Source organism: Rhamphochromis sp. 'chilingali' (assembly GCF_963969265.1).
Source record: "Rhamphochromis sp. 'chilingali' genome assembly, chromosome: 17".
Taxonomy (NCBI): Eukaryota; Metazoa; Chordata; class Actinopteri; order Cichliformes; family Cichlidae; genus Rhamphochromis; species Rhamphochromis sp. 'chilingali'.
In genome coordinates this window covers 34,849,265-34,991,074 of record NC_137944.1, presented here as the reverse complement: position 1 = coordinate 34,991,074, position 141,810 = coordinate 34,849,265, and the positions used below count along the sequence as shown (strand labels likewise).

General features: G+C 44.3%; 7 protein-coding genes across 15 annotated transcripts in view; 6 read left to right on the top strand and 1 right to left on the bottom strand.

Annotated features, from left to right (window-relative positions):
* LOC308384354 (major histocompatibility complex class I-related gene protein-like) overlaps positions 1-10,012 on the bottom strand; it is a 12,914-nt gene extending 2,902 nt beyond the window's left edge. For both annotated transcript variants that reach the window (XM_080862855.1, XM_080862856.1), the window contains exons 1-4: positions 9,854-10,012; positions 1,241-1,516; positions 845-1,135; positions 242-526 (exon numbers count right to left, since the gene is read on the bottom strand). In XM_080862855.1, the coding sequence (XP_080718981.1) occupies positions 242-526; positions 845-1,135; positions 1,241-1,516; positions 9,854-9,908 (907 nt within the window). In that variant the 5' untranslated portion in view covers positions 9,909-10,012. The remainder of the gene's footprint in view (positions 1-241; positions 527-844; positions 1,136-1,240; positions 1,517-9,853) is intronic.
* A 9,422-nt stretch (positions 10,013-19,434) lies between these two features.
* On the top strand, positions 19,435-62,323 carry LOC308384033 (class I histocompatibility antigen, F10 alpha chain-like). Of its 3 annotated transcripts, none has more exons than XM_080862337.1 (12): positions 19,435-19,618; positions 27,121-27,396; positions 27,484-27,774; positions 28,318-28,602; positions 29,010-29,138; positions 57,321-57,350; positions 57,861-57,897; positions 58,058-58,083; positions 58,188-58,241; positions 58,666-58,686; positions 60,058-60,102; positions 60,293-62,323. In XM_080862337.1, the coding sequence occupies exons 1-12, from the start codon at positions 19,564-19,566 to the stop codon at positions 60,367-60,369; spliced, it is 1,326 nt and encodes a 441-aa protein (XP_080718463.1). In that variant the 5' UTR covers positions 19,435-19,563; the 3' UTR covers positions 60,370-62,323. The 3 variants fall into 3 exon arrangements, with proteins under 3 accessions (XP_080718463.1, XP_080718464.1, XP_080718462.1); XM_080862336.1 differs by lacking the exons at positions 57,321-57,350; positions 57,861-57,897; positions 58,058-58,083; ... (2 more) ...; positions 60,058-60,102; positions 60,293-62,323 and adding exons at positions 29,625-29,654; positions 30,156-30,188; positions 30,416-30,451; ... (2 more) ...; positions 31,377-31,427; positions 31,832-32,589 and having other exon boundaries at positions 19,436-19,618; XM_080862338.1 differs by lacking the exon at positions 58,058-58,083 and having other exon boundaries at positions 57,861-57,896.
* On the top strand, positions 34,802-40,590 carry LOC308384035 (H-2 class I histocompatibility antigen, Q10 alpha chain-like). The gene is given in 7 exon segments (XM_080862340.1): positions 34,802-34,993; positions 36,846-37,118; positions 37,310-37,590; positions 37,594-37,600; positions 38,227-38,511; positions 39,026-39,082; positions 39,974-40,590. Coding segments are annotated over 7 exon segments (1,146 nt in total). The 5' UTR covers positions 34,802-34,821; the 3' UTR covers positions 40,045-40,590.
* Positions 62,324-71,643: 9,320 nt separating the features above from the next.
* On the top strand, positions 71,644-88,552 carry LOC308384034 (H-2 class I histocompatibility antigen, L-D alpha chain-like). The gene is made up of 13 exons (XM_080862339.1): positions 71,644-71,681; positions 72,975-73,137; positions 73,920-74,192; positions 74,384-74,674; positions 82,295-82,579; positions 82,987-83,115; positions 83,602-83,631; positions 84,075-84,101; positions 84,204-84,239; positions 85,236-85,319; positions 85,479-85,517; positions 85,645-85,681; positions 87,864-88,552. Exons 2-13 carry the CDS (start codon positions 73,083-73,085, stop codon positions 87,865-87,867), a joined length of 1,290 nt encoding a protein of 429 aa, XP_080718465.1. The 5' UTR covers positions 71,644-71,681; positions 72,975-73,082; the 3' UTR covers positions 87,868-88,552.
* A 6,091-nt stretch (positions 88,553-94,643) lies between these two features.
* On the top strand, positions 94,644-98,210 carry LOC308384853 (uncharacterized protein). The gene is made up of 4 exons (XM_080863487.1): positions 94,644-94,770; positions 96,557-96,823; positions 96,979-97,065; positions 97,724-98,210. The coding sequence occupies exons 1-4, from the start codon at positions 94,716-94,718 to the stop codon at positions 97,738-97,740; spliced, it is 426 nt and encodes a 141-aa protein (XP_080719613.1). The 5' UTR covers positions 94,644-94,715; the 3' UTR covers positions 97,741-98,210.
* Positions 98,211-99,120: 910 nt separating this feature from the next.
* LOC308384839 (ATPase family AAA domain-containing protein 2-like) lies at positions 99,121-114,282 on the top strand. Of its 6 annotated transcripts, XR_013969406.1 has the most exons (29): positions 99,121-99,480; positions 100,193-100,281; positions 100,537-100,565; positions 101,049-101,133; positions 101,494-101,566; positions 103,654-103,732; positions 103,814-103,939; positions 104,112-104,178; positions 104,683-104,754; positions 104,904-105,012; positions 105,163-105,278; positions 105,564-105,738; positions 106,020-106,108; positions 106,278-106,437; positions 106,697-106,787; positions 106,881-107,195; positions 107,270-107,372; positions 107,691-107,877; positions 108,088-108,273; positions 108,371-108,506; positions 108,590-108,786; positions 109,520-109,679; positions 110,011-110,133; positions 110,224-110,295; positions 111,212-111,364; positions 112,309-112,430; positions 113,071-113,199; positions 113,349-113,467; positions 114,264-114,282. XR_013969406.1 is itself a non-coding variant. In XM_080863469.1 (28 exons), the coding sequence occupies exons 1-28, from the start codon at positions 99,343-99,345 to the stop codon at positions 113,379-113,381; spliced, it is 3,414 nt and encodes a 1,137-aa protein (XP_080719595.1). In that variant the 5' UTR covers positions 99,121-99,342; the 3' UTR covers positions 113,382-113,563. The 6 variants fall into 6 exon arrangements, 2 of the variants coding, with proteins under 2 accessions (XP_080719595.1, XP_080719596.1); XM_080863469.1 differs by lacking the exon at positions 114,264-114,282 and having other exon boundaries at positions 113,349-113,563; XM_080863470.1 differs by lacking the exon at positions 114,264-114,282 and having other exon boundaries at positions 111,212-111,676; positions 113,349-113,563.
* Positions 114,283-114,777: 495 nt separating this feature from the next.
* Positions 114,778-127,468, top strand: LOC308384729 (zinc fingers and homeoboxes protein 1-like). Its single transcript, XM_080863317.1, has 8 exons — positions 114,778-115,114; positions 121,114-121,623; positions 122,147-122,770; positions 123,111-123,237; positions 123,821-125,050; positions 125,144-125,275; positions 125,539-125,942; positions 127,332-127,468. The coding sequence occupies exons 2-7, from the start codon at positions 121,238-121,240 to the stop codon at positions 125,932-125,934; spliced, it is 2,895 nt and encodes a 964-aa protein (XP_080719443.1). The 5' UTR covers positions 114,778-115,114; positions 121,114-121,237; the 3' UTR covers positions 125,935-125,942; positions 127,332-127,468.
* Positions 127,469-141,810: the final 14,342 nt, after the last annotated feature.

The following is a 141,810-nucleotide window of genomic DNA, read 5'->3' as shown; positions in this document are numbered from 1 at the left end:
AAAGCTGAACACAGCAGCTTCTAAACAGACTAGCAGCACTGCTCTCTCTGCTGATGACTACACTGAGGGAAACAGCGCCCCCTGTGGATGTCAGGTAGCACACGGTATTACACTGCTGTGGTACTGATGCATAAACTGACCAATCAGATGACTGGACAGGAAGAAACCTACACAGTGAACAGCAGAGTCTGTTTGTGTCTCCAGTTAAAAGAACATTTTTACAACCATGACAGTTTCTTACCCCAGCTCTTAGAAATTCTCACACCGGTCGCTTCGTGAAAAACCTCGCAGCTGTATGTAGCCGGGTCAGACTTTAAAACCTCCACGTACTCTCTCCTCTGGAACGTATCGTCATTATTGGGGAGAAGTCCTGAGCTCTTCAGGCCGTCGTCTGCGGTCAGAACACGTTCGTTCCTCCTGATCGTCACTGTGACGTCTTTGGGGTAGAAGCCCGTGGCGAGGCAGGTGAGGACGATGTTTGTCTGCACTCTGGAGTTCTTTGCAAACACGTGCAGATCAGGTGGAGCTGGATGGAGGAAATGGAAAGTGATAAGTGCGTTGGTTTGATGTTTATGTGGCGTCTGGCACACTGTGTGAGACGAGGCAGACGTGGTGAGGCTCTAGTTTGATGGTTTTTGTGTGTTTTGGTTCAATTTGTCTCAAAGGTGCGTGAAAGAGACTCGGTGACAGTGGAATAATCCATCAGTGAAGGCGCTTCTATGAAACTGACCAAGAACACAATAATTATGTGAGGTCATATTACCACAACTAATTCTAAAAAGTCTATTAACAATGTTTAAAAATAAATAAATGATAATATTATTTTTATTTATGACAAACATACATTTCTTTTTGAGCTGCTGTTGTCCATAATTCACAAACTTGCTCAGCCAATCGATGCACTCGTTCTCCAGGTATCCCTTGGTGTACTCTTTCAGCACCTGGACGCCGTCCCACTTCCTCTTGGTGGCTTCTGCCTCGGGAGTCGGAGCGACCCAGACTCCGTTTTTATCATCGAAGGACAGGAAGTCGTTTCCATCGTAGTTGTACATGTCCATGCCTCGGACAAACCTGAGCGTGCCGTCAGGATTCGTTTCAGCCTCACAGCCGTGCATCCACTGAAGAATGTGAGGGTCTGAAGGACCAACAGTGACAGAAATGAACAAGATATCAGAAGAACAGAGATTCAGAGAGGACACCATGATGTGTGCGTCAGGATTAAAACGGAGCGACAACTTACTGGCTGAGTCATTCTGTCTCATTCGCTCCATCAGGATGCCGATGTTGACCTTGAACCACTGCTGCTTGCTCTTGCGGGACTGTGTGCCTTTATCCCAGTAATCAGCAGGTAAACGCTCTCTCATCCACTCCTGTTTGGGAACCTTTGCCTGATGCTCGCTGTCAAAGTAGTCGATCATCCGGTTGTCCAGCAAACCCATGGCTGTGAACTCGTGGATGCCCGGGAGGCCGACAGGTTTGGAGAGCGCCGTGTAGATGTAATGGAGGGAGTGAGTGTCTGAAAGTCACAGAAGGAAATTTAATTAAACACAGGTGAGATGCATCAGCAGATCTCACTCATGTTTTTGAAATAGGCCTCTCTCTGGGTGCGTTTTATGAAACATAAAAGACTTATCCGTTCACCTCAGCAGTAGGAACAGAAGCCTTACTGTTTTAAAAACAACCTTTCCCACATGCTACACTCCATCATTAACCTCAGTGTGTGAAGAGGACTCTCCATTTACATGCACAAACTGGAGTCTATTAGATTGATATGATACAAACCACTGCAGCACAGTACCTGTAATACCTACAGCATGTTCTAATCGCTCTAATAGGATATTATGGTCGACAGTATCGAACGCTGCACTGAGGTCTAGCAGGACAAGCACAGAGATGAGTCCACTGTCAGAGGCCATAAGAAGATCATTTGTAACCTTCACTAAAGCTGTTTCTGTGCTGTGATGAGCTCTGAAACCTGACTGAAACTCTTCAAATAAACCTCTGCAGATGATCTGTTAGCTGTTTGACAACTACTCTTTCAAGGATGTTTGATATGAAAGGAAGGTTGGAGATTGGCCTATAATTAGCTAAGACTGCTGGGTCTAGAGAGGCTTTTTGAGTAAAGGTTTAACTATCAGGTGATATGCAGGGTTAATGGTAAATGGCCTGTATTTGTATAGCGCTTTTACTAGTCCTTAGGACTACATCCAGTCATCCACCCATTCACACACTGATGGCAGCTACATTGTAGCCACAGCCACCCTGGGGCGCACTGACAGAGGCGAGGCTGCCGGGACACTGGCGCCACCGGGCCCTCTGACCACCACCAGTAGGCAACGGGTGCCCAAGGACACAACGAATGAGACTGTCCAAGCCGGGGATCGAACCGGCAACCTTCCGATTACAAGGCAAACTCCCAACTCTTGAGCAGAACTATGTATTTTATTTATCTGTCACAGGCTATAGCTTTGAAAGTTTACTCAATGTGGTTGAATTCGTTTTTTGTGTATATGCATGTCATCTGTTTGTGGTTAGACTGGCTCAGAGATGTGCATGGAGCTGCTGCTGGTTCAGCATGATTAGCACGCTTGGAAGCAGAAAGAGGTTTAATGATTGCAAATGATTGTTTATGTATTTAAGAGACAGAAAGCTCGTCGTTAATTCATTTTATTAAATGTAACATAAATTGTTTAAAAGCTATTGATTTATGTCAATGTCACGATTTGACTTCATCAAAATAATTTTCTACATAGTAAAATGTGAACATTTCTGCACTTTCTGCTTAAATGTTAGAATGGCATTTGTTTGTGCGTCTTTATAGTTTTCACGGTGCCATATTGTCACAAACTGGTTTAAAGAGGGGAGAATAAAGTCGCATCAGTCGAAGCTCTCTGCGTTATGAGTGTGGCCACTACCAGCTCCACCACTCTCAGCACTGGAGCCCCCCAGGGGTGTGTTCTGAGCCCCCTGCTGTACTCTTTGTACACATATGACTGTGTGGCCACTACCAGCTCCACCACCATCATCAAGTTTGCTGACGACACCGTCGTGGTGGGCCTGATCTCTGATAACAACGAGACGGCCTACGTGAAGGAGATTAGGAATCTGGAGAACTGGTGCCAGAGGAACAACCTCCTTCTAAACGTCAGTAAGACAAAGGAGCTGATAGTGGACTTCAGCACTAAGCAGGAGAGGAACTACCAGACCCCTGTCATCAACGAGTGCCCAGTGGAGAGAGTGGACAGCTTCAAATACCTCGGAGTTCACATCACGCAGGACCTGTCATGGTCCTGTCACATCAACACCGTGGTGAAAAAGGCCCGTCAGCATCTCTACCACCTCAGACGCTTGAGAGACTTCCAACTGCCCTCCAAGGTGCTCAGGAACTTTTACTCGTGCACCATAGAGAGCATCCTGGCGGGAAACTAGGGCTGTTCGATATAACGATATATATCGGATGACGATATGAAAACGTCTATCGTTTCATTTTACGCTATCGTTTGTTTCATGGTGTAGCAAAATAAACTGTTTACGGCAATATTTTCTCATCGCTTTGATGGTCACTGTAGTGGCTGTATTACTTTCTTAAAGTTCTCTCTTTCTCTTATTTATTTTTTATTTTTTGAAAGAAAAACAGCAGAGAAGAGGGACGGGGCTAAAGGGCAAAAAAACAAAAACAACAAAATAAGCAGACAAAAAATACATCTATCAATCACCTGGATCACCTGTTGAGAACATAATAAACAACATCACAATGATATATGGGAATATGACAGTAAATACTAAATGTTAAACATTATTGTGCAGCACATAAGATCAACAGAACACAGTGTGCTTTGAGGTAGGAGCCAAAAAGGGTGTAGTTTGTGGGTGTGATCACCCGTGTGTACACCTGTGAGCATGGACGCGCTTGTTTTTAAAAGGTTCCTTCATGTAATAATCTGCTAGAGGGTGTGGGGGGGCCACAGCCCCGTCCCCCAGGGCATGAAGCAGGTATGGAGGAGATCAAAACTCCAGACATCCAGAGGCCCCCAGAACACAAGAGACCAAGGAAGACCAACAGAGGGGCAGCCGCGCCACTGTCCCAGAAAGAGCTGAGGAGAGTCCCAGATGAGGGCTCACTCAGCAGCCGCGGAGCAGAAGCCAGGGGGAGTTGCAGTGACGCGCCCGTGAGCTCCGCCGGCAGCCAGCTGCGCCTGAGTGACCGAGCCCCAGGCCGAGAGGCCGGGGGCACCCCACCTCCGAAGTGGCCCGAGCGAGCCCCAGGCTCCAGGCCCCGATAAGCGGCCGCCAAGCAGTGAGCCGGTGTGTACCTGGACGCCCATCCCCGGACACAAAGAACCACCAACGCACTGATGTCTGAGGGAGTCCGCCACTGGCAGGGGACGTGGTGGTAGGGGGAGATAGGCCTCCATACCTTGGAGGGCCTGAGATGTCCCCAGAGAGGTGGCGCCTGACACCCAACCTGACATATAGACACAGACATACAGGCACACACAGACACAAACATCCATTCCCACCCTCATGCTCTCATATGCACTTACTCCACACTCAACCAACGTGGAGACAGACATAAAGAGACGCTGTACACACAATCACACTCCCCAAGCGTACTCTACAAACCGGGTCTAGGTACCCTTGCCCCTGGAGGGGGGAACTGCACCCAGACCCAGGTGGTGTTACCCTTTTCCCTGCGGTGGGGAGAGGCAGACCGCCCCGACTCCGCAGCAGCAGGAAGGCCCCACACCCCAGACCGCAGTCAGACGGCCAACTCCTCCTCCTAGCCCCCCCCCCCCCCCCCCCCCCCGCTCCAGCAGGTCGCAGAGAACGGGGGTGAGAGAAGACTCCAAACCTCCCTCCACCCGCTCATTGTAGTGTTGATGCATGTGTGTTCTAAGGTGCAATTAAAACCCAGGAGGGCATGGAGCTACCTGCCAGAGAGCAGCAGGTAAGCGCATGGTCCCTCCTGCTAGCCCTCAATGTCTACGTGTATTTAAAATTGGCACCCTGGTGACACACGGTCTTTCTCTTATATTTAATATAACCACACTACAGACGGACAAGCGCCTGTTTTTATGTGTTGTCAAAATAAACGGAATCACATGAAAGAGTATGCAGAGTTTACGGATGAGAAGTAAAAAAGACGCCAGGTGCAAAAAAATAAACCTTAGACTCAAACGTTAGAACAGGCTTTTCCCCGCAGCACGCCGTGTAATAAATACTCACAAAGAAAACGGCGGCCGTTACAACTTATGTGTAAAAATGTATCGTTTCATGCATCGTTAAAACACTCCAGGTACACGACGCCCAGCTGGAAACACTGCAGCAACACGAGATTCACAGAATTTACAGAAAATGTTACATTTTTGTGATTTCTATCGTTATCGGACGATAGATGTTTTATATCAAGAGATGAGATTTTGGTCATATTGCACAGCCCTACGGGAAACATCTCAACCTGGTTCGGGAACAGCACCATGCAGGACAGACGAGCTCTACAGAGGGTTGTGCGGTCAGCTGAGCGCACCATCCGCTCCGAGCTCCCTGACCTGCACTCAATCTACAGCAGGCGGTGCTGGACCAAGGCCAGGAAGATGGTGAAGGACCTCAGCCATCCCAACAATGGACTGTTCTCTCTGCTGAGGTCAGGAAAGCGATTCCGCTCCCTGAAGACCAACACAGAGAGACTGAGGAGGAGCTTCTTCCCGCAGGCGATGCGGTCTCTCAATCACACCACCACACAGTACTGACCCACACATATGGTTCTTACACACACACTGGACTTTCTGGACTTTGTTTACACTAGTAGCTGCTGCACAACTACACTGCGTGGTCATCTAATCGGATCACTTTATCACAAGTCACTTAAATAAATCACTTTAAGCATATTTGCACTGCACAAGACACATGTGGATTGCACAACCCTGCACATTATATTTATTCATACCATTTATTACTCGTACAGCTGCTGTTATTGTTCTATGTTTCTTCATATATTCTTATATATTTCTATATTGTGTATTTTTTTGTACAGTTATTTTATTTTTAACTTTAATTTTTATATTTTATTTTATTCCTTCCTAGTTAAATTGACCCTTTATTTTAATTTTCATATTTATTTCCTCTCCTATCGTCTTTTATTTTAGGTCACGAGCAGTTGTGTAAGCATTTCACTGCATATCGTACTGTGTATGACTGTGTATGTGACAAATAAAGTTTGAATTTGAATTTGAAATCTTCCTGCTCACTTCAATCCAAACTCTCATCGTCAAGCATTAGTTACCATGGTGACGGAGCAGGTCAAACGAGGCGCTTTAGTGAAAACTGTGACTGAGCTCAGTGTCAGTGGTTGATTATTAACCTTTATAGAGCAGCGCTCACACCACATCCTCACACTGATCACAGATCAGTTAGAAAAGTAGAGACAAACTAACAGCAGAGCATCGTCTCGGTGCTTTTAAAGCTTTAAACGTCACGTTTCTGTGAACCAGGATGTGTGAACCAGACCTTCAGACAGCTGCTTCAGGTGGAGCAGTGAGGTGGTGCCACCACACAGAGTGGTGTCTGAGGCAAAGCGGGTGTCATGTTACTGCTACACAAACTGACACCTCTCTGACCTGTGCACGATCCTGAGTCTGCTCTCTCTCTTTGTTTAAGCCTCTTTAGGAACCGACACTTCTCATTAAACCGTTGGTGATTTCCTTTTTCACGTTTCCTGCCAGCGAGGCGACAAAACTGCAGCTGTGAAGGTACCGATACTGATCAGCCTTCATCTGTATTTTACTCAGACTGTGTGTGTGTGTGTGTGTGTGTGTGTGTGTGTGTGTGTGTGTGTGTGTGTGTGTGTGTGTTCCTCTTGTAGAGAACAGATGTTGAATCCAGCAGTGACAGCTGTTCTTCAGAGTGTAGAAAGCTGACTGCGTGGGCTCGTTTTCTGTGCACATGATATTTTTCAAAGACTTCCTTATTTATTTTTATTTTGAGCTGCTAGTTTTCATGTTTTCTTGGGTAAAGTTGAATCAGTATCAAGTATCAATCTCAAGTCACTCTGAGTTTGTATTTCAAAATAATTGCACTTTGAAATTGTACAGAATTTCAAGAGGCTCTTATTTTGAAATCCAAACTCAGGCTGAGCTGATATGGAGCCAAAAACTGTTTCTGTGTTTTCTGTGTAATGTTTTCACTTATGTTGGTAAAAAGACTCCAGTGAACAGGATTTACACAGGCGTTATATAAAATTTGAGAAATAGTTTCTCAAGTATCTTCATAACTCTGCGTTATTGCACCTACATTATAACCAACCCGGAACTACTGTTACATTTGTTGCACTGTCGGCTGCGCAGATTACTCTTAAACATACATTTTTAATGCCAACAAGTTTATTTTAAAGGACACATGAAAGTCACTTTGCCAAAAGCTGACTGCAGCTTCGACTTTGTGACAGGAATGTTGTTTGTGGCTCACAGTGACCGGATACTAGGGGTGGGTTTTTATAATCGATTCATCGATTAAAATCGATTCTGGCTTGGATAACGTAAAATCGATTCATTAAAATCCTGAATCGATTTTTTTAATATAAATTTATTTTGCCCGAAATGCCAGAATCTCTGGTGACATCTCACAAAATTTCAAGAACCACCAAACAGTTAAGACAGTAAATGAGAGCAGGAACACGGATTCTGCACATAGACTTAAACACACAGCGCGACCCGCGGATCAGAATCAGTGAGATGTCGCCTTTCTCACAGTCGGGGCTGAAAGCCGACAGCTCGCTGATTCTGATCTGTCGGCGGGTCCGCGCTTTGTGTTTATGCCCTTTTTGCGCTGATTCTAAAGCTGTTAGTTTGATCTCTCTCCAAACAATATTGACCGAACCAGCAGCAGAAGAAGATCCAAACGCTTCACATAAACATCGTCATGAATTCACTCTGACTTTTGCTGTTTTGCTTCCACCGCGATGCACAGCTCTCTCTCTCTCTCTCTCTCTCTCCCTCTCTGTACTTCAAGAACAGTTTCCCTTTCTGCATTATTCGCTTGCTTGTTACGCACAAGTCTAACGTTGTTTACAGGCTGTCAGCTGCTGTTTTTTTCCCTTTTACATTCTTCCGAAAAGAAAACCTCATTTCTGCTGTTCAATACTGAATAAATTTAAACTTTTTAAAATTATTCAAAATGCAAAATGCTTAGCCGTGTCTCTAATAAAACCGCTGTAACTTCAGAGGTAATGTTCATATGTTGATTAATGGTTTTCTTTCGTTTTTGATGTACTGCAGAATATTTTTATAAAATCCCAGAACAGGAAAATCACCTTCATGTTTTTCTGTGTTTTATCTTCAGCTACTTTGACACAAAGGCCTCGCTGTGACGCTCACACCTTTGATAAAGTCTTGCGAGTGTCAGCTTCCTTTTTATTGATACAAAAATATGTAAATGTACTGATCTGAATTATATTTCTGACTGTCAAAATTTCCCAGATTTAAATCGAATCGAATCGAATTAAATCGAATTAAATCGAATCGTGGATCGAATCGATTCGGGACCTTGTGAATCGGAATTGAATCGATTCTAGAAATCAGTGACGATACCCAGCCCTACCGGATACCATCATGAGGGAAACAGCTGACATGTTTACAGCAGTTTAAATAGGAGCGGTCAGAACAGCGGTAACACTGAGTCACTGTCGGTCTGTTTCATCTGTTTCTGTTTAATGTGGACTTTATGTGTTGCTCAGTATTTTGTAGTTTGCCACCTTTACCGTGACACAGTATAAACACGCAGGCTGTGCGCTGTGAAATAATCACGGGTTATTTCCGGGTTCGTGGACACTTGTTTCTACCTCACCGCTCAGAGGAACCGCGTGGGAGTGGGACCCCGCTTTGTTCACGACGCTCAGTCGGGAAATAACGTGAAAATTCAAGATGAACTGACGTCACGAGCGCGGCCGCCGTTACCGTGACGTCATTTCTAGATGTTGGCGTTAAAGTTTGAAGTTACTTCCTCGTTTCTGTATCGATGAGGATGAAAATTCATCTGATCCGGACTTTATCGATGAACAGATCGATAAAAGTAAATAAAATAAAGGCGCGAAACCAAACGGACGTGTCTGTGCGCGTGCAGCTGATGCTGAATGAGTTTCCGTTAACCACGTGTTACCACGCGCACAAAGACTAACCGCTGCTTCTCCACGGTAACCGTCACACGTGCGTAGACTCTGTCCGCCGCCCTCCGGCTCGGTTCCGGTGCCGGTATTTGTCAAAAACTGCTCGTATTTAAACTGCTATAAGTAAGTTGTTGGGCTATAATATGTGAAACATGTCAAATGCTTCCCTCATGGATGACACAAAGTCATCTTGAGCCACAAACAACATTCGTGTAACAAGCTAGAAGCCGCGATCAGTTTTTGGCAGCGACTTTAACATAACCTTTATTTATGCAGTTAAACAAATCTCATTAACATCAAACATGTCTTTTGTCAGAGTAAGCTGGCCAACAGCAGCAGAACTGGGAGCAAATATTACGATAGTTCTGGAAAAAGATTGTAAGTGGGGATAAAGGACTGGTTGGTGTCAGTACAATAACACAGAGTTGTGAAGATACTTGAAAAACAGATATTTTTTAAATTCTATATTTAACCTCTTTGTAAAGGCTGTTCAGCGAAGTCTGTTCACCAACATGCGTAAAGATATTACACATAAAAATACACAGAAACATTGGACATCCGGGCTCTCGTTGGCTGAGCACGTAACTCAGGCTCGTGCCCGGCTCAGGTTCACTCTCTTTGTTTCTCAATAAAAGAGCGACCCACAGACACGCGGGACTAACGGCACAGCCTGTGTTAGAAACGGGGACTCACCGGCGCTCTCCGTTAGTCCTGGAGCCCACAGCAGCAGAAAAGCCACGATGAACATTTTAAATCCCTTTAAAGCCTCGGCTCCCCGATCACACCGAGTTCATCCGAGTTCACGCTGCGTGTCCGACAGAGAGATGCTCTGAATGAGGCAGCGCTCAGAGTCACACAGCCCACGGGGGAAAGTACCCTCTACACCACGTGAATATAACTGAAAGATGAGTTATGTGTGGAAGTTGCTGAGTAAAAGTAACCTTTGATGTGAAACCCTTTGTATTTCTAACGCACATTTAAAACAACAGAAGATTATTTTTTACGTAATTTAAATTAAATAACTGTGGTTCAAAGAAACTGTTTGTGAAATATCTTTTTATTATTGTTTATGACATTTTAAAATCTTCTGTCCAGGTCTGATCTCAGGTTGCTTCTATTTCTGTGGATTTCTGGTAGAGGTTTATTATATTTGATGCAAAGCCATCTGATGACTAAAGTATCATTTTAACCACACTCAGTAAGCCCGGGTCAGGATGGAGTGAGTGAGCGAGGCAGACCGGGTTGAATCCGTGGAGGTGGAGTCACACTTCCTGCTGTCAGGAGAGGAGGTGGAGGAGGGCCACGTGGCGAGAGCTGGGAGGACAACATCCGGGTTTGAGGAGCCTGAGAAGGAGCAAAGTCCCCCGTGGATGAACAGTGTCGTGCACGCCTGGACTCTGAAGTCGTGGCTTTGGTTTCCCAGCTGTGAAACACGACCTGTGAGGATCGTCCTCCCGTGACGGCCGTGGTGCAGAGGGCTTTATTACTTTGGCCTCCATCAGAGACATCCAGATCATTCCTTCCTCTGATGCTCTGCCTGATCTTGGAGAATCTGACTCGACTTATTTCTGACAGTGATCGCCCACTGTGCCATGCTGTAGCTTAGCATGTGAGCATCTCTCTGACCCCGGACGCGTGGATCATATAAGACTGTATGTAATTCTTAACTGTGTGTATTTTGTGCAACACCAAGAAAGAACAAATAAGAAAAACACTGACACAACATCTACAGTGTGCACGTGCTGAAGCTCGGCGCTCCAACAGCGACGCTTCAGAAAGAGCTCAGTGTTTGTAAATCTGCTGAGCTACACGTGTTTAAACAGGGTTTTAACAGGAAGCTGCGACGTTTGGTGCATAAGAACAAATCTTTATTTATAAAATGCTTTAAAACAACCACAGCTGATACATTGGAACTAATTAAAAAAAAGTTACATACGATATAAATAAAAGCCAAATCATAAAAAGAATAAAATAATTAATTTAATCAATTATTTTCGTAAATGCAACGATAGAAAAGGCCCCGCCTCCTCTGAGCTTCCTCCTGATCTTCCAGGAGCTGCTGGTCAGCTGACCTGAGCGGCCAGCAGGGTGTGTGAGGATGAAGACGCTCAGAGAGGTGGGCGAGACTGAAGGCGTTTAAAAACAAACATGAGAATTTTAAAATGAGCTCTGAAGGACACAGGCAGCCGGTGAGGCCAGCACATGTGCTCTCTTACCAGATCCTGTTCGCGCTCAGCTGCAGGCGCCAGAGCAGCGACTGACTGACCCAAACACCGGGAGAGTTACAGTCGTCCACACGGAAGAAATAAAAGCATGGATCGCTGTTTCCAAGTGCTGCCAAAGAGAAGATTTCACTGCTGCCAGTCGCCTTACATTCTAAAAACTGGACCACTGCTCTGATTTTAGTCCAATTTAAAACCAAAGTCAGTAACAAAGGTCTAAAATAAACTTCCAGGAGTCCCAAATCTACAGAGGAGGACTCACAGGGACCACTGGGTCCAAACACCAGCACCTCTGTCTTCACTTAAATTTAAAAAGTTGAAAGCGAAACGAGCTTTAACGTCAGAGAGAGGTTTTATGGAGACGCCATCCTTCTGCTCTTCTAAGGAGGAACCCAGAGGCCGTAAATACAGTAAAACAGCAGTGGACACAGATCCTAACGGCTCCTGTGTTCTCGGGGATCATGGAAGTAACACATAAACCCAACAGGACTGTACACAACACATGCAAGCAGCTTTTACATAAAAGACTGTAACACATTTTAAACACAGCTGTCCTGTGTCACAGCCAGGATCATTTTCAACACTTTGAACAATGAAGGAAGAGATTTCAGGATGACCGATGTCTTACAGCAGATATTTCACTGATTGATCAAAAGATTGAATCAGTTTCATCACGAGGAGAGAAACACATTAAATATAAAGAAGATAATCTTATTACATAACAAATAAATTGTGTTAAGAATCAAATTATGATACAAAAAAGACTAAATTAAGGTGCATAAAGAAAGTTGATGAGCATTGTTGGTCCATGAACGCGTGTTCAGCCTTGTGACGACTCGTCTGCTGCTCTTCAGCTGTTTGTCAGCTTCAGTCTGAACATTAGAAAAAACAATTTAACACAATTAAATGTGTTTAATTGGCAGCCTGTTACTGTGGCACACGGACGGACTGAATACACTTCATGACGAGCCTGTTGTGACCCTGCTGCTAGCATTAGCCGCTAACAGTTCTGCTGAGTTTCCAGGTGGGATTTAAATCTGGTTCTTGTGAGCGTCGTAGATTAAAAGTGCTCGTTACTGTCTGAAAACAGAACTTTTTCAAATGTTTAATCATCATGTTTCTGCCCCAAACACCCAAACCAGCACTGACAGATATACTGACAGAGTACCACGCCTCCTTTTCACGATTCTTTATTTCTGATGGCAAATCCATTGTAATGAGGAAACAGTCCAGAGGCTACTGTGGCACATAAAATCTATTCTTAAATAATGAATTTAAAATAATAAATATTTTTAAAATACTTCCTCCCACCTGGTTTGACACTGAAACTTGATGAGTGATCAGGCTCTGAGCTGTGAACAGTTCCTCTGACCCATCTTCTTTAAAAGCATTTTGTCACATTTATATGACGATCAAGCAGATTTAGCATCTATTTTATTCCCGCTGCTGCACAAACCTGCTGTAAGAGTTTGCTTTGAGTCAACATGTATTTACAAAGCACCTTTAAAAATGATCCCACTTTCTTACCGTCTTAGAGCAGGCTCATTTAAATGTCCCTGTGATGGAGGTTCGGCTTAAAGGGGCAGGAACACTTTTTAAAAGCCATGTGTTGGATTCAGTGGAGTCACATGACTCTGGCTGTTAGCTCCAACAGCTGTGAGGATGAAAGAAAAATTAGTTTATATGCTCAGGTACTCAGAACACATCAGTGTCTGCCTGCTCTGGCATCTTCACGCAGTCTCTTTGATGAATCCTTTTACATCCAAGTTTAAAGTGTGAATACAATCAGAATGCAATGATTACAATGCAACACACTCCTGCTATAAACCAGGAGTCGATTTATACAAACACAACTTACTAACATGAGCTTTAGACCTGCTAATCATTTTCAAACCAAACTTTGGTGTCTAACAGAGATTTGAGTTGACAGCAGATAAACGTTGTCTTCAGACTGACAGATGAGGAAACTCTAAGGTTGCTCATCAGGCCCCTCTTCTGTGGAACCAGCTTCCAGTTTGGATTCAGGAGACAGACACTATCTCTACTTTCAAGATTAGGCTTCAAACTTTCCTTTTTGCTAAAGCATATAGATAGGGCTGGACCAGGTGACCCTGAATCCTCAGTTATGCTGCCAGGGATTCCCATGATGCATTGAGTTTTTCATTCCAACTTTCGCCAAAGTGACGCTCCATAAATTATTGTAGAGTCTTTATTACAACATAAAGCACCTTGAGGCGACTGCTGTGATTTGCCAGTATATAAAAACTAACCTGAACTAAACTGTATTAAACACAGGCGTGTGAGTATGAACAGTTAGCAACGAGGTACAGTTGTTACCCAGTACACCAGGCCTTACCATTTGTCGTGTTTTTTATACAGAACCAGGAGAACCACAGCGACACCGACGACCACGAGCGGGACGACCACAGCAGCGACGGGGATGTGAACTGAGCTTCCTTCTGAGTCTGGGAGCAGACGATCGTCTGAAACACACAACACTGTGTTTGTTACTGTGACACAAATCATGAAATCAGCTGTGCAGGTGAGGAACATGTGACCCTTAAACTGAACAGAGCAGCTTCTAAACAGACTAACAGCACTGCTCTCTCTGCTGATGACTACACTGAGGGAAACAGCGCCCCCTGTGGATGTCAGGTGGTACACGGTACTACACTGCTGTGGTACTGAGGCAGGCCAGGCTGCATAAACTGACCAATCAGATGACAGGATGGTAGTGCCCAGCCTGTGACACCTGCGCGTGTTTTGTGTGTTAGTAAAGGAAACCATGGCTATAACTGGCTGTGTTATATCCACGTACAGCAGAAGGTTTCTTACCCCAGTCCTTCACAGCATGCTCATTGGTTAAAACCTCCACGTACTCTCTCCTCTGGAAGGTTTCATGGTGATTTGGAAGAAGTCCTGAGCTCTTCAGGCCGTCATCTGCAGTCAGGACACGCCCACTCCTTCTGATCGTCACTGTGAGCTCTGCTGGGTGGAAGCCTGTGGCGAGGCAGGTCAGCACCACGTTTGTATCCACTGTGGAGGCCTTTGCAAACGTATAAACCTCAGGCACAGCTGGAGGAGAAGGATGTTATATGTTTGTAGACTTTCTGCCCAGTTTGACCCATTTAGCAGACGTCAGCCTGTTTAAGGCTCTGATATCTATTCTGTGTGACTTACAGCAGTTATGACATGGTCTGATTTTCTCACCCAATAAAGGAATATTTCATATATCAGTCGACTCTTCATTCTATCAGACACAGTTATCACAGCTCGTACATTTGCTTTTTACACATGTATGTAAGCATTGAGCCAAATTTAGTAATGCCAACATATTAAACGAACAATATTTGTCTCTTATATATGATACATCTGTATACACACTGTCAAAGGTACTCGTCTTTGAGTGAAGATTTAAGGTGATAGGACATATAAATAAATACAACTTGAATCTTTACTGAAGCTCAGTGTTTGACACAGAGTTCACTCACATGAATTTCACTCAAATGTGCTGCACCAGTGTACCTGCACATGTGATGTGACAATAAAAGTGATTTGATTTGCCTGCCCCCCTGGCAAAACTTTGCTAGACCCGCCCCTGCACAGTTACCAGCTGTCAGCTGCTTAGAAAAGGATCCTGGTGTTATTTGTCTCTCAGAAACAGTTCATAACTTCAACTCATCCATGTGACCTAAAAGGTAAACCTGTTTCTCCATCACCTGTTCAGCTCTGATGGTTCAGTAAGGACATCTCCTGGTTTCATCTTCATGTTTCCCTCTCACCACATATCCAAACCGATATCATGACCAGCAGCTTTACAGCTGTGGCTCCAGCAAACATCAGCTGATACTAGAAAGTAGTATTAAATAAATTCTAACAACAGCTGATCAAGCTTAAACGTGCTGCTGTTGTTTAGCGCGACATCGGCTGGTTTCCTCTTTCTGGCGCAAAGTGAGCGATAAACAAACAAGAGAGCCGATCAGCTGATCATTGATCAGTTTCATGATTGAAGTAGAAACAGGAGAGAGAGGGGGAGAGAATGAGAGAAGAAGAGGCAGCTGTGCAGCATAAAGACAGAATAACTCCAGCTTTGTGTCTTTTTCATTGTAGCTGAATTACGGGACAAACTGTTCCTTTTCACCTCAAAACGAAAATTTCTCTGAATACGAGACGATTCTGTCTTTTTACAGGATGGTTGGAAACTCTAATAATTAACCGTATGAACAAAATAAAGTTCAACATCAGTAACATAGCACCACCCAGCTGTATAGAAACTCCATCATGCTAGCTAGCACGCAGTATGAAAAAGTCAGCACAGCTAAAATAAACTCCACCTAAACCTGGTTCATATCTGACCCAGATGGACTGCAGGTCATAACTTCTTACCTGAAGTTCAGTTCACCTGACACTCTCGGACCGGCGGCCGCCTCGGGTTTCTCCTCCTGCCTCACCTTTTGAATCTGAATCTGTGGAAGCTCCGCGATGCCTCCACACGAAGTTCCAAGTCTATCTAAATCCCAGTAACGAGTAACGCGTTCCTGGTTTTGGCATAATGACTAGTTACCGTGCTCGTTACCACAATAATAATGTAGTTACTGTAACGCGTTACTTAATAACGCGTTAGTCCCAACACTGTTAGGGACATTCCCAAATATACCACAGGAAACCAGACTTGAAACTTTCCTGTAAGACACTAAACACGGCTCCATAAAAAGCCTCACTTCCTGTGCTTTTAAAACACAAGAAGCGGATCTCATTTGGACTCTGATCCTAACATCTGGATGCTTCACAGTCTGAACTGACATGGACTCCCCTTTTTGAATTTACTAACATGCCTGACCTTCAGGGACTGATCAGTACTACTGTCTTCTGGTTTGTCTACAGATTTTACTAACTTATTTTTATTCTACTTTACTTTGTTTCACCTCCTAAATGTTTGTGTTAAATGGAACTGTTGAAGTGAATTTAACCGTGTACATCGTGGGGGCAGCGCTGGTTATGGTAGCTTTGTTTATCCTTTATTTACTGATTTTATCGTAAAATAGAACGAACAGCTGTGAAGCTTTACCAGATGTTAATGATCATATGTTCTTACTTTAAAACAGCGGTTCCCAAACTTTTTTTGCTACCCCCCCCCCCCCCCCCCTTTGTTTTACAAGAAAAATGTTTGCCCGCGTGAACACGCGCACACGCACTCACAAACACATCCTCCAACACACCCGTATTTTGCTCCATTGCGGTTTATTTCACACCTCAAACATTTAAGCAATTAAGTTTATTTTAATTATTTAATGTTAATTTTAATTTTAAAATTACATTAATTAAAGTTAGTTTAACTAATTTAATTTCATTTAATTTTAAAATTAAATTAAATTTTAAAATTACATTAATTAAAGTTAGTTTAACTAATTAATTTAATTTAATTTAATTTTAAAATTAAATTAAATTTTAAAATTACATTAATTAAAGTTAGTTTAACTAATTAATTTAATTTTAAAATTTAATTTAATGTGAATTTTAATTAAATTAACATTTAAACAATTAAGCAAATACAAGTAATCTGCAAAACATTACAGGTAAGGAAATAAACTACTAACTCTTTTAGGCTATACGTCCACACCTACACTAGTACTTTTGAAAACGCAGCTGTTTCGTCCAAACGTAAACGACGTTTCGAATCATCAAAAACGGTCGAAAACCTTCATCAACACCTGGCTTTAAACATCTGTAGAGCTCTAACAGTGTTTTCAGTGGTTATCATGAAGTAAACTTTATTAAAAAGTCCTTATTTGTTTATTCATTGCAGATTTTAGTGATTAGAGTGTTTGTGGGTGACAAACATACAGAAGTGAAGGTCAGCAGCAGGATTCATATTACAGGATAAAAATAAAACTTTGGCAGCAGCTGCAAATTTCTCCACGCTGTGACGTCACCCCACTCTTCGGCGGCTCTAACCTTGTATCGTGTAATCTGCCCAGCAACCGCAGACTAGTTATCTGATTGGCTGCTGTCGGTCTGAAGAAGGCGGGTGTAAATGGAGGCAGCCAGTCGTCTGTAGCGCCCCCTACAGGCGGCAGCAATAATAATAATAATAATAATAATAATAATAATAATAATAATAATAATAATAATAATAATAATAATAATAATAATCATAATAATAATAATAATAATAATAATAATAACAATCATAATAATAATAATAATAATAATAATAATAATAATCATAATAATAATAATAATAACAATAATAATAATAATAATAATAATAATAATAATAATAATAATAATAACAATCATAATAATAATAATAATCATAATAATAATAATAATAATAATAATAATAATCATAGCAACCCGCGGGGACCGTGGGCTTGTTCTGAGCAGGTTTCTGTTTTTCTGAAGATTTTTGTCGCATCAAAATCATGAATTTCACAAAGACCTGGATCTTTTTGTTTCTGCCCTTCCTGTGGGTGAACGTGGGCCCGGCTGGAGGCGGTAAGTGGGCGGCATTGACAGACAGGAAGTGTGTGTTCGTTTAATCTCGCCCCCACCGACCTTAAATAAGAGCTTGATTCTGGGCTTTTCTGCACATCTGTGGCTGAAAGCTCGTCAGTGGACTGACTCACACTCAAAGTCTGGCTCTTATTCCTTCTGTTAATCGATCATCTGACTGTTTGAGCTTTTAGTCCATCTCATAATCCAGACTCCTGTTAGGACATGTTGACCTTTAACCTTCCAGCCAGTTTATTCATCAGGTTTTAATCTCTTCACATAAACGGAAACCCGTTTAGAGGCCTGTCCCGTGTGTGTGTGTGTGTGTGTGTGTGTGTGTGTGTGTGTGTGTGTGTGTGTGTGTGTGTGTGTGTGTGAGTTGGTTGACATATAATAACTCATCAGCCGATTCTTCTTCATCTTTTGGTTTAATATTTGTTGTTAGTGTTACAGAATGATCCCATAGACACACACACATATGGACACACTTGTTATGAACATCTGGGGTCCATACAGATGTTTCTGTTTTCCAACATATTTAAGGAAACAAAAAAAGTTAAGTTATCTCAAAGTCTTTCAGTTCTTCCTCCTGTGAACATGAGTCCAGCTGTTGTGGGTGAACATCATTTAATTGGCTCATTCTTGTGTTACATCAGTACACACTGTCTGTCCTATGATTTTAATATTAAAAAAAATAAAATGCCCATTTGTTTCAGAATTATGAGTCACTAAAAGTAATTATTATTAAATGTTATTAGATTATAGCTACTGATTTATTTTTTTATGTAGTCACAAACCCCGCCCATCAGAAGCGTCCGTTTCCTTGGATGAGTTTGTTTGTGTTACTTCAGCATTTCTTACAGTTTAACAAGTCCCCACGAACCCCCGTGAGTCCGACACGTGTTTAATGTGCGCAGATGAAATGTTTTCGAGAGAACAGCTCGATCAGCTGACGCAAACTGCTGCAACGAGGAAATAAAACACGGAGCAGGAACCAGGAAGCCCTGCGACACATTCACTGATCTAAGCTTAAACGTGTAAATACTTTCATCAGGCACGGCTGGTTAAGTCTTTAATCCGCACAGGGTCAAATCTGAAAAGTGATCATTTTAGTTTAAAAGGTTTAAACTATTCTAAAGAACCACAAACACGTGAAACACGCACAGATTATTATTTTTTTTAATTAATCTTTTTCCAGGGTAGACTTTGAGTAAAAAGTGAATTCTGTTTGTCTGAGCTGAGTTTTTCAGACTGATCAGTGAGCGCTGAGGTGAAGGTGTCCGTGTTATCGGTCCTTCAGGTCCTGGTGGTCTGGGCTGCGTTAAAAAACTCAGCTCGGCTTCTTAAGTTTGTGAAATCCTTCCAGTCGGGGACATTTGGGGTCTTTTCAACCACTCAAACCGGAAGCTTCTGTCTCTGTGATTAAATAAATAAATGCAGTTTGTGGGACAGTTTGAGCTCCGTTGGTTCTACCTGCTCTCTCACCTTTGTCAGTTACGTAAACACAAAGCAGGCCAGCAGGTGGGCGTGACTTGAAGGCGTTTGTGGTTTACGAGCGGCAGTGAATGCAGCAGTGAGCAGACACAGTCAGGAAATAGAGACGATCACTTCAGGAAGGACGCGTCCGACCGAAAAGCGGATAAATCTGAGACTTTTACCGAGCAGAGGCTCTGATTCGGAGTCACGATGATCTTGTTCGCGGTGGTGGTCCTTCTGGGGACGGCGCTGACCGTAAACTGCGGTGAGTTTGCGCTTTTTTACCGACGCTAGCGGAGCGGGTCCAAACCGAAAGTAAAAACGGACTGTGACGTCGCAGAAAAACAAAAGTTCAGACGACGATTTTAGTTTAATTTATCGGTATTAAACGGAGATTTCTGAGTGTTTCGGTGCCGTGGCGTGACTCTGTGCACCAGGTGTGTGAAAGTGGGAAATAAGAAAGCGCTTTAATCCTCCCAGGAGTTTCTCAAGTTCAGCTGCTGCCGCGGGTCTGCTGAGGCCCGAAGAGAAACACTTACAGACACAAATACTGAACATTTTATGGATTTAAGTTTTTCATTTAAATTCTTGGCTGTGTTTTAAGATCAGACAGTTTCGTATAAACTGCTGAGTTCAAAACCTGAAAACTTCAAAGCTGACTGAAGATCACGGCTGTAAACTGTGTGTGTGTGTGTGTGTGTGTGTCTGTGTGTGTGTGTGTGTGTGTGTGTGTGTGTGTGTGTGTGTGTGTCTCTGTCTGTCTGTGTGTGTGTGTCTGTCTGTGTGTGTGTGTGTGTGTGTGTCTGTGTGTCTGTGTCTGTGTGTGTTAACCAGTGCGATAATACAGGTTAGAGTCCTCTGGTTTATAGCAGTGGACTTCGTGTTAGCGGTTGTGAATCTTGTCCTGACACTCGTCAGTTCTCAGTAAACAGGTAAGAACAGGTGTGTCGCTGTGAGCTGATGCTGCTGAGCCGGACTGATCGCATCGTTATCATATCTGTGACGTGACGACCAGTCAGAAGCATCTCAGAGTTTACTGTAAACAACTTGTTTTTCTGCTTACCTGAGACAGGTGCGAGATCTGAAAATCTTTGATTGAATTAGTAACATTTCCCCACATTCAGTGAACGCACCTGAGACACTGCAGGGTTTTTTCCCACGCTGACAGAAACACGTCACTCGTGTCTCTTTACACTTCTCTGTCGGTTTGAGGTCAGAGCTGCTGATCAAAGCTGAAATCAAAGGTATAACTTTTAAATGAAACGAATTACTGCTGTGCTGATGTTGTTTCAGGTCTGTGAGGTGACGTTTTTGACGTTTACACAGGAATGTTACGATGATCTCTTTACCAGGAGAACAGCTCATGCTGAGGAAAACTGTTTATTATTGTAACAAGTGATGATTCATTTTATTACATTTATTTATTTTTTACATTTAGTAATAAAATGTGACAATAATACTGATAGTTTCTCTCAGTCAAGTCTGCCTCACTAGTTTCCTTTGTTCATTATTTTGATAAGTTTTAAATTCAGTTTAGTTTTTAAAGTTTAAACATATTTTCTTAGAGTTTTTATTACTTTTGATGTTATTGTGGGTGTTATTAATAATCAAAGGAGCTTGCAAAGAAAAGCGTCTGGACTTCTTTAAGTTACTTGAAGACGTTTCACCTCTCATCCGAGAAGCTTCTTCAGTTCTAAGGTCAAATGGTGGAGAGTCCCAGATATAAACCTAGTGGGAGTGACCCCCCACAGAGGGACAAAAGGACCCTTGATGATCCTCTAATCGCCTGAGCCAAGGTGTGAAACTGGGTGTGGGTCCCAATCAGCCAGAGTTTCGGGTGGGTCATGCGAATTCCTGTTATTAATTATTATTATTATTAATTATTGTTATTAATAATAATAGGAGCACTGATTGTGTGATGTCCATCCATCTTCATCTGCTTTATCCGGGGCCGGGTCGCGGGGGCAGCAGCCTAAGCAAAGAGGCCCAGACCTCCCTCTCCCCAGTCACCTCCTCCAGCTTATCCGGGGGAATACCAAGGCGTTCCCAGGCCAGCCGAGAGATATAATCTCTCCAGCGTGTCCTGGGTCTGCCCCGGGTCCTCCTCCCGGTGGGACATGCCTGGAACACCTCACCTAGGAGGCGCCCAGGGGGCATCCTTGTCAGATGCCCGAACCACCTCAGCTGGCTCCTTTCGATGTGGAGCAGCAGCGGCTCTACTCTGAGCCCCTCCCGGATGGCCGAACTTCTCACCCTATCTCTAAGGGAGAGGCCAGCCACCCTTCGGAGGAAGCTCATTTCTGTCGCTTGTATCCGCGATCTCGTTCTTTCGGTCACTACCCACAGCTCGTGGCCATAGGTGAGGGTAGGGACGTAGATCGACCGGTAAATTGAGAGCTTTGCTTTTACACTCAGCTCCCTCTTCACCACGACGGACCGGTGCAGCGTCCGCATTACTGCAGCTGCAGCCCCAATCCGTCTGTCGATCTCCGGCTCCCTTCTCCCATCACTCGCGAACAAGACCCCGAGATACTTGAACTCCTCCACTTGGGGCAGGAACTCATCCCCGACCCGGAGTGGGCACTCCACCCTTTTCCGGCTGAGAACCATGACCTCAGATTTGGAGGTGCTGATCCTCATTCCCGCTGCTTCACACTCGGCTGCGAACCGTTCCAGTGCGAGCTGGAGGCCCTCACCCGATGAAGCCAACAGAACCACATCATCTGCAAAAATCAGAGATGAGATTCTGAGGCCACCAAAGCAAAAGCCCTCCGCCACTTGGCTGCGCCTAGAAATCCTGTCCATAAAAATTATGAACAGAACCAGAGACAAAGGGCAGCCCTGGCGGAGCCCATCACCCACCGGGAATGAATCCGACTTATTGCCGGCAATGCGAACCAAGCTCTTGCAACGGTTGTATAGGGATCGAATGGCCCGTAGCAATGGGCCAGACACCCCATACTCCCGCAACATCTCATCCCCAAACTCTGCTTCCTCCTCGGAAGACGTGTCAGTGGGATTAAGGAGGTCCTCGAAGTATTCCTTCCACCGCCTGGCAATTTTCTCAGTCGACGTCAGCAGCGCTCCGCCAGCACTATACACAGTGCAGGTAGAGCACCGCTTTCCCCTCCTGAGACGCCTGACGGTTTGCCAGAATCTCTTCAAGGCAGTCCGAAAGTCTTTTTCCATGGCCTGTCCGAACTCCTCCCACACCCGAGTTTTTGCTTCAGCCACTGCCCGAGCCACATTCCGCTTGGCCTGTCGATACCTGTCGGCTGCCTCCGGAGTCCCACAGGCTAACAAAGCCCGATAGGACTCCTTCTTCAGCCTGGTGGCTCCCTTCACCTCTGGTGTCCACCATTTGGTTCGGGGATTACCACCACGGCAGGCACCAACCACCTTGCGGCCGCAGCTCAATGCAGCAGCTTCGGCAATGGAGACGCTGAACATGGTCCATTCGGACTCAATGTCCCCAGTCTCCCTCGGAATGCTGTCGAAGCTCTGCCGGAGGTGTGCGTTGAAGATCTCGCGGACTGGGGCCTCTGCTAGATGTTCCCAGCACACCCTCACTACGCGTTTAGGTGCACCAGGTCTGTCCAGCGTCCTCCCCCGCCATCTGATTCAACTCAGGTTGGTGGATTGTGTGATGTAAGAAGATATAAACAGATTGCAGTACCTGCAGCTGACTGATGGTGGCGCACACATTCTGCTGTGAGTGGACCGAAGCTGGCTCTGCAGTAACCAAACAGAGAGACTAAGAATAATATCTTTAATTTTTTAAATATTTTCAATAGTTTTGTAAGATTTTCTGTCAGTTTTCTTCAGGTTTAGTTCATTACTGTAACCTGACATAATGTTCTGTGACTGTCACTGGTTAACTTAAACATCCAGACTGGACTCTAGTTCTTGTTCTGTGTGGAATCATCGTTGTTGTTAGAGCTGTCTCTATTTTCTTTAACAACTGAATGAACAGCGTTTTCATATAGAAAATTTCCGTTCAGCAGAGAATTATCTAACTTTATTAGATTAGATAAAACTTTATTAATCCTTCCGGTGGGTTCCTCTGAGTAATTCAGTTTCCAGTAGCACCGACAGAAGTTGCACGTTACAGAGTTGGAATACCAAAACAAGGGGAGTGAGAGAGTATGGAAATAAGCATAAATATAGCATATATACATGTATACACATATGTAAATACAGAACATATAATGGGGATAAAGGGGAATACTAGTGAAATATAGTCAATTCAAAATTTATTTCTATAACGTGTATATACGTTTAAAAAAACAACAGTCGACCAAAGTGCTTCACAATCGGTTAAAAACAAGAGAAAACAATAGAGAAACAAATAGAGATCAATAAGAAGACAGTGAATTAACAATAAAAACATAAAACAGGCCTGAAGGTGCTCATGCTGAACTTGAATTAAAAGCCAAAGTAAAAAAGTGAGTTTTAAGATGCGATTGAAAAGATTAAATCGACTCTGAAGTACGAATCTCCTGTGGCAGATTATCCCAGAGTCTGGGTGCTGCTGCGAAGGCCCGATCTCCTCTGTGCTTCCATCGAGACCTTGGTCGTGCTGAGAGCATCTCGATTATCTCAGCGCTCTTTTGGGGTCATACATGTTGAGGAGTTCGTTTAAATAACTCGGCACCATTTTATTTAAAACTCTGGGCTGAGTGTAGATGTCACACATCTCATTGATGAGATCTAGACCGCCACAGTCCATTGCACATTTCAACTATTGTGAGTCTATTGCACAGTGATTGTTGCACAGTTGAATATAAAAAACACTGCAGCGTCGTTGCTCCCGCCCTCCTTCGTCCTCCTGTTTCCCCTCCAGCGAGGAGTTTGTTGGTCCGAGACTTTGAGAGGAGCAACCTGTCACTGAACAGACTCCTCTGGTTGTTTATGACCACATGCAGAGGATGTCCAGCATTGTCCATAATGTCCAGCAGCTTCTTTCTCCTCTTCTCTGCCACTGTCACCAGAGTGTCCAGCTTCATGCCCACCACAGTTAAAAACCAAACCACGTTTGTACCGAAACTCGTAAAACCGCATAAGTGTTTGTAAACGTGAGCTAACTGAAGGCCGAGCGAGAGGAGGAAGTGTTTTGCTCTGCCTTTAAACATCAGTCAGGTTTGTAGATCAGGTGCAGCGCACTGACGTCTACACATGGCCGAGAACAGAAACTGAAAACAGCTTCAGCTTTAGGCTGTGTCCCAATCCAGCGACCGCACGCTTCGGCGCACTACGTACGGTGCGTACTACAAGTACGAGACGTGCGGAAGTGAGAGGCCTGTGAAATGGGACGGTGACAGTGTGTATACAGATGTATCATATATAAAAGACAAATATTGTTCGTTTACTATGTTGGCATTATTACGTTTGGCTAATTTGGCCATTTAAAATGTACGAGCTGTGATAACTGTGTCTGATAGAATGAAGAGTAGACTGATATATGAAATATTCCTTTATTGGGTGAGTAAATCAGACCATGTCATAACTGCTGTAAGTCACACAGAATAGACATCAGAGCCTTAAACAGGCTGACGTCTGCTAAATGGGTCAAACTGGGCAGAAAGTCTACAAACACATAACATCCTTATAGAATATGATGTAACACTATAGATCAACTTAGCTCAGAATATATAAAGCATATAAACAGTTACAGCAATATGATGCAACAAACACAGCAGCTACTGATCCAAAATACTCAAAGCTTCATAGAACTGAAACCAACATTTATTTTAGCTCCATTCTGCTGCTGATACAGACTTTAGGTTTCTGAACATTAAACTTGTTGCTGCCTTTCATAGTGTGTAACTTGAAGGCCCTGAGTACTCTGAGTACTTTCTCCCACACTGGAAACACTGGGATGATCACATTATTTGAACATTACCTAATAAGACTGATTCAGCACAGACAGTTAAACTTTCCTAGCAGTCCTTCACAAACAGGGAACAGTCTGTCTATTCTCTCCATCTGTCAGCTGCTGCTGGCTCTTCCTCCTCCTCTTCCTCACACACTGCTGAGTTTGTCCTGGTGGATCATCAGGGGTGCAAAGCCTCACAGATGATGTGCAGCAGTGGGTCCCTCACTCTGTCCTCACTCTGGACACTTGCAGTCGTCACACATGGAAATCAAATGTGTGATAAGCTGCAGGATTCAGACACAAGTGTAACTTATAAACACATGTTCATACTTTTATTCCACAATCAGAGAGAAAGAAACAGAGAGAGAGTGCAGGACAGACAGACAGGTGACAGTCTCAGGTGTACACACTGCTACACAACAGCACAGAGAAGCAGGATTTAGTGTTTGTGTTATTACGAGTGTAAACAAGAAGAGTTCCAGATGGTGCAGTGGACACATGTGTGACTGCTGTGATTAAAGCATCTTTCTTTCAGCTTAACGAGTGAACCGTCAGCTGTTCAAACACACGTTAAAGTGCGTTTGGCTCGACACCACCGAACAGAGGCAGCAATATAACACAGCTCACATTAACAGTGCAGTGAATCCTGCTTGTGCCGTGATATTCAGGACTGCAAACCGAGCAGCATCACTGACTGTCAGCTTGTTGTGTTTGTGGATATATGACTGACTTTAATTATCCACAAAATCATCACATTCTCTGTCAGATTAAGGTCGACTCTATATATATGTAGTGCAGGGGTGCTCAATACGTCGATCGCAAAGGTAGTATTGGTAGATCGCATGGCATTAAAAAAATAGATGCCAGCCTATCATCCATCCCGTCACTTGATTGATACAGGGAAGCCAGTCAGATGACATCAGATTTTTTCTGACGCTTAGGTCGCTGCGCATGCGCAAACAGCGGCGCGAAGTGTAGTAAAACTGACAAGCTAGTCAGCGAGTTAACTCCAATTTTTAGCTCTCGGTTTTTTCTCTTAAACCTGGCCGTCAGCAGCTACTGTCCGGACTATGCATCCCTGGCTGATTCAATTCAGTGCAAGTCATCAGAGTAAACTCAGGTAATGACAAAAAATTTACATAGTTAATTGTGTTGTGAAATATTGGATATTGCGGTTATGCATGTATATACATTGTAGATATAAAGAATCCTCAATATATTTATAAATAAGTATATGTTTTGGATTTTTGTAGTGGGTAGATCATTTTGACTTGGTCATTTTATAAGTAGCTCACATGCAGAAAAAGTGTGAGCACCCCTGATGTAGAGGCTTTAAAACCAAGTTAGTACAAACGTCACTAACGTCACATGACTTTGCCGACATGTGACCAACAGTAATGTTTTAATGTTCTTCATTATTAAACATTTGCACATAAATAAGTGACACAATATTCAGTACTTACTTTTGACAGTTCACTCTTCGGCCGCTCCCTTCTGCCGTATTTTGCGGCAAAATTATCCACACCCACCGCCGCGCTATGAATTGTGGGATATATGGGACCATAAAGCGTGCACCGGACCACGATTGATATTTGGGGAAATGAACTGCGCATTTGGAGTATGCATTTAGTGTACACGTCGGATTGGGACAGCCGTCGCCGCGTCGCCGTGACGTAATAGGTCTCAAAACGTGTACTCCGGAGCGTGCGGTCGCTGGATTGGGACACAGCCTCTGGCTGAACGTTACAGATGGTCAGTAAGCAGCTGTTGTTACTTTAATTTTAATTATCAGGAAAACAACTTCAATGCACGTGTCTGGTCTGCTGCTGCTTCTCAGCTGTCACACATAAATAAATTAATATTGTGTGTTTTCCCTCCTGTGTGACTTTCAGACACTCACTCCCTCCATTACATCTACACGGCGCTCTCCAAACCTGTCGGCCTCCCGGGCATCCACGAGTTCACAGCCATGGGTTTGCTGGACAACCGGATGATCGACTACTTTGACAGCGAGCATCAGGCAAAGGTTCCCAAACAGGAGTGGATGAGAGAGCGTTTACCTGCTGATTACTGGGATAAAGGCACACAGTCCCGCAAGAGCAAGCAGCAGTGGTTCAAGGTCAACATCGGCATCCTGATGGAGCGAATGAGACAGAATGACTCAGCCAGTAAGTCTTTGCTTTATTTCAGTGACAAAGCGAGGCCTGATTAATCCTGACCCACACATCATGGTGTCCTCTTTCTCTTTCCTTCAGCCCCTCACGTTCTTCAGTGGATGCACGGCTGTGAGGCTGAAACGAATCCTGACGGCACGCTCAGGTTTGTCCGAGGCATGGACATGTACAACTACGATGGAAACGACTTCCTGTCCTTCGATGATAAAAGCGGAGTCTGGGTCGCTCCGATTCCGGAGGCACAACCCACCAAGAGGAAGTGGGACGGCGTCCAGGTGCTGAAAGAGTACACCAAGGGATACCTGGAGAACGAGTGCATCGATTGGCTGAGCAAGTTTGTGAATTATGGACAACAGCAGCTCAAACAGAAATGTATGTTTGTCATAAATATTAGTATTATTAGTCCACATGTGCCAAGCCTTACAGAGAGTGTTGAATATTGTTACGGTTTAAAAAATTAAATCCAAATGACTAAAGTGTCAAACACTTACGTCCTCACGTGCACATCCATTCAGCACCGTCTGGAAAAGATTAAACTTTTAAAGTCTTAAATGGAACTCCAGACTCTGCCGTTCCAGCCGAATCATAACTGAGTGTAGTTAAAGTATAAATGATAAAGTATAGTTCTGAGACAATAGACCCTGATTAGCCAAACGGCAGCCATTTGGACATGAAGCAGTCACAAACCCAGGTGTTGACTAAATAGAGCACAGCCTTCATTATTATTAACACCACATGTTTAACGACTGCTGTTACAAAGGCAGTGAGCCCCGCCGTCTGTTTGTATGCACGATATTCACTGCATGGTGGAAAGTCTTACTGTAACAAAGTACTGAAGGTACCAGCTGATTCCATGAGTTAATCAGTGTTACAGTTACCACATGTGGTGACACAGTTTCCATTTCCTGCTTCCAGCTCCACCTGAGGTGTTTGTGTTTGCAAAGAAGGCCAAAGTGGAGACAAACCTCATCCTGACCTGCCTCGCCACAGGCTTCTACCCCAAAGACATCATCGTGAGGATCAGAAGGAACGGACGTGTTCTGACTGCAGTCGACGGCCTGAAGAGCTCAGACGTTCTTCCAAATAACGATGAGAGCTTCCAGAGACGAGACCATGTGGAGATTTTGAAGTCTGACCTGTCACAGTTCAGCTGTGAAGTCATTCATGAGGCGACCGGTGTGAATGTTATGAAGCTTTGGGGTAAGAAACTTTATTTATTGCCTCTGTTGTTGATCATAACTCTGTTTCTTCAGTCAGAGCCTGGAGCTCCTCTGTGTCCAGCAGATCTGCATCATTCTGTCCTGATCACAGTCCTGAGGTCAGATCCATGTCAGTCCATCTAGAACTAAGCTAGCATGTCACATGTAGCCCAGCTCTGCAGCCCTGAAGAAGCAGAGCAGCGATCTCCTCCAGAGCATCACTGAATAGTTCCAGATATGAACAGTTTCAGTGCCGTCCCCTCTCACTGACCTCCTGTTGCTGCTCCACATCACTGCTGTCAGATCACTGACTCCATCATGACTGTGGCTTCAAATCTACATCTCAGTAACAAACAGCAGCAAATAACTGACAGTGACCTCAACCTGAAGCTTGTGTCTGTGTTTCAGACATCAATGACCTTCCACCGGAACCTGGATGTGGACCTCCGATCGCTGCTGCAGTGGGAGGAGTCTTGGCTCTGGTTGCTCTTGTTGCTGTTGTTGCCTGTGTGATCTTGTATAAAAAAGGCTGTCTTGGTAAGTCCAGTGTGCTGTTGTGTGTAATTATTGTTGAGCGGAGTTAAAATGTTTGTCTTTGTATCCTGTAAAAATGAAACTGTCCTGGTCTCAGACAGTGATGACATGGAGCTGTTACTGATCATCACATTTGAAACACATGAAGAAAATCATTGAAATGAATGTAAGAAATGTTGAATATCAGCTGCTCCAGTCTGTCAGCCTTCAAACACTTCACTTAGTATTCTATTAGGACTCCATGAGGGGGTCAAAGGTCACAGTCATGTGACATGATGTCAGACTTTCTTGTCTGCAGCTTCTGATCCAATAACTTTGAGCCCTCTGGGACATAAATGTAGTTTTTCTGTGCAGAACAGAAATGATTGATGTTTGCTGATAGTGTGCAGCTCGTTTCCTCCACCGTCTCCACTCAGACACATCTGCATGTAGAACAAACCACTGAGTTCATCCATCATCACTGACAGTCTGTGTTACGTCTGTTTACAGGACGCAGACGTGGAGCCAACGACAACAAAGGTAACATCTTTATTTTGCTGTCTTATAAAGTTTGATGCTCAGAGACTCGAGTCAGTCTGAGCCCATCCTTTAACACCTTTAACAGATTAGTATTGGTTCAGTGTAGCACAGAGGAGGTGAACAGGCAAACAGTGGAGGAGACAGAAACTTGAAGCATGAGGAGAAAGGTTAGAGCAGCCAGGCTCATGGTTACCTGTGGTCAGTATAAAGCTCCTAATATCTGGGAGAGCCTGACAGGTGAAACATGGCTGCTGTCAGGTGTGTGCAGAGGTTCCTCTCTGTGACAGCTGCTCAGTTTCACTGACACTTTACATCTTTATGAAACAAACAGAAGAAAAAGTCAGGCGTACTTTTGACTTTCAGTTTCTCTGTGGAGTCACTGCTCTTTAACATTTGTGTGAAAATGACTTTTTATAAGAACACAGATAAAAAGAATCAAACATGAAGCACTGACTGAATTAAAATGTGTCGTTTTGTCTTTCTATCATTTGTATTTACCAGCTGGAATAAAGACTATTTATGCTCCTGTGTCAGGTAAGCTCTTTATTTCTCTGCTCTGGATGTTGTTAAATGTCAATGTTTCTGATATTTAAAGTGTTTATGTGGTAATAATATTTATACAGCAGCAGCTGAAAACCTTAAAGCTGATTTAAACCTGTGTGTGTGTGTGTGTGTGTGTGTGTGTGTGTGTGTGTGTGTGTGTGTGTGTGTGTGTGTGTGTGTGTGTGTGTGTGTGTGTGTGTGTGTGTGTGTGTGTGTGGTTGGTAATGGCGTTGCAAGCACACCTCTGATAAATGGTAGGTGCCCCTCCCACCCTACAAAGATTTATACAAAATAGTTTATTGAAGTTAATATTAATATTTTGTGTGTGTGTGTGTGTGTGTGTGTGTGTAGTTGCTCCTGTGCCTGCAGCTTCCAGCAGTGGTACGTGTTTCCTTCTCCTTCCTCAGACACACATAACAGTTTAGTTTAGGACCCAGTAGATTGTAGATGTTCTTCATATTCTGTGTGTTTTATGTGGAACGGTGCCTCTTTTATATCAGTCGTTCTCCATCTGTGGGGCACAGAGTGGGATGTAGAGGACCAGTGAAACAAATTTCTATGAGAGTCATTGTTGCATTAAAATGAAACTTTGATAACTTTTTATTGATAATGGTGAATAAAAATTGTGTGACGTGGATGTTTTTACTTTCTGAATTGGAACAAAAAGGTTTTTAGGAACGTCGACTCCTTTCCTGCAGGCTTTCCTCCACGTTCCTTTGATGTGAGGTGTTCAAGAACACTGGGGAATTCCCACGTTTATCTTTAAATTAAGACTACAAATATAACCCGGTCTATTCTCTCCCACTCTTAACTACATGACAGCACCACTTATCACCTTAGCCTGTGAGAAACTGCAGTAATCAATGAAAAGAACGACCCTCACATCAGAACGATCACCAGCATCACATCAGTGTGTTGCTAAAGTTTGCTGTTTCCTTCATGTAGCTCACAATGTATGTTGTCTTTACAGGAAGTGCAGCAGTTACTGTAGATAACAAGGCTGATGCTAAAGATGGGAAGGATGGGGAAACCGAACATCTCACAGGCAGTGACAGTAAGTCTCCCTCAGCTAACATGCTGCTCTGTGTTGTATAATATGAGTCACATTATTCTGTACTGTGGTATTGACTGATACATTTTAAGCTCATGTTGCAGCTGATTACTTTTTTCCTCCTTCAGAGTCCCTTGACAAAGTGTCTAACTCCAGCAACGCTGACTCTGGTGTCTCTTGTAAGTATCTCTGATGCACTTCACAGATTTACACTTTAACACAGGCTAAATGGTAACTGGTCTGTATTTGTACAGCGCTTTACTAGTCCCTAAGGACCCCAAAGCGCTTTACACACACATTCACACACTGGTGATGGCAGCTACATTGTAGCCACAGCCAGTTTTTATTGTATCTCAACCTTTGTTCACACTCAGCTGATGTCAGTATAAAGCTCAGGTGACGACGATGCTTCCCCTTTCAGTTTCTCTGTTCCCTTTCAAACTTTAGAGACTTTATTTGAAAGAAGACACTAGTGTGAGTGTAAATAAGAGCAGTGAGCTGTAAGAGTTTAAGTTGGTGCATCTCTCACTGAGAACCTGCTGTTACTCTACATGTAAAATAATACTGTTGCTCCTCTCTGCAGCTGATTCTGACAAACAAGGTCAGGCCCAGGAGTCATCCTGAATCTTCGGCTACATCAAGTTTCAAGGCTTGCATGAACTAGATTATTGGCATACAGACGACAATAATTAAAAATAATAATAATAATAAATATATATACTTTACAGATTAAACATTTGAGGTATAATGTGGTTCTTTAGCTTTCCATGAAATGAAATGAAATGAGTTTTAAAAGTGTTCATGCTTCCTCAATCTGAACCTTCACGACAGCAAAATTTATGAGTCAGTTTTGATCCAGTTTAAGAAACTACAGGAAACCAAATGAAGTTTAAACTCTGATAAAGTGGGCGGAGCTCAGCAGTCACGCCTGCTGCCTCTGCAGGAAACGTCTCCAGGCAGGTGGAAGAAAATGTTGTAGAGTGTGACGTCTGTTAATGCATATAATGTTTTTATGTAGGAGAAATATAATTAAAATATCATCATATTTAGAAGTGAATAAAATGGTTGGATACAAAAACAAAGCATAAATGTAATGTGAAGGTTGGTGCTTTAACCCTTTCACTGTAAGTTGGCTTAACGAATCAGACCTTTACAAACAGCGAGACCTCAGGCGCTCATGAAAATTAAATGATTTTAGATACTCTGGTGTGATCAGTGTAATGGGGGCGTGGAAAAATCTACTGATTAATCTTCTTTTTTTTATTATGGCTTTTATGAGTTTTTGGCCAAATTGAGTGAACTTCTAGATCATAGGTGTCAAACTCTGGCCCGCGGGCCAAATTTGGCCCGCAACCTAATTACATTTGGCCCGCGAAGCCATACCAAATGACTATCAGAGCTGGCCTACTGGTATTATACAGCTAATATATATATAGTTTAGTATTAAGCTTTGCTTGTTCCATATTCAGTTTTTCAGCAAACGTGTTTGAGTCCATAAGAAAATATTCATTCTTATATCTGGAGGAATAAATATATTTCAATAAATATTTACGTTAGCCCGCGACTTTGTTCCAGTTTTGAATTTTGGCCCACTGAGTATTTGAGTTTGACACCCCTGATCTAGATGATTACAAAAACTAAAGTCTGTCTGTGTAAATACATTTAATGTTTTATTGTGCCTTAAATATTCATTTGCAGTGAAACTTTGTTTGAAAATAGAGAAACTTTTTCTGTGGGAACTTTAGGGCAGAAATCTGGAAAATGTTATGTTTCAGTATTTTCTTGCATTTACATGTAAGCTCTTAATTTGAAAAGTTCTGTTTCCAAGGTAATTTCTACTTTTATTCACCACGAGCTAGGATTACTTTACTGGATAAGATGCTTTAATTATATTCTAGATTTTAAGTGTGAACGTTACAGTAAAAGGTTCAGTCCACATAATGAAACTGTCTGTGGATGAATGAGTGAAATATTTGCTGTAAGACTCAAATTCATCTTGTAATCCTGAAATGTTTTCCATTGTGTGGCCGTTTACTGCTAATAATAATGGATTGTAAAGCATCGTATATGTGAAGATTGTGTAGAAAGATTCTTTCAGAGTTTGTGTTCTTTCTTTTAAAAAAGTTATTCTGTTTACTCTTTTTTCCCCATTTAAAAATAAAAATTTCACTTGTTTGTTTCTATTTTTTCTGTAATAAAAAATATAAGAATAAGAAAGTGTAAGACTTTAAATTCATTTGAAAGCCTGATGCTTAGCCTCGTCCACCCCAGCTGTGAAACTCAGAAACCAGTCTTACTTGTTATCATCTATCGTCCACCTGGGCCTTACACTGAGTTTCTGTCTGATTTCTCAGACTTTATATCTAATTTAGTTCTGAGCTCAGATAAAATAATTATTGTGGGTGATTTTAACATCCATGTAGATGCTAAAAATGACAGCCTCAACATGGCATTTAGTCTGTTATTAGACTCAATTGGCTTCTCTCAAAATGTAAAAGAACCCACCCACCACTTTAATCACACTCTAGATCTTGTTTTAACATATGGCATAGAAACTGAACATTTAACAGTGTTTCCTGAAAACCCTCTCCTGTCTGATCATTTCCTGATAACATTTACATTTACAATAATTGATTACACAGCAGTGGAGAGTAGACTTTATCACAGTAGATGTCTTTCTGAAAGCGCTGTAACTAAGTTTAAGAATATAACTCACCTCTCCACCTCTCTGGGAACATCTCAGGCCATCCAAAGTTTGGAGGCCTATCTCTCCTCACCAGCTAAATTATTGTGATGGTGTTTATTATGTTTCTCTCTTTTTTGCTAGTTTTCTCTTTTTCTCTCAACAGGTGATCCGGGAATTTTTTTTTCTTTTTAAGTGCCCTTTCTCACGGTCCTCCTTCCTGTCTGTTTTTCTTTTTGTGTGTTCCCGTTATTACTCCCTTATTACACACTTATAACATTCAGTAAAACAAAACAACTACCAGATGTTGAAAGAAGTGGTATTCCTGAGAAAAGGGACAAAAGCACATCCTCACAGACTTTATGACACTTTTACAGCTAAAACAACGACGTCATTCCAGGCGGCCTGTTTAACTTTATGGGGTTTAAAGGGCTACGGTTGCTAAGTGGAAACCTTTCAAACGTCCGACCGCAGCGTAGATTTACAGCCATGTCTATCAATCCGTGCTACCTTACGTGGTTTATGCCTCCATCGGACATGGCCGTTTTGAGTTGTGCGCACGCGCAGAAACACAAGTAGGGTGTTTTGTTAGAACACCGGTTTACCGACGTTCACTTCCTGTTGACCCTTTCACAATAAAACAGGTTAGATTACGCCACATCAGATACTCAAAATAAAACTGGAGCTAAAAAAGTTAAATGACGCTGAAATATTTACACTGATAAAAATAAATAAAGATATTTTAAATGCTCTGATTAAGTCACTCTGTTCTCTCCTTTATGTGTTTGTATTATTATTTTTAGTGTTGGTGTTCCAGGGTTTGCTCTTCCGTGTGTGATCTTCCAGAATAAAGCTGGGAATAAAAAAAAATAGAAACCGTTATCCAGCTGATGTCTTCCAGCTGTTGCTCACTAACATCAGCAGGAAGGCGAGCAGCTGTGGGTCTCAGGCAGACACGGAGACCCCGCTCCAGCAGGAGGATAAAACTGGTTCTAAACGAGAACAGAATGATCCTCGTGGTGGTTCTGGTCCTCGCGGGGACAGGACTGGGCGTGGACGGCGGTGAGTGACCGTCCTGCAGGAGGCTTAAAAGTGAAAGTAAAGAGTGACGCACATTTCAGATGATCGATTCTAGAGCTTTAACCCTGCTGCACAGGCCTGACATCTCAAAACACAGGAGGAAATAGTTTTCACGAGATGTTCCCTGTCTGTAACTGTCCCCACGGACCGAGAGAAAACTCCGTGTTAGTCCATCCTGAGATGACCGAGTGCTGCTTCTAATTTCCACAAGTCTTTACTAACACTGATGTTAGTGCGTTATTTGTCACACTTACCGTGGAACATATATATACTGGAATACTGGGTATAAAAGTCTGGGCTAAGTCTTCTGTTAGAAGGACTGCAGCAGTCCAGGAGGTTAACTTTCTTTCATTAAGATTGTTTCCATCAAAGTGCTTGCCAGGCTTAATCCAAATTCAGTGCAGCCATACTTGAACTTATTGTTGTGTAGTGCACAGTATCTGTGACTCTGAGCATGGTTTTCTGGAAACAGAAACAGGTAATTCTACAATGAGTAGAGTCATAGATAACTAGGAAAACAATCACAACATATCATCTATTAACACAAGCAATATCTCATAATGTCCACAAGGGGTCACTGTAGAAGATAAATTGGCCAAACCGCACATGTCTTACAAGTTGTTACTAGTAAGGCACAAATATGGCAAACTAGCAACAGTTGAACTGAACAATAGAAAAGTCCTTCATTCCTAATACAGCTGGATGGTCACTGCTACTAACTTAGTCCTGAATAATCCAACAACTGAGGCATAATTTTAACATGCACTGGTTAAGTATAACCAGTATCATGCCAATTAACCGACCAAAAGAAATAACACTTCGAGGTTCGTTAACGCACAACTTGATCACACAAAACTGTGTTACCACTGCAGAGCTCAGCAGCAGCTCCTTTAGTCATCCCCACTCTGGTACTGAGCACACGGCCTCTGATGCACTTGTTTCCTTTGGTTCACTTGCTGAAATTCCACTTGTGTGTAAATGATCAGTTTCAGTTTGTTCTTCTCTCCAGGTCTCGTGTTAGCATTAGCACTTATCAACAGGTCAGCACCACTGGATTAAAATGCTCTTTACTCACCTGTTGTCATCTTCAACCTGGTGTCAGAGCTCTGCTGATGCTGTTTTAGTATCCAGGCACATTCTTTAGGTGGGATTTTAGATTAGCTGTAGTCTGTCCACAGACTTTTGTCTTTGTGTCTACATTTTTAAGCATGTCACTAAAATCTTTACACAACAGAAACATGACATTTTTGGTCAGCATACAAACAGAGATCTTTACTCATGTATGAATCCCAACCTTATCATTGGGGAGGGGTTTGTACCTCAAGGACTCATGTTTTCCACAGCAGTGGACCATGATGCCTCCGTCAGGACAGAGTTGGGAGGCTCAGGCCTTGGGGAGGGGCTCATCAATGAGGGTCTTTGGCCTTGATTGTCATGGGCCAGCCCTCCTGCCATCCATGCAGGGGACCGTAGGAGGAGGACTTGACAGTCACAAATTTGTGCTGGTGTCATGGTCATCCTCTCTGTGGTGGGGAAGAGCTGGAGCTAAAGCATGAAGCTGAGACACAGATACAGGCTCACCTCAGAGTGCAGCTTGTGTTCTGGAAACGAGAAAAGAAGCAAGAACAGAAGAACGATGGGTCGGGTCTCAGAACGGTCACATTCAACAATCCTAGTTTTTCCAAGAAAAGAACAAGTTCATCAACTGATTGTTTATCAGGGACTGACTAAAATACCAAAGAGCAAAGCTTCCTGATTCATAGTGGATGTAAATATTCAGATGGTTTTTCTCAGCTGGCTGGAATAAAAACATTTCCTCCTGTGTGACTTTCAGAGACTCACTCCCTCCATTACATCTACACGGCGCTCTCCAAACCTGTCGGCCTCCCGGGCATCCACCAGTTCACAGCCATGGGTTTGCTGGACGACAAGATGATCGACTACTTTGACAGCGAGAATCAGGTGAAAGTTCCCAGACAGGAGTGGATGAGAGAGCGTTTACCTGCTGATTACTGGGATAAAGGCACACAGTCCCGCAAGAGCAAGCAGCAGTGGTTCAAGGTCAACATCGGCATCCTGATGGAGCGAATGAGGCAGAATGACTCAGGTCAGACCCTCGAAAGCTGAAGGACCTGCATGACATCAACAAAATAACATTTTAATTGAAAAATGCTTCCATTTGAGATCAGGTTCCTCAGGTCAGGAGCAAGTTGTTCCTGCTTCCTCATCTCGTCTCCTCTGAATCTTCATTTCCTTGTCCTTTGTTTGTTCTTCCTTATTTCACCCTCCTGCTTCCAGACCTCCACGTTCTTCAGTGGATGCACGGCTGTGAGGGTGAGACGCAGCCTGACGGCACGCTCAGGTTTGTCCGAGGCGTGGACATGTACGCCTACGATGGAAACGACTTCCTGTCCTTCGATGATAAAAGCGGAGTCTGGGTCGCTCCGATTCCGGAGGCAGAACCCACCAAGAGGAAGTGGGACGGCGTCCAGGTGCTGAAAGAGTACACCAAGGGATACCTGGAGAACGAGTGCATCGATTGGCTGAGCAAGTTCTTGGATTATGGACAACAGCAGCCATGAAACACCTGTATGTATGACATCTAGTTTCTGTATTTTGATATTTATTCTTATTAGATTTCATAGAGGAGGCTTTGTGTGTGATTATGGGTCAATAACATTCAGAAATCCAAGAACCTTCAGTTAAACTTCCAACTTTTCTAAGTTCAGGTCAAATAAATGTAAAAAGCTTAAAGTTTCCTGTGAGTTAAATGTTTCCTCCTTTATTTGGACACAACAGTCTCATGATGGCAGCAGTAATGCAGATTTACAGCTCAATATAAATGAAAGAACACACGACTACCTATCAGCAAAATCAGTAAGCAGTCATAAACTGCCTCTTCACTTTTGATCTTCAAACTGTTGTTGTACTACCTCGCTGCGCCCTCCCCCCACACGGCAGGTGTTCACCTACAGAAACACCTGGTGGATAAAAAAGTCACAGAGACGAGATAAACGTGCTCAGTGACGTTCAGCTCCAGATGTGAGACTACAGATGTGAAAGCATTTTGTGTGGAAGCCACAAACTAAACGTCAGCGTGCGACACGTCTGCCACAGCTGTGCTCAGTCGTTAGGGGTGATCAAAGAAACCTGAATGGTTCCTGTTTGCAGTGATAGCTGAGGAGATACACACCTCTTTACATTTCCTCCTCCAGCTCCACCCGAGGTGTCCCTGTATGCAAAGACCTCCAGAGTGGATGCAGACGTGGTGCTGACCTGCCTCGCCACAGGCTTCTACCCAGCAGACGTCGTCCTGAGGATGAAAAAGAATGAGAGCGTCCTGACTGCAGACGACGGCCTGATCAGCTCAGGAGTTCTTCCCAATGAAGACCACACCTTCCAGAGGAGAGACCGTGTGGAGGTTTTAAGGTCTGACCTGTCTGCGTTCAGCTGTGAAGTCGTTCATGAGGCATCTGCTGTGAGCGTCACCAGAGTTTGGGGTGAGAAACTTTATTTTATTTTTGTTTTTTTGATTCGTCACAGTTTTCTTCTTTGTTTAAAGTTGTGTTGGAGAGCAGCAGATCCCTGCAGCGTTAGTTTTCTGACCACAGTCACTTTTCTGTTCCGGCCAATGTTTGAACTCAGAGTCAGTTACTGAACTGAATTTGAGTGGATGAATCCAGAGTTAGGTCCACAGTGTGGAGAGTTTCCTGTGTGCACGTCTGCTGTGGATCATCTGTCAGTCTGCTACAGGGTCTCTGCCGGCTCCTTTAGATTTCCTCTGGAAAAGTCAAACCTGAACTCTAAACAGGAAATACTTTTCCTGAACATTGGCTTAAAAATTTACTGGTTGTGCAGCAATTTTTTTTTATTTTTTAAGTTTTTCAAGTTTGTGTGTTTTCAACTGTGCAGTGGTGCGTAAATATGAAAGTTATGTTAATTATTTTTATCGTGATATTGTTAATTTTACATATTCAACTCACAAGTTTACCTGAATTAATTTCTTTCCTTCAGACTCTCAAAGCTCCTCTGACTCCGCCTCTGACTCCGCCTCTGACTCAGGTGTCTCCTGTAAGTATCGTTTATTAAAAGTTGCACAGGTTCAAACTGTGGGTGTTAAAATTCATCCTGGAGAAACTCATAAACAGTTTTAATGAAAAATATGATGATTATTATAATTATTATCAGCATTATTATTATTATCATTATTGATACGATGCTCTTGCACTAAGGTCAGCACTTCATAGTTGAAATCGTGGCTCTCAGGTTGGTTCAGTCATGTGACCACGGTGTGACTGTCACAGCTGTGAAGAGTTTCACAGGAAATCTGTTTTAGATTCGGCGATCATCAGAATGATCAGCTGACCTGCAGGAACCGTGATCATAGCTCAGGTACGCTGCTGTTTGTGCTGGAGCAGCAGGATAAACGCGTCAGGACGAGAATCCTGAGCGAATGAACTTTTTTCTCAGCATCAGTAGGACCAAACTGTCACTCTGTCCCACCTCAGCACAGGTGTGAACACTGGCCTGTTAGCGGCTGTCAGCTGATGATCGGAGGCCGTTGTGTTTGCAGGTTAATATCAGTGTTGCTGTGTGTGAAGCTATGAGTCCTCACAGGTGTGCTGCTGTTTCCTGTCAGCGAGGAGGAAATGTAATCACTAACCTTCATCTGGTAATCTGATTACTGTGAGGCGTCGCTGTATGTGCGTCACACTTATATCTTCTGCTTCATTCGTCTTTCACAGAGTCCGTTATTTATAAAGAACAGAAATCATGAGTAAGCAGTTTGCACTGTGAGCAGATCTCATCCATACAGCTGTTTGTCATGTGACTGCCTCCTCGTGCTGAGTCATGCTCACAGCAAACACACAGTCATGAATGCAGGTTTGCAAAAGTCAGAGCAGAAAAAGAGGCCAGAGCACGTGCACCTCTGTGATACTCTAACACTGTTCATCCCTGCAGCCGATGACTCCGACAGCCGAGGCCCGGGTTCAGGCAGACTGCTGCTGGAGCCCGTCCAGCTGATGTTCTGACGTCTGCAAGAACGTCCGTCAGAGCGCCCGAAGGCTCCCTGAAGCCACATTTACCAAAACAAGTGTATTTACCACATGTCCCAACATGCAGACTAAGAGGAGGCTCACGTTTGCTGCATTTTACAGTTTAAACTTGGAGTTTTTACTCAAACATGTCAAATCAGGTTTGTGCAGCAGTGAGAATAAAAAAGTGAATCAAACTTTCAAAGCTGCTGCAGTTTCATGTAAACTGGATTCTTTGAAAGAGCTCAGAAAGTAAAGCCTGGAAACCTCAGAGCAGCAGTTTGATTCAGAGCCGCTGGAAGGAAATGATTCATGTATGAAAGATGAGAAGATTTGCATGTAGAGAAAAATCCACTCGGTGTTTGACAACAAGCTCCGAAAAGTCAAGAAACACAGGAATCTGTTTTTATACATCAGCAACACATCAGCTGCATGACTCTGTGTCATTCTCCCACAATCCTGAAGCCTCTTCATTATAATGCACGACAGCCATGTTTGTCAGACATATTTACAGCTTCTGTTTAAAAGGTGTTTCAGTCGCAATGTGAAGGATCAGAAAATAAAAGCATTTTGTGTTGTTTCTTATAATAAACTGAACTTAATGTGTGAATCATGAGGTGATGAGTGTTTTTATCGATGTTGGAGCGACGAGCGTCAGGTGCTGCTGATGGATCCGTTCATTTGTCCTCAGTCTTTTTCTTCCTGCATCCAAACAACGACAGTTTTTATAATTATTTCGTTTTAAGCAGTTTTAAAGTCCTCCAGTGACCAAAGTGAGTGATTATACCACCGTACAGCATGAAGGTAGAAGCAGTTACAGCAACACTGTTCGTTTCAAAATAAAACGATGACAATCACGTTTGGATTACTTCCTGTAGATAATTTAACACTGAAGAACATAATTCTGATAGTTTTTGTGCAGATGAACATCTGTCCAGCTTTAATTCCTGAGAAACTCCGCCTCTTTTTATACCCAGTTGTTCAGAGACAGCCCAGTAGGTAGAGTAGTTGCCCCATGATCGGAGGGTCAGTGGTTCAACTCCACTGAAGGGCCCTGAGGTTGAGCAAGGTACCGTCCCTACACACTGCTCCCCGGGTGTTGCATTGGTGGCTGCCCTGCTTCACTGGGTGAATGGGTTAAATGCAGAGGAGTCATTTCCCTACAGGGACTAACACACACACATTGTTCAGTCGTGTGACTGACCTGCTGCCAGAGAACCTGATTATCGACAAAATGTCCTGCTGAGCAGTTTTGACAAATAGACTGGTGCCAGAGTTTTTCCATCTCAGTCGTGGGACCCGGCAGGGGTGTTCTTCATCCCCGCTCTTCTTCACGATATTTCTGGAACCACTGATCTTAGCTAACGTGGCTATCAGAGGTGTTCACGCAGGCGGCAGGGAACAAGTTATTTCTATATGCTGACAACTTCTTAGCAGTATTAACGATAACATTTAATTTCTACCGGCGCTGCTCACATGCGTTGAGTCATTTTCAAGGTTGTCAGGTTACAAGATAAATTGGTAGAAATCAGAAGGCACGCCACTATCAGCATCATGTCACTCTAGATCCATTACTCCATTCACTTTGAAGTATTTACCTTCAGGTATGAAGTCTTTAGGAATAATATTAAACCCAAACTGGAGGATATTATGCTTCCAAAGATGGAACCTCTCCTCCTAAAGATACAAACAAATCTGGATAAATGGGCTAATTTAAATCTTACATTACGGGGTAAAATTAATGTGATTAACATGATGGTGGCCCCGCAGTTCAATTATGTTTCCATGATGTTACCTGTAAGAATTCCTTTACACATATTTAGTCAATTTTGAGAAGCTAATTAAAGATGTTTTGTGGAATAACAAGAAGCCAAGAGTGAATTTAAAGAACATCTGGGCCTCTAAAGACATTGGAGTAATGGCCCTCCCAAATGTGAAGTTGTATAATTTAGCTTTTGTAATGTCAAGACTGGCCAAGCACTGGACAGGATCGGACGGAGCTGAGCTGGATGAAGATCGAACAGGAACTAGTGAGCCCTTTTACACCCTTGGATGTTCTCTCACAGGGTTCAGCTGTTAATGGACAAGACTTTCATGATAACCCCGTGCTCGGGTATTCTAAGGCTGTCTGGGTAGAGGTGCACAATGTGTGGAGCATCTCATTTAAGACAACCTTACACCTCGCTATGGAACAACACTGCTGTACAGAAACGGTGTGCTGGAAGGAATGGCTTGTTAAAGGCAAACACAGGATAAGCGCTCTTTACTCAGGGGGAGTGTTTATGTCATTGGCTGAAATAACCCAAAATACGGTTTGATAAGAGAAAATTATTTTTGGAAATATTTACAAATAAGGGATTGTGTTACCAAAGGAAAATTTACTCAAAGCACAAATACAGTGGTGGAGTTTTTAGAATTGTCTGCTTCAGCACACAGAGCAGCTGTTTTCTATAAACTGTTTAACAACCTAAAAAAGAGACATGTGAAAACTTGAGGATGGCAGAGAGATCTGAGTTGTGTCATTTGAAAAGAAGATTAGTGTAGAATTTTGTCATTCTCCAATAAATATAAAAGAGAGGCCAGGGCTAAAAAACAAAATGCATGTTAGCTTGAAAAGTTAACAAATTGACAACAGCTTAAGGAAAACAAGTATCAACTGTAATAAAGAAGTAATACATATAATACTAACCTTGTTTTGCACACACATGATCAGGGTAGGATCAAATAATAGGCGTCCACTATTAACACCAAAAATACGGCCGTTTTGAGTTGTGCGCATGCGCAGTAACAACAGGTAGGACAGTATTAGATTATTCTGTTATTATATGTTACCTTATATATGTAATCAAAGTAGTTGAATTAGAATACTGCTGTAGATCACATTATACCCTTTAATATAGAGTGTGTGAGCTGTATGTAGTGTAGTTCTCATTATACTTTTGAGTTAACAGAACATATTCACATATTAGTTCATTAGATAAATGTGCATCACTCTGTATCCTTGATCTGCTGGGAATGTGTTACACTGTTTTCTTGACATGCTTAATTGTTGAATCATGAAGAGAAGGTTGTAAGCAGGAGACTCTGTGTCTAAAGACAGGGGAGATAGATAGACCACATTCCACACCCCCACCTTACAGAAAGCAGAGAAACAACTGCCGAGGTCATAACTTAGGCGCTGTAACAGAGAAAAAATGTGATGTTTTGGCTTTTACGACTAGCTGGGGGCCACTAGAGACTATAAAAAGCTGAGCAACCCGTCACCATTTTGAGACATGCTGTCGAACCTCTGGTAGCATCTCTCCCGTCCGGACGTTGTAATGCTCTGACTGTTGAATTGTATGGAAATAAATGATTGTTGATTGAGCATTGATACACCGAGTATTGTCCTTCCTTCAGCCCAAAGATTCAAAGAATTGGGAGAATTCAACAACTTGGTGCCGTGTGACCCGGATCTTTGGTGTGCTGAGGTGGTGTAGATTTGGCCTTTGGTGAGATCGTGGGGCAAAGTGAACAGAGGACCGGTCCAAAAATAAAAAGGTAAGCACAGCCTGTTGTATTATAAATACCAAATGTGCATATTGGGCTTTCCAAATTAATCTGTTCGCTGAGTCACATGTATTTTCACAGTAAATTTGTCGGTGTCTGGTTTTTGGCGCAAGATACTAACAACATAAGTTGAAGCTGAATTCCAGTGTGTTAAATAAACTGCTTCTACCGAGATACTAATAACATACTACGTTGGACTAGTTGCAGCCACTTTACCTTCCACATTTAATTTTGTCTAATACTGGCTTCTGTAGCAATAATACATTAGAATTTCTTCTGAAGACGCGGCCATTAGTCCAGTACATTGAAGTCGAGGTTTGTTTATTTTGTTTATGGTGTCGGTTACGTCCTGGCTTTTGCCGGCTATGAAATAGAAGTTGATTTAAGGAAAAGCAGATGCTGGCTTCACGGTGCGGTTGAACGCTGGCAACGCGAGAGCGAAACACGTCCGTAGGTTTGGTTTATGATACGGCGTGTTCCGGTGGTGCGGCCGTGAAGTGCAGTAGTGGTTGGTGCTAGTTTTAGTACATTGGACAGAGGCTTGACGGTGGTTTGTGGCGTCAGTCGAGTATAAAGGGCTGCGGTCATAATACAAAGTAAAATTTAAGTACATAGCAACACCTGGTTTATGATGTCAGGTATAACTTCGGGGATGCAAGCATCACTTTTATGATGCGACTTTGCCCCGTTGTGGCGGTCATAAGCGCAGAGAAAGGGGTATTTTGGTCTATGGTGCAGTGTGCTTTAAGAAGATCTAATAGTTGAGCTCAGAGGTTTCTGTGCAAATTTCTGCTGATGAGAGGCGCTCTCTGTGTGTCACACTGATGGTGTAACGCGCTGTGTGTGTAAGGCGCGCTCTGGCCGTGGGTGAGGCGCGCTCTGAGTGTGCTTTTTGTGTGTGTGAAGTCTGAACACAGTGACAGTGACGGTTGATGTGTTTGATTAGGAGGACATTAGAGCAAAGACACATTTTAGGATCAAAGGTTGATGCCTAGTGTACCTGTGGAACATTTTGCCCTAGGAGTGGCGACCCTCCTGTCCGTGGACGCGTGGCCAGGACCGGCGTCGTCCGGGTGCCGAGGTGGTGACTTGGGGAGGTGAGGGCCCCCGCATAGCTACGGAAATAACACTGGGACCGCAGCGTAATCACGGGTTCACATTTATTCCGGACTAGAACAAGACACATTTTGCGAACAAAGGTTGAGTCTAGATTAGTAAAGAAATATAAAAAGGTTGAATTCCTCGTTTCAGTGGTTGAAATTGTTGTGTGCCTGTCCCCTGACGAGTGTGAAATTAGAATAAAGAGGGAATTTGGAGCCACATGGAGATAGACGGGCATAATTGGGTGTATTACTCTGTGGTGTAATAAAAATAAAAAGGAGAGATAGTAAGAGGTGTGCAGTGGAGAATTATGGAGGAGTACAGAGAGGAATGTGTTGGGAGACTGGCGTACAGTTTACGCTGTCAAGGTAGGCGTGTTGCCTGCTTATCGGTTTAACAGTGATGAAAATGAAATTAAATAAATCTCTTAGTGTGTTAATACAGGAAGCTGCGGACCTGGACCAACTGCCCCCACAAGCACAGCGGCCGAAGCAAAATTATAGGTAATGGGAACCACACCCAGCACGAATCAGCAGCTGTGAAAAAGACAGCAGCGAGGAGAGAATTAGAGGAGAAATTAAGAGAAGTTTTAACACATAAAATTGGGGCCAACGGACTTGTGGAGGTTGGGAAGGCGTCCGGAGCATCACAACAAAAAGGTGAAACAAAAACACACACAAGCAGAGAAATGTGAGAGAAAGGCTCCTTTTAAGGTAACGCCTAGTTTGAGAAAAGATAAAATTAACCTGCTTTTATACAAATGCACATACACGCAATGAAGAAACAGCTTACACTCATGAACACGTGAAGATTTTCCAGCAAGGTTAAAGAAAAATTAACATACTTAAATGATGAAGTCTATACATTACTGACAAAGAAACCCTCTGGGTTGCAGGACAACAATTTAACTAAAAAAAAAAAAAAAAAGGAACACTGGTCTAACCAACCAGGCAAGACACAACAAATTTAGTGGTTAAAAGATTCAAATTGTGACATGTTTTCTGTTGATTGATTAATAAAAGTGATTACTGAATGAAAGAAAGTTGCTTTTTTGGGCTTTTAAACATGATCTTAAGAATTTTAACATGTACCTGTGTTGTCCTGTCAACTTGGTGGGTTAGGAGTTGATTATATCGGGAGAGAAAAAACAAAAAAAGGGGGGAGAGAAGGCTGACACAGGGCCTGGCCCCATTGTCTCCCCTCTGAATAACACAGCCAACACAACATCATTTTCCTGTTCGTTTGTTTTTGTTTTTTGTTTGTTTTTGTTTTGTTTTGTTTTTGTTTTTTCTATACATATTTAATTACAGGCTGCTTTGCCGGCCCTGAAAGCCGAGGCTGACTGGACTCCTGCTCTCCCCCATACGTGACACTGACCAAATGCTGCAACAGCTGGACCCACAACAACGACCTGAGAATGTCAACAGACCTGCAGGAATGTGATCTCATGCAGCCGAGACGGAGAGCACTAAACCTAAGGCCCGTTTCACTACACGGGGGAAAATTCCCAGACTGCGTCAGCTGACAGAGCTGTGACGAGACGCCCGCCAAGCCCGAATGAAAAGTAAGGCCGAGCAAAAGAATGCTGACCTTGATAACTTTGCATTCACACTGTGCAGGACAGTAATGGACCAACACGGATGATCGGGTGGCGAAAAAGGGCGTGACCGAGACAAGAGGAGTAACTGAGGACAGAAGGCACCTCAGAATGGACAAAAACACAGAAGAAGATGCAGGTTTCACCTGCGGTGAACATCGACACTGGAGAAAGGACTGCCCCAATTGGGGTCAGAACCAGGACGGACTGAATTTTGAGCAGCAGCAGCAGCAATGGTCGCAAACAAACTGAAAAGGAGGGGGGGCAGGACCCCAGGGCATGCTTCAGGCCGTGGTTTACCCAGAACACCAGAACAGGAAAGTGATGAACACACACACACACACACACACACACACACACACACACACACACACACACAAACACACACACACACACACACACACACACGTCTCCAAACACACAGATTCAGAATGAAGTGAAATACACACATGAACACGTGCACTCGTTGAGTGAGTGAGAAATGACACACACACACACACACAATCACACACACACACACACACACACACACATACACGCTGATGCAATGAAGAATGCTTTGCTTATGCTGATATGCAAAATGCTGCACACAAACATCCCAATGCATAATTTTTATGAGGAGCCATTGATTACCATTAAATACTTAGAATGTGTTATATGTCACCCAGAGGGCATTTATGTAGATTTTAGGAATAAGGTCTAAAAAGTTTGGTTATGAAAACAATGTCTGTGCGTGATGTCTGTTTATGGCTCAAGGCCTTGACTGAATTCTTTGCTGTGCTTCACACAGCCCTGATGAGGAACAGTGGCACAGAGTGAAATTGATGAATTAATAGTGTAAGGTTAGGTTGGAGTACGGCATTTTCTGTGATTGAGTTTTAATTCAAGGAGGAACAAAAGGTGTTACGGCACCTGAGGTTCTCATTCCCACACAATATTGTCCCGGCAGGAAGCAAAATGTTCCTGTGAATTTCTGGTTGATTGTTTGGTTTTGTTTAGCGCTAGCTTGATTTTATCAGTGAGCTTTGGCTTGTGTTCTTTCTCGTAAGCGAGAGAGGGATAGTTTTATGCTTGGACATGTCTGCAACGGGCCCTAGTTTGTGTTATTTTAGTAGTATTTTGTTGGTTATGTCTGTTTTCGTTTTTGTTACAGTGCACTGGAGAAAAAACATCTGAGGTGTGATCCACCGGTGGTGATATGGTGATATTTTGTGAGTTTATGATTTAACAATCAGCTCTTTAAACCAGGCCTGAAAGATTGAAATTTAAAGCGCTATGAAATATTCTTACAAAAACAGTTGCAAAGTGTGCTTCTCCATGATTGTAATTGGCTTGGGAGAAATTCACTTATAGGGAACACTGAGAAGTTCTGAGTCTAAAAGGATTGCACCGAGTCAATCCGGCCCAAAAAACAACAAGGAATTGTTTTCCTTTAAAATGATGACGTCATCTTGCTGGTGATGGACGCTCGAATATGTTGCGCGTGAGACTCCATTATCAGCAACATCTGGTATGAATGTGTATGGAGGTATGCATGTGAATGGACTGTGATGGACTGACGACTAAAAGCTTTGACTGACTTGATACTGAGACAATGACTGCACCCACTTTAGGATTAGTAAATGCCAATAAACAATTCACCCAGCCGACAAGAGAAGGGTGGATGCTTCGCTTTGTTTTGTTTTGTTTTTTCAGGAGCAGGAGGATAAGAGAGACTGGAGGAGGAGACTCTAGCTTCACATAAGTATGAACTGCAGACTTAACACTGTGGTTGCTGATTTTGAGTTACTGATGTTTGCATTAAGAAAACTGTGCTATATTAACTGTGTTTTGAGTAAGGTATCATGTTATATTATTGGGAATGCCAAATGCTACAGTGGAGATAACTATTGATATCACTCATGACTGGAATATGTTACTATTAACCACAGCAGGCCACTGTAAAAAAAACCTTTATAGGTAGGGCGTTTTGTCAGAACACTCTGTGACCGGGTCATTAGCTCCTCAATCTTATTAGGGAGCGATCTCACATTTCCAATGATTACAGAAGGGACAGATGGTCTGTAACATCTCCTTCTCAGGTGACATCACCCCCGTCTCTTCCTCTTCAGCTCACTGGGGATGTCGGGTCTGTCTGCCAGTAGCGCAGCTGCAGCTGCAGGGAGCAGTGCTAACAGCTGATCCCAAACGTAAACAAAGGAGCACTGGTTCTCTAAACATGGGTGAAAAAAGTGCAGAAAAAACCAGAGAAAAATAAAAAGAACTAGCACGAAAGTTATAAATTCATGAAATTTTTAGGTGAGTGTGTGACAACATTTCACATTAAAAAGTATCAATAATGTTTTGTTTTAAATTGCTGTCTAGTCTATTTTTTAACTTTTGCACCTCCTGAGGTGGAGGTGCAGCCACTGCTGGGCCTTCTTTGCCAGGGTGTTGGTGTCGTGGGTCCAGGTGAGATCAGCATAGATGTGGGTGTCCAGAGGAGACCCAGGACAGGAGAGGCATTATATATCTCAGCTGGCTTGGGGACACCTTGGTGTTTTCCAAGAGAAGTTGGAGGAGGATAAGCAAAAAAAAATGGATGAATGAAAAAGAACAATTAAAAAATAACTGATTCTATTTTTAAAGTTAAGTATAAATGAGCTGTATGTAACGTCCTTTGTTTGGCAGAAATATGCTCACACATTTAACCAAATATTCCTTCAATAAATGTGTCACTTTAACATCTGCATGTTTGCAGCCTGTGTGATCCATGTGGACATGTTTGTAAAATGAAGCAGAGCCTCTCTGCAGGTTTAAACTAGAAATCAGACTTTAACAGATCAGGTCTCACTCTGTGAAAGCTGTATCTGCAGCTCGTCTGTGAGATCTCTGCAGACCAGAATCAGAGTACAGAATTAAACCACTGTCATAAATAAATGAACAATCAAGTGTCTTTTATGGAAGCTGCTCCTCGAAGCTTCTCAGAATAAAATGAGGTAAACTCAGCCAGTCACATTTTTAGTTTTTCTCAGCCAATTAGATATTTTCTTCTTTGGTGACGCGTCATTATTCACAGAGTTATTATTCACAACACAAAGAATAAAGAAGAAAAGCAGTGCGACCAACTCCCAACCCGTTTTCATGGAGGTTACCAACCTATTTTTCCTCTTGTGTGACTTTAATACTTACAGCTCATATTAGACATCCAGTACCAGCTGGTTCATTTTTTTATGTGTCACAGATAAATTCATTAAATCAGTGTTACAGTTACCACATGTGGTGACACAGTTTCCATTTCCTGCTTCCAGCTCCACCTGATGTGTACATGTTTGCAAAGAAGGCCAAAGTGGAGACAAACCTCATCCTGACCTGCCTCGCCACAGGCTTCTACCCCAAAGACATCATCGTGAGGATCAGAAGGAACGGACGTGTTCTGACTGCAGACGACGGCCTGACGAGCTCAGGAGTTCTTCCAAATAACGATGAGACCTTCCAGAGACGAGACCATGTGGAGATTTTGAAGTCTGACGTGTCAAAGTTCAGCTGTGAAGTCTTTCATGAGGCGACTGGTGTGGATGTTACAAAGACTTGGGGTAAGAAACTTTATTTATTGCCTCTGTTGTTGATCATAACTCTGTTTCTTCAGTCAGAGCCTGGAGCTCCTCTGTGTCCAGCAGATCTGCATCATTCTGTCCTGATCACAGTCCTGAGGTCAGATCCATGTCAGTCCATCTAGAACTAAGCTAGCATGTCACATGTGTGGTGTATTCATAATTGTCTCTGGTACATTTGTTGTATGGGCAGTATGTGTTCACTGTTTGATTGTGTAATTACGTGTTACGCACTGGCAATGCATGCCGGTAGATGGTAATACAGGAAGTAAAGAGATGGTCTTACCGCACACAGTGGTCCCGCGTACTTATTCAGATTCAGAGTAAGAATCACACATGGTGTCAGAAGTGCTGTGTGACTCGTAAGACTCCATACATCTGCCGAGTGTGAGGAGAAGGGGAAGGTGGAAACAAAATGCCGAATGACGACGTAGACGATCGTCCGAGGGCAGGAGTTAGCACCGCGGCTAGCACTCCCAGCGCTACGTTTAGCATCCAACCACCGGAGCCCTTTGATTTTTCCAAACCACACGAATGGACAAGATGGGTCCGTCGCTTCGAGAGATTCCGTCAGGCAAGTAATCTGTCTGCGAGCTCGGAGGAAAATCAAGTGAACACTCTCATATATTGTATGGGAGACGAAGCGGATGACGTCCTGAGAGGACTAAAGTTAAGTGATGTAGACCAACGGGACTATGCTAAAGTGAGAGATAGCTTCCACAACTTTTTCATTGTCAGGAAAAATGTTGTTTATGAGCGCGCATGTTTTAATATGCGCAAACAAGAGCCGAATGAGACTGTTGATGCATTCGTGACTGCCTTGCATGCATTAGCAGAGCACTGTAACTACGGACCGCTCCACGATGAGCTGATAAGAGACAGAATAGCAGAGGTGGGACCAAGTCATTGTTTTGCAAGTCTCAAGTAAGTCTCAAGTCTTTATCCTCAAGTCTCAAGTCAAGTTTTAAGTAATGTCAGGCAAGTCAGAGTCGAGTCTCAAGTCACTGTAAAAGTCCGAGTCAAGTCACAAGTCTGAAACTTTGAATTTCAAGTCCTTTCGAGTCTTTAAAAAAAAAACGAAAAAATAACGTTGCAGTTATGCTAAATGTAAATATTAGACCATGTAATTTTAAAATCTGTGTTTTTCTCAACACATGACAAAATAGTGAACTTAGAAAATATACACAAATTGTGAAATTGCACCTCTTTAAAATGCAGCTCAATTAAACCTAGCTCCAAGAATAATTTTCACCGACAGTTCTGAGATAAGCTGCATGTTATTCTTGGATGCGGTTGTAGGACCGGCTTTAAAATCGCATGACAAAAATATCATACACATTAAAAAAAAACTGTATCACCAACGTAGCCTGGACAACATTTGCTAGTTAGATGAAGTCAGCTATCTCATCTTAGCATATTTATATGCATATTTATAATCATACGGTTCTTGGAGTGAGTGCATACACTCATGAAGTTTAGTAACTTCAGGTCACTGCAACAAGCCCAGGTACAGTTTACCGACGGATGGGTACAGGACCTTGAAATGCACCGTGTAGAACGAAAGACCATCGTACGTATCATAAGTTTACCAGTCTCACAAATCGTCGTCATAAATACACATTCGTTAACAGTTTATTAATAGGACCTTTGAGCTCAACGGTAATTAATTAGTAGTGGAAATAATTTCTGGTACCCATCACAGAAATGTAGCAGTGACAATAATACTGTATGCTGTAATCGTACTGGGCAACTGGTGATACAAAACAACTGTTTTATCCTGTGAATAAAAGTATGTGTTTTTGTCAATGTACCATAATAACAGAAGCGAAACGCAATATTGTGTCAGGACAATTCACTATTTATGCACAATAAACACAATAAATAAAGGAGCATAGCGCCACAATTTCTGTTCAGCGCCAGACTTGCTTGTAACCTATATCACCAATTATGTTATGAAAATGACGTATTAACTACTAAAAAACACTGACCTTCGTGTAAATGCTTGGAGCAGACTAACCTGTGAGCTGGAGTGTTCTGGGACGTTATATTTGATCTTTGAATGGCTGCAATCCAGGCCATCCGTCGCGTCTTTGTTACTTCGGAAACATGGCTCGAACAATTTCTCTTCAACGACGTAATCCGATAACAACCGATCTCTTTACCCGTCGGCTTCCCGTGGCTTCTTGACATTTTTGTGTTTCTTTTTATCGCTGTATAACTGATTTCAATTGAAAGCCTGCGTGCGCTAGTACCGCTTGCCACGAGTTCCCAGAATCCTTTGCGGTTCTACCCGTGAATGACGTCACATTTTCAATCTCTATATAATATGCATGTTAAATTTTATATTTGGGGTAAAATATCAAGTCTTTTCAAGTAAACCGGTTCAAGTCCAATTCAAGTCCCAAGTCATTGGTGTAAAAGTCCAAGTCAAGTCACAAGTCTTAGAACATTTTTTCAAGTCAAGTCTAAAGTCATAAAATTAATGACTCGAGTCTGACTCGAGTCCAAGTCATGTGACTCGAGTCCACACCTCTGCAGAATAGTAGTGGGCTTGGCCGACACGAGGCTCTCTGAGCGCATGCAGATGGAAAAAGACTTGGACTTGGATAAAGCTATAAATATGGCCAGGCAGTCAGAAGAAATCAAAAAGCAACAGTCAGCTTTGAGAAGTGAAACAAATGTAATGCAAGTAAATGCGAAAACAGTTGACAGAGTGATACAAAAGCACGACAAAACAAAGTTCAACATGTTCAAAAATAAAACTGTCAAAACACAACAGCAATATAGCAAGAGACAAAGTAACAAATGCTACAAGTGCGGAGGCTCTCCACATCCGAAACCTGAGTGCCCAGCAAATGATGCAAAATGTCATTTATGTGGAAAAAAAGGTCACTACCAGCGAGTCTGCAGACAAAGCAAGACAGTGCAAAGTATTGAGGAGGAAGAGGAGCAAGGTTTCTTCCTAGGCTCAGTTTCCAGTGACGGCCAGGCGTGGACAGCCAACATACAAGTGAAAGATGCAAAAATCACTTTCAAACTGGATACTGGAGCAGATGTGACTGTAATAGCTGACTCGGACTTATCAAAGATTTTTGCTAACGAACACAGACCAGTTCTCCAGCAGCCAGAAAAACCTTTGTTAGGCCCTGGAAAAACACCACTGGACGTTGCAGGTTTTACAAAGCTACAGCTCAACTACGGAGCGAAACAGACAACAGAGAAGGTCTATGTTGTAAGAAACCTGAGCACTCCACTGCTAGGCCTGCCCGCCATTACAGCTCTTGGCCTGCTGGTGCGAGTTGACGCGGTTTCAATGGACACTCTGAAGACTACTTACCCTAAACTTTGCAATGGTCTAGGGAAAGTGCAGCGGGCCTATCACATTAAACTCAAACCGAATGCTGTGCCGTACTCACTCAAAACTCCGCGAAGGCTTCCTCTGCCTCTGATGGGAAGGGTAAAAGAGGAACTCCAACGAATGGAAGAGCTTGGTGTCATTACCCGAGTTGAGGAACCAACGGATTGGCATGGTTGTTGTTCCAAAGAAAAACAGCCCTGGGCTAAGACTTTGCATAGACTTTACCGGACTAAATGAGTATGTGTGCAGGGAAAAATATGTGCTGCCATCGGTTGAACAAAGTCTCGGAATGCTCGCAGGAGCCAAAGTGTTTAGCAAACTGGATGCCAACATGGGCTTCTGGCAGATTCCCCTGTCCGATGAGTCTGCCAAACTCACCACCTTCATCACACCCTTTGGGCGGTTCCACTTTAACCGCCTACCGTTTGGGATCAACTCAGCGCCCGAACACTTTCAGCGCATGATGGCGGAGGTCATCGAGGGTCTCGAAGGAGTGGTGTGTCACATTGACGATGTGTTGGTGTGGGGACGTAACCATCAGGAGCACGATTCCCGTCTCCATGCTACACTGCAAAGACTGGAAAAAGCAGGCATAACGCTGAATGTTGAAAAATGCGAGCTCTTCCAGAGCAAGGTTGCTTTCTTGGGTCACATCATAGCGGATACAGGAATCAGTCCCGACCCGAAGAAAACGGAGGCAATTACAGAAATGACAGAGCCAACTAATGTGTCAGAGTTGCGCAGTTTTCTGGGCATGGTGAATCAAGTGGGCAAGTTCATCCCCCATTTAGCTGAAAAAGACAAAGCCCTGCGAGATCTTCTTTCCAAAAAGAACGCATGGTATTGGGGAACTGACCAAGTGAGAGCTTTCAAAACATTACGAGATGCCCTGACCTCACCCCCAGTGCTCGCAATGTATGACCCCAACAGAGACATTAAAGTATCAGCAGATGCTTCATCCTATGGTCTCGGAGGTGTTCTTTTGCAGCTGTGGGAAGAAGGATGGCGACCAGTGGCGTATGCATCGAGGTCCCTTTCTCCTACAGAACAACGATACGCACAAGTGGAAAAAGAGGCACTGGCATCTACATGGGCGTGTGAGCGTTTTCGTGATTTCCTGATTGGTAAACATTTTTGTCTTGAAACGGACCACAAACCTCTCGTTTCCTTACTGGGAGGACAAGCTCTGGATCTCTTGCCACCCAGGATCCAGCGATTCAGAATGAGACTCATGCGTTACTCGTACACTGTGCAGTACGCCCCAGGGAAATCGCTCTGGACAGCAGATACTTTGTCCCGCTCACCTCTGAAAAAACCAATGAACCTGTCAGACAAAGGGCTGATGGAAAGCACAGACATATATGTGGACAGTATTGTAGCAAACATGCCTGTCAGTTCATCATATATGCAAACACTGAAGGAACAACTGAAAAGCGACAGTGTGTGTGCTCGCGTCATGGACATGTGCACCGAAGGCTGGCCAGAACATGCAAAACAAGAGCCTTTACTGCGAAATTACTGGCCTGACCGAGCCACGCTCACTGTTGAAGACGGCCTTTTGTTAAAAGACACACGGCTTGTCATTCCTTCAGCAATGAGAAACGAGGTGCTGGAAAAACTTCACGAAGGACACCAAGGTGTGGTAAAATGTAAAGCTCGTGCACGCCAAACAGTGTGGTGGCCCGGGCTGAGTCAACAAATCTCTGAGATGGTGCTCAAGTGCAAAACGTGTATTCAAGAAAGACACAATAACAGTGAGCCACTCATGCCAACAGAATACCCTGCCCGCCCATGGCAGAGAGTGGGCACAGATCTTTTCGAGCTGGGAGGGAAAACTTACCTTCTCGCTGTTGACTATCACTCTAGATTTGCTGAGATTGCTTTGTTAAACAGGACAAAATCAAACGACGTCATTACTCACCTGAAATCTTTCTTTGCCCGTCACGGCATCCCAGAGGTCCTCATGTCTGATAATGGGCCACAGTATTCAGGTCAAATCTTTACAGACTTTGCAGCAGCATACGGCTTCAAACACATCACAAGCAGTCCCAAGTTTCCACAAAGTAATGGAGAAGCAGAACGTGCTGTGCAGACTGTAAAAAATCTTCTGAAAAAAGCAGCTGATCCTTATCTAGCTCTTCTTGCCTATAGAGCTACACCACTGCAGTCCGGATACAGCCCTGCAGAGCTTTTAATGGGCAGACGTCTGCGAACCACACTGCCGATGCTTCCATCGCAGCTGGAGCCCACACTGCCGGACAACGCACTGCTCGCTCGAAAGGAAAGGGAGAAGAGGATGATGGACATGGCAAACTTCAACAGGCGCCACCGCGCAAAACCTTTATGCAGCCTGTCCCCAGGAGAGCAAGTTTGGGTGACTGATGTCAAAACTACAGGCACTGTTATCCAAAATCACTCTACACCCCGATCATACACAGTGGAGTTACCACAAGGGACTGTGAGGCGTAATCGTGTGCATTTGATTCCTTTAAGTTCACCAGTGCATGAACCTGCTAATGTGCCTGTGTTGCAGAAGCCTCAAACACCCAGTGTGACCCCTGCTACACCTGTTAACACTGATGTGGTCAGAACCAAGTCAGGGAGGCCAATAGTTAAACCTAAAAAGTTAGATCTGTAAGAAAAAAAAAAAGGTTGTTGTTATGTAACTGTGTTATAATGGTTTTGTAGAGCACAGTAAAATAAAGCTAAAAAGAACAAGAAAACAAAAACAAAAGGTTAAAAATGTAATGCAGATTGTTTGCCAGATGTTCTTGTATGGCTTTGAAAAAGAGAAAAAAAAAGAATCAAGAGGTGGTCTGGTTGGAAGTTCTGTCTTGAGAAAAGTAATATTCTGTTTTTGTTTAAAAGGGGATGTGGTGTATTCATAATTGTCTCTGGTACATTTGTTGTATGGGCAGTATGTGTTCACTGTTTGATTGTGTAATTACGTGTTACGCACTGGCAATGCATGCCGGTAGATGGTAATACAGGAAGTAAAGAGATGGTCTTACCGCACACAGTGGTCCCGCGTACTTATTCAGATTCAGAGTAAGAATCACACAACATGTAGCCCAGCTCTGCAGCCCTGAAGAAGCAGAGCAGCGATCTCCTCCAGAGCATCACTGAATAGTTGCAGATATGAACAGTTTCAGTGCCGTCCCCTCTCACTGACCTCCTGTTGCTGCTCCACATCACTGCTGTCAGATCACTGACTCCATCATGACTGTGGCTTCAAATCTACATCTCAGTAACAAACAGCAGCAAATAACTGACAGTGACCTCAACCTGAAGCTTGTGTCTGTGTTTCAGAGAACGGTGACCCTCCGGAGGAACCTGGATGTGGACCTCCGATCGCTGCTGCAGTGGGAGGAGTCTTGGCTCTGGTTGCTCTTGTTGCTGTAGTTGCCTGTGTGATCTTGTATAAAAAAGGCTGTCTTGGTAAGTCCAGTGTGCTGTTGTGTGTAATTATTGTTGAGTGGAGCTAAAATGTTTGTCTTTGTATCCTGTAAAAATGAAACTGTCCTGGTCTCAGACAGTGATGACATGGAGCTGTTACTGATCATCACATTTGAAACACATGAAGAAAATCATTGAAATGAATGTAAGAAATGTTGAATATCAGCTGCTCCAGTCTGTCAGCCTTCAAACACTTCACTTAGTATTCTATTAGGACTCCATGAGGGGGTCAAAGGTCACAGTCATGTGACATGATGTCAGACTTTCCTGTCTGCAGCTTCTGATCCAATAACTTTGAGCCCTCTGGGACATAAATGTAGTTTTTCTGTGCAGAACAGAAATGATTGATGTTTGCTGATAGTGTGCAGCTCGTTTCCTCCACCGTCTCCACTCAGACACATCTGCATGTAGAGCTGAAACTTTTCAACAACAGTTAGTCTGGATCACAGTAAACTGTAGGATTACACTTCAGCATGTGAGTCATTCACACTGCATGTTAATGAACACGCTGCTGACTGAGGTCTGATGATGATATCAGAGTTGAGCTGCTTCACACATGTAGAACAAACCACTGAGTTCATCCATCATCACTGACAGTCTGTGTTACGTCTCTTTACAGGACGCAGACGTGGAGCCAAAAGCAACCAAGGTAACATCTTTATTTTTCTCTTATGAAGTGTGTGTGTGTGAGTGTGTGTGTGTGTGTGTGTGTGTGTGTGTGTGTGTGTGTGTGTGTGTGTGTGTGTGTGTGTGTGTGTGTGTGTGTGTGTGTGTAGCTATCTTTGTGAGGACTGAAATCTGCATTCTACTATACTTGTGAGGACACACAAACCGGTCCTCACAAGTTTGAAGGCTTTTTTGAGGCTCAAAATGTGGTTTTAGTGTCAGGGTTACAATTAGGTTATGGCCAGGGGCTAGGGAAACCATTATGTCAATGAAGGTCCTCACTAAGATAGCTGAATGGGGTTGTGTGTGTGTGTGTGTGTGTGTGTGTGTGCAGGCAGATAACACAGACTTTCAAAGTAAAACAGGAAACACATAACAGTCACGCCAAAAACAACACACTGACAACACCGAAAACGTAACACTCTGCAACAATTCATATAGAAAAGATTGTACAAGATGAGCTGTGACATTTTGTGTGTATGTGTGTGTTTAGGCAGCAGCAACCCAGCAGGCACGCCTCTTATGACAGGTAAGTGTTTCCTTGTGCAGAGATTTTCATACATACAGCAGTGTAGCAGATGAGTTTAAATATTTTGTGTGTGTGTGTGTGTGTGTGTGTGTGTGTGTGTGTGTGTGTGTGTGTGTGTGTGTGTGTGTGTGTGTGTGTGTGTGTGTGTGTGTGTGTGTGGGCAATGGCAACGGAAATGGAAGCAATCGTAAGTTTGTTACTCTGCAAAGATTTATGTAGAAAGGATTATAGAACATGACCTTTGACATTTTGTGTTTGTGTGTTTCTATGTGTGTTTCTATGTGTGTGTAGCATCCAACATTTCAACCATCAGCCAAACTGACAATGAAGTCACAACTCAGAATGGTAAGTTTTCCCCTGAAGCAATTTACCATGAAGCTGCTAGTGACAGGAATATCTCAGCAGGTAGAGTGATTGCCCCATGATCGGAAGGTCGGGAGTTTGAATCTACCCAACATTAATATGAAGGTCACATTAATTAAGCAGCAGAGTCCATAAATAACTCTGAACCTACAGTACCAAAGTTTGTGATTTGCCTTTTCAAAATAATTCTCGAATGCTGAAATTCTCAATGGCCACACATCAAAAACTACATCTACATTTTTCCAAGGCTAATAAGTCAGTCTTAAACATAAATTAGGGGTTGGGTTTACTTTAAGGTGGACGTCAGTGCAATGCTCACCAACTGTTAATTTACTGCGCAAACACAGAAATGCACTAAAATAGAGGTCATATTAGAGGTTGTTAATACTTTTTCATGTGTCCACAGCACCCCCCACTGGCCGCAAAGGTAAGTGTGTTCATCTGCATATAAAAGAAAAGAAAGAAAGTATAGGTTAACATTTTTTGGACCTAAAAGCAGGGCTTAAAGAGTTTTAAAGTGATGAGTAACGTTGAAGAATATACATAGATACAAGTCAATAAGTTAAGAACATAATTAGGATCAGGCTTTTGATTACAGAGTCCCAAAAAGGATAAGTTAGGGAGATGCAGGAAAAGGTGTTTTGTTTCCTTTGCAGAAGATCTCGGCGACCACAGGAGGGGCGAGGATCCTGGAGAACTCGAGGCCTGCTGAACCACCAGAGAGGGTCTGAGCGAGGACACAATGTATTGCGACCTCTGGTGTTCCAGAGGTCGAGAGAGGGAGTGTGGAGCAGGGAAATTATTTTACTGCTATTGTTAAATAATTGTCATCATTACCATTGCATTAATAATATAATCTGGAGTTTATATTGCATTCAGGGGTTGAACAGTGTGTCTTTCAGAAAGACTGAGTTGCAGGCTGACAGGAGGTTGTATGCAGAAGTGAAAGCAGAAAGTTATTTTGAGCAGCAGGCTAAGACGAGGCTTTAACAATGTAACAGACAGCTTTAAGAAGGCCTTAAGCAGTTATGACTATTTTATACACAATGCATATCTGTGCTTATTAAAGAGTTGGAGCTCGGTCAATTAATTGGGGGTCGGAAGCTTTGTTCGGCGCGATGTTCGGACAATCTATTGTGCAAGTGACTTGGAGCCATAGAAGGAATTGCAATACATGCTTACAAAACACTTATATATCAGATCATTTTATATTAAGGTTTTAGTAGAGGTTCTTGGTTAAAACATTTATTTAGTAGAAGACAGACACATAGTCTCAGTGAGCTTCTGGTCTAGTGAAAGGTCAGAAGTGCAACAGGTGAATTGAGAAAGAGCATTTGAGGACGAGACACAGACAGTAGGTGAAGAGGTGACACAAAGAGCATGTGAGGTCAACACATACACACACATTAGTTAGATTTATTTAGAGGAGAGATTAGTTATGTCTCGACAAGAAAGAGGAACAATTCACTTTAAGATAACGGAAAGTACCAGCCATGAAAATAGAAGATGATCTTCTAGGTGAAAAGTCATTCTGGTGTTGATCTGATCTATGTATAAAATGTATCTGTGACGCATGAAGGGGCGTCAGTAAACAAACCCTGATGCTATAAAATATCTGTTCATGCTTTGATTAAGTCGAGGACTACTGGCTGTCTGCGTACAGAGTGTCTTCCCACACGTGTGTTCATTAAAATCATTGTTGGACCAAGAGCTTCTGGACCATGAGTAGTTTGTACTCTCCCTCCTCAATTTTGAACCTTAACAGACTGAATCTGAAAACATCGTCCTTCCTTCACAGGGTCAAAGGATTCCACTGAGACCAACAGTAGCTCTGGCGTCTCTTGTAAGTATTTTTGACAGTTGCTGTTTTAGGTTTATGATTTGGATTTTGAGGGTTTAACAAAAAACATCACTTATAACTTTAATGATATTTTAATGCAAAGAAAATGCAGGTTTGCCAATGAAAATATAAGCACAAACCAGAGCAGGTAGGTCTCTGTATTGTTCTAAAATAAGTTTGTTTGTCCCTGCAGCTGAGACATCTCAAAGTTCACCCCAAACTGCAGAGGAGGAGCGTCTAATGCCGTCATCTAGCCAGGAGACTGTCTGAAATCTTCACAAGAACTTCCATCAGAGCACATAGATTGGAGCCTGACTTAAACTACAGATATATCGATCAGTGCACAAGCATTACGACTAAGGGTGGTTAGTTCCAACTGTCACAGTCTGGCGAGGGCAGACTGTATGAATTGAAAAAGGACCCAAAATGCAGACTCCAAGGAACAGGGAACAAAACTTGAATGTTAACAAAAAGCGAGCCGTTTAATATGGCTGGAAAAAAAGGTACAAACAAAGGGCAAGGCAACCTGAAGCAAAATTAACACAAACCTAAACTGGGAAATCTAAACAAACAATAAGAAAAACCTAGACAAGAAACTTGGAAGCATGGCATAGGAAACATGGCGTGGACAACAGACGACCTGACAATCACACACTGAAAACAGAGGACTTAAATACACAGGAGGTGATTAGGGGAAGTGGAGACACATGAGGAAACAGCTGGCACACATGAACATAATGACGTCACAGTGGGAGAGTAAAACTGAACATGATGAACACAGAACACCAGACCTCTTCACAATAAAACAGGAAACATAATGAGACATAGACATGACAACCCGAACTTGACAACGTAAGACACAGACATGAAACGCATGAAGAGCAGGGGAGATTTAACATGGTTGGAAACACGAGGGGAAAATAATAACTAGAAACACTTAGGCATGATAATACAAACTTGATAACATAAGACACGCAGCATGAAACACGAAGGGTGAGGGGAAGCTTAAATACAGGGGAAGAAAACACAAGGAGTCTAATAACCAAATGAACTTAGATAACCTAATGAACAAAATAAACTCAAACTTAAAACGCTGGGTCAAAAGACCCAGGACCATGACACCAACATTTTAGAAAACAGAAGCATCAGCAGTAAAATGAAGGGTTTTTTAAAATTAACTTTTAAAAATCACTGGTGGGTTACTCAAACATTTAAAATCGGGTTTTTACAGCACTGAGGATAAAATAAGTGACAAGCTTTAAGGTAAATCTTTGAAAGGCACTGAAGGCAAATGGTAAAATCGAGTCTTCACAGCAGTGTTGTTCAATAAAGTTTCTCAGGTGGAAAGAAGAGTCCTCTGTGGTCATTGAATGAGTGTATAGAAGAAAAGGACATTTTATTTTAGTTAAAAAGAAACGATGGCTGCTGGGAATAAAGCTTAATGAGAACCAGTTTGGTGCCTTTGTTGATTTGATCCTTCTAGCTTAAACAGTTTTATGAATCGCTGAGAGCACTGCAGCATGTGACAATTGGATTTTACATGTCCTGCTCTAATCACTGTTGTGGGCTGATGAGGATAAAACAGTCATTTTTTTACCAATATTATTATGATAAATGTTTGATGTCTTCATTAACATTTAGTGAAAAAATGGATCATTTAAAACTATCTGATACTCTGTGAATAGATTTTTCATTTTATTGCAGCTTTAAATTTAATTTGCAGGCCGTGAGATTTAGAAGCTTTTACTGTCGGAGCTTTAGGGCAGAATTCTTGAAAGTTTGATGATTATCTTTAGTGTTATATTTACAAATAAGCTTTGAAGCTGAAGAGTTTTTATACTTGTGATCAGTAGCTATACTTTAATTCATGCTGTTATTCATCTAAAAGATTGGGCTGGAGTTTTTTACTGTGCTGACTAATGCAATAAAGGATTTTAAACATAATGACTTTATGGATTTTACCTCTCTGTATCATCTATTTCTTTGAAAGTTACAAAGGTTTATTCCTTATGATAAGATGGTTTTCGTCTTCATAAATCTGTGAAATACCTGCTGTGTGTCCTTCTCAGTGTAAAAAAAGAAAAGTGTAATCCTGAAACATCTTTGAAATGTGTTTCAGTCGTTTGTGCAAAATGCACAGAGGTAATACGCTCATGTATGTTTTCTTTCAAAGAAAAATCCTCAACCTATTCTGTGTGAATCAGATTACTCTTTTCAAAAATAAAGAAAAAGCTTTCTCTGTCTTGTTTGTGTTGTTTTCTTTTTCTCCCCGTTCGAATGCTTTGCTCCAAGATTTTCAGATGTTCAGAAAGTGAGTTTCGTTGCCACACTGGGTGATGTGGACACAATAACTAGTTGTTTTTGTACATGTTGGTTTGTTAAAAGGTCACGCTCTAAATGAAGTGACTAGAGATGTTGTTGAGAGGTCACCGCCATGCGTGTCAGGAAGTGTCACACACACACTTCACTTACACATGCTTGCCTTAAAACTGTCACTTGGCTAACTGAATTATGTGAGATGAGATGATGAGATAGCCTTTATTTGTCAGTTGCAGGTCTTTTGCCCACAACCGAGATGACAGACCTTGCCGACCGTACATACAACACAAACATCACATTGGGGAGACAGGTCAGGCCAGGTAGCGAGGAAAAAAAACATTGAAATGTGCAACACAAAAGGATAACACAGGGATGCACAGATATCAACACACCATAACACAATAAACACAGACAGCAACATGGGGAAGAGTTCCAGTGTGTACATCTGATCTGGGACCGCTGCAATCTTCGACTGCGCCTCCAGCTGACCCGATGTCCACATCAGAGGGGAGGTAAGCGTTGGAGGTGGCGTTGGGAGGGTGATGCGTCAGTGAGTGCTTATCAGTATCAGTATATGTATGTGTGTGTGTCCAGAGTTCAGCTGAGACAGTGTCCTTCGCCCTGCCAGGCTAAGTAAACAGTCTTCCAGCCAACCCAGGTGGCCTTGTAGGGAATGGGAAGAACAAACTCAACACAGTCGTTATCAGGGAGTTTTGTTCGGCTCCAGCCTTGAGCCCACAGCTGGCGCCGAAGGGGCCCTTATGATTGTAATTTTTCTTCGTGACAACTCATGAGAATTTCAAAGCTGTTCTTTAACACTCCGACACTGGTCTCTCAATCTCCTGTTGGAGAACCGCAAGCTTCCCGATGATGGTATCAAACTTGCTGGTGTTTTCATTCTTTTGCCCAAACAGCCGATTCTGAGAACTCACAACTGCAGTGAGACCTCTGTTGTCAATAAAACAGGCTGAAGTGCATTCTAAACAGATCTGTAGTTCAAATTTAGTAGTAGACATTTATTATGTGTCAAAACTGACCCAAACAGTACTGTGATGGTATGAAATATGAACAGTATGTAAGAGTCAAGCATTCACAGCAGCTCTTTGAGTCATTTCAGCTGTAAAAATAAGGATATGTGTTGTCTGTGTCATCGTCTGTTGTCAAGTTTAAAGGTCTGTTGTTATTTTATTATGATTTCATGAAATCCTCAAAGGTCACATTGAACTACCCTGTTACTGATTATGTGATGTAATGTGGGATTTTCCATCAATGAACTAATGGCTGACTGATGTCAGCTATCACTAAGCTTTCATGACAGTTTATGGCTCAGTAACATTTGCAGTTTTTGGTTTCTAATGTGAGAACTGTGACCACCTGTAGTGCGTATATTCAGATATCTTATTTTTAAGTCAGTTTTTCCTGCATCTCATTTCCACTTTCTCCACTGAAACACAGCTTTTAAACATATAAAGTGGATTTGGTGAGACGGACTATTTTTTCCCTTTGTTCTTAAAGCCTGCAGTAAACTGTAGGATTGAGAAACGGTGATGTTAAACATTTTCATGCTGAGGGCAGAAATACTGTGAAACTGCAGAAATGTATTATCCACTTTATATACACTTATGTATTGTGGTCGCAAATTTTAAAGCCATCATGATAAACTTCTCCCACCAATGATGTGGAGATCCAACCTTTTTAGATCCAACTAAAATCAAGGCACTCAAAAAGATGCTCTGGAAAAGAGCAGAATTCTTGGAACAGAGTTTAATACACTGAATCATATGAACAGCAGGAAAAATACATACAGACATTTAGCAAGAGAATTACATAGCAGAAAGCAAGAAAAGCAAAACCCCGGGGTGTACAGCCTTAAGCACAGACAGCAGAGCAACACAGAGACAGACAGAAAGTAGCAGCAGGAAAAAAGAGTGCTGGGGTGTCCTCTGGTCCCCTAATATATAGGGACCAGTATCCCCGCCCCTTGCTGCTGGGTAACTTTCCCACCCATCCTCCAGCCAAACACAGCTGCAGGGGTCAGTCCTGGCCAGAGGCCAGTCAGGACTCTCACTACCCTTTGGCTTTGGCTTATCGCAATAGGTCACAACCCGGTCAAACGTCGCACATTAATCCTAATTATTACATCTTACACAGCAGGTACAATATTCTAACTACATAGTGTTAAGTAAAGCAGTTTCACCCCGGTTCTTTTTTATTCCTCGGGCATCCAGAGACGGCACCGGACTCAGTAGTCATTTCACAAAACCTTTATTCATCTTCAGTTACGCATGCATCTTCTAGAAGGGGAGACGTGCAAAGCCGGTGTCCCTCTGCAGATCTTCACTTCTTTGTTTGTTACAATCAGTTTTATAGACGCGACCCCATCATAAAACCCCCACGGAGTGTTGCAAACTCTGCGTTTGTGTATGTACGTGCGAGCATGTGAGTACCTGTGTGTTTATGTGAGTGCACGTGAGTGACTGTGCGTGTGGGTGTGTGTGTGTCGTAACAGTTAAAGCAATGTGTGTTCCTCCCCACCCCCGGCTGCCTCCCTCTTCCCGCTCCACCACACCCACCCACACAAGGGCCTTGGGGTGCGGGTGTGTCACCAGGGTGCAGGGGAGGTGAAACAATGCTTCGGACGTCATCATTTTCAGCTCCTCCCATAAATGAAGCAATGTCCAGAAAGTCCAGTGTGTGTGTAAGAACCGTATGTGTGGGCCAGTACTGTGTGGTGGTGTGATTGAGAGACCGTATCGCCTGCGGGAAGAAGCTCCTCCTCAGTCTCTCTGTGTTGGTCTTCAGGGAGCGGAATCGCTTTCCTGACCTCAGCAGAGAGAACAGTCTGTTGTTGGGATGGCTGAGGTCCTTCACCATCTTCCTGGCCTTGGTCCAGCACCGCCTGCTGTAGATTGAGTGCAGGTCAGGGAGCTCGGAGCGGATGGTGCGCTCAGCTGACCGCACAACCCTCTGTAGAGCTCGTCTGTCCTGCATGGTGCTGTTCCCGAACCAGGTTAAGATGTTTCCCGTCAGGATGCTCTCTATGGTGCACGAGTAAAAGTTCCTGAGCACCTTGGAGGGCAGTTGGAAGTCTCTCAAGCGTCTGAGGTGGTAGAGACGCTGTCGGGCCTTTTTCACCACGGTGTTGATGTGACAGGACCATGACAGGTCCTGCGTGATGTGAACTCCGAGGTATTTGAAGCTGTCCACTCTCTCCACTGGGCACTCGTTGATGACGGGGGTCTGGTAGTTCCTCTCCTGCTTAGTGCTGAAGTCCACTATCAGCTCCTTTGTCTTACTGACGTTTAGAAGGAGGTTGTTCCTCTGGCACCAGTTCTCCAGATTCCTAATCTCCTTCAGGTAGGCCGTCTCGTTGTTATCAGAGATCAGGCCCACCACGACGGTGTCGTCAGCAAACTTGATGATGGTGGTGGAGCTGGTAGTGGCCACACAGTCATATGTGTACAAAGAGTACAGCAGGGGGCTCAGAACACACCCCTGGGGGGCTCCAGTGCTGAGAGTGGTGGAGGCTGAGACATGTCCGCCCATCCTTACTGCCTGTGGTCTGCCAGTTAGGAAGTTGGAGATCCACTGACACATAGATGAGCTGAGTCCCAGATGCTCCAGCTTGGTGGTGAGTGTGGAGGGAATTATGGTGTTAAATGCAGAGCTGTAGTCTATGAAGAGCATTTTAACATAATTCCCCCTTCTAGTGTCCAAGTGAGTGAGTGATGTGTGGAGGAGATGAGAGATGGCATCGTCTGTGGAACGATTTGGACGGTAAGCGAACTGTAGTGGGTCCAGTGTGTCTGGTAGTGAAGAAATGATGAAGTCTCTGACCAGGCGTTCAAAGCACTTCATCACTACTGAGGTGAGGGCTACAGGGCGATAGTCATTGAGAGAAGCAGGGTGGGGTTTCTTCGGGACAGGAACAATGATGGACTCTTTGAAGCATGTGGGGATCACCGACTGAGATAAAGAGATGTTGAATATCTCAGTGAACACAGGAGCTAGCTGGTATGCGCAGTCTCTGAGGATACGACCTGGGATGCCGTCTGGTCCTGCTGCTTTCCTGGTGTTCACTCTCTTGAAGGCTCTCCTTACTTCATGCTCGGAGATGACGAGCACGTTTCCGGTGCTGGCAGTATCTTCCTGTCTGCAGCCGTTAGCGCCGCTAACACTAGCATTGTTGGAGACCTTAGCTGCAGCCTCGAAGCGAGCATAGAAAGTGTTCAGCTCGTCTGCCAGAGTCACGGCCGCGTTCGTCATACCGGTTGTTGGTGCTTTATAGTCCGTTATTGTCCTTAGTCCCCGCCACAGGCTCCTAGAGTCACTCTGTTGGAGTTGTGACTCTAGTTTCCTCCCGTAGCGCTGCTTCGCCTCTTTCACCGCCCTCCGCACGTTATATGACGCGGCTTTGTACGGGTCCATGTCCCCCGTCATGAGTCCCGTGTTGTAGGCAGCGGTGCGGGATCTCAGAGCGTTGCGGATGGTTTTATCCACCCACGGCTTCTGGTTGGGAAACGTTGTGATAGTCTTTGTCTCCACGGTATCATCCGCTAGTTTCCCGATGAATCCCACAACCGCTTCCGTAAACACGTTGACGTCATCGTCGGAGCTGTTTCTGAACATGCCCCAGTCTGCGTCATCGAGTGCGTCCTGTAACGCGGCCACCGATTGATCAGTCCAGCGCGCGACCTTCCTCTGAACCGGAACTTCCTGTTTCAGCCTTTGTTTGTATTTTGGCATGAGGAAGATGGCGGCGTGATCAGATTTGCCAAACGGGGGGCGGGATTGTGCCTTGTAGCCGTCCTTGACCGTAGTGTAGCAGTGGTCCAGTGTCCTTTCACCCCTGGTGGGGCAGGTGATGTGTTGATAAAAGTTCGGCGCTGCGCGTTTGAGGTTGGCGCTATTAAAGTCCCCCGTCACAATAAGCGCAGCGTCCCGGTGTTGTGTCTGGTGCTGTGTGAGTGCCTCATGCAGCTCGCATAAGGCGGTGACCGTGTCCGCTTGTGGTGGAATATAAACGGCACTTACAATGACCGATGTAAATTCCCGAGGTAGATAAAAAGGACGACACATGATGGACAGTAGTTCCAGATTTGGTGTGCAGGAGCGTGTGAGAGGAACAACGTTCGCACTGTTGCACCAGTTGTTGTTCACCATTAAACACACGCCGCCTCCCCTTGACTTCCCCGAGTCCCGTGTCCTGTCCATGCGGTGAACCGAGAAGAACTCGGCCGGCTGGATGGCGTGGTCCGGCACCGCTGGGTTCAGCCATGTCTCGGTGAAGCAGAGGAGATTGCAGTCCCGAATGTCTCTCTGGAACTTTATCCTGGCCCTGAGGTCGTCAAGCTTGTTCTCCAGTGACTGGACGTTGGCGAGCAGGATGCTAGGCAGAGGTGTGCGGTGTGCACGAGCTCTCAGCCTGTTCCTGACGCCGGCTCGCTTCCCTCTAGGCCGCCGCTTCCCTTTGTTCTCCCTCGAGATCTCACTCGGCCAGCTCGGATCCGGAGTTAAAAACTTCGAATTGTGAGTACATTGTAAACCAATAGAAACAAGAGTGTCACTGTCATACCTAATGTACCCAATGGTGATGATTTTGCCGATTTAGAAACGCTGAAAACTAACTTAAAGAACAAAGACAAAGAAAAAGTGGTCGGAGCAGTCGTGACGGCAGCCGACCTCACCGGCGCCATCTTTAGTTTTTAAGTTTCCTTTCTCACTGTCCCTCTCCCCTTCTGTTTTTCTTTTCCTTCCTCTTTCTCTCTCCCTTTCCTATCCCTCACTCATGTCTGTCCCGTCTGTAACAACTGAAAATAAAATAAAATAAATAATAAAAACAAAGGTCGATCAAATGGACCAATACGGCAATGCCACGATGATCCATTTGGCCAAATAAATCCATTGGGTCTCCTTGTTGGTCTTCAGACAACAATTCTGACGGCTAAAGAACCAAATGGGACAGGCAAAAAAAAAAAAGCACTGTGTGTGTCTCTGTGTAGGTGACTTCCTGCCAGTCATAAAAGTAATCTCCTCTCTCAAGCTACACCAAATTCCTTTACAAAACATACAAAACAGAGTTAACATTTTACAAACACTGAGACCCCCACTCTACAGATAAGGTGGAGAGTCTCCTGCAAACCTACTTCTAAGTTATGACAATTATGAGCTTTTATTAAAGGTATAAGCATCAGCAATCCCCAACTGTAGTGTTGGAGCTATTTGCTCTTATTTTTTTTCTTATTTTGAAATTAGTTAAAGTTTGTTGTTAGTTTACTTATATTTTGGGATTTATTTACAAGTTTATTTGTCGGTTAATATTTTGTTTCAATGTTTGTTTGATGTTACTTTGTTAAATTAGTCAGAAAGAGCTGTGGGGCCATTTTGTTTCTATAAATAAAGAGACTGGTATAGGACCAGCTTGCACTGGGGTGGGCCTGTGGTTTTTTATTCTTGGGGGTAACTGTGACCGAGGACCTGTCCTGGGGCAACCATATCACCTCAGTTGTACGGAAGGCCCAACAGCGCCTCTACTACCTGAGGAGACTGCGGAGCGCACACATTCCCAGATCTCTGATGTTGAACTTCTACAACTGTGCCATCAGCAGCGTTCTGACGTATGGATTTCTAGTGTGGTTCCCCAGCTGCACCAAGGCCGATCAGCAAGCACTCCAGCGGGTGGTGAAAGAAGCTGGCAGAATTATTGGAACAAGTCTGCCAGAGATCAGTAATATCTTCCCCACTCGCTGTCTGAGGAGGGTGCACAGTATCCTGCGGGACCAACATCACCCTGCGCGCCACCTTTTCCATCTGCTGCCCTCAGGGAGAAGGTACAGGTCTATACAGGCCAGAACATCCAGACTGGCCAACAGCCTGTATCCACAGGCTGTGAGGCTCCTGAACTCTCTGCCCCCCTCTCACGGACAATAACCATATCCAACTTCTTAATAGCAATGAACTGGTCTGCATTGGTGCATCATATCTTTATTCTCTTCTCCCTCCTGCCCCCCCCCCCCCTCTTTCTTAAATAGATAACTATCATATCTGATATCATATCTCACAGTACAATAATATTGAATGGGTTGCATTGTTGTACTCTGTCATGTTTCTCAGGTCTCTGTCTGAATTTCTACGAACATTACGTGTCATGTTCTCATGTTATTGCTAAGGATTGTCTCATTGCATTGGAGTCACACTGGGTTAAATATGTACACTTGGGTTTTAAGGGGTATTTATTATTTTCTTCTTTTTTGGGGGGTTGTATGGAAGCCCCAAACGCAATTTTATTGTTCCGACAATGACAATAAATAAATACTACTACAGGAGAAGCAGCAGGAAGTAACAAAAAATGGATCTTGTTATTGCCAAACTGGATAAATAAACCATAAAAACGCAACTTTCAAGTTTGGACAGTGGACTTCTTTTGCCTGCGTACGAAATATTATCTCAGTGCAGCAGTGGCTTGTGGACTTTTAATTGTGGGATGCAGGGACGTGCAGAGGGGGGGGCTAGAGGGGCTTGAGCACCCGCCCCTTTCCTGATGAGTGCCCAAAGTGCCCTTTTGTTGAGGCAACTTTTAAATTTTTTTTATTTATTTTTTAATGTGTGTGTGCGTGCAGAGTCCTGTCTGTGCCCCTCAACAATAATATTTAACTATTAATCACAGTTTTGCTAAATAAAAGGATCTGGCTTGCATCAGTCACATGATCACTATTAACCAATGATCGCCCTCGACGGCAGAACGCGCTGGTTACGAGCCGGGAACGAGCTCACAAAGAGCACGCGCATTTTTAGCGGTCCGGAGCTGCAGGAGAAACAAGTTAACTCAGAGACACAGACTGATGCGACAAAACCAGTAAGTAGGTGTACAGCGTACACTGTAGTGTGTAGCACACAGGAGTATCAGCTTATTACGTACACGTTGGTAAGCTGTCTTGTTGCAACTAGTGATGGGCAGATGAAGCCCCATGAAGCACTGAAGCTTTTCATCCAATTGGTTCACCCCAACGCGAAGCTTCATGAAGCTTCATTTGCTCTAGCAGGACACCTACTGGACGTAAAAATAATAGCTGGCATGAATTTGAAGAGTGTGGCATTTTGCACACAGCCTGTAAATGTCAACAACAAAAGGAGTGTGTAAAACATGTATATTGTAGTGATGGCAGCATACTGTGTATATTTATACTGGCAGTATGGGAAATGATTATTTGGAAATGCTTGAAATGGAAATGATCATTTACTGTGAGGTGAGGTGTGGTTGGGGTGTGGACAGTAGTTGTGCTTTTGTAACGTTGAGGTATGGACAGCTACACACTGAGGCTTTGAGCCTCAGTCCTGCCTGTTCACATTTTATTCTGTAAAAACTAAATTTTCACTGCTTTTATGACCTTTTTAGTGGGGAGAACATAGCTAGGATTTAATGATTTAACAAATCTTTTAAATCCTTTGTCCTCCACAATGCTAAATGGCTGTGAGTCCTCAATCACCATGCTAACCAGGTCTTCATCTATTTGAGATTGTTCTCCTGAGGAAAGACAATAAAGACAAAGCACAAATATAAATATCACACACGTAACTTATTACAGTTGTATAATATTGTTATATCATTTAGTAACATTACAGCATGCTATATTATCATTGCATTTGATGGCTCACCTGGTCTTGCTCCACGATCGGTGTTCCCCTTATTCTCATGCAAAGCTCTGTAGTGCCTAAGCATGGATGAGGTGTTGTTGTTATAGCCCAGCTCCCTGGCACATAGCAAACACTTCACCTTGTACAAAAGTCAAGACAGCTCAACATAAATTGTATTGCACCATCAGTATCATGAAAATACATCTTCTGTAGAAATTTACATACCTTGTTGGGAGGAATAAGATCAAAATGTTCCCACACAGGGGAGGACATCCTCCTCTTCTTAGCTGGCTCCATTCTCTCCTGACTTTCTCTCCTCACTCTCATAAACCTCCAAACTGTCTCCAAACTCTCTCCAAACTGTCTCTAACTCTCACTAACAACTCTCCATCAAACACCCACATTTTTGAATGAAGTCTGAGGGGTTTATATCGCTGTCATATCTCGCGGCAAAGTTCGAACCACTTCATGAACCAGTCACGTGGTACAGCCGGGCAGCGAGGCTTCGGACGTCATCATTTTCAGCTCCTCCCATAAATGAAGCAAGCCTCGATACGCGCTTCGCGGAAACGCCCCCTCCATTACTCGACACACGCTCCGAAGCCTCGATACAGAACGTCCCATCACTAGTTGCAACTCACGAACTGAAACAAACGAGCGTGCTGTGTGTGCAACAGCGCGACACACATTACCTGTCCTTTTATTAACTGCACAGGTAGTGCTGGTCACAGCTGCTGGCTACCTGTGTAAGGCTGTCATGGGTCTGTAGCTCTGTCACCGTTTTAGGGAACATATTTAGTTTTAAAGTATTTAGAACATATTTAGTTTTAAAGTAAGTTTCTGGGCATTTCCTGCCTTTCTGGAGGGATTATATTTCACTAAAAACGATCTAATATGCATGTCCACATAATAATTATTATAATTATAATATATTAAAAAACACAAGCTGTATTTTAAAGAACAATAACAGAACAGTAAGGACATGAGGAGGAAACAGCAGGAGCTGTGTGAGGCTACTAAAGGCAGGGCTATAACATTTTTCTGTCATCATTTTATTATAGATTAAGTGCAGGAGTTGTTAGGTGTGGATAATTAGATTATAGTTTATTGCAATAACAAGTTGTGCCTTGTTCTCAGATAGACAGCAAGTGGAGAGTGATATATGAAATGATGGGATGGAAGGAAGAAGAGAAGCAAAGAGTGATTCACAGGCAGAGCCGAGTTTATGTCACAGTTTTTTGTGTCCTTATGGTTCCAAGCGCTGTCACCAATCTATGCATTTTGTTATTATCTCATGACACTTGTTTAATCAGCTACCATCTCTCCTGTGGACTTTTTAATGTCTACAGTCTCAGATCAACACAGCCCTGCCCTTCCCATATTAGATTCTTGATGAATGTGTGTTGTTGTTATTCAGCCTGGTTCAATGTGCCCCTTTTTAACTTTGAGCACCCGCCCCTTTAAACCTCTCTGCACGTCCCTGGTGGGATGTTTGGTTTGTCAAACAAAAGGAATTGCCGCTACATGTGTTAATTACATAAATAAGATGTAATTTTCTCTGTAGCACTTCATGGATTTAAGCAGCACACCTTAGTTGTTCACACAAAGCATAAAGGTAAAAAACAATATATGCAGTGTTATCTTCATTTTAGATGTCACAAAGTATTTGAGGCTCCCAGTGTTTTCTTTTGCGTGGAAACCGGCTCCAAATGGCTCTTTGGGTGTTAAAGGTTGCTGACCCCTGGTTTAGTGTTTTCGCGATCGCGTCGCGCATGAGGATATCACCAGGTAAACTCGCGACATTTTTAAACATTGACAGAGTGTGTTTGAGATAACTTCACAAGTGTCACAGATGACACATTTAAATAAATGAAGATGAATGCATCTTTAGTTTACCCGCGGTCCCTGAATCCATCACTCAACTCAGAACAAGGAAGCAGAGAGGAGCAGACACGGAGAGGAATATTCGGTGCAACGGAGGGGAATAAATCTGAGTTTATTCCGGACAAGATGACTTAATTTGGACTAAAATGTTCGTGATCTCGGTTTTGTTCCTTGTGGGGACAGGACTGACGGTAAACAGCGGTGAGTTTTAGTGTTTTTACACTTGTTCGTGTGACGGGCTCAAATCGGAAGTAAAATGTGGCGTCGTTTAAAAATTGAGTTGAACTTGTTAAGTTGTTATGCATTTATTTTCAGCTAAGCCTACTTTTAGGTATGTTTGTTTAAATGTTGAGGTTATTCATTAGTTTCAGTCTTACTTCCGGTTTAATGTTGCAAATTATGTGTCAGAGAGAAGGTTTAGGAAGTTGATACCGGATGTTTTTAAAATGGCGCTTAACCCTGATCACAGCTCTCTGCAGGGTTAAAGAGATCTGTGCAGAGGACAGCACCGTGCTCTGTCCTCATTAAATGACAAACAGATCACATCTGTGCTGCTGAGGAGCTCTCACTGCTTCTCAGGAGGTCTCTGTGTTTCTCTGTTTCCCCCTCATGTTTCAGGAATATTCTACACTTCTCTGTTTTAATGAACAAAGGCAAGTTACAGTTAAGAAACACAAGCAGAAAGGTGATCAAAATTAAGCATCTGTCCTCCCTCCCAGCCTGGACTCCATTTACAAATACAGGGACAAGATTTATTTCTGACCTGCACAGTTTGAAAGAAGCAAGAACAGAAAAATCGTTCAGTTGCAAACTGTGACAGAAATAACACAGCTGATTATTTACTGCTGCTCACTGATTGTTCATGACTGAAATAGCAAAGGGCCAGAGCTTCTGATCCATGGATCTGCAAACATACCTGCCCAGTAAAAACATCAGAGCTCATCCATCCTGCTCCTGTGTTTTCCCTCCTGTGTGACTTTCAGACACTCACTCCCTCCATTACATCTACACGGCGTTCTCCAAACCTGTCGGCCTCCCGGGCATCCACCAGTTCACAGCCATGGGTTTGCTGGACAGCAGGATGGTCGACTACTTTGACAGCGAGAATCAGGCAAAGGTTCCCAGACAGGAGTGGATGAGAGAGCGTTTACCTGCTGATTACTGGGGAAAAGGCACACAGTCCCGCAAGAGCAAGCAGCAGTGGTTCAAGGTCAACATCGGCATCGTGATGGAGCGAATGAGGCAGAATGACTCAGGTCAGACCCTCGAAAGCTGAAGGACCTGCATGACATCAACAAAATAACATTTTAATTGAAAAATGCTTCCATTTGAGATCAGGTTCCTCAGGTCAGGAACAAGTTGTTCCTGCTTCCTCATCTCGTCTCCTCTAAATCTTCATTTCCTTGTCCTTTGTTTGTTCTTCCTTATTTCACCCTCCTGCTTCCAGACCTCCACGTTCTTCAGTGGATGCACGGCTGTGAGGGTGAGACGCAGCCTGACGGCACGCTCAGGTTTGTCCGAGGCGTGGACATGTACGCCTACGATGGAAACTACTTCCTGTCCTTCGATGATAAAAACGGAGTCTGGGTCGCTCAGATTCAGGAGGCACAACTAACCAGGAGGAAGTGGGACAGCATCCAGGTGCTGATAGAGTACACCAAGGGATACCTGGAGAACGAGTGCATCGATTGGCTGAGCAAGTTCTTGGATTATGAACAACAGCAGCTCAAAAAGAAATGTATGTATGACATTAAAAAAAACGTTTTTAAATTAATTCTGGTGTGTGGGACAGTAAACGTGGAAACCTTCACCATCAGGTCTCTTATCCCCGATCACTCTGCTTCCTCTCACCGATTCAGGATAAAGCAGCCAACATAATAAAACAGGCCATTTCAGGAAAAATAACTCAATTTATACACTTGGATTTACAAACTTTGAACCAATTCCAGTATAAGGAAATTATTATTTTAATAGTCATAAATTATATTATTGATTATAGGATAAAATGGAGCACATTGATAAAAATGAACATTAAATGTAGAATAACTTATGTTGCAATGACTCTGTGATGTCCTGATATTCAGAGCATTGACTGAATGGCGCCACCACACCAAGTGGTGCTGTCACTTGGTGTTCGCTCGCTCTGTGGTAGAGTATCACTTCCTGTTCCTGCTCAAACACAGTGGTGTTTCTGAGTAGCTTATTTGCTTAGCAATTTAATTAACAACTTTTAAATACATTCTTCTTTCATAGTATAATCTTCACGTGCTTCATCCGAAGCACACTTTCTGTGTACTCACTACCTAATTTATAGCCAAAGTATTCACTCACTGTCTCTGTACTGTCTCGCTAGCTTAGCTTAGCTCGTAGCCGACTCGTTAGCACCATGGCTACTTCACCTGTCCCTCCTGCACTTTCTTGCTCATTGTGTCAGATGTTTAGTTACTCCTCGGCCTCCTTTAGCAGTAATGATATCTGTAACAAATGTAGCATATTTGCAGCTCTGGAGGCCAGGATTACTGAATTGGAGACTCTGCTTCGCACCCTTCATTCACCCGTAGCTAGCCAGGCCCCTGTAGCTGGTGCAGCCGAAGATAGCGTAGGCCCCGCTAGCTGTTCCCCGGCAGACCCCAAGCAGCTGGGGAAAGAGGGCGGCTGGGTGACGGTGAGGAGGAAGCATAGTCCTAAACAGAAGCCCCAGGTACACCACCAACCCGTTCATGTGTCTAACCGTTTTTCCCCACTCGGCGACACACCCGCCGGGGGTCAAACTCTGGTAATTGGTGATTCTGTTCTCAGACATGTGAAGCTAGAGACACCGGCAACCATAGTCAATTGTCTTCCAGGGGCCAGAGCAGGCGACATTGAAGGAAATTTAAAACTGCTGGCTAAGGGTAAACGTAAATTCAGTAAAATCATAATTCACGTCGGCAGTAATGACACCCGGTTACGCCAATCGGAGGTCACTAAAATCAATATCGAATCGGTGTGTAACTTTGCACAACAATGTGGGACTCTGTAGCTTTCTCTGGTCCCCTCCCCAATCAGACCAGCAGTGACATGTTTAGCCGCATGTTCTCCTTAAATTGCTGGCTGTCTGAGTGGTGTCCCAGAAACGATGTGGGCTTCATAGATAATTGGCAAACCTTCTGGAGGAAACCTGGTCTTGTTAGGAGAGACGGCATCCATCCCGCTTTGGATGGAGCAGCTCTCATTTCTAGAAATATGGACAAATTTATTAAACTCCCCAAAATATGACTATCCAGAGTTGGGACCAGGAAGCAGAGTTGCAGTCTTACACGCCTCTCTGCAGCTTCTCTCCTCCTGCTACCCCCCCAAAAACCCATCTCCATAGAGACTGTGTCAGCTTCCAAACAGACAAAAAACAAACTAAAAACCAGCAACAAACAACTTAAACATAAACAATTACAAAGAAAGAACAATACAGTATCCACATCTGAACCAAAGAGTAAAACAGTGAAATGTGGATTATTAAATATTAGGTCTCTCTCCTCCAAGTCTCTGTTAGTACATGACTTAATAATTGATCAACAAATTGATTTACTCTGCCTTACAGAAACCTGGTTGCAGCAGGATGATTATGTTAGTTTAAATGAATCAACACCCCCGAGTCATTCTAACTACCACAAATCTCGAAGCACAGGCCGAGGGGGAGGTGTGGCAGCAATTTTTCACACCAGCCTATTAATTAATGAAAGACCAAGACAGACTTTTAATTCATTTGAAAGCCTGATGCTTAGCCTCGTCCACCCCAGCTGTGAAACTCAGAAACCAGTCTTACTTGTTATCATCTATCGTCCACCTGGGCCTTACACAGAGTTTCTGTCTGATTTCTCAGACTTTATATCTGATTTAGTTCTGAGCTCAGATAAAATAATTATTGTGGGTGATTTTAACATCCATGTAGATGCTAAAAATGACAGCCTCAACATGGCATTTAATCTGTTTTTAGACTCAATTGGTTTCTCTCAAAATGTAAAAGAACCCACCCACCACTTTAATCACACTCTAGATCTTGTTTTAACATATGGCATAGAAACTGAACATTTAACAGTGTTTCCTGAAAACCCTCTGCTGTCTGATCATTTCCTGATAACATTTACATTTACAATAATTGATTACACAGCGGTGGAGAGTAGACTTCATCACAGTAGATGTCTTTCTGAAAGTGCTGTAACTAAGTTTAAGAATATAATCCACCCACTGTTATCATCTTCAATGCCCTGTACCAACACAGAGCAGAGCAGCTATCTGAACGCTACCCCAACAGAGGTCGATTATCTTGTTAATAATTTCACCTCCTCACTACGTACGACTCTGGATACTGTAGCTCCTGTGAAAACTAAGGTCTCTAATCAGAAGTACCTGACTCCGTGGTATAATTCTCAAACACGTACCCTAAAGCAGATGACTCGTAATCTGGAGAGGAAATGGCGTGTCACAAATCTAGAGGATCATCATTTAGCCTGGAGAAATAGTTTGCTGCTTTATAAGAAAGCCCTCCGCAAAGCCAGAACATCTTACTATTCATCACTGATTGAAGAAAATAAGAACAACCCCAGGTTTCTCTTCAGCACTGTAGCCAGGCTGACAAAAAGTCAGAGCTCTTTTGAGCCAACCATCCCTTTAACGTTAACTAGTAATGACTTCATGAACTTCTTCACAAATAAAATTTTTATCATTAGAGAAAAAATTACCAATAATCATCCCACAGATGTAATATTATCTACAGCTACTCTTAGTACCATTGATGTTAAGTTAGACTCTTTTTCTCCAATTGATCTTTCTGAGTTAACTTCAATAATTACTTCCTCCAAACCATCAACGTGTCTTTTAGACCCCATTCCTACAAAACTGCTCAAAGAAGTCCTGCCATTAATTAATTCTTCGATCTTAAATATGATCAACCTATCTCTAATAATCAGCTATGTACCACAGGCCTTCAAGCTGGCTGTAGTTAAACCTTTACTCAAAAAGCATCTCTAGACCCAGCAGTCTTAGCTAATTACAGGCCAATCTCCAACCTTCCTTTCATATCAAACATCCTTGAAAGAGTAGTTGTCAAACAGCTAACAGATCATCTGCAGAGGTTTATTTGAAGAGTTTCAGTCAGGTTTCAGAGCTCATCACAGCACAGAAACAGCTTTAGTGAAGGTTACAAATGATCTTCTTATGGCCTCTGACAGTGGACTCATCTCTGTGCTTGTCCTGCTAGACCTCAGTGCAGCGTTCGATACTGTCGACCATAATATCCTATTAGAGCGATTAGAACATGCTGTAGGTATTACAGGTACTGCGCTGCAGTGGTTTGTATCATATCTATCTAATAGACTCCAGTTTGTGCATGTAAATGGAGAGTCCTCTTCACACACTGAGGCTAATTATGGAGTTCCACAGGGTTCAGTGCTAGGACCAATTCTGTTTACATTATACATGCTTCCCTTAGGCAGCATCATTAGAAGACATAGCATACATTTACACTGCTATGCTGATGACACCCAGCTCTATCTGTCCATGAAGCCAGATAACACACACCAATGAGTTAAACTGCAGGAATGTCTTAAAGACATAAAGACCTGGATGGCAGCTAACTTTCTGCTTCTTAATTTAGATCAAACTGAGGTTATTGTACTCGGCCCTGAAAATCTTAGAAATATGGTCTCTAACCAGATTCTTACCCTGGATGGCATTACCTTGGCCTCCAGTAACACTGTGAGGAACCTTGGAGTCATTTTTGACCAGGACATGTCCTTCAACGCACATATTAAACAAATATGTAAGACTGCGCTCTTCCATTTGTGCAACATCTCTAAAGTTAGAAATATCCTGTCTCAGAGTGACGCTGAAAAACTAGTTCATGCATTTATTACTTCCAGGCTGGACGACTGTAATTCATTATCTACATCTATTGTTTTAGTGCAATTGGACCTTGTCTATTGTCCATATTGAACTCTTCCTTGCTTTCCGGCTATGTACCATCAGCTTTTAAACATGCTATAATCCAACCTGTTCTTAAAAAAAGTAACCTTGATTATAATGATTATGCCAACTATAGGCCGATTTCTAAGCTTCCCTTCGTGGCCAAAATTCTTGAAAAGGTAGTTCTGCTTCAACTTCAGACCTACCTGGATGAGAATAACATTAATGATAAATTTCAATCGGCCTACAAACAACATCACAGCACTGAATCAGCGCTGCTCCGAGTTTTTAATGACCTTTTACTAATGGCTGACAATGGACGCCCCTCTGTCCTAGTGCTATTGGATCTTTCATCGGCATTTGACATGGTTGACCATAACATACTATTGGCGAGACTAGAGCACACTGTAGGCATCAAGGGCGCTGTCTTGGATTGGTTTAAATCTTACCTCTCCAACCGGCTCTCTTCGGTTCACTTGGCCACCTCCTCTTCTTCCGCTGTACCTGTTTGCTGTGGTGTCCCCCGGGGATCTGTGTTAGGCCCTACCCTGTTCTCATTATATATGCTTCCTTTAAGTGCTATTTTTGAAAAGTATCATATTGTTTTTCATTATTATGCCGATGACATCCAGATCTATTTTGAGTTAAATGATGATCTAGCTCTGTCCTTGAATAGCTTTCGAGAGTGCATGTGTGAGGTCAAGCAATGGCTTCTGGCAAATACTCTTATCCTTAATGATAAGAAAACTGAAATTGTGATCTTTGGTAGTGATGCTCTTCGTGCCAAACTCCGTGATGCCTTTGGTTTTCTCACTAGTTCCTTTTCTGACACTGTTAGGAATCTGGGTGTGCTACTTGACAGCTCATTTAAACTTGATAAACAAGTGTCTGCTGTCGTCAGATCCAGTTTTTACCAACTTCGCCTTATTTCTAAGACCAAACACTATATCCCGCACAATGACCTGGAAAAGCTCATCCATGCCTTTGTAACGTCAAGGCTAGATTATTGTAATTCACTTTATTTTGGTCTCCACTCTACCCTTCTACATAGATTACAGACAGTCCAGAATGCTGCTGCACGCATTCTAACTAAAACTAAGAAGTTTGCTCACATCACTCCCGTCCTTGCCGATCTGCACTGGTTGCCTGTGAAATTTCGTATTCAATTTAAAATTCTGTTGCTTACTTTTAAAATTACTAATAACACAGGACCAAGCTATCTTAAGGAACTCCTAAACTCATATGCTCCTGCGAGGGCTTTAAGATCATCCTCACAGTTATTGTTGGTTCAGCCCAGATCTCGTTTGAAGTCTAGAGGTGATCGAGCGTTTGCTCTAGCTGCACCTGAGCTGTGGAACAATCTTCCGATTGGCATCCGGGCGTCTGATTCTATTCAATCTTTTAAATCACGGCTTAAAACATATCTGTTTGAACTTGCTTTTTCTACCAGTTAAATCCTGGCCTGTTTGCAGTGAGTTATTCTATTAATTTTTCTGTTTGTCTTGTGTTGTCTATGTTCTCTACTACCGTGTTTGATGGTATAGTTTTACTTTGCTATAGCTATGTGCTATAGTTTATTCTTATTAGTGGTTTTTATCTGTGAACATAATCCCACACTTATATGACCCTGATGATATAGTGTTAATTGTTTCATTGTTTTATTGTTTTATGTAAAGCACTTTGGCATGCCCTTGGTTTTTAAATGTGCTCTATAAATAAAGATTGTATTGTATTGTATTGTATTGTATTATTATCAGGATGTCCTAAAAACTCACTGAAAAGCCTTCAGTTAATCCAAAATGCTGCAGCAAGAGTCCTGACAGGGACTAGAAAGAGAGAGCAGATTTCTCCTGTTTTGGCTTCCCTTCATTGGCTTCCTGTTAAATCCAGAATTGAATTCAAAATCCTGCTCCTCACATACAAGGTCTTAAATAATCAGGCCCCATCTTATCTTAATGACCTTGTAGTACCATATCACCCTATTAGAGCACTTGGCTCTCGCTCTGCAGGCCTACTTGTTGTTCCTAGAGTATTTAAAAGTAGAATGGGAGGCAGAGCCTTCAGTTTTCAGGCCCCTCTTCTGTGGAACCAGCTTCCAGTTTGGATTCAGGAGACAGACACTATCTCTACTTTCAAGATTAGGCTTCAAACTTTCCTTTTTGCTAAAGCATATAGTTAGGGCTGGACCAGGTGACCCTGAATCCTCCCTTAGTTATGCTGCAATAGACGTAGGCTGCCGGGGGATTCCCATGATGCATTGAGTTTTTCCTTTCCAGTCACCTTTCTCACTCACTATGTATTAACAGACCTCTCTGCATTGAATCATATCTGTTATTAACCTCTGTCTCTCTTCCACAGCATGTCTTTATCCTGTCTTCCTTCTCTCACCCCAACCAATCACAGCAGATGGCCCCGCCCCTCCCTGAGCCTGGTTCTGCCGGAGGTTTCTTCCTGTTAAAAGGGAGTTTTTCCTTCCCAGTGTCGCCAAAGTGCTGCTCATAGGGGGTCATATGATTATTGGGTTTTTCTCTGTATCTATGAAGCGCCTTGAGGCGACTTTTGTTGTGATTTGGCGCTATATAAATAAAATTGAATTGAATTGAATTGAATGAGGCACAAATGAATTCTTAAAGCTTCCAAACTCACAGTGTGGAGCTCCGTGTCTGCTGTCAGAAGGTCACAGTTCATGTTGGATCAACTCCTCCTGGCTTGCTGTAACACACACTGTTCATAAAGGCATTGAGGACAATGATCAGCTTGCTGGTTGCACCACTTTTAGTAACCTTAATTTTCCTGCCATTGACAGATTTCCACATCATGCTGTTGGGCCATCTGACTGAACTTTCTAGAACAGAAAAACAGACCAACATCTAAAACTGTTATCAGTGTTAATACTGAGGTACTTGTCAGACTGAACTTTGACCTTGGATGCTCACAGGACTGTGATGGTCACCATCTTTGGATCAAACCAGTTTCTTTACATTTAAATATTTGTGATTGCATCATCTCACAGACTGTTGGATTTCAGAATGATAAATCCTCCTGATTTCAGTTGGTCCAAGTCAGACTGACACAGGTTGTGGCCCATCATGTGACCTGTGCAGTTGTCTTTCGATGAAAAATTGTTCACTTGGAGGCTGAAGGTGCTGCATGCTCGACCTCTGGGTGACACTGCACTGTTGGTCACTGCAACTACTTGGACTTGATCTCAGACAAAAAAAATGCAACTCAATTCCCAACCAGTGTGTCTTTGCAGTCTCTCTGAGGTTAACATATTTTTTGCTGTAGTGTGGCTTTTAGCAGCTACAGCATATAAGACATTCAATTTCATACACTGCTTTAATATTTCAGAGATAAACCACATTCATATAATCACGTATCAAATGTGGTGACACAGTTTTCCATTTCCTGCTTCCAGCTCCACCTGAGGTGTTTGTGTTTGCAAAGAAGGCCAAAGTGGAGACAAACCTCATCCTGACCTGCCTCGCCACAGGCTTCTACCTCAAAGACATCATCGTGAGGATCAGAAGGAACGGACGTGTTCTGACTGCAGTCGACGGCCTGACGAGCTCAGAAGTTCTTCCAAATAACGATGAGACCTTCCAGAGACGAGACCATGTGGAGATTTTGAAGTCTGACCTGTCAAAGTTCAGCTGTGAAGTCTTTCATGAGGCGACTGGTGTGGATGTTACAAAGACTTGGGGTAAGAAACTTTATTTATTGCCTCTGTTGTTGATCATAACTCTGTTTCTTCAGTCAGAGCCTGGAGCTCCTCTGTGTCCAGCAGATCTGCATCATTCTGTCCTGATCACAGTCCTGAGGTCAGATCCATGTCAGTCCATCTAGAACTAAGCTAGCATGTCACATGTAGCCCAGCTCTGCAGCCCTGAAGAAGCAGAGCAGCGATCTCCTCCAGAGCATCACTGAATAGTTGCAGATATGAACAGTTTCAGTGCCGTCCCCTCTCACTGACCTCCTGTTGCTGCTCCACATCACTGCTGTCAGATCACTGACTCCATCATGACTGTGGCTTCAAATCTACATCTCAGTAACAAACAGCAGCAAATAACTGACAGTGACCTCAACCTGAAGCTTGTGTCTGTGTTTCAGACATCAATGACCTTCCACCGGAACCTGGATGTGGACCTCCGATCGCTGCTGCAGTGGGAGGAGTCTTGGCTGTGGTTGCTCTTGTTGCTGTTGTTGCCTGTGTGATCTTGTATAAAAAAGGCTGTCTTGGTAAGTCCAGTGTGCTGTTGTGTGTAATTATTGTTGAGTGGAGCTAAAATGTTTGTCTTTGTATCCTGTAAAAATGAAACTGTCCTGGTCTCAGACAGTGATGACATGGAGCTGTTACTGATCATCACATTTGAAACACATGAAGAAAATCATTGAAATGAATGTAAGAAATGTTGAATATCAGCTGCTCCAGTCTGTCAGCCTTCAAACACTTCACTTAGTATTCTATTAGGACTCCATGAGGGGGTCAAAGGTCACAGTCATGTGACATGATGTCAGACTTTCCTGTCTGCAGCTTCTGATCCAATAACTTTGAGCCCTCTGGGACATAAATGTAGTTTTTCTGTGCAGAACAGAAATGATTGATGTTTGCTGATAGTGTGCAGCTCGTTTCCTCCACCGTCTCCACTCAGACACATCTGCATGTAGAACAAACCACTGAGTTCATCCATCATCACTGACAGTCTGTGTTACGTCTGTTTACAGGACGCAGACGTGGAGCCAACGACAACAAAGGTAACATCTTTATTTTGCTGTCTTATAAAGTTTGATGCTCGGAGACTCGAGTCAGTCTGAGCCCATCCTTTAACACCTTTAACAGATTAGTATTGGTTCAGTGTAGCACAGAGGAGGTGAACAGGCAAACAGAGTGGAGGAGACAGAAACTTGAAGCATGAGGAGAAAGGTTAGAGCAGCCAGGCTCATGGTTACCTGTGGTCAGTATAAAGCTCCTAATATCTAATATCTGGATGAGCCTGACAGGTGAAACATGGCTGCTGTCAGGTGTGTGCAGAGGTTCCTCTCTGTGACAGCTGCTCAGTTTCACTTTATGAAACAAACAGAAGAAACACTCAGACGTACTTTTGACTTTCAGTTTCTGTGGAGTCACTGCTCTTTAACATTTATGAGTTGTGATTTTTGTGAAAACTCAGAAGAATTTAAACTTTTGTGTCTAACAGCTCAACCTTCACTCTTTCCTACACCAGGTAAGCATTTATTTTTCTGCTGTGGATTTAGTTAAATGTTGACTTTTTGGACATTTGAAGTGTGTAACTAATATGTGTGTGTGTGTGTGTGTGTGTGTGTAGTTGGCAATGGCGTTGTGAGCACTCCTCTAATCAATGGTAGGTGCCCCTCCAACAAAGATTCATACAAAATAGTTTGTTGAACTTTATATTAATTTTTTCTGTGTGTGGGGTCAACATGTGACCCTGTGAAGACTCCCCAAAGCTGGTACCAGGAGTCTAGCGGTACATTTGAACAAAAGGCTCTTACACTCAAACAGATATACGTGTGTTTGCTATACCATATATCAGAAAGAGTAGATACGACCTCTCCTAGGAGGTGTGATCTATGCCAGAACACTCTGAAGAGGAGTGAACGCACCCCCCTCTTCACTCTTCACAGAGTTGTTACAGACCTCCTAGGATGAGACATTCTTTCAATATGCCATCAACTATATAAATAAATATCTAAACACAAGTGATTACATGTTTCTCAATACAAATGACAATAATAAAATACAAACCCAACAGTTTCCTTCTCCTTCCTCAGACACACATAACAGTTTAGTTTAGGACCCAGTAGATTGTAGGAGATGTTCTTCATATTCTGTGTGTTTTATGTGGAACGGTGCCTCTTTTATATCAGTCGTTCTCCATCTGTGGGGCACAGAGTGGGATGTAGAGGACCAGTGAAACAAATTTCTATGAGAGTCATTGTTGCATTAAAATGAAACTTTGATAACTTTTTATTGATAATGGTGAATAAAAATTGTGTGACGTGGATGTTTTTACTTTCTGAATTGGAACAAAAAGGTTTTTAGGAACGTCGACTCCTTTCCTGCAGGCTTTCCTCCACGTTCCTTTGATGTGAGGTGTTCAAGAACACTGGGGAATTCCCACGTTTATCTTTAAATTATGACTACAAATATAACCCGGTCTATTCTCTCCCACTCTTAACTACATGACAGCACCACTTATCACCTTAGCCTGTGAGAAACTGCAGTAATCAATGAAAAGAACGACCCTCACATCAGAACGATCACCAGCATCACATCAGTGTGTTGCTAAAGTTTGCTGTTTCCTTCATGTAGCTCACAATGTATGTTGTCTTTACAGGAAGTGCAGCAGTTACTGTAGATAACAAGGCTGATGCTAAAGATGGGAAGGATGGGGAAACCGAACGTCTCACAGACAGTGACAGTAAGTCTCCCTCAGCTAACATGCTGCTCTGTGTTGTATAATATGAGTCACATTATTCTGTACTGTGGTATTGACTGATACATTTTAAGCTCATGTTGCAGCTGATTACTTTTTTTTTTTTTTACTTTTTTTTACTTTTTTCCTCCTTTGTCTTTACAGGAAGTGCTGACGAAGACGAGGGTAATAAAGCAAGTTCCAGTAAGTTTTTGTCAGCTAACATGTAGCATTGAGCTCTGTGATGTGTAATTGTAAGCCACATTATTCTGTACTCTGGTAGTGACCGACACATTTTAAACCCATGTGAATACTTTTTTCTCCTTCACAGTGGCCTCTTCTTTCTCCAGCGGTTTTTACTCTGACATGTAAGTATAACTGATGATGTAGGATACTACTGCACCAGTCTGATATCAGTCTCACAGAGCTGGATCCACATCAACTTGATCGTTGCTAGCTGACTTTTCTTTTTTGATTTTGACTATTTTATTATTTTCCTAATAAATATCAGATCAGTGGGTTTCTATTTTTGGAAGTCCCTGTTACATTTAATTGATTTAAATTACAGATAGAAAGTAAATATTTAAGTGGAGTGTGTCCCTTACACATAAGGGTTTATTAATTTTCATGATATGATCAGGTTGGTGTATCCCTCACTGAGAACCTGCAGTATGTTTTCTGAGTTAGAGCGAGGGTAGAAAGCAGCTTTGCCAAAGAACAGAGAATAAATCAGAGCAGATCAGCCTCTGTGTTACTTTACATGTAAAATAATACTGTTGTTCATGCCTGCAGCTCACAGGTTCAGGATTCACACTAAACCTTCTGCCACAGAGAATACTGGCTGAGGTCATGCTAAATCCAGTGCCTCCAGCTGTATCCCTGACTTTGACCTTTCCTCTTTGGCCCCCCACGAAAAATCCAGCATCACTAATTTAGGTGTGAAAATGGACCCCAGCCTAAAACTCGACTCACATGTCAATGCTGTGGTTAAATCCTCCATCTTTCAGTTGAGGCAGCTGTCAAAATGAAGCCCATCCTGTCTAGATGCCGCCTTGAGACTCTGATCCATGGATTTATCATCGCTCGCCTGGATTAATGTCTTGTGTTTGGAATAAGCCAGGCCCCCCTCTCACATCTACAGCTGGTACAAAACACTGCTGTACGATTTTTAAGCAAACGAGAGCACAAAAACCCCGGTTTAGTGGACCTTCACTAGCTTACCATTCAGTTTCCAATCCATTTTAAAATTCTTTTATTTGTTTGGAAGTCTCTTAAAGGTCTTGGCCCTTCTTATTTGTCTGAGATGTTTCACCCTTACACGCCATCACCTGCTTGTAGATCAGCTAACCAGGTGCTTTTGACTCTCCCAAAGACATTTTATAAATCCAGAGCCTTTGCAGTTTTCCTAAAACGTGGAATGAGCTGCTGCTAGAGGTCAGGCAGGTAAACACTCTCCTGCTGTTTTTAAAACTCGTTTAAAAAAAAAAAAAAAAAAAAAACCCAACACCTTTTCTCCTTGGCTTTTATACCAGCGTGAGTTTTCATCTGTCTTGAACTTTTACCCTTTGTATGTACTGATGTATTCGTTTATTCCTGATCTCTGATTTTTTCTTTTCTTTTTGTACAGACCTTTGGTGCTTTAGAAATAAAGTGGCATGTGTTTTAAAAGGAATGTGACAGGAAATTTCATTACAGCATTTACTTTAATGAATTTACATTGGTGTGTCGTGGTAAAACATAGTGATTAATCTCCTTTATTTATTAATAAGGCCAAAGAGTTTTTGGCCAAGCTGAGTAAACTGCAGGATGATTACAAAAACTAAACTGTGTCTGATACTACTGTGTAAATACCTTCACTGAACACTGTCAATGTATTTACTAATAGAGTTGGCAAAATGACATTTTTTTTTTGTTTTCATTTAATTTTCAAAATTTAAGAACATCCACTGTTTAACGTCTTCATGGCAACGTAGCAACAGTTGAAATGAATCTTTCTCTGCTTTTAAAGACAAATATGCAAGTTGTCTGCAAAACAGTGAAATGAAAGGTTATACGGTTTAAAAAAGAAAGACAGAAAAATAGACTCCTAGTGGCAACATGTACAGTGCAAACAAGAGTAGACCCAAGATTGAGCTTTCAGATGCACCATCATTAAGAGGGGCTGCTGTAGAGCTGTGGGGGCACATGCTGAAATAAAAAGTCCTTCCAGATAAGTAAACTGAAACCACTGACACGTTTGAGCCAGCATATCATATTTGAGAATGATATCTATATGTTTTCCTTTTTATCAGCGTGTGTTTTAACGATTGAGGTTGACTGTGTCAAAGGCAGCAGGGCTGCCAGAATCCAGAGTTAAGAGAATATCATTAACAACATTAGAATGACTGATCGAACTAGGCTTTGACTTTGACTGTGGTTTCTCTTGTGAGTATGTTTTATTGAAATTTGCACTGCACAGATTTACACTTAAGGGAAACAAAAAAATATCAACACTGAACCTTCTGTTTGTTTTCATGCATGTAAAAATAATACTGCTGTGTGTCCCTGCAGGTGATGCTTATGACAGTTAAGATTTTGAGGCCCTGGAAACAGCCAGACTGCTGAAAGTGGCAAGCCAAGATTGTCACAGGCTGGGTCTCCGACCCAGCACTCTGAGTTTTCTTTGTATTTTTTGATATGTTATTAGTTTGTGTTATTTCCTATTTGCCTTTAGTTTAGGCAGTTATTGTTCCTGGGTTTTCTATGTTTTGGGGTTTTCTATTTATTTCATCACGTATTAGGTCTGTTAAGTTGTGTTGTCATTTCCTGTTTTATTCTGACAATGTCATGTGTTCTTTGTTCATTATATTTAGCTTTCCTCTCCTGGTCCTGTCTTTAGGTTTGTCTGTCAGCCGTTCCCCCATGTGTCCCTACTTCCCCTGATCACCTCATGTCTGTATTTAAGCCTTTTGTTTTCTTCATGCCATTGTCGGTTCGTCTGTTTAATCTCACCAGAGTTACAGTTATAGTCATGGTCTTAGCCTGTTTACCTCGCCCCAGTTATAGTTCTAGTTTTCGTTTGTTATGTTGACCTTAGCCTTAGTTTTTGTCTTTGCCTGCTTATGTACTCCACAGTTATAGTTATAGTGTTTGGTCTTAGTACCTTATAGTGTTTTGTTTCTTAGTGTTTTGCCTGTTTGTTTTGGTCTCTTGGTTCATTTCCCTGCCGTCATCGCAATAAAGGTTCACTTTTCTGTTAATCATTACAATTCCTCGTCATCATCTGCTTTTGGGTCCTGTTTCCACATACATCGGCGCACCCCGCCGTGACAAAGATGTCCAAAGCCCTCATAAGAACTTCCATCAGATGAAAATAGGGCTACGCAATTTTTCCCAAAATGATAATTATGATTATTTGTTACAATTATTTATGATTTTTGTAACCAAACTTTTATAGTGCATTGTCATTTAAAGAGAAGAATTCTGGTTCATATTTGCACAAATTCCTGAATTAAAAAAAAATTGGCCTTACTAACATAAATTCAGTGCACTGATGCACTATTTAGGCTGTATACACCGCAGTACTTGATTTGTTTTTGCTTCACATTGTATTGACAGAACACACACTTCATTATGGTTATTTAATTGTGGGAAGCCAAAATTGTGATTGAGATTTACCTAGTTTTACCAGAACAACACCAATAGGCAAAGTATTTATGATCATAATGCTGAATGTGGTTCTATTCATTTAAGTTGCACCACCATCACATAAAATTTAAAGTTTACAAGGTCATGAGTGCTGTTGGTTCCACAATTAAAAATGTTTGGCTCTACTCCAGAAAGCGTGTCCAGCAAACCAGCTTCTTCTCATTAATGTACTTTTCAAAATGCTGTTCAACATCATTTAATGACTATATTTCCACACACAAACCCGTTTCAACAAAATGTGACAATAAGATTGCTGAAATTAATTTTTAAATTAAATCTCAAAATTGTTTTAGCTTTGCCTTAATTTAAATAGTCTCAGATGTTGTGACAGACATTTTTCTGTCACTGTTTACGACACACCATGTGAGAAAGATTACACACATATAAGTCCATTTATCAAGTGGAACACAAGCTGTAGCTGGTATTAATCCTGGATAAATGGGAGGGTCGAGTCGGTAATGATATCTTTGATTTTTTTTTGCCTGTCCTGTTTGGCTCTTTTACATCAGAATTATTGTCTAAAGGCGAAGAAAGATGCCCAACGGATTTACTTTGCCAAATTGACCATCCCAGCCAGTGGCGTGTCTAGAAAATTTTTGTTGGGGGGGCCAGGTAGGGGCACAGATTTGGAGAAGGGTGGCAGATGTAATTGGCAGATAATGTTAAAAACAATTCTACCAACCGTTAACCATAATTCAATAACCCCGTAAACCTAATAACCGAATGCGCTTTTAACTCTTATTAGAATGAGATTTTAACCACTACGGTGCAAAGTTTTTAGATACTGCGTTGATAAAGTACAAGAGATACAATCAGTCAGTTTTTATTCAGCATTCAAGGACATCAATATTTGCATAGTATTTTTACTGACATGTAGTGCACATATGTTTTGGGCAAAAACATTTTTGAATATTAAAATACAAACATTTTTAACATACAATTGGCAAATTAGCCAATTCCAATGCAAAACCGATGCCTGTTTAAAAAAAAAAAGAAGATAATCTTCTCACAAACTGGTATTTGATTTTGAAACAGGAAAAAAGTGGGGAAACAACTGAAAAGACTAACATTTGAATAAAACCTGAAAGCAAGTAAATACTTTATACAGTGGGGCAAAAAAGTATTTAGTCAGCCACCGATTGTGCAAGTTCCCCCACTTAAAATGATGACAGAGGTCAGTAATTTGCACCAGAGGTACACTTCAACTGTGAGAGACAGAATGTGAAAAAAAAAAATCCATGAATCCACATGGTAGGATTTGTAAAGAATTTATTCGTAAATCAGGGTGGAAAATAAGTATTTGGTCAATAACAAAAATACAACTCAATACTTTGTAACATAACCTTTGTTGGCAATAACAGAGGTCAAACGTTTACTATAGGTCTTTACCAGGTTTGCACACACAGTAGCTGGTATTTTGGCCCATTCCTCCATGCAGATCTTCTCGAGAGCAGTGATGTTTTGGGGCTGTCGCCGAGCAACACGGACTTTCAACTCCCGCCACAGATTTTCTATGGGGTTGAGGTCTGGAGACTGGCTAGGCCACTCCAGGACTTTCAAATGCTTCTTACGGAGCCACTCCTTTGTTGCCCGGGCGGTGTGTTTTGGATCATTGTCATGTTGGAAGACCCAGCCTCGTTTCATCTTCAAAGTTCTCACTGATGGAAGGAGGTTTTGGCTCAAAATCTCACGATACATGGCCCCATTCATTCTGTCCTTAACACGGATCAGTCGTCCTGTCCCCTTGGCAGAAAAACAGCCCCATAGCATGATGTTTCCACCCCCATGCTTCACAGTAGGTATGGTGTTCTTGGGATGCAACTCAGTATTCTTCTTCCTCCAAACACGACGAGTTGAGTTTATACCAAAAAGTTCTACTTTGGTTTCATCTGACCACATGACATTCTCCCAATCCTCTGCTGTATCATCCATGTGCTCTCTGGCAAACTTCAGACGGGCCTGGACATGCACTGGCTTCAGCAGCGGAACACGTCTGGCACTGCGGGATTTGATTCCCTGCCGTTGTAGTGTGTTACTGATGGTGACCTTTGTTACTTTGGTCCCAGCTCTCTGCAGGTCATTCACCAGGTCCCCCCGTGTGGTTCTGGGATCTTTGCTCACCGTTCTCATGATCATTTTGACCCCACGGGATGAGATCTTGCGTGGAGCCCCAGATCGAGGGAGATTATCAGTGGTCTTGTATGTCTTCCATTTTCTGATGATTGCTCCCACAGTTGATTTTTTCACACCAAGCTGCTTGCCTATTGTAGATTCACTCTTCCCAGTCTGGTGCAGGTCTACAATACTTTTCCTGGTGTCCTTCGAAAGCTCTTTGGTCTTGGCCATGGCGGAGTTTGGAGTCTGACTGTTTGAGGCTGTGGACAGGTGTCTTTTATACAGATGATGAGTTCAAACAGGTGCCATTCATACAGGTAACGAGTGGGGGACAGAAAAGCTTCTTACAGAAGACGTTACAGGTCTGTGAGAGCCAGAGATTTTCCTTGTTTGAGGTGACCAAATACTTATTTTCCACCCTGATTTACCAATAAATTCTTTACAAATCCTACCATGTGGATTCATGGATTTTTTTTTCACATTCTGTCTCTCACAGTTGACGTGTACCTCTGGTGCAAATTACTGACCTCTGTCATCATTTTAAGTGGGGGAACTTGCACAATCGCTGGCTGACTAAATACTTTTTTGCCCCACTGTAGAAGCTTTTGTTAAAAATGTCCTCTTCCTCTAAGACAGCTTCCCAAAGTGCAGACCGTCTGCACTTTGGGAATTTTGCTCTTTATACAGTAAAGTTACAGCGGGATACAAATAACATCAGGCTGATCCTGCCACGATTTGTTCCCCGGTTTAAATCACGAACAAACAGGATCTCACAGCTGTTTGTTTTTAAACCTATTTTGCACAGAGAGGCAATTTTTAAGAAATGCATTGACAGCAATGTTAAATATTATTACACAGAAAAAAACAACTACATGTAAAATAATCACACGGGACGCCTCTGCCTTTGTAAATGGAGGGACAGTAACTGCATCTGTGTACGTAAGCGTGTAAAACCTGCAGACAGTCAGATTAACAGTGTTTTGTCTCTATCTGCCATTCTGCAGTTCATCTCATAGGAAAAAATAAGGTGCGCTCAGCGTGACGTGAACAAGGCACATACCTTTGACATTGTGTGACGAACTCTGTATTCCTCGTCCACACGTAAACGCAAAAAAGGAGTTTTAAAAAAAAATCTCCGTTTTCGGTGATTCCAAACGCCGTTTACGTGGACGAAACAGCTGCGTTTTCAAAAATACCCGTGTAGGTGCGGACACAGCGTAAAAGAGTTAGCAGTTTATTTTATTACTACCTGTAATTTATTGCAGTTACTTGTCAAGTTACACACACTTGAAAAGTCAAACCTGAACTCTAAACAGGAAATACTTTTCCTGAACATTGGCTTAAAAATTTACTGGTTGTGCAGCAATTTTTTTTTATTTTTTAAGTTTTTCAAGTATGTGTGTTTTCAACTGTGCAGTGATGCGTAAATATGAAAGTTATGTTAATTATTTTTTATCGTGATATTGTTAATTTTACATATTCAACTCACAAGTTTACCTGAATTAATTTCTTTCCTTCAGACTCTCAAAGCTCCTCTGACTCCGCCTCTGACTCAGGTGTCTCCTGTAAGTATCGTTTATTAATAGTTGCACAGGATCAAACTTTGGGTGTTAAAATTCATCCTGGAGAAACTCATAAACAGTTTTAATGAAAAATATGATTATTATCATTATCATTATAATTATTATCATTATTATTATTATTTTTATCATTATCATTATAATTATTATCATTATAATCATTATTATTACTATGAAGCGCCTTGAGGCGACTTTTGTTGTGATTTGGCGCTATATAAATAAAATTGAATTGAATATTATTATCATTATAATAATAATAATGGATTGGATTTATATAGCGCTTTTCTAGGCACCCAAAGCGCTTTACAATGCCACTATTCATTCACTCTCACATTCACACACTGGTGGAGGCAGCTACAGTTGTAGCCACAGCTGCCCTGGGGCAGACTGACAGAAGCGAGGCTGCCATATCGCGCCATCGGCCCCTCTGGACAACACCAGTAGGCAAGTAGGGTAAAGTGTCTTGCCCAAGGACACAACGACCAGGACAGAGAGCCCAGGGATCGAACCGGCGACCTTCCGGTTACAGATGCGCTTCCCAACCCCCTGAGCCACGGTCGCCCGTTATAATGATATTTATAATTTTTATCATTATTGTTATTATCATTATTGATACGATGCTCTTGCGCTAAGGTCAGTACTTCATAGTTGAAGCTCACAGGTTGGTTCAGTCATGTGACCACGGTGTGACTGTCACAGCTGTGAAGAGTTTCACAGGAAATCTGTGCAAAGGTGAGTTTTAGATTCGTGCGATCATCAGAATGATCAGCTGACCTGCAGGAACCGTGATTATAGCTCAGGTTTGTGCTGGAGCAGCAGGATAAACGCGTCAGGACGAGAATCCTGAGCGAATGAACATTTTTCTCAGCATCAGTAGGACCAAACTGTCACTCTGTCCCACCTCAGCACAGCTCACTATCCTCCTTAACAGGTCAGTTTGGCGGCTGATAGACCGCCTCGGGGAACGCCCCCACCTCACAGGTGCCTACAACTGTCCGCTTAGTCCACAGTGGATTAAAAGAATATTGTGCAACTACACTAAAATACACAATATAAATATGAGGATAAAACCATGCAATATAAATATCACAATAAAATCATGCAAATAAAATTAACACTATGTACCAACACACAGCCTGATCCAAAACAAAATATAAGAACACAATTTTCCACTGTGTGATACATGAACTAGTTTTTCAGCATCACCCTGAGACAGGTGACCCTGAATCCTCCCTTAGTTATGCTGCAATAGACGTAGGCTGCCGGGGGATTCCCATGATGCACTGAGTTTTTCCTTTCCAGTCACCTTTCTCACTCACTATGTGTTAACAGACCTCTCTGCATTTAACCTCTGTCTCTCTTCCACAGCATGTCTTTATCCTGTCTTGTTTCTCTCACCCCGACCGATCACAGCAGATGTCCTTCGTCTGCAGCTTGTAAGGAACTGATCTTTGGAGTTCCACCAGGGACTAAAAACGCCTGGGCTTAGAAAAAAAGACCCCCAGAAACAAACTACAGGGCCAAAGTTCACATATTTGTTGTTGTTTAGTGTTTCATAGTTCAAAGTTCAAATCGCTAATTCTAAATCTTTGATTCACGTACAATCTGAGTGCTTCCATTCAGTAAAAATCTGCAAAATGTCAATTTCATTTTGTGTGTTCCCGTTATTACTCCCTTATTACACACTTATAACATTCAGTAAAACAAAACAACTACCAGAAGTTAAAAGAGACCAATAAGACCAATAAAAATCACTTCAATAAAGCAATCTATTTAAAACATAATGTGTTTGTATTATTATTTTTAGTGTTGGTGTTCCAGGGTTTGCTCTTCCGTGTGTGATCTTCCAGAATAAAGCTGGGAATAAAAAAAAATAGAAACCGTTATCCAGCTGAAGTCTTCCAGATGTTGCTCACTAACATCAGCAGGAAGGCGAGCAGCTGTAGGTCTCAGGCAGACACGGAGAGAAGCCCGCTCCAGCAGGAGGATAAAACTGGTTCTAAACGAGAACAGGGTCAGAATGATCCTCGTGGTGGTTCTGGTCCTCGCGGGGACAGGACTGCGCGTGGACGGCGGTGAGTGACCGTCCTGCAGGAGGCTTAAAAGTGAAAGTAAAGAGTGACGCACATTTCAGACGATCGATTCGCTTTTTATTGTTGATAGATAGAAAAGATATTTGATCGATTCTAGAGCTTTAACCCTGCTGCACAGGCCTGACATCTCAAAACACAGGAGGAAATAGTTTTCACGAGATGTTCCCTGTCTGTAACTGTCCCCACGGACCGAGAGAAAACTCCGTGTTAGTCCATCCTGAGATGACCGAGTGCTGCTTCTAATTTCCACAAGTCTTTACTAACACTGATGTTAGTGCGTTATTTGTCACACTTACCGTGGAACATATATATACTGGAATACTGGGTATAAAAGTCTGGGCTAAGTCTTCTGTTAGAAGGACTGCAGCAGTCCAGGAGTTGGGTTAACTTTCTTTCATTAAGATTGTTTCCATCAAAGTGTTTGCCAGGCTTAATCCAAATTCAGTGCAGCCATACTTGAACTTATTGTTGTATAGTAGGGGAGACCGGGGATAGTTGTAACATTTTTGACATTTCTGTCTGTAAATTGGAGCTCTTTTAAGGTAGTGGATTCAAAATGTAATGCAAAGTATTTACATGTCTCTGCTATTAAATAGTGCAGCTATTTTCTCTGCAGCACAATTACCCATTGCATGGTATGGCCTCAAACACAAAGAGTGAAATGTTACAATTAACCCCCTAGTCTGGGTTAGTTGTAACATATCCTGGGGTGAAATGTAACACAATGAAATAAGGGTACTAACGAAACATTAACATGTAATCTTTGTTTATTCAACACATGAATGCACTTAGAGCCATTTATGTAGCTGTGTGTGTGTGACAGAATGCAGAAATCTAGCTTTTGAACATATTCCAACCCCCCAAAAAAGACAAATTATGGAATTTTCTGCAACTGAATATTTCATTAATTTTGGTTGGTCTTCCTTGAGTTTAGCCTCATTGGCTCAGTGGGCATTATAACCTACAGCTTTTGCACCAATTTTGAACATAACAATGAAGCTGAAAAAATGTAGTTGTTCACCAACATCGCAATTCCATTACTTTTTTTCATGGCTTACCTTGGTGTGGTTTGCAAAGTGCTTCAGAAAGATGAGGAAATCTGTTTCTTGCACCCATCCTGATTTATTTCCACTACCAGTACTTCCTACTGGTCCATCTCTGACACAGTGGTCTGCATAATGTATGTGTGGGAACACAAACAGTGGAGGAATTGTGTTGCCAATGGCATTAACCGCATATACAAAAGCGACCAGTGAACCTCTCTCTGCTGATGTCGTTGCCCCAACTTAACTTAATATAAGTTAAAGTAAAAGTGTGGTAACATCTGCATTATTGTTACAACTAACCCCGACTGTTGCTGTTACAACTAACCCAGACTCCTATAGCCATGAACTAGCTAACATTACAGCCAACGGCTAAAACATTAGCTCTAAAGACCTACACAGAATATATCCCCATAGACATACAAATAACATAATTTAGGTTTGATGAGTTTAACTGCAAAGCAGATAATGCTATTAGAAATTGAAATAAAGTAGAAAAACTTACTTTTTGGCATACAAATTACTTTTTTTGGTGTTAAATTGTCTGTTTTTGACAAAATGTGCTGATTTTTCACGTGTGATAGCAGAACTGAATTAGGCATGCACAGGATGAGTCACATCATTTGAAACTTAGCCCTGATTGGAGAAATTGGAAGTGTTACAACTGACCCACGTTACAACTATCCCCGGTCTCCCCTACATCATTTTACATTTTCTCCTTCCAGCTGAAGATGAGGCGTATGCACAGAATTCGAAGGACGGTGAAAAAATCCTCTTGACATGCATCGCCAGAGGCCAGGGAGCCATCGACGTGGAGATCAAGCGTAACGGGGAGACTGTAACTGAAGAGAAGGGTCTGATGAGATCAGACACTGAGACAAATAAAGACGGCACCTTGGAGATAAGAGCCCATGTGGAGATTTCAAAGGATGACAAGTCTAAGTACAGCTATGAAGTCATTTATAAGAACCAGAACATTAAGCATGACTTCGGTAAGAAAGTTTTCTGTGTTTTCAGACCTGTTGTTGCTTAGGGCTGTGTCAGTTAATGTATTGAGGGCTTGAGTTTCACTGTGAAATTTTGGTGTTTTGCATAATTTATCTATTATTTATAAAGCTGGAAATTCATCTAATATTGTTCTACTCAGACTGTGCATTGCCCTGGAGAGGACCGTCAGAAGTCCAGCGGAGGTGGACAGAGATCCATAATCTGGAGTACTACACCACCGACCCAGGTCTGTAACGCTCCTGTTATAGCAGCACTGAAGTATCAACAAAACTGGAGCAGGTCGGATATGCAGAGAATGAAACTAAGTCGGCAGGAAGTGAAAATGAAACAAGCAATCTCATTTTGGAAGTATCAAAGTTTAATGTGGTCAAAACATTGAGATATTTACATTTACAGTTGTGTCCAAAATGATCCGGATGAATGTCTTACCAAACTTACTTCATCTTGTAACACTCCTCTGTATGTAGCTGGTGCCAGTGTGTTAAAGGTTAAACGTGTTTCACACGCAGATGTAATACAAATAAATAAACAATTTGTTGTTTTTCTTATGGGGAAAATGCCAAATGTTACATGCTGGACCAGTATTGCAGCGCACATCGAAGGACAAACACAGAGCACATGAAATGTGTTTTAGACAGCGTCAGTCTAAACAGTTATTTTTTTTAAACCTTCATTATTTAGACACAGACTTTATTAAAGCCACACTGGGGAAATTCACATTACTGCAGCACAGGGGTCAGCAAGAACTGGGAATAAGAGATATGTTAGAAAATTAAGAGAAAATGTACAACATATATTTTAGCAAAATATTTGTTTTATTGGAGACATTTTTAGTTTTGCTGAACATAAGAAATATGAAATAAAACAGTTGCTTGTCCCTGCAGACTATACTGACACCTGAGTCGCTGACAGCTGTATGCTGGAGACGCTGAGTCCTGTGAAGCCCTGAAGTCTCCATCAGATCTACACACAACACCAGATTTACCAAAACATACTTAATGCAGAGCATTAAGTATGTTTTGTTTTTGCTTTTTTAAAAGTGGAATATTTTCCTTTTAATGCATTTTACAGATCAAGAAACTGATGAGTCAGCATTGAAATGAGGTTCTTTGAAATGAGTTTTTAAAACGTTCCTCTTTAAGCTGAACCTCAGTCACAGTGAACGTCACATGAGGTCAGAGGTGAATTTTATGTATTTTAATAAAATTATCTCAGTTTGTTCATAAGTCTTGTTTCATTATTATTGTGTTTCCTGGTGTAATTTCAAGTGAGCCCTGCAAACTGACCACATGAGCAGCGTGTGTCCAGAAAAGGATGGATGGAGAATTTCATGCAGTCCCTGTTGGAGCGATTTGTTCTTTATTTTTATTATTTTGAAATTTGTTAAAGTTTGTTGTTGGTTAACTTATATCTTTTGTTATTTACACGTTTTATTTGTAGGTTAATACTTGCATCATGTTTTTGTTTTGTTTTGTTGTTTATCTTATTAAGTCAGTCAGGAAGAACTGTGGGGCCATTTTTTCTATAAATTAAGAGACTGGTATAGGACCAGCATGCACTGGGGAGGGCCTATGGTTTTTGTTTTTTTATCAAAACAGGAGAAGCCGCACTAAGCATCAGAAATGGATCTTTGTTATTGTTTGCCAAACTGGATAAATAAACCATAAAACGCAACTTTCAGGTTTTGGACATTTGACTTCTTTTGCCTGCATACAAAATACCACCACAGTGCAGCAGTGGCTTGTAGATTTTAAATTGTTGGATGTTTGGTTGGACAAACAAAGGAATTACCACTGCAGTCCCATTGGAGGGAAGTTTTCAGGAAAGCAAAGAGAAAAAGATTTTAGTGAGTGTCTGTACTGAGTGTTTAAGTAGGAAAATGAAAGACAATATGAAGCATGAAAAATGACATGAGTTCATCTTTTGAATTAATTTATGTGGCTGATAAAGTGGCATCACTTTAGCTGCACAGTTCTGTACTTTGAGATACTCGATGGGATTTATTTTAATTGAAAACTTAAGGCTCCAAGTAGATTTCTTAATTTAACCATTATTACTGGTTGTTTGAGGACAGGGGGGGGGGGGGGGGGGATTTCTATTCACTAAAATAATTAATTATCTTCACTGATAAAGCAAACAGCCGCAGATCGATCCTTCTGAGAGTCAGCCGCTGACAGGACAGAGCGTTGAAATCATCTATATTATTATTTATATTATTATTATTATTATTATCAACAGTTTACGCACCACATGCATTACGGCGTGACGTCAGCAGGCGGCGGCAGAACCCTCGCGTTTGAACCACAGCGGTGTAGCTGTGCGGTCTGTCGGCTTATCGAGCTCGTGTTTGGGTGTGTTGCAGCTTCAGCTGAGCCTCCACAGTCGGAGACGCTCTTCGGGAACAAACAGCCGGCGGACACTCGGAGGTCTGAGTTTCTTCGGAGCTTCTTCTTTATTTTTGTCGTTAAGGCTAATCTCGTTAGCTTATGCCTGCGTCGTTACCATGGTGACGCTCCGAGGCAGAGGGGACGCGGACCGGAGAAACGGGCCGAGCACGAGCACCGGGACCCCGGCACGATCTGAGATAAAGACCCGGAGGAGGAAGAACGCTCCCCGGATTCAAGAGTCCGGACGGTCCGATGTGAGTGTGTCCGTGTTCGGTGTGTAAGGTTCAACTCACGGCGACGTTTAAATGACCGTCAGTTTAACCGGAGGGAGGAAAACGTTAAACTGACCGGGAGAGGACCGGGGGGCAGCTTTTTAAACTTATTTTGGTAAAAATCAGTAAACAGGTGGAGTTTCCTCCTGGTCTCACTCGCTGCTTTAACGAGCTTTAGTAAAAGTCCGGGTAATAAATAAAAACCCTGTGTTTAAAGATGGCCGCCGAGTGAGAGCGAAGCTTAGTCTCTGAGAACGAAATGTAAAGAAATACGTTTAAAAAACAAATTAAATGTATAAATTACATCTCAAAGAAAAGTAACCGTATTTTTATCATTATTATTATAAATATTTTTTTTTAAAAACCTTCCAGATATTTTCATTAGTGTTCGGGTTTAAATCGGAAACTAAACGTTTTTTAATTACGCTGCAGATATTTTACTAGTTTATTCTGAGATCAGCCGCTTGTTTTGTTTTTCTTAACTTTACATCGGCCTCATGTAAACCACTGTAAGGTCACATGGTGCAGCAGGCTCCCTGGTCATGTGACAGGTGTAAAATACCCCTCTGGTCTTTAGCTGCAGTCGTGTGAAGCTCACTGAGTGTAAATGTCTGTGATCACGCGTGTATCACTTGTAGTGCTGTAGGCGCCTCCAAATGAGTGCGAGTGACCCGACCTCTCACATCTTCCTCAGGTATGTAAATCTGAGGATGAGGAGCAGAACCTCACCGATTCCGAAACACCCGAGGATGAAGATGAGAAAGCAGCAGGAAGCGTCATCAGGTCAGACAAAAGTCACCAGTTAAAGCTGTTTTACTGAGCATGCTCAGAGCTAAAATGATGAGCTGGGCGATTACATTTCATCATGGCACCTGTGTCGGCGTGCAGGAGGAACTGCGCTCAGAAACAATCCAACTGCAGGCCACAGGACACAGATGTGAACGGTGCTTTTAAACCGGCTCTAACTGTGGTTCAGGAGTCAGTGTGTGACGTGAATCTTTCATTTTACTGTCACTGACGTTGGTTTTGTGTTGGCAGGAAATCTCAGCGGCTCCAGAAGCGTTCAGGTGAGAAAAACAACGCTAGCAGGAAGACGTGAAAGGTCTCAGAGTTCACACTGTGCACTTTATTAAACTTTACACACAAAGACAGGAAAACATCTCACACGGGAACAGCACAAGACCACAAAGTGGTCCATTATTTTTCCAGCTGCAGAACAAAACATTTCTCTGAATATTTATTTATGTAAGAGCATCATTCAAAGTCCTGATATTTTATATGTTTATGAGGGGAAACGGTTTTAATATGTATTTAAAATATGCTGAGCTTCAGTGGTGGTTTTACCCATCAGTGCTGTGTACCTGCACGTCTCTAATATTATGACTTCATATTGAAGATGCATTGGACACAACATTAGAAACACCTCTTAATGTAAAACAGTCCAGCATCAGTCGGAAACACGAGCTCAGGAATTAAAGGTTGTAGTTTCTCCCCTGTGTGTGTGTGTGTGTGTGTGTGTGTGTGTGTGTGTGTGTGTGCGCGCGTGTCAGGCGGCCGGCTGAGGAGAAGCACGAGGCTGACCAAAGTGACGAGCAGGTACGAGGCCTCCAACATGTTCGATGGCATCAGCACCAAGTAAGAAAATCCTCCTGACATGTGAGGTGATGGACGTGCAGTAAAAGCCGTGACGTAGAAACTGAGATGAGTTCAGGTTATGATGCCATCAATGACACTTTGATTGTTAACCCTGAGACAGCCAAAGAAAGAAGCACACAGAACAACAGCTCTGTGTTTGATCGTCCCTGCTGGGATTCACAGATGTCTTTGATACATTAAAAGTCTGAAGTTTAACCTGAGCAGCTCAGAGTGATGTGATGAATGAGGCCACATGTGGCCGTCCGCCGTGTTTGCACTGATCTTTATGCCACAAACCTGTACGATTGTGATAATACGGTAGATTGAATCCTGGTGACGTCCACGCTGTTCTCTTTGCAGCGCCGCCAGGTCGGTCCTGAACAGGATGGACAGCATGAAGAAGAAGAGGCGGCTCAGTAACAACAAGGAAGGAGTGAGTAGAGCCGTTAGAGTGGATCAGTGACTATAAGTATTTATAAGTATTTATCCTGCCTGTTTGCACAAAGAAACGTCTCTCTGTTCAGTTCTCAGTCATTACAGGCAAAATCATTCCTCTGGACACGCTCGGGTAGAAGGACTGGACTGAAAATGAGTGACAAAGAAAACCTTTTTCAGACTTTTGGCTCATTGGAAGAAAAATATAAAGAAACGAGGGTCAGCACAGTACTGTAATTAAAGAGCTCACAGATGCTGATCTGTATAAGCGAGGACTCAAACCAGACGCTGTGTCAAGTATTTTCTGCCACAAGTCAGAGGTCATCAAAGGTCACGACCCCGTTGACCAGGAGTGACATCGGCCCAAACAGTCTGCTCAGATACAGACAGCTGTGCGCTGGTCACCAGCTGTTCTGGGGTCAGTAACTGTGGTCGTCTGTGATCGTCTCCATCATCACAAACAGTCTTGAGTCTTTTTCTTTCTTTAAGGATCAAATAGAAAACACTGACATGTTTCCCTCACCGTAACCTTTTGGCATCATTACCCAGACTGCACTGCAACACAAACATCTAAGGCAGCTGCAGTGTTTATAAAGGCACACGCGTGTGTGCGCTTTCTGGCGTCACTGTTGCCGTGGAGCTGTGTCGTGTTTTGTTGTTAGGAGCTGTGTTTATGTTTTTACGCTGATAATCAACGCTGAGAGTTTGTTTACATCCCGAGTCAGCTGTAAACCCTCAGCTGAGGCCGCCGTCTCGGTGGGCGCTGCCTCTCTTATCAGGTCTTTATGAGGGCGGTGGACCCGGCTGCACCCAGCCCCCCTCCCACTGCTCGCGGCTTGTGGGGAGGGGGCAACGTCTATATCAGCTGGCACCATATTGGAAAGCAGCCGACAAGCACCAGCCCTTATTTTGTGTCCACATGTTCATATTTCCTCCTCACATGGAGTTTCTGCTGCTCTGAATGAGTAAAACAATGAGAGTCGTTGAGACGTTTGTAATCAGAGTGTGTGAAGTGTGGCGTGTGCTTTACATCCTGTCAGAGAACAACAGCAGGCTCGCAGATCTTCTGTCCCAGCCGTGGATGTTCACATCAGTCAGGTTTCTAATAATGAGTCTGTATGTGCAGTAATCCCAGTGAACCAAAAGCTTGCCTGAAACTCTCAGTTTGGTCAAGTTTTCTTCTACTCATGGATCTGTGTAATGTCTGTCTAATCCTAAGGTGCACCTTAAAGGGGGAGGAGCTACAACACCTTGACAGAGGATGACCTGAGGGGCTGCAAGGCCCAGAATAATAAGGATTACTTTAAACTGCGTGTTATTCTAAGGCACTGGTCCAGTCTAATGTCAGTCCACCTATCATTACTTTGTAGCTCACGGTTGGCCGCTAGCGGACATTCGAGGCTCTGGTTGCCGAGGTGACCATTTAACATATTTTCCACACTGCCACATATCAATCAGTGATAATAATAATAGATTGCATTTATATAGTACTTTTCGGGACCCCTCAAAGCGCTTTACAATGCCACTATTCATTCACTCTCACACACTGGTGGAGGCAGCTACAGTCGTAGCCACAGCTGCCCTGGGACAGACTGACAGAAGCGAGGCTGCCATATCGCGCCATCGGCCCCTCTGGCCAACACCAGTAGGTGGTAGGTGAAGTGTTTTGCCCAAAGACACGACCACCGAGACTGTCCGAGCCGGGGCTCGAACCGGCAACTTTCCAATTACAAGACGAACACCCAACTCTTGAGCCACGATCGCCCCGTGATAACCTGCATCCTCATTAGGGGTCACGGTTAGAACACAAACATGGAGCTGGAAACGAGCAGAACAGGTCGACTTTGAAAAGTGTCAGAGCTGTGACATCACACAGGCCCACAGCTCTGTGTCCAGAGTGGGAGTTTGTGTTTATATTAGCGGTTCTGAAATGTTCCTCAGTAACGAGTTAACTGATCTGTGAAATGTCCAAAAACAGTCCCATCCCTCGTTGTCACGTTGGTCACTTTAATCAGATGCATTACTTGGATAAACACAGGGATGATTAACTGATCGTTACACACCTAATAACTGATACATTTGCAGAAGATCTACTCTAAAGCCCAGAGGAGTAAAACACCAGTCCCACTACGAGGAGAGCTCAGCGACAGCGAGGACAGCCGAGGTCAGTGCAGATGGTTAGGAGCAGAGGAATGATGACGAGAGGGAGACGTGGTGGTAAAAACGTCTTCTCTGGTGTCTCCAGGGGCGGGCTTTGACGAGGACAGCAGGAAGGCCGTAACAGCAGATGAAGACAGCAACTGCAGCGTCGGCCACAACGTTGATGCCAAACTGAGCCGAGCCTCGTCGCTGTACCAAGGCCCGACCAGCGGTCAGTACGCCGCTCCAAACACGCCGTCTGTACATGCTGAGTAATACAATAAAAACCCTAAAAGCCTACAAATCGGTGAACAACGGGTTCTTCAGGAGAAAAATAAAACCACACACTTGAAACGTACTGAAGCTCCAGCTCTGATGATTTTGTTTTCTCTGGTATCGATTAGATGTCCTGAGAGGAACCTTCCCGGTCAGCGCCTCCGGAGCGAACACGACCCGCAGAGCAGCCTTCAGGTCAGAGCGTGGACACGCCTTTCCTCTCTCCTTCAAATAAAGCAGGACACAGCTGAACGCTGAAGTATGATGTAATGTGAAGAAGGTTAGCTGCACAGGCTAAACCCTCGAAAACTCAGGTCACACTTTTTCTGCATTCTGGTTTTTATTAATTTTCCCTCACAAATGTTCCTGTATCTGTTTGATCCTGAGGGGCCACCATAGACTGACGTATAAACTGTGACATCACTGGCTTTTAAAACCTTTACAAACTTGCTTTTAAAGTCCTACGATTTCACCAAACTGGAGCTCAGCCCTGTTAGTGCTGTAACCTCAGCAGCCATGCTGTTGGTCAGCTGATGTCATTAAAAATGCTCCAGCAGCACAAACACAGTGCCGAGGTGGGTGATGTAAAATCACCGCCTTCACTACAGGAATAACAGATCTTATCATCATCACCAAAACTTCACCTGTTGGATGCTTCACCTTCATCCGTCACACTCAGGTCTCTGTTTCTTCCTGCAGACCCACTAAGAGCGCCTGGTCCAAACAATCTGATGAAGACTCTGATGATGAAGAGGAGGAGGCCCCTGACAGGTCAGAGACAGCCAATCTGATTGGATCATCAAACCACTTCCTGATACATCGTCCATCATCAATGCTTTTAACTGTGAAGCACGAGGCGTATGGAGTAGATTAGATGTGGATTGCTGCCTGTCTTACTGAGACTTGTCTCTCCCTCTCAGCTGTCTCCCACTCAGCCTGCGTACCGGCAACCTTTTGGAAACCCGCAACGACAAGATAGCTGCAGGAGCGGGCCTGGCGGACATCGATCCCATGGCCATCGACCAATCTGTGAGATTAAACCTTAGATATGTTCTCCTGTGACCTCGTGTTTTACACATGATTCACAGAAAAATCTTCTCATTGTGTTGTTTTGTTCTCCACCTGATCCTGTTATTTCCTTCCTTCCTTCCTTCCTTCCTTCCTTCCTTCCTTCCTCAGGTGGGTTTTGACAGTATTGGGGGTCTGTCAGGTCACATCTCAGCTCTGAAGGAGATGGTCGTCTTCCCCCTTCTCTACCCTGAGGTCTTTGACAACTTCAAGATTCAGCCTCCCAGGTGACACACACACACACGTCAGGTATTCATGTCTTGTGGGGACGTCTAATAGACGTCATGCGTTCCCTAGCCTCTTACCCTAACTTTAACCTAACTGTAACCCTGAGACTAAAATCCCTTCAAACTCTTTGGTAACAGAATTTTGGTCCCCACAAGTATAGTAAACTTTGCAGCTCAGAGGAAGCATGAGACTGAATGATGTGAGTGGGCCGAGGTCAAAGGTTGGACTTCATGTTTTTAAGACGGATTACACAGTGAACACGCTCCACCTGCGTCTCTCTGCAGAGGGTGTCTGTTTTACGGCCCTCCCGGGACGGGGAAGACGCTGGTTGCACGGGCGTTGGCCAACGAGTGTAGCCACGGCAACAGGAAGGTGTCCTTCTTCATGAGGAAGGGAGCCGACGTCCTCAGCAAGTGGGTGGGCGAGTCAGAGCGGCAGCTGCGGCTGCTGTTTGAGCAGGTAAACGTTCACCTGAGTCATACTGAAGCAGGAAATATGATTTGAGTGAGTTTAATGAGTCTGAGCAGAGAGAAGCTGCTTCTGAGCAGACACTGTGACCTGTATCTGCATATATCCGTTTGTGTCAGCAGCACTTTAATACTCTGACAGTGTCTGTGTTAGAAACTTTGAAATCAAACTCTTTAAACAAACCCTGTGAATTTAAATTCATTTAATTCATCGTGAACAGGTTTAAAGTGTGTGTGGGTGTGTGTGGGTGTGTGTGGGTGTGGGGTACTCAGGCGTATCGGATGCGTCCGTCCATCATCTTCTTCGATGAGATCGACGGTCTGGCTCCGGTCCGATCCAGCAGGCAGGACCAGATCCACAGGTCAGTTTCAGCTTCTCCACACGTGTCACCTCAGCGGTGTCAGAGTTTGAGGTTCAGTGTAACGGGTCAGAGGCGCCGCCGCCGCTGTAGATTGTTTGTAAACGTTTGTAAAGTTATTCCTGACACAAAGGAAACGTGTGCCAGACTAAATAAATGGAAATCCTCGCAGCTCCATCGTGTCGACGCTCCTCGCTCTGATGGACGGGCTCGACAGTCGAGGGGAGGTCGTCGTGATCGGAGCCACAAACCGGCTCGACTCCATCGACCCTGCGCTGCGGCGGCCCGGGCGCTTTGACCGCGAGTTCCTGTTCGGCCTTCCCGACAGAGAGGTGACTCTTTACTTTATTAGATTTTATATATTTTCAGCTGCATCCATAATCTCTGCAGTGTCAGTGTGGGCTGGTGTTAAAAAATCTACCAGCACGGTTGTGATGAAGGGAAGTGATTGTTTCAGGATCAGGATGTAAACGTGTTTGTTTCCGCTGTAAAGTTTTACTGTGGGAGTCGGAGGCCGCCTCTGCTGGAGCCTCTGCTGGACATCAGAGGAACTGCAGCAGGGACCTTAATTTAGGTGTGTGTGTGTTTCAGGCTCGTAAAGACATTCTGAAGATCCACACTCGGCAGTGGAAACCTCCTCCGTCTGAAGACTTTCTCGATGAACTGTCAGAAAAATGTGTCGGTGAGAAAAATGGCAGCAGCTTTTTTTTGTCTCAGGAAAATGTAGTTATTTTTTTATTGGTAACCTGACTTCCTGAGCCTCTGTCGCTCTCAGGTTACTGCGGCGCTGATATCAGGGCGGTGTGCACCGAGGCGGCATTGTGCGCTCTGCGCCGACGCTACCCGCAGATCTACGGCACGTCCCAGAAGCTCCTGCTGGACGTCTCCTCCATCGCCGTCAGCAGCTGCGACTTTGCAGCAGCCCTGAAGAAGATGTCGCCCACCTCGCACCGCTCTGCCGCCTCCCCGGCCAAACCGCTGTCCCCTGTGGTCCACCTGCTTCTAGGCGGCGCCCTGCAAGAAATCCTCAATGCCCTGCAGAGGATGTTTCCACACGCTGAGGAGGGCATGAAGAGGAAGAGGGAACCAGGTGAGCCAGAGGCCAAAGTTCTGCTGTGTCTACACATCACTTCCTGTTTACAAACTTCCTGTTTCCTGTGTCAGACCTGACCTCGGGTATCGTCGATGACACTCTGATGTTTGACGAAGACGAGGGCCCCAGCATCTCCAAACCCTCCAAGAACAAAACCTTCCTGCACTTCTTCAGGTGAGCCTTTATCCACACCTGAGGGGCGTGACTATGAAGTGAATCACCATGGTAACAGAAGCCGAGTCTAAAGCTGGGTCAAAGCGCCACATTTTCACTGATTCCTGTGATCCGAGGTTAGATTCTGTGTGTTAAAGTGCAGTAAAGGTGCCGCAGCAAACACTGCGTTGCAGTATCGCAGGTATGACTTATACATGTACGTGATTTATGTGTTCAACTGGTCATGTAGAAAGCAGGGATGGCCTCTATAAACACTGCGTGCTCTCATCGATTATCTCCCCCACGCTGCATTCTCTGATCCTCTCCCCCGACCTGTAGGAGTGCCGTCAAACAGCCGACGTCTCACCGCCCCAGGATCTTGCTGGCAGATCGTCCTGGCGCTGGTCAAACCTCCCACCTGGCCCCCGCCATCCTGCACGCTTTGGAGCGTTTCACCGTCCACAGCCTGGACTCAGCGGTGCTGTTTGGTGTCAGCAGCACCTCGCCAGAGGAAGCCTGTGCACAGGTGACTCCTCCAGACATGTGCATCTACAGGTCGACACGCATGTGCACACAAACATAAACACACTTCATAAAAACTTCATTTAATCATTTTAGAAGTGTTAACAGGCGGCTCTGTGGTTCTTTCTGACTCTGTAATGTTTTTAATTATTTAAAGCAGCCTGTCTGTGCCGGACAGTCTCAGGATGTGAACTTTGACCTTTACCCTGATCAGGTGTTCTGTGAGGCCAAGCGGACGTCTCCCAGCATCCTCTACATACCGCACATCCAGCAGTGGTGGGACACTGCGGGGCCGGCACTGAGGGCATCCTTCCTCAGCCTGCTGGGCAGCATCCCGTCCTTCTCCCCCATCCTCCTCCTCGCCACCTGCAGCGTGTCCTTCCAGCAGCTGGACCCAGAGGTGAGGACTGAAGCTTTATCTTTCCTTTGTCCCTCAGCTGTGTCCCTGTGCGTGGAGGTTTTACAGGTTTTTATCTTCGATGCTGTGCTGCTCCCAGATCCAGAGCCTGTTTCGGGAGGACTACGGGGAGGTCTACGTCCTCAGAGTTCCCACCCAGCAGGAGAGGACCAGCTTCTTCCAGGATCTCATTCTGAACCAGGCGGCCGAGGCCCCTCCCTCTAAGAGAAAAACATGTGTGTGACTCCGCCTTCATGCTGCGGTTGTTAAGCCCAGAGTGTGATAGATCGCTCACTCTTTCCTCCTCCTCCTCTCTCAGTATCTCAGGCAATGGAGGTCCTCCCCCTAGCTCCACCGCCGCCTCCTCGCAAAATGTCGGCGCAAGAGCACCTCCGCCTGGAGGAGCAGGAGGAGGACGTGCTGCGAGAGCTCCGTCTCTTCCTGCGAAACATCACCGAGCGCCTGTCTCTGGACCGCCGCTTCAAAGCCTTCACCAAACCGGTCGACATCGAGGAGGTGAGAGTTTGAGAGAAAACACGCCGACATCTGCCGCTCAGTTTTAAGGTCGTGAATAATTAAACAAACGGAATCGGATCAGTTCACGCCTTCCTCCCAGCTCCACGCCGTACATGTTATTAAAAAGCGTGCAGCAGATTCAGTGCAGGTTGATGAGGTCAGATGGCAAGACCAGACTCACGGGTCAGCAGTCGTCTTAGCTGAGCCCGGTTCTGTCGGAGGTTTCTTCCTGTTAAAAGGGAGTTTTTCCTTCCCGCTGTCGCCACAGTGCTTGTTCATGAGGTCGTCTGACTGTGGGCTGTTCTGTTTTCTTTATATTATTGTAGGGTTTGTATCTTACCAGATAAAGCACCTTGAGGCAACTGTGATTTAGTGATATATAGATAAAATTGAATAGAATGTTGGAACAAATCCACACATTCAGCATTCACTAAATCAGATTTTAGTTTCCCATCAGCACGCGGAGCAAACGTCAGAAATGTTGACTACAATCACGTCAGACCGCAGCCACACGCCGACACTGTGCATGACATCATGATTGGCCTGTTTCCTGTTCTGACTGTTGATTGGCTCATTGGTGTCAGGGGAAGGCCAACCAGGGGTTTATAAAACGGAAACAACGCTGCCGCTCTCGCCTGTTCGATCTGTGAATCAGCCCAGAGTATTTGTCTCTGCTGCCCCCGAGTGGCCAAACCAAACACCATCAGCAGAAACCCTCCTTCCTCTCCTCCAGGTCCCCGACTATCTGATGGTGATTAAGAAGCCCATGGACCTCTCCACCCTGCTCACCAACATCGACCAGCACAAGTACGTCACCGTCGGCGAGTTCATGGCGGACGCTGACTTCATCTGGAAGAACGCTCTGGAGTACAACCCGGACAGCGACCCCATGGGTGAGACGACATCACCCGTGACCGTTCTCTTGGTTTGTCCTCTGCCCCACAGTCTCCTTCCTTTTCTTAAGTTTCTTCTTCTTCTGCTGTCTGTATGAGACAGACGGAGCAGGCGTCTCCAGGTGGAAACATTTCCACAATGGGCGGGGCTATAAGTTCAGCTGTTGGGTGGGGGGAAAAAAATCCTTTTCTGTTTGTCTGCGTCTGTTTGAGGAGAGACGAACTAAACAGAAGCAGATTTCTCAGCTGGACTCACCTGTGGAGAGGTGATAAAAAACCTGTTTGTTTTACTGCGTGTGTGTGTGTGTGTGTGTGCGTGTGTGTGTGCCAGATCGCAACATCCGTCACCGAGCGTGCGCCCTGAAGGACACGGTCCGCGCCATCATCAGAGACGAGCTGGACGAAGACTTCGAGAGAGTCTGCGAGGAGATCAGAGAGTCGCGCATCCACAGAGGTGAAACTCAGCCAGATGTTCACGCCTCATCCAGCTGCTGCTAACAGTGTACTGTCAAACTTTATATTAAGACTTTTATTTTGGTGACAGCTCTGATGATGGCCAACCCGCAGGAGGCCGATGGCGTCTGCAGCTCGGCGTTCTCCAGAAACACTCTCCAACGTAAGTTCACCCCTGAACTGAAACAGCACGGGGCGGCTCAGACTCTCTGCGCACTGTTAGTCACAGACGTCAGCAGCTGCTTAACAAAACTGTTAGAAATATGAGTGACGTGAGAGCAAACCAGCAGACATCACATCAGGTCTGATCAGGGTCAGCGTGTGCACCAGTGAGCCGTCAACCCCCCGTCAGGTTCTGCTCAGCCACTGTTAGCAGTGCTGATAAGCCCCGCCCCTACTTTTAATTGGTCCGTGAGAGAGAAGTGACAGTTGATGAGTGCACCAGTTTCACTTCCTGTTTCAGAGTCTGGACTCACGTACCAAACATTAGGACATCAGGCTGCTCCAAAAATATTCTTCAGAAGTTCTCAAAACTCAGCTGCTTTCACAAAATGCCAAAAAGATGACATTTAAATCACAAAAACAGTCGATTTTATAAGATTGTAACCATCAAACTTTATAAAAACCTTAAGTAATGAATCAGTTTTAAAGTCGTCTGTCAGCCAGCGAGCTGATTCTCCTCGTCTGTGGATCTACAGAAATGTGTTTTTTCTTTGGGATCGCCTCCTCAGAGCAGCTTTTAGATCAAATGAGAGTAAAACAGAAGTCGTCATGTTAACGATGGATTCACAGACTCGCAGCAGGACTGAGGCTCCGGGTTCGTCTCACGCTGTGAAACGTCTGATGAACAGAGAGCTTGGCGCTTCTTTCGGCTGCTGCAGCAAAAAGCTGCTTTTAAAAACGTCTCAGTGAAAGCGAAAGCAGCGAGAGCAGGAAGCCACAGTGTTTGCTCAAACGTGAGAGCCGCAGGGCAGGCGAGGACAGGAAGAGGCAGAGAGGACGAGAAGTGACCTTTCTCTCTAATGACCTTTACTCTTCCTCCTCCCCGCTCCACCCCCACCCCCACTTCTGTTTTCCAGCTCGTAAGAAGAAACGTTACAGACGGCCCCGAAAGTCCAAGTGGAGCACCGGCGTCATTAAGAAACCTAAGAAGAAGAAGAAGAAGAAGGAGGAGGAGCCACCAGTCCCATCCTCCTCCTCTTCCTCCTTCACCTCCCTCTCCTCCATGTCCAGTAAGTTCAGCTCTGAGTCGAGTGCGGAGGAGGTCAGAGCTGCTGGACGGCGAGCGGTGAACGGGTCTGCTGGTGCTGGCTCGTCCAGCCCATCAGAGAGCAGTGACGGCGGCCTGAGTGGGTTCCATCGCACCCCAAACCGCATCACAAGATCCCACAACGGAGTCCTCACGAACGGGTATCACCGCCACACCGAGCCGGTTCATCGCCAGCTGGCTGATGGCGTACCTGTAGGCGTGCGTCGAACCCGCTCATCAAAGACCCTCCCAGGCCCGGAGACCGTGCTGAACGGCCAGACCGCGGACAGCTTAGGTCTGTGCGCGTGAGCACGAGCAGTGCGAGCGCCTCGCTGTACTAACCGACTCACTGGACCGCTTCAGAGCGCAGCCGCTGCCGATCGAGCTTCTACAGGCCGCCGCTTCACGCTACGAGGCTCCGCAGCGCTCCGGGCATCGAGCAGGAGGAGCGTGTGAGGTGCTTTGAATGAAACACGCTGCAGGAGCGCTAACGCGGCTCTGTGGTTCAGCACACACTGTAAATACCACACACACACACACACACACACACACACACACACACACACACACACACAGAGCGGAGCTTTGCATCTGTAAATCTGATGGCTGCATCACGCCAATCAGACCTGACCTGTTAGCTTCCGCCTCCAGGTATGAGAACACTGCAGTTCCTCTGACGCAGCGCTGAGTGGTGTTTTTTAAATTATCTGACCAATAACACGGCTGCTGTGTGTGTGTGTGTTGCAGCTTTCTAACAAATCAGAATATTAATCCCAAAGGAAATGATGTCTACCGTTAGCTGAAAACTCAACAGTCATTTCTTTTTGCCATAACCTGGTTGATTCCAGCTGTGAAGGCATAGAGTTGGCTGTTTGTGGGAGGCACTGCAGGGTAATGCCCTCTTCCTCTGCTTGTCTTCCTCCTCAGAGAAGAGCGAACAGTCTGAGTCGAGGGCCAACAAGGCGGCTTTGGAGCAGGTGTTGAGTCGGGACAGGCCGGAGCAGCAGGAAGAAACTCCACCGCTGATCGTCGATCGCAGCAAACTGAAGGTGAGTCCCAGCTCGCCTCTTTAAGGGGCTCAGACTGAATAAAACGTGACGCTGTGTTCATTAGAGTCAGCGTTCATCAGTGAGCAGATCCTGGATCAGCGTGAAGAGAATAACCTTCACACTGTACTCAGTGTGACCGTAAACCCATCAACGCAGAGTTAACAAGGTCACAGACACAGCTGGAGCCCCCTGCTGGCTGTTAACGTAACTGCAGATTTACATGTCCAGCTTCGTTTCACTCTTCATACCTGGATGGTCCGTCTGAGTTTACATACAGAGTGAAGTATACTTGACAAACATGAGGAACAAGAAGCTGCGGCTGTCCTGCTTTACCGGTCAGACGCCTTGAGTTTGTCCTTTTACGATGAGGAGGAAGCTCTTCATCGTCTCCGTCTGCTCTCAGCGAGTCGTCAGGAAGCTGAACATGAAGGAATCTGCTCACGTCTGACTGTAGGAAGCTGTCTGCTCACATCTTCAGTCTGCAGCACCAACGGTTGAAGAGCTGCTTTCAGACCGGAAACAAACAGGAAGTCGCACAGCATCCCCTCCCCCACCCCAGCAGCCAGTAATGAATAAAGCAGGGGCCGTGGGCCCCACGGGCCTCTGCAGGCACCACCTCAAACCGGTTTCTGTTTTCCAGGAGCTCCTGAGGAGAGCCGTGGCGAAGACGGATGGCGCAGAGGTGGAGCCACTGGAGAAGCTTTACGCCCGGCTCGCTCAGTGCATCTACCGACACAGAGACAACTGCAACAAGGCAGAGCTGCTGCAGGTACGACGCCCACAGAGACCCAGAGGGCGCTCATGTGACCTCAGTATAAATAACTGATTACAGTAGCTACTTTATCAGGTACCAGCCTCCAGCCTGCAGCGCACAGACACCAACAGCACATTTTCAGTTTTCTCACTTTTGCTTTCCAGGAAATGAAGACAGAAATCGATCGATTCTCCTGACCTCCAGCAGCTCGACTTCAATAAACCTCAGTGTTCAAACAAACGCGTCGTTCATTCGTCAGGAATCGTTCAGTTTCTCCTCTCAGGTGTGCTTTATCGCAGTGCTTTTCAAACAGTAATACCATGTTTATCTCCATGCTGTTTGTCTGATGTCGCTTTAATAAAGTCTCTGTGAGCGTGAATGAAGCCGCCGTCTGTTTCCTGTTCAGCTGACCGCTGAAAGCCTGCACATGCGACTCCAGCACGAAACCACAGAATAAAACCATGAAAACATGCAGCTGGGGTCACAGGCCTCAGAAGAGTTGACAGAAATGCAGATGTGGGAAACGTTAGTATCTGAGTGTTTACAGAGAGCTGGAAACAGTTTCAAGGGCTTCAGACTCAAAGAGCTTCTTTCAGTTTCTCACATGAATCCGTTAGTATTAAATAAAATAAATGATATTAGTGATTTGTAAGTAAGGCTAGAGTTCAGTGTATGATGGTGGATTTTCTCTCCTGTGTGTGTGTGATGGTACTTTTACTCTGAAAGTCGCAGCGCAGCCATGTGACGTAACCACAAAGGCTCTGCTCGTGCCCTCCATGCTCCTATATGTGTGTGTATATTTAAAAAATAAAAAATAATTAATGTATGTCACACACTGACCTCAGCACGCTGACAGACGCTTCCGCTTTCTTCAAAATAAAGTCTTTTTATACATTGTTAGTGGTTTGTCGATGCCACGGTGAGCTGAGTGCTGATAAGTGATCGTCATTAGCTTTCATTTTAATATATTTTCTTAGTTTCCTTTCATCTACATTGCGCTTGCGCGTACTTTTATTTTGACTGAACACATCCCAGAATATGAAACGCTGTAAAACAAACTTATTGTTTTTACTTGGAAGAAAACACCACCCAGGGCTGGAGCCTGTGCCGGCTACCGCAGGGCGAGAGGCGGGGTTCACCTGGACGGGTAACCAGGCTGTCAGGGGGCTAACACAGACGGACGACCGTTCACTCACACAGTCCACGTAGAATCACCAGGTATCCTAAACGCTTTAGACTGTGAGAGGAAGCCGGAGTACCTGGAGATAACTTCCACACAGAAAAGCTCAGAGGATTCAAACCCACATCCTAAACATTATTACACTAACTGAAATTTAAAATAAAAAATAACAAAGGATCATTTTTAAATGAAATATTTCTAATACTATTAGTGATATGTAAGAACAGCACCGCAGGTTGTAGGTTTTGTGAGATGTAATTACTGTAATTTAACGTATTTAAATGTGTTTCGTCGCTGTGGTTGTTGACTTCAACTACAGCTGTGAGTGTGTCAATTACACAGTTACCCACACAGTTCATGTTACTGGCGTTTCTCGTGTTTGCGTTGATGCTCTTATTGCGAAAAGCTCAAACCGGATACATTTCTCGGCCGTTGCTCGCTTGTAGTGGCGGTATGAAAAATGGCCATCGTCAGATTCGGTGAACTATCGGACCCTTTTCACTTAAACGGTCCGTCTCATTAACAAAGCGCGACAGCGAGCAATGCGAGTCGGAGCGGCGACCGGCCCAAACCGGAGCTAGCCGGCGGTAGTTAGCATGTTCCCCGGCCGCTGGAGCGGCTCTGTGTCCGGCTGAAGCAGATGGGAGCCGCGGTGAAATCAAGCAAAAGGCGGAAGACTGCGTATCAACAGACACGGCTACAGCTAACTGTTCGCTCCGACATGCAGGAAAACGGAAACCGACAGTGCAGGTAAACACGCCCGGGCTCTCAGCAGGCTGCTAGCGGCGTCAGCTGGAGCCTGCTGCCCGCTGCAAGCAGCGGAGCGTCGGCTAGCACAGCGCGGAGCGGCGGGGCTAGCTAACGTTAGCGGGAGGATGTTCAGTGAGGACAGGGGAGATTCGTAGAGCTCTAACATGTTTACGTGTGTGCTGGGCAGGAAGTACACCGAGTACGAGCCGAGCCCCCACACCGCCGAGGCAAGGTACTGAGTACTGCAATCAGTGCTGAGCAGAAGTATCAGAAGTACCTTCCCTGCAGGAAATGTATCTCTGACTGAAGTAGTACTGGTAACGGTTTGTAAACCGGTCCCCAAACTAAGGCCTGGGCCCCTCTGAAGGGTCACCAGGGATCATACGATGATTAATAAGAAAACAAAGGAGGACTTTGGACTAATCAATGATCCCGATCTGAAGCTATCAGCTGTTTACAGCTGTTTCAAAGGAATAAAGCACAGACCTAATTAAGTAGAGGCTACAGTCAAAGTAGGGCAGCAACAAGTGCAAATATTTACCTCAGAAATGCAGTACAGCAGCAGTATAAGATTAGGATATACTGCAGTAAAAGTTTATTTAGGTCTGCCACTGTACCAGACGCATCTCCAGGGTGCACAGTAGCAAAGTTACACTGGCTTTGGTGGAAAACTCCTTTTATTCTTTTATATCTCCCTGATGTCCCACAGTGAGCTGTAGGGTTAGTGGTCAGAGTTGTTACTCATGGAAAGGATCCTGCGATCATCCCCCACACTGGCACTATTTTAATTATGATGTTGTTGTTGTTTTGTTTACAGTATTTAAAATCACGTGTGGTTTTCTGCATACTCTGCGTTATTGCCCCTAAATCCACGGCTCAAACGAAAATGAAATCTTTAGGGTCACCATGTTTCTGCCCAAACAAAGTCAGGCAGCTAGGAGCCTGACATAAACAAACAGAAGAAGAAGCCATCAGCTGACACTGACTCAGGCTCCTCCCCTTTCACCGATGTTAGTAAAAAAACGAATTAAACCAAAACTGGGACTATTGGCAACTTCTGATTTTATTAACAGTTAATAACCAAAACTGTAGAAAGCAGCTGAGGAGACAGACCCAACCAAGACAGCTTCAACACCTCTGAGTTTGTTTGTGTACGGGGGACGGCGGGTTAATTAAGTGGTAATAGAAACACAGTCACGTGGTCAGTAACACCTGATATGTAATATGACAGAATAATGATAAAGACTTTAGGAGTTAAATTTATCATCTAAAGGATCCTGCTGTCATACACCAAAGCTGTCTGTAGCTGTAGTTATGAAGGTTTATGTGACTAAACTATTTAACGCTCATACATTTGCTGTTTATGCCCAAAATATTCATTTAAGTAATTATTGCTGTCGTCAGTGTAAGCTAAAGCCTCGTTAAATTATATAATCCAGCAGTTTGCAAAGTTGGACAGACCATGTCAGCGTAGGCTGGCCGTACTTTTCACCATAGCTTACAGGACAATGTGCTGCCGTCTTCCTGACCTGCAACTCGGAGCAACAGAAAGATTATTTGTTGTTGTTTTTTGTGTGTCTGTTTTTTTTTTGTTTTTTTTTTTTGTATCCTCTGAGAATCAGACTGATTTCTGCGGCGTGACACTGTTTGTGTTGCCCTCGTTGCCCTGTGGCTACCATGAGCAGTTGCTCTTCTGAGACAGGCTAGTTAACTAGTCAGAGCTGCGGAATAACGAGCTGTCGCCCTCCATCTTTGCTGTAAACGGACATTTTTTTGTGTGATGTGTTAACAAATGGATCGTTGAGTTTACGATACTGAGCGTGGTCGTGATCAAGCAATCATAGGAAGGATTCACTGATGGTGCTGGAACAGTTTAATAACTGATTTCATCAGCATGAACGTGTTTCAGCATTTACAGCATAATAATTGCACAGTTCATTTAAAAACATGTTACTTCACTGTATACAAAGCCTCTGACAGACAAGAGCGATGAAGGAGGATGAAGGTGGAGCGACCCGTACGTGATAATTTAACCCTTTAAGACCTACCATAGAACCAAGTCCGCCAGAGCTTATATTATCCGGTTGTTCAGTGATGATGCGACGAATCCTACTTCCGGGTCTAAAGTAGTCTGCGTTTAATATGGCTTTTGTGTTGTTAACATGTTTAATGTTATGTATTTTCTTCTATTTGATCTCAAAAAGCTCCTAAAACAGTCAGCGACCACTGTTGACCTCCCTCGGCTTTTATTACCACTAGAGCTGGGCGATAGAACGATAACGATATGTATCGCGATATAACTTTTACTCGATAGAGAAATTAAGCTATCGCGATAGACCTCGCCGCTCTTGTCCTCTTAAAATAAAAAAATTAAAAAAATTTTTTAAAAAAAGGTCAGCCAATCCAAACTAAGTAGCGCAGAGCCGAACCAATCACAGCCGCAGCGTCACGTCGCGTGACTTGTTCAGCACAAGTGCCAAGCCGCACACGTGTTTGTTTGGGAAGCAGCCAGCGGGTAATGGAGGAAATGAGTGTGCCGACTAGAAAAATCAACTGAGCGTGACTGAAGAGAAAACAGATGATGGTTCCAACGCCGGAGAGATTGTCGAACGGAAGAGCCATAGAAGTTCCGTAGTGTGACGGTATTTCGGCTATTTCAAGTCTGACAAAAAACAGAGTAGCGTGCACTGTAAATTGTGCCGAAAGCAAGTCTGGAAATACAATAAACTGGTGCATGCGTCACACTGTGCGCCACGTTATTGTTTCGGTGAAATGAATTTCTACAATACTGTTAATTCTACTCTCTGCAGTGTTTAAATGCTTACATATACACACAGTTACTGTCCCTCCACACATACGACTCGGTTCTGCTTCTATGCCCCAGCTTTGTTTACTTTTTCCCACCGAGGCTTCTAGACTTCTGATTGGCCAACATTTCTGCACGGTTAGGAATCTAGCGCCACCTGCTGCTTTGGCATGTTCATAGCAGCGTTTTCCTTCATTTCTGCCTTTATGTGTGGACGGGATTATTTTTTAAAACAGAAACGGAAAATCTCCGTTTTCAAAAATACCCGTGTACGTGTGGACGTAGCCTCAGTCTCTGACTGGAAGCGCTAATTCGTCATTCGGCTTTTGTCAGACTAAAGTAACTGTTAAAACTCAAATTCAAATTTCAAATTCAAATTTTATTTGTCACGTACACAGTCATACACAGTACGATATGTAGTGAAATGCTTGGACAACTGCTCGTGACCTAAAGAGAACAAAAAAGGAAAAGGCTATGAATAAGATAGGAAATAAATATGAAAAATAAAAAAGGGTAAATTTAACTAGGAAGGAATAAAATATAAATTAAGGTTAAAAATGAAATAACTGTACAACACAAATTAGAATGAAGGGTAAATTTAACTGGGAAGAATAAGATAAAGATAAATATATAAATTAAAGTTGAAAATAAAATAACTGTACAACAAAATACACAATATAGAACTATATAAGAATGTATGAAGAAATCTAAATATAAATAAATATATACACACTAACAGCAGCTGTACAAGTATTAACCGGAAATGAAGAATATAGTGACCAGTGTTGTGCAAAACCAAAGTCCAGAAAGTCCAGTGTGTGTGTAAGAACCATATGTGTGGGTCAGTACTGTGTGGTGGTGTGATTGAGAGACCGTATCGCCTGCGGGAAGAAGCTCCTCCTCAGTCTCTCTGTGTTGGTCTTCAGGGAGCGGAATCGCTTTCCTGACCTCAGCAGAGAGAACAGTCTGTTGTTGGGATGGCTGAGGTCCTTCACCATCTTCCTGGCCTTGGTCCAGCACCGCCTGCTGTAGATTGAGTGCAGGTCAGGGAGCTCGGAGCGGATGGTGCGCTCAGCTGACCGCACAACTGACCGCACAAAACTGTTTGAAAAGCTCAGCTATACAACAAGGAGAGATTGAGAATTTCCTTTTAGTTCTCAGTTTATTTGATATTGACAAAAGTTAGTCAGTTTTGTCTGTTATTCTGTAAAACAAACTAAGATTTATTTTTAGAATTAATATTTTGTTTCTAAGTGGAATTGACAGTTTAGTCTGTTTCGTTTGTTCTGTTTTGAAACTTAAACGCTTTAGCGGCTGCCTTTTGTGTAGTTTGCAATATTTGCCTTTATTTATCTGAAAAAGTCTCATGTTCCTTAAGTACATCTACCCTGTTGAACTTATTATGGGAAATAAATATTTAAATAAAAACAAGCTGCTGATTATTTCACATTTTACTTGTGAGCAACGGCACATTTAAATCTTACAAATATAGTTATTTGGCTTATATCGTGATAGATATCGTTATCGCCTGAAATGAAAAAAACATATCGTGATATGAAAAAATCTCATATCGCCCAGCTCTAATTACCACTAATCATTTATTTAAGCTCAGTTTTTAAAACCTTAGGATGTAACTACAGCCCAGCCCATGCTGCAGTATATGAATGACTAACCTCGTATTGTGGATGGATTATCTCAGTTGTTCTCCTGGCTGAAGTTTGGTCCTTTTACAGCATCCTGCCATGCGATTACATTTGTTCCTGACCACCGAGAACACTCACGTTAACTTTTATCGAGTGGAAAAAAAGTTAGCTTGTTTATATTATGCTAACATAGCTGTGTCGCTAGCGGTCACGTAGCACATCATTATATACCAGCTAGCCCAACTTCAGTAACCCTACAAACGTCACTGCTGTTTAGTTTTCTGTCTTCATTTATGTTGGAAGTGATAACAGAGCTGTACGTTTTAATTTGTTTCCAAAACCCCGCAGTCAGGACATGCTATATTGTATTTAGATAGAAGCTAGCGAGCTAACCTCCTGCTAACTTCTAACTCCGTTAAATGTCATAAATTCCGTTTTCATGGATGCCTGGATGTTAAACTCAATTGTTACACCTGGTAGAGCAGAACGCTGATCATTTTATTAAAGATGAAAGACTTTAGACAGTTTTTCAACTCTCAGTAATGCCATAGTGATCGTTTGATATATGGACCTGCAGCGGAGTTTAGACCCAGACACGGCTAGTGATGTCAGACTGAACAACCGGATATTTTTTACATGCTGTGGAGCCATTTTCGGGAGCATTTCAAGTTGCTATACATCAATACAACTGTTATAGCCCAAATTCTAATAATATGTATGCATTAAGTCCATAGTAACTACATAAAATGCAAAAAAGTGCAATAAACTACAAAAAATTGGAAATCGTTTTTGTTTTTTTTACATATATTTCTACTTGGAGAAATTTTAAATACAAAAAGTTGCAAACAGTAGTTTACAACAACAGGAAATTTATTTTGAGTGTCTTCATAGTTTTATTTTTGTGATACACCAATTTTTATATACTGCAGAAAAAATGAAAAACAATCCTATGATGCAAATTTGCAAAGAAAACAGCATCAAAATAAACTATTTCCAGCAGTGCAATTTGAGTTCTAAGCATCCCAGCAAGTATTCAGAAAAGCATAAAGTCAAACATGACTTTTAAAAACACCAGTATAGGCTTTTAAGGCCTACAAGTAAAAAACTACATTTTCCGCGAAAATGACGTCACTTCCGGTTTCGGGCAGGTAATGGCGGACATGCGATAGTTCGCACTGACGTCTTTTCCAATGTAGGAAGTGTTACGAACAGCTGATCGGATCGGCAAAGCGTGTTTCTGGAATATTATGTTTTGTTCCTGCAAGTGCTTTTTATGCAATTTTTGCAAAGCTTTATGTGGAAGGAAACTGTGACTTAGGACAAGCTGATGGCATAAGATGTAAGTACAACTCCTCTGGTTTCATATGCAAAAAAATTACTGCGCTAGCTTACAGGTTCAGGTTCTACAGGGTTTTAAAAGTAGTTATGCAAAACGGAGCGTGCCCGCTCCGACCGGCTTTAAAGGGTTAACTGCTGATGTTTGATCTTAAAGAACAGGTGGCGTGATCGTGGGGATGTGCTCTGAGTAATGATGCATTTCTGTGCCACAGGGTTTAAAGACAGCGAAGGGAACATTTCAACTGGTGACCTCCTCCTTAATGGAGCCACAACAGGACGGCTTGAACTGAGTCGGCTCCAACACTCGGCTGAACGCGGCGCTCACCCAAACTCAGGATGGCGAGCAGGAGGAAGTCCACCATCCCCTGCATGGTTCCTCCCCGAGAAACTGTGGACTCGGACCAGGAGATGGAGGATGTAACAGGCGCGGCGGATCCAGAGGACAGCAACGGCGCGGCAACCGTCTCCTCAGAGGCTTCCGGCCTGCTGGAGGAGCGAGGAGAGGAGGCCGACGGCAGGCGTGAGGCCGACGGCAGGCGTGAGGTCGCGGCGTCGGACCCCTACCTGGACTTGAATGCAGCGGAGGGAGGCTACGAGTGCAAATACTGCAGCTTCCAGACGTCGGAGCTCAACCTGTTCACCATGCACGTGGACACGGAGCATCCCGACGTCGTCCTCAACACCTCCTATGTCTGCATGGAGTGTGACTACCACACCAAGAGGTACCACGCTCACACCACCTGACAGGAAGTGCGTTTATTTAAAAAGAAATGTGAAAGATTAAGAGCCAAAACAGTCCAGATCCAGGCCCTGAAGGCAGGTTAGAGTAACTGATAACACCCAACACACCAACACGTGTCAAAGTTCATCATCTTCAGACAGAAAAACGCCAACAGAGCGATTATGGCTCCACTCGTCCATTTTTAACGTTTCATTTTTAAACCTCCTGTAAATGCACAGCAGCAGTCCTTGTCCCAGCAAGCAGAAGGAAACAAAACTTTCATTCACTTCCTTAAAAAAACACACAAACACAGCAGAAAGAGCGATTTTTAATCTCAACAAAGAGACGATTAAAGAAATCACTGTTTTAATCCCTAATTTCAGGGCTGAAAGCTGCTACTCAGTGACGTTTACGCCAAGATGTAAAAATGATCTGTAACTGATCATCAGCACTGTGGACTTTACCATAGTTTGAGTTCTGAATCTCCTTTTTTGCTTTATTTACCCATGATCCTCTGCTTCCAGCTACGACACGCTGCTGGCCCACAACGCTCGGCTGCACCCGGGCGAGGACAACTTCACGCGGACGATGGTGAAGCGCAACAACGAGACCATCTTCCAGCAGACGGTGAACGACCTGACCTTCGACGGCAGCTTCGTCAAAGTGGAGGAGGACGAGGCGGAGGAGACGGCGCGCAGAGGCATCGCCTTCAGCAAGACGCCCATCATGAGGAACAAGAGCCGAGCTGAGCCCAAGAAGTTCACCGCCGCGCACAAGATGGCCGTCGACGATGTCATCAAAGTGGAAAGCGACGACGAGGATGACGACAAGGAGCCGCCTGCGCTGTCGCCCGCGCCGACGGCCCCCGCTGCCGTCGCCCCTCGCCTCATCCCCGTCACCGCGCCGCTGCAGGTCCAGGCCGTGCCGCAGAGCATCGTGGTGAACAGCCCCAACGTACTGCAGATCAAAGGCGGGGCCTCCCCCGCTGGTGGCGGCGTGCTACCTCCGGGGACGCTGGCGCAGGTTCTGTCAGCCCTGCAGAGCCAGCAGAACAGCACGCAGACGCAGCTCCTCATCCCCATCAGCAGCATCCCCACCTACAACGCAGCCATGGACAACAACGTCCTGCTGGTCAGCGCCTACAACAGGTAAGCACACCTGAGGGGCGCCGCACACATGGAACCGCCCACTGATTTTAGCTTTTTGTATATTTAATCACTGTCAGACAGTTGGCTCGCTCTTTTTTTGAAAGGCCAGCTGTCGCTCATGCTTTATCTTATTTTACTGCACTTCTCTGTGCACCTGATGATATGAAAACCGACCCGCCCGGTTACTACACCCGCATTTACTGCATCAGTCAAAGCTGGATGGAGGCTGGGTGGTAGCACAGACGGGTGGAGGTTACTGCTTTGCTCCACGAGCACACAGACGTGTTTCTCGGTGTGTAATCCCGCTGCCGTTTCAGTGAGTGTGCTTTTTGTGTCGCAGGTTTCCGTATCCCTCGGTGTCGGAGATCGTGGGCCTTTCGTCACAGACCAAGTTCAGCGAGGAGCAGATCAAAGTCTGGTTTTCTGCTCAGAGGCTCAAACACGGAGTCAGCTGGACGCCGGAGGAGGTCGGTGCTAGGGCTGGGCCATATTATACCGTTCACGGTAATACCGGTATAATGTTAGGCAACGATAGGAAAATGAAATATCGCGATAGAATATGAGTAAATACTCTCAGAGAAAAGCATCAGGAAACATTATTGTGCTGTTGAGTGTCACACTCTGTGAGTAGAAACTACATCATTAACTTCTTCCTGGGTCATTAAAAAAAGTGCTTGAGCACAAACGTGGTCCAGTTTTTAAGAACTGCAGTTATGAGTGTTTATTAACTGCTGCCAGACTCGTCAGGTCGCTTTATAAAACAGGTTTTTACAGGCCGTCACCGCCTCACTGATCACGTGACTCCCGGTCAGATTGTGTTGTGGCTGATGATGATGATTGTGGTTCAGTTTCCTGACAGGAAGTCGTTCTGGTTGTTTCGTAGATGTAGAATAAGTCTGTGGCTCTGAGGAAGCCTGAGGCAGGCACTTGAGCAGTTCTGAGAAACATCTTCACTGCAGCATCTAAACAATAACTCCCACAACTTTAATAACTTTAGAAAGTCGGTGATGTCACACCTTACCTTTGACCTTCTACTGCTCCTCTCTGCAGGTGGAGGAGGCGCGGAGGAAGAAGTTTAACGGCACAGTGCAGACCATCCCTCAGACCATCACAGTCATCCCCGCTAACATCGCCGCCACCACGAACGGCCTGCAGAACATCTTCCAGACGTGTCAGATCGTCGGTCAGCCGGGCCTCGTCCTCACTCAGGTGGCCGGGAACAGCGGCGCGGTCCCCGTCGCCTCTCCCATCACGCTGACGGTCGCGGGTGTCCCCGGCAGCCAGCCTAAAGCCGCCGAGCCGTCTACGTCCGAATCGAACGCCGAGATGTCGTCTTCATCGGCCGGCGTGTCGCTCGGTCTGGACTCGACCACAAGCAAGCCGAAGAAGTCCAAAGAGCAGCTGGCAGAGCTGAAGGCGAGCTACAGCCGGCGGCAGTTCGCCACCGAGGCGGAGATCTCGCGCCTCATGCAGGTCACCAAACTCTCCAAGCGAGCGATAAAGAAGTGGTTCAGCGACACGCGCTACAACCAGAGGAACTCCAAGGACCACCACAGCCTGCTGCTGACGCAGGCCACGCCTGGCAGAGCCGCGGCCGGCGCTGGCCGAGGAGGAAGGAGCAGCGGCGGTGGCATCAGCATCAACGATAGCAACAACAGCGACAACACCTCCACCATCGTCATCGACTCCAGCGATGACGCCAGCGACTCCTCGCCAACCTCGGCCGGCGCTCCGGGCTCAGCCGGGTCCTCCAGCGACCTCCGCATTAAATTCCGCCACGCCTTCCCCGACTTCACTCCGCAGAAGTTCAAGGAAAAGACTCCGGAGCAGCTGCTCGTGCTGGAGGCCAGCTTCCAGAAGTCGGACACGCCCTCAGACGAGGAGCTGAGCCGGCTGCGGGCGGAGACGAAGTTGACGAGGCGCGAAGTAGACGCCTGGTTCACGGAGAGGAGGAAAATACCGTCGGTGGGTCAGTCGAAGGACAGCGACGCAGAGGGAGACGATGAGAAGGCGAAACCAGCCGCCGCGCCTTCGCCCTCGGCTCAGGAACGACAGGGCACGCCTCCCATCAGCAGGAAGTTGGTGAAGAAGACGCCGGAGCAGCTCCACATCCTGAAGAAGGCCTTCGTCCACTCGCAGTGGCCGACGCCCGAGGAGTACGACCAGATGGCGAAGGAGAGCGGGCTGCCGAGGACGTACATCGTAAACTGGTTCGGAGACACGCGCTACGCCTGCAAGAACAGCAACCTGAAGTGGTACTACCTCTACCAGAGCGGCAAGGTGCGCGCGCAGGAAACCTTTTTTGTGATGTAACACAAACGCCACGCTTCATCTCCTGGTAACATCTGACGTTTTTTTTTCTTCTTGTTCCAGGTGGACGAGGCGTTGAACGGCGGCGCAAAGAGCCAGAAGAAGTCAAGGAAGCGTTTCCGTGGTTGGTCCAGGAGGACGCGCCGGCCGTATCCCTGCAAGCGCTCTCCACAGGGCGGCGACGGTGCCATCAAGGTGCGTTTTTAGAAAAAAAAGAAAAATTCCTACTCGGCTGGCCATCGTTGGGCGAGAGGCGGTACAACAGCCTGTCTCTGAACTGCTGGAGAGCAGCTGGAGAACTCGAGTATTCAGCTGGATTTTAGCAGGTCGTCTGCCAACCAGGGCGCTGGTTCGAGCCCCGGATTGTCCACATTTCACAGTCCAGCCTCTCCTGGACTCATTGTGTAGCAAATGTGAGGATTATAAGTGACTGAAGGTGATCTTTGTTCTTCCTGCAGGTGAAGTCCGGTAAGGCTTTTCTGAAGGAGTACTACCTCAAGCACCGAGCCCTGAGCGAGAAGGACCTAGACGAGCTGGTGGCAAAGTCCAGCATGAGCTACGAGCAGGTCAGAGACTGGTTCTCCGAGACCGCCAGGAGGGCGGAGGAGGGCACGGAGCTCTTCAGCGATGAGGAGGCGGAGGAAGAGGATGAGGAAGAGGAGGAGGAGGCAACGGCAGAGCACGCAGACAGCGAGGGAGAGATGGAGGTGAAAGAACAAGGAGAGGAGGCATCGGACGACGACTGCGTGGAGGAAGACGAGAAGGACGCAGAAGAGGAGGAGGAGGATGAAGAGATCCAGGAGGGATCTGAAGGTTTCAGCCAATCACAGCCTCAGGCAGAAGAGCAGACGTGAGCAGACAGGTGAGCAAGGTTTTCAGTTTTATTCCTTTTTTATTTCCAGAGATTCAGCAGAAACTAAAACCAGGAAAATTACCGCACAGTTTGCAGACGCGTGAGTCGACGAGCAGGTAGAAGCAGTTTCTGTTTCATGTAACCTTTTGTCCTCAGTCGACCCAACTACAGATAAGAAACAGATAAGAACCACAGCCTGTCAGCACAGGAGGAGCTGCCTGATATTACAGCTCCTGATTGGTTGAATCTGCTCTCTGCAGGGACATGTGCTGCAGTTCTGCTTCTACTAGCTTTGCTTCCTGACTTCAAATAGACTGAACTTTATTCATATAATAGTCGTTAACAGGAGACAGACTACATGGCCCGGTTTTAACACTGCAGCTGTGCCACAGATTTGATGTTTGCTCCACTTTGCAGTGGTTGTTCAGGAGATTTCCATGTTTCTGTTTGATTTCTGAGCTTTGAACTGAATCCAGTGCAGGCAGTGTGTACAGCGCCGGCCCTCCTGTGGGTCCCTGTAGTCAGTGCACAGTCAGTGTGTACAGCGCCGACCCTCCTGTGGGTCCCTGTAGTCAGTGCACAGTCAGTGTGTACAGCGCCGGCCCTCCTGTGGGTCCCTGTAGTCAGTGCACAGTCAGTGTGTACAGCGCCGGCCCTCCTGTGGGTCCCTGTAGTCAGTGCACAGTCAGTGTGTACAGCGCCGGCCCTCCTGTGGGTCCCTGTAGTCAGTGCACAGTCAGTGTGTACAGCGCCGACCCTCCTGTGGGTCCCTGTAGTCAGTGCACAGTCAGTGTGTACAGCGCCGGCCCTCCTGTGGGTCCCTGTAGTCAGTGCACAGTCAGTGTGTACAGCGCCGGCCCTCCTGTGGGTCCCTGTAGTCAGTGCACAGTCAGTGTGTACAGCGCCGGCCCTCCTGTGGGTCCCTGTAGTCAGTGCACAGTCAGTGTGTACAGCGCCGGCCCTCCTGTGGGTCCCTGTAGTCAGTGCACAGTCAGTGTGTACAGCGCCGACCCTCCTGTGGGTCCCTGTAGTCAGTGCACAGTCAGTGTGTACAGCGCCGGCCCTCCTGTGGGTCCCTGTAGTCAGTGCACAGTCAGTGTGTACAGCGCCGGCCCTCCTGTGGGTCCCTGTAGTCAGTGCACAGTCAGTGTGTACAGCGCCGGCCCTCCTGTGGGTCCCTGTAGTCAGTGCACCGTAGGCACGTCCATGATTCTGATTGGTCAGATGCTGCAAACTTGGCCTCGGGTGAAGGTGCTGTTAGCCATCTCACCAAACCTGGGGCTGACTTCCTGAGTCACCTCCATGTAACGCTGTTGGGATAACAAGATGAATCCTGAATGACCCGGCGTGTTTCTCCGTAGTTACCTGCCTCTCTTCTCCCCACCTGTCCTTCCTCAGGTTTATCGTTGCTCCCCCCGCGCAGAGATGACAGAGGATGTGGTGTTTCTCAGTTGGTGGTTCGGGACCCAAAGATGGCTGCGGTAAGGTCAGATGGACATTCGCTTGTCGAGCGGTGGGTTGGAGCCTCGGAGGCTTTGGGTTGCGGTGCAGCTGAGAATCGCCGCGACGGAGGACGGAGCGTGTGGATTTAGTCTGCCGGGGACCGAACGGCGCTGCGATTCAGCTCTGCTCCTGTACAAACGACAAGCTTTTACTCTGACAGCGACTCGGCTTTTACTCAGATTTTCATACAGAACTAAAAAGAAATCAGCGTTTGTATAAAGACAGAAGTCCAGGACATTTCTCAGAGGTCAGACCTCGCATGGTTTTCTCTTTATTAAAAGGACTTTTTTCAGAATAACGAAGGAACCGCCGGACGTTTTTTCCGTAGGGATCGTCCTCCAGCCCTGAAACACTCGGCTCCTCTGAAGATGAGGTTTTTAAAACCGCTCCGATCAGTGCCATTCTGTTTCTACGATTGTTTAAATAAAGACAAACGCAGCGCTGGAAAGAGACCCACAGCAGACCTTTTGTATTTTTCCAGGTGATTTCTTAAAGTCTGAACAACATAAAACATATAATGGAAGCTGAAACTGTTTTTGTTTTCAGGCGTTCGGGTTCAGTTTCAACATGATTTCAGTTTGAACCAAAACAACCAGAGAACACGTGACGCACAGTTAACGGGAAAATCCACTTTAAAACTCAGAGCGTGGTCAGTTTTACCCTCTGCGGGGTAACCAGATCTGGGGTGAGCGATGGCCTCCACCTCTGGGTTGGTCCACTGGGTTGGTCTTCAGCCGCAGGTCAGCTGGGTCCAGAATCAGCGGGCTGGGAGTGAGAAGCCGCTCCAAGTTTGTCTGCAGGAACGGGACAGTTTGTCTGTCAGTTTTCCAGATGCTCTGCGTTCCCTGACCCCTGCTGACGGGCTGCGAGTGGTGACCGCAGGTCGGTCGCCTCCTGACCGCCCTGAAAGGAGGCAGCCGAGGTGGCTCGGACTCCCGAACACCTATCAGAGGTGTGGCCAAGACACACTGGAGAGGTAACAGGTGAGCTGTGATCCAGCTCAGCGCTTGGAAAGAACAGGGACATCACCGGACGTGTCACAGAGCAAAAACTAAAAGTTCAGATGGAAGTGGATTTTTCCTTTAACGCTGTGCAGACACAGACTCGCTGCTCGGATGATTTTTTCTGGGTTTTTAAAAAAAAAAAATCTGAACTTTACAAACCGATGAAGTTGAGAAACGTTTGAACCCGAGCGCCGCCTCCTCGTCTCCTCGTCCAAAAAGCAAACACACACAGGCAGGTGCGCTCTACTTCAGGAAACAGGCAACTTTACCTCAGTCGGTTAAGCTACAAACTCGGCAAGATTGTGACATTTACACTCGACGACAGGTTTCTCCTTTACTGTATGCATGAAAATAATTATGTCTTTCAGACAGCGTTCGCCACCACAGGCAGCGAATCGCTTCAAAGAGGAACAGCAGAAGAAGACATAGTTATTACTGCATTTATTAGCTCAAATACGGGTGAACTAGTTAAACGAGATCTTTCAGGTTTCCTCGAATTAAAGACGATATTTTAGGGACAATAAACCACCAGGCTCAGTTCTTACGGGAGCTTTTTAACTTTTCATATGGGGGGAAAAAGCTTTTATTTTGCTTTTCTGTGCTCTTCCTGTGGTGAGGGAACCTCGTAGGTCTCTGATAGGATATGCAACCATCAAGGAACAATCAGCAGGTGGAGGTGGGCAGTAAAATCTTCTCTGTAATCTTTCAGCCACTCGTCCTCTTCTTCTTTAAATCGCTTTAATAGTCGACGGTTTTTAGTAGTTAATTTATTTATTATATCTGGACTTTCATGGATCTTTTTTTGTCTGCAAGCAAAAAATAAAAAGTGAAAAAACGAGTTTGTTTTCCTGTTTTATGTTTGTGTGAACGCGTTTTATCTTCATCTTCCAAATACAGTCGAGTCTTTGTGCCTCTGAACGAACTTATAAAGATGTAAACGATCAAAAAAATGTCTCGAGTAAATAAAACTGACAGCGTGTTGGTGTTACTGAAGGTTAAAAAACCGGCACATTTAGCGGAAACGAGGAATAAAAAAGGAAAAACATTCGGAAATGTAAGAAAATCTCAGAAAGATGTGAGTGGGTCCTGGATGCTCACTGACAGCATCTTGCTGCACTTTTAGTTTTCAGTGTAGTTTTATTTAACTGCATTTTCAGATATTGTTCTCAAATTATGTCTGAAACTGTAACTGCTGTAATTTACCTTTAAATTAAAAAAAGGAGTTTTTCTCCATAAATTCTTCAAACATTTGATGTTTTTTGTTTTTTAGAAATCATTTACAATAGATTGCAAACTCCGGTCTTTCAGCATCTTTACTCCAGCCCGCGGGTCACCTCGGTGTCTCGGCGCAGTGTTGGCTCCTCGGCCCGATGAGGACAAAGACCCTAAAATAAAGACGAACACTACATTTTGACGTCATGTTTTTATCAGATGTTAAAACTAAGACCTGTTGTAACATTTAAAGACACACACAGCTTTGTTGTGTTTCTCTCTCATGACCACTAAAAAACAAACTCTGGGTTTGGGTGTTTTCACACCGGCTCCCAGGGCTCATTTAAAACCGCACTGGTGTTTCTGAAGGTCCTTCGTGGCCTCGCTGATGTCGCCGTAATGCACCAGCTGGAGGCTGAAACCTGAAGGCGGGGCTGTTGGAGGTGGAGCCCCCGAGGCTCAGGATCGACCTGCCCAAGGGACGTCGAGGCGTCTGATCTTATTTCAGGTTTTTCTCTTTAGTTTTGTTCTGCTGTGAAACAGGAAGGAGTCGGTGAGCTGAAGCCTGCAGACGTGAACCGCGGGCTGAGCAGCTCAGGTTTATCAGACCACCTTTAATGAAACATCCTCTGAACTCTGGTGGAAACACATGCAAATGTGAAATCAGCAGTAACATGTGAGGCTGCTGGATTTCTCTTAAATTCCTGAAACCACCAGCAGGTGTCGCACTGGCACCGGCGCTGCTGTGACGGCTCAGAGTGACTGATGTAGAGACTTCGGCAGGACGTTCGTTTCAGATTAACGACGTGCTCGTCGGCCCTGGATGTGAGTCGCACCTAACCCCCTCCTCAGAGTCAGCTGATTTTTTTTTTTTTTTTAGTTTTCTGACAATTCGCTGAAAAAACCTGTTATAAACTACTGCGGAGTCACATGATGCAGCAGCTTTCCTGGTCCTTGTAGCTGCTGTGGTCTGAAGCTGATTCTTGATGCCGTGCGCTCCAGTGTTACAGACGCTCCTCCAAACTGGACCTTTTTAATGTTCGTGAGGTTCGGACAGATCAAACTGACACAGGCTGAAGTGTGCTGGTGGCCACCGGTGGGTTTTTGGTGATTCCCAGTGTTACCAGATGGAGATGACTGGAGCTTTATGACGCGGTGTGTTGGCCTTTTGGAAGAAGCCGGGCAGTGTTTCCTGGTGGTCTGTGTCCAGTTTTGTTGAGTCTATGAGCTGTAGCCTCAGTTTCCTGCTCTGAGCCGACAGGAGCGTCGCCGGTGTGGTTGTCTGCTGCTGTAGCTCATCCGCCTCCATATTGGACACGTGGTGCACGGAGAGATGCTCTTGTGCAGGCCTCGATTGTCTCCTCTGACCTCGATAAGACAGATATGACGCTTACTGGATATTGTACACTCTAATCCCAGTAAATGAGTTGGTGTCATGTGATTGAATGATTAGATATCTGTGTTGACAGTCGGTTAAGTGACCGGTGCTAGCACACGTGTATGTTCACTTTGAGCTTTACGATATCTGTGTCTGTCTGCGTCTAAAAAGATTCATTTCCAGCGTTCTCTGATTGTTCCTTCTTTAACTTGCGGCGCTGTTTTCCCTCCTCGCTGAACTGCCTCAATTATTCGAGGTATTCAGCGCCGCCACCAAAAACACCGCCACCATAGAAACCATCAGCACCATAGAAACCAGCCGAACCAGTCCTGGGAACACGCTGTTCTCCTCCAGATATTCAAACCACTGTATTCTCCTCTACATCTTCGCTTTAGCCCTCATCGCTCGGCGTTTCAGCGCCTTTCAGAAAACATCTTTGCTTACACTTGGTCCGGGTTCGGTGTGAATTTGTGCCACATTTTTGGGAGCCATGATGGGGCATTTTGGCTCGTCTGTGTGGTTAAAGGGGGGCTTGTCCTCGCACTGTCGCTGCTTTCCAGCAGATGGCGGTGTGAGCTCAGCCACCCGCCCCTCTCTAACCTCTACTGTAAATCATGTAAAGCTGGCCGGGTTGGGTAATACACCATTTGTTCACAGATCTGGGTTTTATCCAGCCTTCCTGGAAGTTCACTGGCTCCGTTTCCCTCTCTCCTTAATTTCCCAGATTTTTTTTGGCCTCTGTTTTTAACTCGAACTTCGGGGAGAAAAGGCTGATTCATGTCCTGCCTTCACAGCGCCGAGCTTGGCCCCATTTTGTGGCGTCGGGTCTCCCTCAAAAACACCAGTTACACGCCGCACGTGGTCTGGCAGAGGCCTCGGTGAAAACACGAGCCGACCGCCGAGGAGGAACCTCGCAGAGAGATAAAAGTTCACTCGGAGCGGGAAGAGTTAACCTACAGGAGACCCGTCTGAACCAGGGGTGGGACCTGCTCCCCTCCTAATCGGGGCAGAGAGAAAGGGATGAAGGGGGAGGAGGAAGGGGGCAGTGGGAGGAGGAGAAAATTGGAGTCGACGCGAGTGGTGTGACGGGCCGAGCAGAGGCCGTGCGAGGACAGCCGAGAACCCTTTCACTACTGACCTACTTCCACGCACGTGTTTGAATCTATAGCGCCGCCGACGGGGCTAAACCTCCCGTTTAATGCTCCGCTCACACGCTGCGTCTCTGGAGCACACTCTGAAAAACACCGGTCCTGCTTCCCACCGCGTTAGCTTCACACACGAGCACGTAGAAGCACAGCAGAGCGTGCAGGGCCCTTTTAGAGCCGAGGCTTTCTGAGGCTGGCAGCCTCCGCAGAGGAAGCCAAGCAGGCATTAAAAGTTAGCTGAATTCATTATGAACAGCTCCTGTTTGCACTGCTGCAAACACACAACTCCCACCAATGAGTGCAACACTAACGGAGACGCACACACGTGTCAGGCACAATCATGGGTGTCACTGCTACTGGGGTCATTAGTACAAAGAAAGTAATCTATTACTACTAGTACTTTTATCAAAAGTAATGCATCATCTACCGAGTGAGTTGCTAGAGAAAGTAATTTGTTACTTTTACTCAGTACTTTTGCGTTCAAACTTTCCTTTTTGCTAAAGCATATAGTTGTGACTGGACCAGGTGACCCTGAATCCTCCCTTAGTTATGCTGCAATAGACGTAGGCTGCCGGGGATTCCCATGATGCACTGGGTGTTTCTTCTTCTCTCACTATGTGTTTATACACCTCTGTACGTGTATAACCCCAACTAGTCACAGCTGGAGGTTTCTTCCTGTTAAAAGGGAGTTTTTCCTTCCTACTGTTGCCAAGTGCTTGCTCACCTTGTATGAACCTCGAGGTGACTTTATCTCTAAGCCTCTGCTGCGTTGCAATCGCTCAGTTGTCCTGATGTTCGTGTCACGTGCTCTTGTAGTCATTTTGGAAGGCCGGCCATTCATTGGGCGACGTTCCAAGTTTTGTCCATGTGTGGATGACGGCTCTCGCATCAGCTGATCGGAGCAGAAGTGCGCATGCAGAAAGAGACTCTGTGCAGATAACTGAAGAACTTTGTGACTCATTACATTACTGTATTACTGAAAAATGTAATGTGATTACAGTAATGTGTTACTTTGGAACATGTTACACCAAACATGTTTGCTGTCATGTTTGAGAGAGTCTCGGTGTCCTCAGCCTGCTCAGTCACGTCCTCTGGATACGAACCACGAAACAAGTTAAACTAACGTTTTTTCCTCGGCTCTCCAGAGGATAAATCCCCGCGTTTATTTTATGGTGAAAGTCAGAAACCAACGGCTGCTTATTGGTGAGCACTCTGTCAGTCAGAAGTCGTCAGCCAATGAGGATGCAGTGTGCCTCAGAGTGCGGTCAGACCAAAAGGGCCAAAGTGCAGGTATGAGCAGGTGACGTCACTGCGGCTCCGTGGTTACGGGGAAACCTCTGACAGGAAACGGCGAGTGGAAAACGCCCCTGACGTGGCACTCCCGACCGTTTCAGTGAGATTCAGCTCATGTTAGCATGAAGTCATGTGACGGCGTCAGAAAGGCTGTTTTGGTCAGAGGTTTGGGTTTAATGAAGTTGCAGATCACAAAAACACTTCCTGTATTCATTCAGTTGGGGAACCCTCGGGTCCCTTACTGAACCCTTCATGAGAGCGTTTTTAGAGTGCAGGCGTCCCGCTCGTGTTCCTCTGCTTTTTTTCCCCTCGCTTTCTTTTTTCAGCCGATTACGCAGCAAAGAGCGAGCGAGCATGAGGAGATATAGAGTAAGAGAGAGGGGGAGGGGGTGAAGCTGTCTGGTGCTGATGTGGGTCATTCTGAGGACATCTCTCCTCGCTTTACCCCGTCGCTCTCTCCATCGCTCTTCCTATATCCCTCCACAGACCCCTCCCATCGCGGCTTGTGCCCGCGGTCGCTGCCTGCTCGCTGCATCGCCCTACATATCCGCACGCCCGGCAGCTTATTCATCCGTTCATTCGTTCGTGCGTCCGCTCGTTTGTATCGTGAGGACGTGATGGATCCCAACTGTGCGTCTGTCAGAGAGGAGCTGAAAAACGAGGCCGCGTGCCGACTCGCCGTAGATCCACATGTAACGCAGCAAACAGCTTGAGGCGCCGACCCGACCTCCACAAACTCTGCAGATCCAAATCTGTAGGAGCGGCCAGACCCAACGAGACCCCACGGGTCAGAGAGGACCGGCGGTGCTTTTCTCATCGCGTCATATTGATGTTCCTACGGTAACAACACCAAGGAGAGCATCCACAGACGGGCCGGGGGGTGAAAACAGTCAAATACAGGCCAGAGCGACCCCCTCGGTGTTGATCACCAGGTCACCGAGCCGCTGACCCTCGTGTTACTGTTTCAATCATTTCTCTCTCACAAACTTCAAAGTCCTCTGAGGTTTTAGTTTCACCTGTGGTGTCAAATATAAAGAAATATTTTCACCTGCACACGGCAGCTTGTAGAGGCTAGAGCAGCCGCTTGATCTGAAACAACAGATTTAGTCTCCACATTTTGTTTGGCCTTTTTCAGCTTATTTGACCGACACAGTGAAGGAAGGACAGGAGAGCAGGTGCAGGGAGAGAAGGGGGAAGACTTGCGGCAAAGGACTCGAACCCAGGCCGGCCTGTGTCAGCCGTATGGCATGTGGTCGCCCGCCCAACGCACTGAGCTAAACCTGCGCCAGTCTCCACATTTAAGCTTTATTCTCGGACCAAACAGTGTTTTTGTTCTTAATACTCTTTCGAACATATCCGATATGACACCAAAGTAAAGGCTGACTCGTTATATTCAGACTGTTTGGTCTTTAAAGTCGTGGTTTGGTTTTATGGCCTTTTGATAATAAAAATAAAAGCTGAGGCCTAAACTTTGTCCAAAGTCAATAAAGGAACAAATTTCAGCCTAAAGGTGGAGGAACGAGTCCCACCCCTGCCCTCCTGTAACGCCTTCAGCATCTACACAGACAATCACTGTGAGAACTTTGTTTAAGTGGAGTTCCTCTAAACTCTCTCTGAGGAGAAGGCGGGACAGGGGGAGGGGTTTGTTTCCACGAACATGTGCATGACGATGACCTCATGCGACCCGCTGACCTCAGAGTGTAACTTAGCCTCCCTCTGCTGCGTCTGTGAGCGCGATACGTCCGACTCTGAGTCCAGGTGGCAGCTGTCCTGTATTTATTTGTCATTCTAAGCTGTCGGTCTATTTTTTCAGTGGCGATCTCTCATAAACGGAGACGTCAGTATCCACACGAACACGCTGGCTGGCAACCTGCTGACAGTCATCGCACCTCTCATTATATCCATTCAATCAGAAAAAACGGCACAAACAGCGTTTCTCTCCACAGTACGACTCTCTGTTAACTGTCAGAGCTCCTCCCCCTCCTCCCCCATAATCCCTCCAACATGAGAATAAATAATTCACCGCTGTCGGCTCGCAGACGCGTCACTGCAGCTTTTTGTGTTTTCTCCTCCCTGGATTCCTGAAGTTTACAGCCTGCACGTGCGAGCCGAGCGCTGAGCCTTTAAATACGACATCAGAAGGAACGCTGCTTAAAATTCATCCAGGATTTTCCTTCAATTACACATAATTTAATTATACATCGTTTTTTTCAATAGGAACACACGATAATAACTCATTAAACCGCAGTCATAAAAGGAGGGGATCGCTATCTGTCCGGCACACTGCACTTCATTTACTGGCAGCTCTTATCAGGGTCCCTACAAGTGTTTTAATAATATTGATAAGGACTATAAGTAGCCCCTAGAAGCAAACAAGTCCATTCTCTCTGATGATTATGTTCAGACCCGGCAAACATCGATCCTATCTTCCATGTTAGAGCTGGTGAAAAAAGACGCAGACAAACAGGTCCGGTCACATTCGTTTTCTTAACTGCACATCTGGCTCAGGGCCGCTGGGGGGGGTGGAGCCCGGTAAAGGCTTGATTAACTAGGCTCCACCCACTGCTGCTGGTTCATGGGTGATTCAAGTTGGCCAAACAGTCACAAAGAGAACAAGCTAACAGTAAGAGACGATCCTTAGAAATGCGGTTCATGCAGACTATGATGCGTCTGAGGCTTGAAGCAGGTTAGAGAGACAAACCGTGCTGAGCAGAAACTTTAGATGCTGACCCTCGGAGAGGCTGTAACCTCGGTTTGGTCGCAGGCTTTTCAGCCCTTAGGATTTCCTCTGGATCTCCTGGATTCGCAAACTTCTGACGACTCAAAAAATCAGAATCAGAAAACTTTATTTATCCCCAAGGGACAATTAACAAAAACAAAAAGCTGGAATTAGAAACAAAACACCGAATTTCGACCCACCCAGATGTACTTCGAGGGCCTAAATAAACCCTGTCAGTAACTCTGAAAGTGTTTATAGCAGGCTTTGTTAAATATAGCAGTTATTTTAAAGGATAATCAGCTGATTCTGATTCAGGTGGGATTCAGACTCAAACAAATTCTCTTGGCTGAAGTCTGAGTCAGGTTTTAGACTTCCTGCCTTACTGGACCTTTCTTCCAACTTCCTGTGCTCATGTGTCTACATATTGTTTGGTTTTTTAGGAATTGACAGTTGAAGTTGTGCCAATGGAGACGTGTGGACAGCTGCAGTGAACTTCTTAGAAGTTTATGTTAAGTGTTTTTTTCCCAACAGAACAAAAACCTGTGAAACCTTTAAAACATCAAAGAAAAACAAACTGCACACCTGACCTGTTGCTTCAGGGTCCTTTTCTTATCCATCTAACTGATGCAGACGTGATCGCATTTCAGGTTTATGACGCTGACAGAGACGAGCAGAGAGGCGACGGCTGCGACAGTCCAGACACCGTGCAGACACCATTTAGATGCAGATAAACAAAAGTGGTGTTGTTCATTTCTTTAAAAACAGGCTTCTGGTAACACCAGTCTGCATCTGATCACAGCCGCTTCATAACCACATTAGTTACCAAATGTTTTTTGTATGAAACAAACACGAAACAGATAAGCTGGACCTCTGTTCTCCGTCTGCGGATCAGATTGTGCGGTCTGGTTTTGGGGTCATAACCCTCCAAACCTGCATTTAAACATGAAGGACATGCATGGATATTGACACCTTTTCTTCACTGTAGGTTCACATCCATGACACACGTCTGGGTTTGGTGGGATTAGTGAGCACTGTCAGTGGTTTATATATCTCCTCCAACTTTGAATGAAAGAAAAACGGCTGAAATCAGGTTAAAAAGCTGCCGTTGTGCTGACCTTTAAAAATCTGAGAACTTTTTTGAAGAAAAAAAAACAAAAAACCTTCACTCAAAGCAGAGGAAACAGTTTGTATCCCGCCGCAGTGAAATATAGTCCCTCCAGCCCACCGCGCTTCCCTGGCTCTGTTCTCAGATAATCCCTTTAACATGAGAACATTTGCCGCGGCCTCCCCTCACCCAGCCGCCCCTCCCTGAATTAACTGATGGCCGCCTGTCCCGGATGCCTCAGCTCTGACAGATTGCTTGGCTGGACCGCCGTGTCCTCAGAAGACCCCTGACAGGCTGAAGTCTGGCCTTCGGTGAATGCTTACAGGGAGAGACAAATATCCAGCACTCACTGATTCTTTGTTTGAATTGAGCTCAAGACTGAACTGCATTTACTTTACTGCACGCTGGTATTAAAACTGTCTAAACCCAAATCAAGAGTCAGCCAGCTTCATGTGTAATGCACGCTGACCCTCTGAGACCGACCTGAAGCGCTGATTTATTCTGGTTACACCGAGGAACTCTAAGCTCACAGAAAATGTTCAAGACGAACCCAAACCACGCATAATTAGCAGAACACACAACGCTGGGGCTGCATGTATAAATTATGTGTACTTATATACGTCTTTTCCCAGCAAGAGCCTGAAGAATGAAGCCAGAAACCGCAGTGTCTCCGATGTCCACCAGAGGCCACTCCAAAAGTGAATCCGTGGGTGAATAACAATTAGCTTGAGCTGCATGCTAAAAGATCTTTTGTTAAAAGGGTTGGCGTAATAAGCAAATGCTTTGATTAGCCTTGTCTCGTGCTTTCTTGCTTTGTGGTAGATCTTTATTCTGTACTCACTGAGATATTTGAATGCTAATCAATAAATCAATAGTCAATACTCAATCGCAGTAGGTGTGACTTTGGCCAGAACGGGCTAGGACAATGGTCCAGTCTGTCCGACTGGATGGTTTTACAGTGTGAAAGGACTCAGTTTGGATTTTTTATGGAGGTTTTGGCCTGTAACAACAGTCCTGGACGCCTGTTGAGATAAGTTGGACTTTTTCCTGGAGGGTGGTGGATTTCGCCAGGACTGATGTTGTTCTGCATCATCAGGTGGTGCCCTCCAGTTCATGCTGAAGTGGTTCTGAGGCCGTGGTCCTCAGCCAGCATGTTAACTCTGGGTCAGTGATGAGCTTCTGCCCCAACTGGAGAAAGGTAGTATCTCTGGGTCTTATTCACGAGAGAGGGCAGCGAGAGATTCACAGACAGATTGCGACGGTGTCTGCAGTCCATCGTGGTGAAGACAGAGCTGAGCAAATACATGAAGCTATCGATTTACTGGTCAATCTATGTTCCTACCCTCATCTATAGTATGGCGCAAGTTTTGATAGCGACTGAAAGAACGAGAATGCAAATACAAGCAACAGAAATGAGCTTTATCCGAAGGCTGGCTGACCTGTCCCTTAGAGATAGGGTGAGGAGTTCAGTCATTCGAGAGGGTCTCAGAGTAGACCCGCTACTCCTCCACATCGAAAGGAGGCAGTTGAGGTGTTTAGGCATGACGATGGGTCTCCTGGCTCTGTCTTGCTTGTGATGAATAGATTACATTTTGCATCAGGAAGCATCATAAACCGAACACGACACAGCAAATAGCAGTCAGAGTCTCCAACATTACCTCAGTCAGAGGTGGTGGAAGTGTCCTCTGAGGACTGCATGGCTGGGTTGTTGGATCATCAGCTTCAGGTTGCCCTGTGACTGATTGGCCACCTGTCCAGGATGTAACCCCACCTCTCGATCTGTGACAGCTGGGATAGGCTCCAACCACCCGTGACCTTGGACTGGATCCGCAGAAGAAGATGGACAGATGGGCAGTTTCTGGGTTTAAGTGTTTAAGCAGCAGCTGGATCCAGAGTTCAGCTTTTAAGCTATTTTTTAGCAGTTAGTTTAGCTGCCTCTCCCTGAGCCTGGTTCAGCCCAGGGTTTCTTCCTTTTAAAAGGGAGCTTTTTCTTCCTACTGTTGCCAAGTGGTTGGTCATAGGGGGTCGTCTGATTGTTGTGGGTTTTCTCTGTATTACTGTGGGGTGATACGAGATAAGTCTGTTGTGAATTGGTGGTATAGAAAAAAACACCTAAAACAACCTAAAATATGATTTCATAAATCACATTTCCACTTACTCTGCAACCCAAGGGCAGCACTGCATAAACAAGCATATTTGCTCCCAAAAGCATCGCTGACGCACAAAACTGGTGAAACCCGATGAACTCTCGGAAACAGACAAACAGCACTTTGCCAAATTCTGCTTCAAATTACACAAAATTATGTGAAAGGTCAGAAACATGAGACAGACGTCATATTCTGGCCTCCTCACTCACCGAGTCTCCTAAAACCGGACGAGTTGGTTATTCGCTTGCTGTCAGGCCCACCAGAGATAATTGAAGTTTATTGGTTCATTTCACTTCTGTATTTGTCAGCTTGTGTTTATGAATGTGCAGTGCTTAATTGCAGTTCCATGTTAGCTGCCTAATCTGCTGCCTCTTTGTCTTCTGGAAGCACATAATAAAAACATCCAGCCCCTCCCAAGCATCGCTTTCTGTGCATGGCATTGGCAGAACTAACACACAACAAAAACCCAATATTATTATATTTGCGCCTGCAAGCACGAAGTCGACTGTTTTCTGCTGCAGTTTTACTTTTTAATACATCATCTGTTCACCGGAGTCACTCGGTGCAGTTATTTATGAGACCAGAACAAACCCTGAACGTCTCGTGCTCTCAGAAAGATTTTTATCTCAAACTTTAAGACAAAAAAGTCGCCCTCACGTCGAGGTGTTTCCAAGTCTGACCCCGATGCTTCTTATTGGCTGCTGCACAAACAAACTGTACCAAGAAGCAAAGCGAACCAAGCTCCTTTTAACCAGACGGAGCAGGTCAGGTGTGAGCCTCCCTCAGACTCTGTTGTCCTGGTTCGATTCCTGTGACAGAACCACAGTCGAGAGACGCTTCCACGAAATCAGTGTAGACGAAGGCTGATGTGTGTCTCATAGTCTGAACGCAGCTCCGAGAATTCAACCTTAATTAAACGACAGTATGGTGGCGTCAACTGATTTAACATGTGAATGAAGCTTTTGCTGATGTCACAAAATGTCTAATGTAAGCATTCAAACTACGACACGTGTGACCTGGACATGAAACGGTTATTCTGTTTTTCTCTTCTTCTGTTTTTATGTCTGTGAATTTAAGATCAGCGCCGTTACTGAAGCCGACTTTTTCTGTTGCACGATTTTGAGAAACTTTCAGCTGCAGCGAGGTCAGATAGAGGTCAAGCCGAGGACATGTGTGACTGTAGAAACGCAGGAGATGTAGCCGTGTGTGTGTGTGTGCATGCATGTGTGTGTGCATGCATGTGTGTGTGTGAGATAAATCTGCTTCCAGAGTCCCGCTGTAAACAGAAAGCTGCTCCTCATGATGGGAATCAGAACTTTAAGGAGGATGAAGGCTGGGTTGATGCGAGGGTAAAATTGAGGGTAAGAGAGTGTGTGTGTGTGTGTGTGTGTGTGTGTGTGTGTGTGTGTGTGTGTGTGTGTGTGTGTGTGTGTGTGTGTGTGTGTGTGATGTGGCGGAAAGCCGGCCTGTGTGACGGGTCTTCCCAGGATACCAGGCAGCCGGCTGAATGTACACACCGCCTCATGTTCTCTGACGCACTCACGTTTGAGCGAACAAACACACTCCGGCTCGGCACGTGTGCACTCGCCGAGGCTATATGACCTCCATTTAATAAAAAAAGAAAAGAAAACATAAATACACTCCTCGGCGGGCGAGTCACCTGGTCAGGAGAGACCTTATATACTCTCACTCCTGTTTGTTCACGGCTTTAAAACCATCCGCTCACCAACTCCCAGTTTCAGGTCAGTGCGTCGGGAAACCTAAACACACGCCGGCCAACACGTATGCAGGCGGGGGGGGGGGGGGCCCGACTGACACCTCCAACACCGACTGGTTGATTCACTAACCCGGTGAACGCAGCGTGACCTCTGCCGTGACCTCTGCCGGACAGCTGCTGAAGCGGGGAAGACAAATAATCAACCTGGAAATACATGTGGGAGGAGCCAACATCTGGATTCAGCAGGAGATCAAAGGGAAACTGCTTTTCCTCACTTCCTGTCATGCTCCAGTGATGGCTGCTCCTATTAAACACGTCCATAAACTCAAGTAATGAGGTCTGCGTATGTTTAATAATCCCTGAAGCTCCTCTTCGATCATTGCTGCATCTGCGAATTAAGAAAATATTCTGTGACCTGTGAGGCCGACTGAGACTGCTTCACTCAGACTGTAACACAGACCTGCATCGCTCACCGAGCTCAGCCGGTATTTATTATTTATGAACATATTTCTGTATATACGCAGTGCTTCCCACACGGACTTTAACCATCCACAGTAGAAAAGATGGACATTAGCTTCAGGGTCAGGAAGTGAAGCCTACGTGGAGCTGCACTCTCTCTGATGACCATCAGGGGGCGATACCTGCAGCTACAGA

Coding starts and splice junctions, on each gene's coding strand:
- LOC308384729 (XM_080863317.1), top strand. CDS start 121,238: ATGGCGAGCAGGAGGAAGTCCACCATCCCCTGCATGGTTCCTCCCCGA. Junction 121,624..122,146: donor TGTGACTACCACACCAAGAG/GTACCACGCTCA, acceptor CTCTGCTTCCAG/CTACGACACGCTGCTGGCCC. Junction 122,771..123,110: donor CTGGTCAGCGCCTACAACAG/GTAAGCACACCT, acceptor TTTGTGTCGCAG/GTTTCCGTATCCCTCGGTGT.
- LOC308384033 (XM_080862336.1), top strand. CDS start 19,564: ATGATCTTGTTCGCGGTGGTGGTCCTTCTGGGGACGGCGCTGACCGTA. Junction 27,397..27,483: donor GAGACAGAATGACTCAGCCA/GTAAGTCTTTGC, acceptor TCTTTCCTTCAG/CCCCTCACGTTCTTCAGTGG. Junction 30,579..31,167: donor GCCTGCAGCTTCCAGCAGTG/GTACGTGTTTCC, acceptor TTGTCTTTACAG/GAAGTGCAGCAGTTACTGTA.
- LOC308384034 (XM_080862339.1), top strand. CDS start 73,083: ATGTTCGTGATCTCGGTTTTGTTCCTTGTGGGGACAGGACTGACGGTA. Junction 82,580..82,986: donor GGATGTTACAAAGACTTGGG/GTAAGAAACTTT, acceptor TCTGTGTTTCAG/ACATCAATGACCTTCCACCG. Junction 85,320..85,478: donor ACGTCTCACAGACAGTGACA/GTAAGTCTCCCT, acceptor TTGTCTTTACAG/GAAGTGCTGACGAAGACGAG.
- LOC308384853 (XM_080863487.1), top strand. CDS start 94,716: ATGATCCTCGTGGTGGTTCTGGTCCTCGCGGGGACAGGACTGCGCGTG. Junction 94,771..96,556: donor AGGACTGCGCGTGGACGGCG/GTGAGTGACCGT, acceptor TTCTCCTTCCAG/CTGAAGATGAGGCGTATGCA. Junction 96,824..96,978: donor GAACATTAAGCATGACTTCG/GTAAGAAAGTTT, acceptor TGTTCTACTCAG/ACTGTGCATTGCCCTGGAGA.
- LOC308384839 (XM_080863470.1), top strand. CDS start 99,343: ATGGTGACGCTCCGAGGCAGAGGGGACGCGGACCGGAGAAACGGGCCG. Junction 104,755..104,903: donor GAGGAGGAGGCCCCTGACAG/GTCAGAGACAGC, acceptor TCTCCCTCTCAG/CTGTCTCCCACTCAGCCTGC. Junction 107,878..108,087: donor CAGAGGAAGCCTGTGCACAG/GTGACTCCTCCA, acceptor TACCCTGATCAG/GTGTTCTGTGAGGCCAAGCG.